The 144,179-nt window shown below is 41.4% G+C and overlaps 3 protein-coding genes and 1 pseudogene across 5 annotated transcripts; 2 read left to right on the top strand and 2 right to left on the bottom strand.

Annotated features, from left to right (window-relative positions):
* Positions 1 to 48,239: 48,239 nt before the first annotated feature.
* Positions 48,240 to 117,125, top strand: Btbd7 (BTB domain containing 7). 3 transcript variants are annotated; one of them, XM_048361815.1, is made up of 11 exons: positions 48,240 to 48,470; positions 66,173 to 66,360; positions 67,337 to 68,416; positions 88,879 to 89,087; positions 91,333 to 91,408; positions 98,472 to 98,632; positions 101,729 to 101,872; positions 104,700 to 104,889; positions 108,314 to 108,492; positions 110,393 to 110,845; positions 112,019 to 117,125. In XM_048361815.1, exons 2-11 carry the CDS (start codon positions 66,279 to 66,281, stop codon positions 112,835 to 112,837), a joined length of 3,393 nt encoding a protein of 1,130 aa, XP_048217772.1. In that variant the 5' UTR covers positions 48,240 to 48,470; positions 66,173 to 66,278; the 3' UTR covers positions 112,838 to 117,125. The 3 variants fall into 3 exon arrangements, 2 of the variants coding, with proteins under 2 accessions (XP_048217772.1, XP_048217773.1); XM_048361816.1 differs by lacking the exons at positions 108,314 to 108,492; positions 112,019 to 117,125 and having other exon boundaries at positions 48,423 to 48,470; positions 110,393 to 110,563; XR_007213146.1 differs by lacking the exons at positions 98,472 to 98,632; positions 108,314 to 108,492; positions 110,393 to 110,845; positions 112,019 to 117,125 and having other exon boundaries at positions 48,423 to 48,470; positions 104,700 to 104,836.
* Positions 85,927 to 87,595, bottom strand: LOC125362896 (annotated as a pseudogene).
* Positions 117,126 to 123,529: 6,404 nt separating the features above from the next.
* Ubr7 (ubiquitin protein ligase E3 component n-recognin 7) lies at positions 123,530 to 140,227 on the bottom strand. Its single transcript, XM_048362125.1, has 11 exons — positions 140,014 to 140,227; positions 138,335 to 138,468; positions 136,089 to 136,149; positions 134,594 to 134,689; positions 132,278 to 132,331; positions 131,168 to 131,273; positions 130,012 to 130,220; positions 129,276 to 129,425; positions 128,148 to 128,310; positions 126,542 to 126,603; positions 123,530 to 124,123 (listed from the first exon to the last, which is right to left on the bottom strand). The coding sequence occupies exons 1-11, from the start codon at positions 140,161 to 140,163 to the stop codon at positions 124,031 to 124,033; spliced, it is 1,278 nt and encodes a 425-aa protein (XP_048218082.1). The 5' UTR covers positions 140,164 to 140,227; the 3' UTR covers positions 123,530 to 124,030.
* A 136-nt stretch (positions 140,228 to 140,363) lies between these two features.
* Gon7 (GON7 subunit of KEOPS complex) lies at positions 140,364 to 142,421 on the top strand. Its single transcript, XM_048362128.1, has 2 exons — positions 140,364 to 140,626; positions 141,876 to 142,421. Exons 1-2 carry the CDS (start codon positions 140,419 to 140,421, stop codon positions 141,968 to 141,970), a joined length of 303 nt encoding a protein of 100 aa, XP_048218085.1. The 5' UTR covers positions 140,364 to 140,418; the 3' UTR covers positions 141,971 to 142,421.
* Positions 142,422 to 144,179: the final 1,758 nt, after the last annotated feature.

Genomic DNA, 144,179 nt, shown 5'->3' with positions numbered 1-144,179 from the left:
AGGACTGGCAAAAAAAAATTTTTTTTAATCTGTTTTCTACAAACTCTTGCCTCATAGAGTAATATCAATATTTAAGAAACCCTGAATTGCCCATGAGAAGTCTGTCATCTAGCATTCAAATTTCGAGTTGGCTTTTACAAATTAAAATCCCAGGCAGTCACTAAAATCGGTTTAATGGATAGTTTTAAGTACAAGTTGTATTTAAAGTGGGTGAGAATTGCAATGAAGAAATGGTTCCATTTTCTAAAAATCTAATATATTCTGAATGAGGTTTATTACAAATGTCTGCAGGATAAAAGAGAATAGTTGGACTTGAAGTCATGAAATGTTTAGCATTTTTAGTGAATTACAAAAATACTCATGATTCACTAACCTCAGAAAAGTTTACTAGTCTGCTTGTTTCTCAAACTGTGTTTAATTAGAAATGATTACTTTTGAGGTATTGAGGTGCCAGACTTTGAAGTCAGGCCCCACCACGTGAACCCCATTTTAGAATCGAACCCTGAGCCAATCAGATTTGTACCTGTGTGCTAATCTTGCTTGCACAGCTGATTGTTGTAACCTTGTTCTTTGCCTTTATAAGCCCTGTGTAATCACAGCTCGGGGCTTCCTCCTAACCTCCGCTGTGTCGGTGGGTAGGACGAGGCCCGAGTTGGCAGCTCGTTCAATAAACCCTTGCCTTGCTTTTGCATTTCGGAGTGTCTGAATCTCGGTGGTCTTCTTGGGGGTGGTCTTGCAACTTGGCACAACATTTGGGGTTTCGTCCGGGATAGCCCCAGAGACCCCGAGATCCCAGACTCCGAAGGTAAGAAAACAGCGCTGTTCATTTGTCTTGTCCTGTAATGTGCCTGTTTGTTTGTCTTGCTTTTGCTTATTTCTTGAAGGGGTTGTCGAAGCAGATGTACTTACTTGACAATCCTGGTGAGACCGGGGGATGTCCCAGACTCTTCACCCTTAAAGGGGGATCTCTGGAGCCCCGCTTTCAACTTGAATTCACTCTTTCTGCATCCTTGCAGGGGGATGTGTGGGCCAACTTGGGAAATCTCCAGTTTTTCTTGTTCTTGATCTTGCCTATGTTTTTTTCCTTCTGTATTAATTGTTTTGGTTTCTTTTCTTTTGTAGCCTTTTGGACTAAACATCTGATCAGAGCTATGGGTAACGTTCTATCTTGGGGTCCTCCATCTAGCCCCCTAGATTTGACTCTAGTTCACTGGAAGGAGATCAAGGAGATAGCTCAGAACCGAGGTGTGGCCCTTAAGAAGGAAAAGTGGATTACCCTGTGCAAGTCAGAATGGCCCACCCTTGAGAGAGTTAATTGGCCACCTGAGGGAAGCTTTGACATCATTAAGATCAGTACCTTACAAAGCCTAATCGAAGCCCCTCGTTCAGGCTATATAGACCAGATTCCTTATATAGACACCTGGAAAGAACTAGTTGACAGGGACACTCCAGCTTGGGTTCGGCCTTTCTTACCAACTCCCTCCTCCACTCCTTCCCCTACCCCAATATTCACTCAAAAAACACGGGGTGCCAAGAGAGAACCTAAGAGGGGAGAAAAGAAATTATATCCACCTGTCCTCCAGGGAGGAAGCACAGAGGAGGAAATGCTTCCCCCTCCATACGCCCCACCCCAGTTAACTCTCCAAGAGGAGGACTCTGAGGAAGATGTTTCAGCTGTGCCCTCCGCCCCGGAGGGCCCCGCTCAATCAACTCGCCGGCGCCAAAGAATTACATCTCTTCACAAATCTACTACCCTTCCCCTACGCCCTATAAGTCCTGTGGATGCGGACGGTCGACAACAATTCCAATACTGGCCATTTGCTACTAGTGATCTTTCTATTAGGGATCTAGTAGCAGTGGCGGAAAAGGTTTATAATAAGAGAGAAACAGGAGAACGAAGACAGGAAAGGAGTCTGGCTAGGATTTTGGAACAACAACAGAAGGAACTCAGGGAAATCCTGACCTCTATGCAGGCAGGAAACTTTAGACAGTCCTCCTCTCCAAGTAAGGAGCAAAAGCCCAAACCCCAACCAAGGATGGGGAAGAATCAATGTGCTTATTGCAAGAAGGAGGGGCATTGGATCAGAAACTGCCCAGAGCTAGCCCAGGAAAAGGAGGAAAAACATAAAGTAGGATCAAGAGTGTTGTCAACCTTAGAGATGGCTGAGGACAGTGACTGAGGGAGTCGGGGTTCAGATCCCCTCCCTGAGCCCAGGATAACATTAAAAGTGGAGGGGAATCCAGTCATGTTCATGGTAGATACGGGAAGTCTATTGCAATATGTAGATGATTTGTTAATAGCTGCTCCAGACAAGGATAGTTGTTTAAAGGGAACAGCTAGGCTCTTAAAGACTCTTGGCAATTTGGGCTATAGGGCCTCCACTAAAAAGGCACAAATTTGTAAACCTGAAGTCACCTATCTGGGCTTCATATTAAAAGAGGGCAAGCGTTGGCTGTCAGATGCACGTAAAGAGACTGTGCTAAAAATTCCTGTGCCTAAGTCAGCGAGACAAGTCAGAGAATTCCTGGGAACGGCGGGTTTTTGCCGGCTGTGGATACCTGGGTTCGCTGAGATGGCCAAGCCTTTATATGAAGCCACCAAAAACCTCCCAGAATTTCATTGGACTGAGCAGATGCAAAAAGCCTTTGAGGCAATCAAGAAAAGCCTTCTAGAAGCCCCAGCCTTAGGCCTACCTGACGTGAATAAACCATTCACATTGTTTGTGGCCGAAAAGAAAGGAATAGCAAAAGGGGTGCTCACCCAGCCAATTGGGCCCTGGAGACGACCGGTCGCCTATTTGTCAAAGAAATTGGATCCTGTCGCCGCTGGGTGGCCTCCGTGCTTAAGAATAATAGCTGCAGTAGCCCTCTTGGTAAAAGATGCAGATAAGTTGACTCTGGGACAGAATCTGACTGTAGCCACTCCACATGCTCTAGAGGGGGTGCTAAAACAACCACCTGACCGATGGATGAGCAATGCCCGCATGGTCCATTACCAAACGTTGTTACTTAACCCGGCACGTATCAGCTTCTGTGTACCAACAGCATTAAACCCAGCAACTCTGCTGCCGGATCCGGATCTGGAAGCGCCCCTGCATGATTGTGACCAGATCCTGGCCCAAACACATAGCCTCCGGCCAGACTTGCTGGATTTGCCGCTATCACATGCCGAGCACACCTGGTTCACCGATGGCAGCAGCTTCATTCGAGATGGAAAAAGGTATGCGGGTGCGGCGGTTACTACGGACACTGAGATATTGTGGGCAGAGGCACTCCCTCAGGGGACTTCTGCACAAAGAGCAGAACTAGTGGCACTAACAAAAGCTTTACAGATGGGAAAAGGAATGAGACTAAATATCTATACGGACAGCCGGTACGCTTTTGCCACTGTACACATCCATGGAGCCATTTACCAAGAAAGGGGGCTACTGACAGCTGAAGGAAAGGCCATTAAAAACAGACAGGAGATTTTAAGCCTCATCCGGGCCCTATGGGAACCAGCAAAGATTGCCATTATGCATTGCCCGAGTCATCAAAAGGGAGTTGATTCGGTGACTAGAGGGAATAATCTGGCTGACCAGGCAGCTAAGGAAGCAGCCCTCCATCCCAGAGCAGAAGTATTGACTGTAGTAGACCCAGGACCACGAGCTTTGCCTCCTGTACCCCAGTATTCCCAGGAAGACTTGGAGTGGATAAAAAAAATTCCCATGACCCACAAAACCCTGGACAGAGAAGGAAACGATGACTGGTGGAAAACTGGTGAAGGGAAACTTATCTTGCCACAAAGGCTAGGTAAGGGGATCCTTAAAAGAATCCACCGAGCTTCTCACATGGGAACCCGAAGAATGCAGGACTTGCTCCGACATTCCAAAGTAAAAATTAGACAAGGAGATCAACTTATTGAAAATATTGTTAAAAATTGCAAGGCCTGTCAGCTTACCAATGCCCCCAATCAACAAGTTACTAAAGGAGCTCGCTTCCGTGGGGATAGGCCAGGCGTGTATTGGGAAGTAGATTTCACAAAAATCAAACCTGGAAAATTTGGATACAAATATTTGCTAGTTTTTGTAGACACCTTTTCAGGATGGGTGGAAGCCTATCCAACAAAGCATGAAACTGCGAATATAGTGGCTAAGAAGATCCTGGAAGAAATCCTACCCAGGTATGGCTTCCCATCCACCATTGGGTCGGACAACGGACCGGCTTTCGTTTCAAAAGTAAGTCAGGGAATAGCCGCTGCACTGGGGACAGATTGGAAATTGCATTGTGCTTGTAGACCCCAGAGTTCAGGACAGGTAGAGAGAATGAATCGGACTCTAAAAGAGACCTTAACTAAATTGGCCTTAGAGACTGGCGCAGACTGGGTGTCACTCCTTCCTTTTGCTCTACTTAGGGTAAGAAATTCTCCCTATCAACTTGGCTTTACTCCTTTTGAAATAATGTACGGGTACCCTCCGCCCATTATCCCTAGCCTTCAGACTGAATTGCTCACTGATTTGGATGATATTGAATTTTTGTGTAAACTTGATTATTTGCAGCTCGTGCACAAGAAAATGTGGCCCCAACTCAAGGCATTATATGATTCTGCTTCTGTCCCTATCCCCCATTTATTCAGGCCAGGAGATTGGGTGTTCGTCCGGAGGCATAACTCCAAATCCTTAGAACCACGATGGAAGGGACCCTACGTGGTGCTACTGACTACTCCCACGGCCCTTAAAGTAGATGGCGTCACCACTTGGGTCCATTGCTCCCACGCCAGGCCAGCTGACCCCTTTGCCCTGGATGACAACTACCGTGATGGAACATGGGAGGTCTCCAAGCACCCAACTCAGCCGCTTCGCCTTCGCCTCAAGAAAAGAAAGTTAGACTGAATATTGTTATAATTTTCTTTTTGCCTTCTTTCCTTACTACCCTGGCTAGTGTTGATGTCATTTTGGCAGCTCACTCCAAAGTGAGGTGACCCCCTTATTTTAGGTAGTTTTGAGCTTGCTCAGGAATACGGGTATAGCCACCCGACCCTTAGAGCACAGTTGAGAAGTTTATGTATTATTTTGTTGCTTACATTTGGATACTAAACACTATAGAGCTAATGGTAAGTCTGTATAGCTGAAAGTTAATTTTCAGTTTGCAGCAATCCTGCAGTCCCTTGGAAAAGTAGACTAAGGTTATAGGTTCCTGGCTAGGTAAGGTCAACGCCCCTGAGTCAGCCTGAAGAAATTACAGAAGATGGATGATCTTCACCCATCAGCCCCCCTTTAAAATCAAGGGACCAGAGTTGTTTTTGGGAAGATGAGGCAGGATAAACTAGAGACATGCAGAACAGAGGTACAGAGAATATTCTTGTAAGAAATGGTGACAGGCCCTTTGGTTACTACATTGGGTCCTACTGGCCCATGCCTTACCTCTATATCATCCCCTAGACATGCAAGCCATTGAAATGGACAGAATGGAGCCATGATTGGCTCCCAAGGTACCAAAAAGAAAAAGGGGGAAATGAGGTGCCAGACTTTGAAGTCAGGCCCCACCACGTGAACCCCATTTTAGAATCGAACCCTGAGCCAATCAGATTTGTACCTGTGTGCTAATCTTGCTTGCACAGCTGATTGTTGTAACCTTGTTCTTTGCCTTTATAAGCCCTGTGTAATCACAGCTCGGGGCTTCCTCCTAACCTCCGCTGTGTCGGTGGGTAGGACGAGGCCCGAGTTGGCAGCTCGTTCAATAAACCCTTGCCTTGCTTTTGCATTTCGGAGTGTCTGAATCTTGGTGGTCTTCTTGGGGGTGGTCTTGCAACTTGGCACAACAGTATCATAACCTATATAAACTCTCTTGAAACTTTTACTGATTTTATAAGTTTACATGTTTATGTTTGTGTCTTTGAAGAACTACTAAAAAATACATTGTCCCCAGTGTAAGCAAAAGCTACTTAGAAAGGTTATGCCTGGAATAGAAAGAAAATTCTAGATATCCACAGACAGAAAGCCAAGTACAGATATGGGCTTAAAGTAGTACTAAGAATTAAAGAAGAGGGGCTGGGATATGGCCTAGTGGCAAGAGTGCCTGCCTCATATACATGAGGCCCTGGGTTCGATTCCCCAGCACCACATATACAGAAAATGGCCAGAAGTGGCGCTGTGGCTCAAGTGGCAGAGTGCTAGCCTTGAGCAAAAAGAAGCCAGGGACAGTGCTCAGGCCCTGAGTCCAAGCCCCAGGACTGGCAAAAAAAAAAAAAAAAAAAAAAAAAAAAAAAAAGAATTAAAGAAGAGACCAGCCACAGGAGTGGTAGTTTGAATTTACTCTATAGCTACACATTCTCTCCTCCAGTCCTGGACCTGTTTTTCATAGTGTCTGCTCTAAGGTTAGCTTTCATGTGACCACTTGTAGGCCCTTCTAGCCTGTAGGCTCACTCTGGCTTTTCAGTCTCACCATTCATTCTTTGTTATATATGCTGTTCATGGATCTAAATTCAAATTTGTAAGGAAAGGAGAAACTGGCCCAGCTTCTCTTTGGCCATATTTGATGATCCATTAATATACCTAACCTAAGGAAAGAACTGGAATACAAATTTGAAGGCACACCATTACCACCTCACCTACATCTATGACTTAGAGCCATTCCCACAAGAAAGGGGCATAGCTAGGCCACTCATGTGACATTTTTAGTATGCACAACGTTTCCTCCTGGTAGTCTAAACCCATATATTAGGATAGGATACATATAATTATTCCTTTTCAGAACCATGTAGTTATTCTTTACACTTGGTTATAGGATTCCAAAATGAGTCCTATAAAATGTGGAGCTAAGAGACTGACAGTTACTGTTGTAAATGTGTAGACACTGACACATTTTTGTTTACAGATTGTTTTGCTTACAAATTATTAGTCTTCTTCCATTACATGAGATACTTTGAGCTAATGTAAATATCATAGAAATTAAAGCTTTGCAAAAAGTAAAAAAGAGAGATTTGACAGTTGTGCTCCATGATAGTTAACTCTCCCTTTTGTATCACACAAAGCTATGAAAGACCTCACTGGTATAACCTTCAGAAAATGTTCCTGGGAGACAGCATGGGAAGGGATGACATTGTCCAAAAAGAAATGTACTCTTTACCTGACTTATGTAACTGTGACTCTTCTGTATATCACCTTTATAATAACAATTTTAAAAGGGGGAAAGTGTCCTACATAATCAGCATCTGATTTTCCAATTCTTGCCTTCTCTCTGAGAATGCCACATAGTGGGAATGATATACAATGTAACCTTTCCATATTGCCTTCTTTCCCTTAGTAAAGTGAATTCATCTTCTTTCATGTATGATCATGGCTTAATGGCTCATTTCTTTCTTAGTACCAAATAATATTTCATTGTCAAGAAATAGCACAATTTTTAAGGGCTCTCCAAAGAAGTAGAAGAGGGGAGTGTGTGTGTGTGTGTGTGTGTGTGTGTGTGTGTGTGTGTGTGTGTGTGTTTGGCTCATGTGATTATGGAAGCTGAGAAATCCTATGGTCTGCCATCTGCAAAACAGAAACTCAGGAAAGCAGGGGTGCAATTCAAAAGCTCAAGAATAAGAGATTAAACACCATAGATTCCAGTCAGAGTTTAAAATCTTGAGCACCAGAAAGACTGAGGGAAGGGGAAGATTGATGTTCCAACTGAAGCAGTCTGACAGAGAATAAATTCAACCTTTCTCCACCTTTTTTGTTCTATTTAGGCCCTAAACAGATTGGATAATCTCTACCCACATTGCAGAGGGCCATCTGTTTTGCTCAGTCCACCAATTCAAATGCTAATCTTTTCCAGAAATACCCTCACTGAGACACCCAGAAATAATGTTAAACCAAATATCTGAGCATCCCTTACCCAGTCAATTGCCCATCATATAAAATTAACCATCACAATTAACTTCAAAATATTTCACCATTTTGTGTTTGGCATTTATATCTGTGATACCTTTTGGAGTTACCTTTGGTAAACTCCTCTAATTACAAGGGCCAGAGGACTGAGGGAGAAAGGGAAATAGAAGGTAATCCGTTGACAGCTGGGGGAAAAAGAACTGTTTATGTTGATGCCTAACTTCTAACTTAATTTCAATCATTGCCAACCACCAGGCTCACCACATCATTTACATACAAACCTTTCCAGGCTGGGAGGAAAGGGATAGCTTCATTAACAGCATGCTTGTTGAGCATCCAAGAGGCTCTGGGTTCATATTCCTAGTATCACAAAATAAAATTTGGACTATGAATCCTAATCAATCCAGATATAATTACTTCTCATTATGTACTACCTTTCCTAAAGTTCATAAAAAAATATTCTTAGGTGCAGGCCTACTAGACATTTTTACAACTTCTACCTAGACTTGTTGCTAGTAATTTGTGGAAACTTGTCCAAGGACCCAATCTTTTTCCTAACTAGCATCTAATGGCTCAATAAGCCAAAGTATTTCAGAAATCCCTGTCTCAAGAGTTTTAGCTTAACAGAAAGATTAAGATGGGGCTGGGAATATGGCCTAGTGGCAAGAGTGCTTGTCTCCTATACATGAGGCCCTGGGTTTGATTCCTCAGCACCACATATACAGAAAATGGCCAGAAGTGGCGCTGTGGCTCAAGTGGCAGAGTGCTAGCCTTGAGCAAAAAGAAGCCAGGGACAGTGCTCAGGCCCTAAGTTCACGGCCTAGGACTGGCCAAAAAAAAAAAAAAAGAAAGAAAGATTAAGGTGTGTGTCTAGCTCCTCCTCCTCCTCCTCTTCCTCTGCTTTCTCCTTCCCCTTCTTCTTCTTCCTCTCCTCTCCCTCTTCTTTTTTCTTTTTAGACACACTCTTGCTATTATCTCAGCCACTCATGCACTAGAATTATAAGTGTGCACTCTACAACAACAGACTTTTTTTTTTTTTTTTTTTTTTTTTGCCAGTCCTGGGGCTTGGACTCAGGGCCTGAGCACTGTCCCTGGCTTCTTTTTGCTCAAGGCTAGCACTCTACCACTTGAGCCACAGCGCCACTTCTGGCCATGTTCTGTATATGTGGTGCTGAGGAATCAAACCCAGGGCCTCATGTATACGAGACAAGCACTCTAGCCACTAGGCCATATCCCCAGCCCAACAACAGACTTTTTATTGGTGGTAAATGTTCACTTTTCTCAGTACCATTGGTTGAAAAGTCTATTTTTGTTCCATCATACTTCTGCCTTTACATTCTGTCAAGACTGCTCTAATGTTTATGAAAATGTGTATGTCCCACTGATCTACTTATTTATTCTTTCACCAATATCACAGTATGTGGTGTTATTTATATTAAGTCAAAATGAAGTCATGTAAATGTTTTAATTTTGTTCTTCTTCAATATGATGTTGTTATTCTCATTCTTTTGTCTGTCCATATAAATGTGAGAAAAAATTCACTGATACCCACAAAATAACTTGCTAGGATTTTGGTTGAGGTTACAGTGAATCCACAAAGCAAGTTATATTGAGTCTTTCTGTCTGTAAACATGGACTATTGACATATTGGGTCTTTTTTTAATTTCTTTAATCAGTTTTGTAGTTTTTTTCTTCTCAACATTAAGTAAATTTATTAGATTTATGCTTATGTAATTTGGGAGTGATAATGTAGTACAAAGTATTGTGCTTTTAATTTCAAATACCATTTGTAGGGGTATTTTAGATATTCTTGATCAAGTTAAAGATCTCTATTCCTAGTTTATTGGAAAGTGTACTTGTTATTTTTTTATCATGATATTATTAAGATTTTGTCAAATGCTTTTTTGTATCCACTAATACAATTGTGTGATTTTTTCACCTTTAGGCTGTGGATGCAGTAGTGATATCAATTGTTTTTTAAAGAGTGAACCTGCCCTGCAATCTGGGATAGATGCCTCTTTGTCCTAGTGTATAATTCCTTTTCTACATATCAGGTTTGATATGCTAATATTATCTTGATGTTTTTTGCATCTATGCTGGAAGATACTGACATTTTTAAAGTGTCTTTGGCTTTATTAGTCTAATGCTGCCCTCACATGATGTGGTTGATAGTATTCCCTCTGCTTCTATCTTCTGGAAGAGAATATGGACAATTTTACAATATTTTCCTTAATTGTTTGGTATAACTTACCTATGAACCCATCTGGGCTTGGAGTTCTCTGCTTTAGAGATTATTGATTCAATTCATTTGACAGATATACTCCTATTCAGACTGTGTATTTCATGTGTGTGAGTTTGGCACACTGTATCTTTCAGGAAATGGGTCCGTTTCATCTATATTATTAAATTTGTTGGCAAAAGCTATTCATAATATTCTTTTATTTTCCTTTAATATCCATAATATCTGTACTAATGTCCTCTCATCCATTATTATGTAAGCAATTTGCATTCTCTTCTGTTAGCCTTGCTAGAGACTTATTTACGTTATTGATTTTTTTCAAAGAACTAGTTTTTGGTTTGCTCGTTTTTATCTATGGATTTTCTGCTTTAAATCATTGATAAAGTAGGTGTACTGTCAATCAAAGCCTTTATTTGTTGTGTGTGTCTAAGAAAGTCTTTATTGAAAGTTAATTTTACAGGGTATAGAAAATTCTAGGTTGTTAGGAGGGTTATCTCTCAAATTTTAATATTTTATGCAAGTCTTTCCTTCTTTGTATGATTTCTGAGAAGTTGGCTAGAATTCTTATGTTCATTGATCTATAGGAAGTTGTTCTGTCCATCTGACTTCTTTCAGAATTTTCTCCTTGATTTTCGTGTGTGTGTGCGCGCGCGTGTGCTTGAACTCAGGGCCTAAGTGATCTCCCTGACCTTTTTTGCTCAAGACCAGTGTTCTACCACATGAGCCACAGCTCCACTTCTGGCTTTTGCGTGGTTAATTGGAGATAAGAGTCTTTCCTGCACAGGTCAGCTTCAAATCTTAACCCCCAGATCTCAGACTCCTTAGTAACTAGGATTACAGGTGTGAACCACTGGTAGCTGGATAATCTCTAATTTTCTTTATCTTTGACTTTCTTTTATTGTGGCTGGAAATGATGTGGCTTTGGGATAGATGGGGGGGGGAAGGTGAAAAGGATGACACATTAAAATACATTGTATTCACAAACTAACATGGTTGAATTGAAAACCCTTTTTTTTTTTTACAGCTATTTAAAGATAATAAAAATTAAATGGTAAGAACTACACCAAAAAGAAAATGATATGCCTTGTATACGTTTTTTGGCCAATATCCCATTTAGTGTTCTCTAATCATCTTAGATCTGTGATTTGGTGTTTTGACATTAATTTGAAAAAAATATTTAACCATTATTGCTTATTACTTTCTCTCTTCTGAACCTAGTGGTATTCCAATGGTACATGCGTTATACATTATGTAGTTGTTCCACACTCTTTTGATTTATTTGTTAATTTGTTTGTTACAAGACCTTACTTTACTCAACAAGGCTGGTCTTGAATTCAATTCATTATGCACCTGCTTCAGCTTTCAAAATATTGAGAGCACAGGCCTGCACCACTACAACTAGCTTTTTTCTCAATGTTTATTCTCTTTATTTGTCTGTTTGGGGAGCTTTAATTGTGTTTTATGCTTTTTGTGATTTTTGTCATTTTTCTCACAATAGCTAAATATGATTTGCCAGATAAGAACTGTCATAAATAGGTCTTTAGTAGTGTGGGATTAATTAGCCAGGGAAGTGGGAGGGGTCAGGGAAGCATCTTATGGCCCCATGGTTAGGTCTCTTTCAGTAAGTATATGCCTCTGGAATATAAGACTACAAGTAATGCCCATATCTTTTTTCCTTCCTAAAGTGAGAAAAAAATGGTTCCAGTAGGCTAGGATTTAATAATCACCTTCATCAACACAGAGGGCTAAGGCTGATTAGAGTTGTATATTTCTCTTCTCCCAGGTCAGTTACATTTTAATAAAGTCCTCTCCAAACCTCATGTTGACATTTAATTGCCATGATGATATTAAAAGATGGAAGATGGTCTGTGTCCCAGACCTCATGAGGCTGAGGTAAGAGAATCTCAAGTTGGAGCCCAGCCTTGTATACATAATGAGTTCCAAAATAGCCTGGACTACATAGTTACCCCTTTCTCCAAAATAATAAGAAAGAAAGAAAAAAAAACTTTCTTGAAAGAGGTAGGAGAACCTTTCAAAGATTATTATGTCATAAGGGCTCTGCTCTCATGAATGTATTAATGGCATGATTGCAGGAGTGGCTCAGATTATTTTGGGAATGGATTCTGGATTTTTAAAAAAAGGATGGGTTTGGGGTCTGAAGATGTAGCCCAGTGGTAGAGCACATGCTTCGTATGCACAAGGACCTGGGTACAATCCCTAGCACCAAAGTCTCCCAGGATGAGTTCAGCCTGATTGTCTATCATTTCAGCATGCGTGCTTGCCCTTCCACCTTGTTATGATGCAGAGCAAAAGCCCTTGCCACATGCTGGGCCAAGCTCTTGAACTTCCTAGTCTCCAGATGGTAAATTAAATAAATAAAATTCTATTAATATTAAATTAACCAAAACTTTGTATTCTGTTACAACAGCAGAAAACATACATTAAGCTATCCCAGTTAGTCAGGCTACAGTATACTAGATTTGTCTAAAAGCAAGTCTTAAAAACAAAAGTGAATACTTTGGCCAGGCATGGTACTGCATAACCTTTTTTCAAAGTAGGTTGCAGTGGAAGGGTCATTTGAGCCCATGAGTTCAACACCTGCTCAAACAACATAATGAGACCCTGTCAGAATGCTCTGGCATATTTCAAAATGATTCTTTTTCTTCTCCCTAGGAAGAAGCTTTGTGAAAACCTGGTCAAGCATCTGGAGGTCAAATGACTAAGTTCCCTGAAGTTCTGAATTCTCAGACATTCACGCTGAGCCTTGGCAATTTGTCAATTTCAGTTTAAGCTTTCCTGTGCTAGCATCAGTTTTCATGGTAATTTTTGCTCATTAATTTCCATTCAGGTAAGCCCTTACGCCTCCCTATATTTACTTGTCTATCTCCCCAATTTCATGGGCAACGGACTAAGGACTTTAGATAGGTCCTTACCTATCTAAGAAGAGTCACTGATTTTTTTTCAGTCTGGTTTCTGATGGGGAGTTTCTAGGTTATTTATTTATTTATATTTTATTTTAGGTTCTTGGGATTTAATTTAGGTTCCTACTTGCTGGCAAGTGTTCTATCACTTGAGTAATGCTCCAGCCCTTTTTAGTATGTTTTTCAGATAGGGTCTCCTACTAACTTTGCTGGGATGGCCTCCACAGCGATCAGTTTTCCTCTGCCTCCCCAGTAACTGGGACAACAGGTATGTGTCACTAAGAGTCAGGCCTCCTTTTTGTTAGGATAGAGTGGCAACTTCCAAGCCCCTTACAAACTAGAAGCCTGCAGTTTATATATATATATTTTTTTTTTAATTTTTAAGAAATTTTAATACATAGTTTAGCCTTTGAATATCTCCAAATACATGTTGAAGAACAATATATGTAGACAGGAATCAAGTCAGAGAATTTTCACATATCTGAAACTCTCCACTAATTTATTTCTTTTGTTATAAGCAGTTTTTTGCACTTGAGGCTTAGTACAACATCTATTGTGCTGTGGTTTAGCAATTACTATCTCTTTCTCCACTTCTTGCAGCCTCTCACTGACTAGAAGGTTAGAAACGGCATAGAAATGGCAGGCAACCCAACCCTCATGACAGGGAGTATTTTTAAGGAAGTTCTGTCATGTCCTCTGTGACTCCACCAAAGTACCCTAAACAAAAATGCAATGCATATATGCCTTTTGAAAACCTTTAGGATAATCCTACTGTGGGGCTTTCTGTTACCTCTTAGTCCTCTAGATCAGACTTCTATATAATTTGATTCAGATATTCAGTTAGATTCTGCTCTGTCCCCAGGATCACTCCATAACTCTCTGCCAGAGCAACAAATATATAGGCAGGGCCATCTCTACAATTCCACTCACTTAGAAACAGTTACAAGAAGTTGAGACCTCCATCCTATAAATCCAGGATTATTTTGGGGTTTCTGCCAAGGGGAATGTGAAAGAGGCATGGTGATATTTAAGGTAATATAGCAGACAGATACTGACGTCCAGGTGGAATAAGGAAGCAGGTCAAGTCCAGGAAATGGAGCAAAGGGAGCGCAAATTTGAAAAACAAAGGCTCAAGCTATTCCTATAAGAACAAATTTTAAATCACAGTGCTAGAGAAAGCCAATCAAGAGGCTCCACAAAACAGAAAGTAGGCAATCAAAAGTGACCTAATATTTATTCTGCCTGCACACTGCTTCTTTGGCTGGCTAGCGACCCACTGTGTCTCTTTTGACGTCTGTGTCTCTTTTGACGTAGGTCCTAATAAATGTTTGTTGTTCCTAAAGAAATAAATGAAACAACCTTGGGGGATGAGCTTGCAGAACACCCTGTAAGAGAATGCACAAAATAAAATATAGAAGAAAATTATTTTAACTAAAAAAATAAAATAAAATTTAGCTTTCAGTCTTTTGGAGGGGGTTCTTGTATTATAGTATAGGGTAAGGTTATCTACTTATAGCTTGTGTCTTAAGGTAACACTCTTAATTCCTTTTTTTAAAAAAAAGGACTTTTTTCTATTTTTTGTCATTCCCAATTATTTCAAAGAAGTAGAAAATGAAAATATACTCCCCATCATCTTTATTCAGATCTGACCCTTTGTTTTCAATTTTTTCAGACCTTGTTAACATCATATAGTTATATTTTAAAAGCAAAATTAGCTGGGCACTGGCAGCTTATGCCTATAATCCTACACATCAGGAGGCTGATATCTGAGAATCACAGTTCAGAGCCAGCCCAGGCAGACAAAAATCTTTTGAGACTCTATCTCCAATTAACCAGTAAAAAGTTGAAACTGGAGGCATGGCTCATGGCAGAACACCCTAAAGCCAAAAAGAAAAAAAGACATCAAGGCCTTGATTTCAAGCCCCAGTACAGATACAAACAGGAAAAAAGAAGAAAAACTATCTGCATACCCTAACAGAAGAAATTTGTACCTTAAAATTTTGATGGTAGGGGCTGGGGATATGGCCTAGTGGCAAGAGTGCCTGCCTCATATACATGAGGCCCTGGGTTTGATTCCCCAGCACCACATATACAGAAAATGGCCAGAAGTGGCGCTGTGGCTCAAGTGGCAGAGTGCTAGCCTTGAGCAAAAAGAAGCCAGGGACAGTGCTCAGGACCAGAGTCCAAGCCCCAGGACTGGCCAAAAAAAAAAAAATTTTTTTTGATGGTGGATAAAAGTTTGTGTTTCACAAATACTTTCTTCGAGTGAAATCTAGTTATCAATGAAAAAATAAAAATAATGAAAAATGGAGACAGGACAATGGTGGCTTAAGGCTATACCAGATTTTTTTTTCAAAATTTTATTATCAAACTGAGGTACAGAGAGGTTACAGTTTCATATGTTAGGCATTGGATACATTTCTTGTACTGTTTGTTACCTTGTCCCTCCTATCCCCCTCCCTCCTCCCCCTTTCTCTTCCCTCCCCCCCCCCCGCCCCCCGGAGGTGTTCAGTTCACTTACACCAAACAGTTTTGCAAGTATTGCTTTTGTAGTTGTTTGTCTTTTTTTACCCTGTGTCTCTCAAATTTGGTATTCCCTTTCAGATTTTTTTTTTTTAAGTCAATGAGACCCTTTCTCAAAAACCAGCTGAGTGGGGTTGGGAATGTGGCTTAGTGGTAGGGTGCTTGCCTAGCATGCATGAAACCCTGGGTTCCTTTCCTCACCACCACATACACAGAAAAAGCTGTAAGTGGCGCTGTGGCTCAAGTGGCAGAGTTCTAAACTTGAGCAAAAAGAAGTCAGGGACAGTGCTCAGGCCCTGAGTTCAAGCCCCAGGACTGGCCAAAAGAAAAGAAAAAAAAACAAAGACCAAGCTGAGTATGGTGGTGCATGCTTGCTATAATCCCAGCTACAAAGAAGATGAAAGCACAAGGATCTCAGTTTCAGGAGGGCATGGGCAAAAATGGGAGATTCTATCTGGAAAAGCCCTAAAAACCAAAGAACTCAGGGCATGGCTCAAGTGGAAAAGTGCTTGCCTAACAAATGCAAGGCCTTAAATTCAATGCCTAGTACTTGCAGTCCAGGCTGGCCTTGAATTTAAAATCCTCCTGCCTCTAAATTTCAAATACTCAAGATTACAGGTACGTACCAGCATGCCTCACATTAACTTTGACCAAGTCACTGTAATAAATCTTATACTTATGATGTCTCTATTGATTTCTCTATGCTAGCTACTCATGCCCATAGACAAAATCATAGACTAGAGAAAGATAAAGGGTTACTCTCCTGGTGCTCTCTGTAAGAGCTGACAAGGGAATATTAGACAGTCTGTGGCTTAGATCAGTACTGTTCTTCCACTGGCCAGGATGGCTGAGTATGCTCAGACAAAGTATTAACAGAGGTAGTAAACATATTGGTTATATTCACTAATATTTTAAATTTTTTATTCTTACCCTCATGCTATTTTTCTAACTTATCATTTAAAATTTTCTTCTTTCCTGCTTTTCTTTGGAGGGGGGAGTGGATTATTTTTCCTTGTTTTTCCTTTTAGTTTGGGAAATATATAGTCTATTTTTACCCTTTTTTTTTTTAGCCTATAATGGAGCTTGGACTCAAGGCCTAGGCACTGCCCTTAGCTTTTTCACTGAAGGCTAGCACTCTACCACTTGAGCCACAGCTCCACTTACAGCTTTTTGGTGATTAATTGGAAATAAGAGCCTCACAGACTTTCCTGCCCAGTACTTCTATTCTTCTTATATCTACCTTTAAAACATTTTTTTGAGACAGGGTCTGGCAGTGTATCCCATGCACATTTCAAATTCACAATTCTCCTGCCTCTGTTTCCCAAGTGCTTGTAAGTATAGGTATATATCAACACATTCACCTTTAAATTTTGATAGGAGGGCTGGGGATATGGCCTAGTGGCAAGAGTGCTTGCCTCGTATACATGAGGCCCTGGGTTCGATTCCCCAGCACCACATATACAGAAAATGGCCAGAAGTGGCGCTGTGGCTCAAGTGGCAGAGTGCTAGCCTTGAGCAAGAAGAAGCCAGGGACAGTGCTCAGGCCCTGAGTCCAAGCCTCAGGACTGGCCAAAAATAAATAAATAAATAAATTTTCATAGGATATAGTGTCATTAATAAGTATTGAGAACATTTTAGCCAACAGTATCAGTAGCTATAGTCTTCTCTGACGTTCTTCATGCATCCTTACCCCAACATATATCCTACCATTTGAGATCATCATCTGAAAGTCCAGTCCCAGATTATTAAACTTTTGTTTCATTAGAAACAAAAATAGACTATTTGGTTTAGAGTGTCCTTTACCACTATTTCCTCTACCTATCTCTTCAGCCTTCTTGAGTTTGTTTTGCAGGGATGATGCCTATAATAATTATTTACCAGGAGAAAAGTGAAGAAATGTATTTTGGAGAGTTTTCAAGTCAAAGCCAGTATAAAAGCCCTACAAATAAGAGTTAAGGATAAGTCTACAGGAAAAAGAAAATAGATTTCTGTGAAATAAAATGCTGAGAAACAACTACGTTCTTTTCCCAGAAGTTTGACCGTGGTAATGTTGTCTTTTGGTTAGGAATTAAGAGAAACCAGGTATGTTGGTACATGCCTATAATTGGAACATCCAGCAGATTGAAGAAGAAGGATCATGAGTTCATGGCCAGCCTAAACTACATTGCAAGACTCTCTCAAAACGCAAAAAGAACAAAAGAGTCGGGCATTGGTGGCTCCTACCTGTAATTCTAGCTACTCAAAGGCTAAGATCTGAGGATCACGATTCAAAGCCAGCCTAGACAGGAAAGGCCATGAAATTCTTCAATTAACCACCAGAAAACTGGAAGTGGTGCTGAGGCTCAAGTGGTAGAGCACTAGCCTTGAGCAGAATTGCTCAGGGACATTGTCCAGGCCCTGTTCAAGTCCCACGACCCAAAAAAGAAAAGAACACAAAAGAATCAAAGCCTGGTATTTGCTCCCACTATCAAATGGAGTCACATTATTTTATTTGTGAATGATCACAGCATTCAGGAAAATAGGACAAAATCTTTAAGAAAGAAAACTTCAGTTTTCCACATCCAGCAGAAACTTCCTATGCCTGAACTTCATTTCTAGCAGTTGCACACCACACTAAGAACCTGGGGGTTATGGAAAGTTACACCGAGATGTGCTGCTTTCAGTCTGTTCTGTGCAAATACCTCAACTGTAATGACATTTGTATCCTTAGTTAAATCAGAAATGGTATTGATTTTTGCATTGGCAAGGAAGGAGAGGATCATCTTCCTAAAGCCCACCTCAAATTCCTCAAGTACCATATCTTAAGGCCTTGAACATCTAAACCACCCTCTTTTGGTTTTTCACGTAAATATTTCTTTAGCTAAGTACAGTATTGCAATAAGTAAAAAAATTCTCTTTCCTTTAAAAATTTTTTTAATTGCCTTGGAAGATCTAATTGCTTCAAGCAGCCGTTATTTGCTGTCTGAAAGCTTTTTAGCAAATTTCCTCTTTATCCCCATCTTCTCAAATTTAACCATAATGAACTTAGATATAAACCTTTTAAAATTTATTCTAGGGCTGGGGATATAGCCTAGTGGCAAGAGTGCCTGCCTCGGATACACGAGGCCCTAGGTTCGATTCCCTAGCACCACATATACAGAAAACGGCCAGAAGCGGCGCTGTGGCTCAAGTGGCAGAGTGCTAGCCTTGAGCGGGAAGAAGCCAGGGACAGTGCTCAGGCCCTGAGTCCAAGGCCCAGGACTGGCCAAAAAATAAATAAATAAAAAATAAAAAAAATAAATAAAATTTATTCTACTTGGACCTGATAGATTATTCCAAACTGAAGCCTTTCAGTCTTCCTAGCTCTGGGAAATTCGCCTAAGTTTTTTTCGCTCTCCTGCCTTTCATCTTCTTCACTCTATGTAGAATTTCTATTAGACACCTACTGATTCCTAACTCTATATTCCATGTGCCATTTTTTCTCACCATTTCTAATTCCTTGATCTTTACTCTGTGTTCTCAAAGAATTTCACAGCTTGCTCTTGTAGCTAATTTGCTCTGACTGTTATCATCCTGATACTTGGCTCAAATCTGGAGTTCTTCATCATGCTTTTTTTTTTTTTGGCCAGTCCTGGGCCTTGGACTCAGGGCCTGAGCACTGTCCCTGGCTTCTTCTCGCTCAAGGCTAGCACTCTGCCACGTGAGCCACAGCGCCGCTTCTGGCCGTTTTTTTTCTGTATATGTGGTGCTGGGGAATCGAACCTAGGGCCTCGTGTATCCGAGGCAGGCACTCTTGCCACTAGGCTATATCCCCAGCCCCTTCATCATGCTTTTAACTTCTAAAAATCTCTATATCTCAGTCAAGGATGCAGTGTTATTAAATCTATTACAATATATTTGTCTAAAAACCTTCCTCTGGTTGCTACATCAACTGATTCCCCACTATTGGTTATTTTACTTCTGGGACTTGGTACTTTTTTCATGGTATTGTATTCCTCAAGCATTTGGTGAAAAAGCCGGGCACAGGTAGCTCATGCCTGTAATCCTAGCCACTCAGGAGGCTGAGAGGTTCAAAGCCAGCCCAGGCAGGCTCGTATCTCCAATTAACCACCAGAAAACCAGATGTGGCACTGTGGCTTAAGTGGTAGAGTGGTAGCCTTGAGCTGAAGAGCTTAGGGACAGCACCCAGGCTCAGAGTTCAAGCCCCACAATGATTAAAAAAAAAAAAAAAAAAGTGGGGGCTGGGAATATGGCCTAGTGGCAAGAGTGCTTACCTCCTATACATGAGGCCCTGGGTTTGATTCCTCAGCACCACATATACAGAAAATGGCCAGAAGTGGCGCTGTGGCTCAAGTGGCAGAGTGCTAGCCTTGAGCAAAAAGAATCCAGGAACAGTGCTCAGGCCCTGAGTTCACGGCCTAGGACTGGCCAAAAAAAAAAAAGAAGTTCTATTTTTATGGGTTTTGAGAACTATTCCAGAATGGTTCCATAGTGGCTGGACTATTTGCATTCCCATAAGCAATGTGTTAAGTGTCAGCCCACCACCACCAACACCCCACCTGCCAACATCTGTTATTTTTTGGATTTTTGATCACAGGCATCCTGACTGGGGTAAGATTGGATTATCTGCTCTTTGTGTGTTTAATTTTTTTTTTTTTAGTTCTTATATAGTTTGGATATTAAGCCCATCAAGATGAAAGCTGTATGCTATCCCATCACTTTTTTTTTTCTGTTCAGCTTACTAATTTATTTCAACTCCATTTGCCAATTCTCGCTATTTTCTTCCTGAGCTATTGAAGTTTTATTTTAAAAAAATCACCACCTATACCTAGATCTTCAAGTGTTTGCCCTATGTTTTCCTTTACTAGTTGCAAATGTTGAGTTCATGTATTAGGGGTATTTTTTTTATCCACTTTACGTTGATTTTTAATTTCCTTTACTTTTTAGTTAATATGTATTTGCAATGTGATGGGGGTTTATTTTGATGTTTCCAAATATGCATGTAGTGTACTTTGAATGACTCACTCCTTGTTCCGTATTCCCATGCCTTTCCTCCTATCCCCTTTATAAGCTGATTTTTTTTCATGGGTGTGCTTATCCTGGGGCTTGAACTCATGGCTTAGGTGCTGACCCTGGGCTTTTGTGCTCAAGGCTAGTGCTACCACTTGAGTCACAGCTCCACTTCTAGTTTTTTGGTGGTTAACTGAAGAGTCTCACAGGCTTTCCTGTTGGGCTGGCTTTTTTTTTAATGTATTCATATCTTTGTTGTCAAAGTGATGTACAGAGGGGTTACAGTTTCATACATAAGGCAGTGCGTACATTTCTTATCCAACTTGTCACCTCCTCCCTCATCCCACCCACTCCTACCCTCCCGCCTTCCTCCCTCGCCATTCCCCTCCCATGAGTTGTACAATTGGTTTATGGCATATAGTTTTGTAAATATTCCTGTTGCACCAGTTTGTCTTTTTATCCTTTGTCTCTAGATTTTTATATTTCCCTTCCCTTCCCTAGTTCCAATACACGTATATACAATATACAAGCTACCAAAATCAGTTACAGTGACATCAGGGTTTGTAAAACCATGAGAAAGAAAAACAAAAGAAAAAGGCATAATTTCACATGGTATGTTGAAAATAACAACAACGATAAACCACTTGTTTCCATAACTTTCAGTTCATTTCACTTAGCATTGTCTTATGTGTTCATATGTACATAGCTATTGAGCTATTGTGATCTTCTTGCTAGGATTATCCCAGACATGTACTAATTATTCCCAATGAGGGAAACCATAGAGTCCATGTTTCTTTGGGTCTGGCTCACTTCACTTAGTATGATTTTTTTCAAGTACTTCCATTTCCTTACAAATGGGGCAATGTCATTCTTTCTGATACAGCCATAGAATTCCATGTGTATATACCACATTTTCTTGATCCATTCATTTACTGAGAGGCATCTGGATTGGTTCCATATTTTAGCAAAGACAAATTGTACTGCAATGAACACAATTGTGTTCACAATTGCTTTGGTGTGCTCTTGCTTGTAATCTTTTGGATAGATTGGGCTGGCTTTTAACTACAGTCCTCAGATCTCAGCCTCCTACATAGCTAGGATTACAGGCATGATTTCAGGTACCATGGCACCCTGCTATGTTGATTTTTATACAAGGTAATAGACAGGAACTAGTTTCAGTCTTTCTACACATAGATATTTAGTATTCCCAGCACCACTTGTTAAAGAGGCTCTTTTTTCAATGTATGTTTTTGGTTCCTTGTTAAGAATCAGAGAGTGTGTGGGTTTAGCTGTGTGGGTTTATTTCTGGATTTTCTATTCTATTTCAATGGTCTACTTAGCTGTTTCGTTGCAGTATCATACTGGTTTTGTTACTATGGCTCTGCAGTGTAGTTTAAAGTTAGGTATTATGATACTTCTAGTATTGTTTTTTAGAAAAATTTTTTTTCCACAAAGAGGATTAGATCCAGGACCTTGTACATGCTAGGCAAGCTCTCTACTACAGAGCTACAGCCCAAGCCCAGTGTTATTCATTTTACTTAGGATTATTTTTACATTTTAAGTATTTTTTGTTTCCATACAAATTTTAGGATCTTTTTTCTACTTCAGTGCAGAAAGTCATTAGAATTTAGATGAGAATTGATCTAAATTTGTAGATTACTTTTGAGATTTGAGATAAATATGATCCACTTTCACTACATTTACTTTCTTAAGCTTAAATTACTTAGGCTGTCTTATGACAACAGAGCTTATTATTTCTCCATTTGAAATCCTTTTTTAGCTTTCCTGTACTTGCAAAAACATTGCTTTAGAAATACGGTCTTTCTATTTAGCCTGAACTGAGCTCCTACTTCAGTCTCCCAAATTCTGGAATTACAGGCATAAATTACTACATCGAGCTCCTTAAATTTTTCAATAAAAATTGTAAATATCTATACCTTGGTCCTGACCTGCTCCATCGTGATCTTTACATACCACGTTTCGTTGTACCACAAACCCTCATGGTACACAGCCTACTTCAATTTTGTAAAAAGTCAACATGTTCCTCGGGATCTTGTCTATGATGTTCCTTTTGTCTAAAATTTGTTTCCTTCTCTTAGTCTTGACCTATTATCTTTGGAATCTCAACATAAACACAATATATCATGTTAGCAAATTATCTCCAATGATTCTCCACTCCTTCAACTTGTTAAGTCTACTGGCTATTCTTCATAGCCTGATTGTGATTATGTGTAAAAAAGTTTGTCTTTCTCCCTCTCTATACCAAGCTAAATACATGACTTTAACCTATTTGGTTGCTCAGTGTACTCCAAGTACCTAGCACAATATATAGTCATAGACAATGCTCAAATACTGAAAGAATGAACATGTATAGAAAGAAAAGCAGCCTTGGGGAAATATTTCAGATTTGAATTTTTTTATCTGAAGTATCTATTCAATATACAAGATGTAATGTTAAGCAGACAGATGTAACTATCTGGACTTGAGGAGAAAAATCTAGGACAGAGAGATTGATTTGAGAGTAATCAACAAGTACATGATAACTGAAGTCATCCAATGGGATGAGGACATAGAGAATACATTTTAGGGCAACCCAAGACTAAAACAGATATCACTTCCTGAATGTCAGGCAGGAGCTCTTCTCTTTCTCTAGATCCCCCTGCTTTGGAAATAAATCTTTGCTAGCCTTCCACATTGTGTTTCCTCCTCTGTGAAAGCTCTCAAAATGATTTTCACAGTTGATTTCAAAAGCTTTGTATATTGGTGGTTATTGGCAACCCGAGTCAAGGATTCCCCCCTCAGTTTTCATGGATCCTCCTCATCCCTTCCCCTTCTCTGATGACAGAAAACTTTGGTGAACTAAGCCAGAAAGTGGCACACACGGGTTCTTCAGATAATGTAGATAAGTATCTTTCTTCTAGTAGCTGGTTACTTAACAAGGAGCACAGAAAAGAAAAGGAGAAAAGCATGAACAAAATCAAAATCTACATCTTTGACTATCCTAAGTACAGCCCTAACAAGGCCACTTTATTACTTCCACAAAAACTACAGAAATTGAACTCCCTTTTTCACTGGATTCCACCTTAAGTAAACAGGAGTTGCATTAACTCCTGGCAAAATGAGTTTCCTACCTGGAAAGGAGAACAGAGGCTTTTTGCTTCTAAGACTTTAGCTTCAAAAGAAATAATACTTTAAATACAACTCAAATGCTTTGTCTGCATGCATCTCCAACTTGGAGTAACTATGAACATAACTCAAAGCCTCAGATATGATGAGAACAAAGTTAGATTTTTCATTCTGGTATACCATTGCCATCAGATGTGCCTCTTTATTTTCCTCTTGAAACATTATTTCAAAAGACTGAAACAAAGATCTTGCTGAAAATAATTTGTAGGTGGCTGTATTATATCACTATCACCAGTGCACAGTACTTTGAATCAATGCATAAGTGGATAATCACTTTTACAGAATCTTGAATTAGTTCAGAATTATCTATACAACTCTTATAGGTAAGAAAAAAAGATAGTTGAGTGACATGGCATTAGAATAACAACAAAAAACAATTTGAAGAATTTACCTTACAACACATAGAACCAGTATCCATTGCAATTTCACTACTGTCTCTAATGTCAATGTTCTATCAAGAACCCAGAAGTCATCTGCATGACAAAGATTAAGACATCAGAGCTATTACAACACAGATAATGGTGACACTTATAACATTAGTTAGTATCCCAAGCTAAGTTAAGAGAAACTCCAAAATAAGAAAATACTCTGAGGAGGATAGTTATTCTTTAGCCTTCGGATGACTATAACTTAAGTGAAGAGAAGATGAAAGATATTTCTAAGTCTTCTCCCTGAGACATAAAAATATTTATATAGAGAGAGAGCAAGCCAGGTGGTTGCTATGGAAGCAAAGAAGAAATAGTTGAGCAGTAAAAATAATGGAGGGCAGGAGTTGCTTTTGGAAAGAATACCTTATTGAATTCAGTAGTAGTCAGCAACATGATGCTGAGTGAGGGTCCTTTACAACTTCCTTCAGGAAACTATGACCTGTGTGTGTAGAACCAGAGTGAAGGACCAGAGTAACTCCACATTGTACTAAGACCCCATTCTGTCCCTGACTGACCTTACTCTAAGTCCTAAAGACCATAAAACACCCTGGGACAGAGAGTTCTCAGGAAAAACCATAAACACCCATAAGAGTGACCGGCAGAGAAGAAAAACAAGTTTTGGAGTTACGCCAGAACTCCCCCACCCAGGTGTGGTTTCCAGTATCTAATTAAGAACCTGCAGCTGTGCACGAATCCCCTTGCTACACCCCTATGGCTTAACCAATCAATTTTAAATGGGTCGGTCCCTTGATCTGACCAATGGCCCTTCCCAGATTTCTTCCCACCACCAAATGCGCCAAACATGCTTTAGAATTATTTTATAATTTTCCCATGGTGTGTGTTGATTTGTTAAAAGACGCTATGATGTATGCTAAGTCCCTGCCTTCCCCAAACAGTGTATAAAACCTGTGCTAAATCTATGCTCAGGGCCTCTTAGTGTCACCAGCGTGCTGAGTGCGCGGAGGACTGAGCTAGCTCGAAATAAACGCCCTTTTTGCTACTTGCATTGGTCTTGGTCTCTGGAGGGCTTTCTGGGGATCCAAACTCGAGCATTTCAAGTGTACATGACTCACCTTATTTAAATCAAAGTCAAGAAATTCTTTGCATTGGGAACCATGGGCTTTTCTGCTGAAGAATAAAGTCACAACAGCCTTACTATGCCAAGATGAAAGGAAAAATGAGACTGAGAGAGCACTTCCTTTTAAAGCTATGATATCATTTTTTTCTTCTATGTGAGAGTTAGACAATTTGTATAGATCACTTTATCAAAAAGGTAATTCAAGTTGTAGTACCTATATAACTGAAAATCCTGATCATTTGACTAGAGCCTTTGAAATATGATACCCCAATTTAGGATAAAGTTATTTATACTGTTCCCTCTAAAAGGGGAAAAACATTCTAATTCAACACTTAACAAAGTGTTGCTTACAATTTTATTATACATTTATTTTAAAAGAATACAAATACCAGATAAGCTCAAGTTGTTCTGATATATATATAATGTCTGGTATAATCTCCTATGTAAGTTTATAAAGTTGGTTTTTCTTTTTCTTTTCTTTTTTTTTTTTTTTTTTTTTGCCAGTCCTGAGGCTTGGACCCAAGGCCTGAGCACTGTCCCTGGCTTCTTTTTGCTCAAGGCTAGCACTCTACCACTTGAGCCACAGCACCAGTTTCAGCTTTTCCTGTTTATGTGGTGCCAAGGAATCAAACCCAGGACTTCATGCATGCTAGGCAAGCACTCTACTGCTAAGCCACATTCCCAGCCCATAAAGTTGTTTCTAGAAGCAAAAAAAAAAAAAAAAAAAAAATTAAATAGAACAGTCAAACTTAGGGGAGAAACTCAAATAATAAAATAGAACAATCACACTGAGGGGAGGAAAACCCTAAGTGTGTGATATCATACAGATACTATTTCAAACACATAGTTTTAAGAAAGGAGAGAAAGAAAGCTGGAAAAATGGAGAGAAAGAAGGATTGAAAATTATCTCTGAAATCTAGGCACAGGCCTACTGATACCTTGGATTGTCTTCTCAATATAATGATAGGTAAAGACAATTTCAGCCAGATACCTGTGAGCTCACGCCTCTAAACCTAACTACTCAAGAGGCTGAGACTTAGGGATCATGGTTCAAAGCCAGCTAGAAGGAAAAGTCTGTGAGACTCTTACCTCAAAAAAAAAAACAAAAAAAAACTGGAAGTGGAGCTGTGGCTCAAGTGGTAGCGCATTAGCCTTATTATCTTTGAGCAGAAAAGCTTAGGGACACTGTCAGGACCCTGAGTTCAAGCCCCAATATCAGCACAAAAAAAACAATTTCAGTTAATTGGAAAATAAATAAGAGGAAGTTGAAAATACTACCTAAAACATGGCACACTTACATGAAGGGATTAAAGAGGTGGGTTTTTTTTTTTTTATTCTTTTTAAAGAATGGAAGATAAGTGGGTAGCTCATGCCTGCAATCCTAGCTACTCAAGAGGCAGAGATATGAGGATTGAGGGTCGAAGCCAGCTTGGGCCTCTAGTTAACTACCAAAAAAAAACAGGACCTGGAGCTGTGGCTCAAATAATAGAGCACTAGCCTTGAGTTGAAAAGCAGTGCTCAGGTCCTGAGTTCAAGCCCCAGGACAGGTAAACATACACCCACAAAAGGAATGGTGGAAGATTAGACACTATACTTCTGTTGCCTTGCCGCCAGCAGTGTCTCTCTTGTACAGACATCCTAATAAATCTGTTTCTCCTAATCTTGTCATAGTAAATTCTTTTATCAACCCATGGCTCCAAATCCCACATTTTGGTGGCCTTCACAAGAACTGGAAGAATTCCTTTTCAGCTCTTCAGTAGTTTTGCATTTAGGTTTGGATACAACTCCCTGTCCAGGGAGGCTCCTTGATGAAAACCAAAAGTCTCAAACCCATTACTCTTAGGAAGGAAGGAACTGAGACTTACACAGATTTTTTTTTTATGGAATCTACTTCCCTTGAAATTTGTGAGTCTCTGTTCGGAGCTACTTCCCAGTAAAACCAAATAAAAAAAATAGAAAAAGAAGTCTGCCTGAAGTTCATAAAGCTGAAGAGCCTGCAAGCTCTTTCCATTTCAAGCCCCCACTTCCAACACAGGTGGGAACTCTATCTCTCCTGTCACATTTGCTTTCAAATATTTTTACTGGCTCATGGGATGACATAATCTCTGCCCTGTGGAATGAGTCTCGGGGCCCGTGGTGAATCACCCTTGTCCTTTGTCCCTCCACTTCTCTGGGAAGGCTCATAGTCAGGACTGCATATCCTGACTTCATACATGACAGTCTGCTCAAACTTCAGTGGCACTCTGGAGATACCCCAATTTGGAGAGTCCCTCTGAGAAGACATCCCATCAAAGGCAGCACCCCAATCCCTGTAGAGATGCTGGGCCCCTTTTCTCCCAGTGGGATGCCCCATAGAGATTTAGGGTGCCAGAAACTCCTCCTCCAAATTGGGACAAGTTACTTCCATCCTCAGACTCATCCTAAGGCTAATTCTCCACCACTAAGCATTTGGGAGGAAAACCCCACTTTTTCTTTGTAGTTGCTTTGCAAACTGTCGGATTGAGAAGTCTAGCCTCAGAGTAACACTCTTGTTTTTTCCGGAGTAACACTCATAATCACAATTTTACAACTTGATTTTTTTCCTGCTAAGATTCCTCTAAATTCTTCCAGTATGCTACTTGATCCCCAGATCTCTGCCCACCTGCATGATCCAAACTCTTTTCTAGCCCTCTTCTGTTCTAAGACATTGCCCTTCCCTACAGATCTCCTCCTTTTCTAATTCCTCATAGACATCTTTCCATTCCTTCTCCTTCTTCCAATCCCTGGGGGCCATTCACTCATCCTGATGTGGATAACTCTGTCCTATTTCCATCACATACTAGGTTTGAACAAACGTAATGCCTATGGTTAAAACTCCACAAAAGTACAATGAATCCTCTCTTGATTCTCAGATGTTTCCCAAGAAATTAAATTTTCCTTCTGCTTTTCCCTAAAAACCTCCCATCCCATTTTTCTACTGTTCTAGCTTTTTGGACAGAATTTGCCATATGACACTCTGCCCTGAGGAAAAATCTTTTGTTCTCCTCAGACACCTCTGTGCTTATTAAAGTCCCAGTGAAGAAAACGTTCCATTTGTGTCATTTCATTCTCCAGAATATCAGAAATTAAAAGAAGTAGTGCTCCTTAGTTTGAGAAAGCATCTTAAATTGATTCTACTGCCTTTAGTATCTAGTGACACAAACAAGGGAAAATGTGGAAATTTCCTATTTGTTGTTTTTATATGTTGCATGTAACAGGTCTTATATATTCCATCTAAATGCTATTTGGAAAAAATTTGTGGTTACCTCCAGTAGACCAACTACACAAAGGCCACCTCTGCCCTGGTGGCAGTAGGGTGCTATGACAGTAGGATGATAGGTAAGTCCTCACCATCTTCAAACCCCGCAGATAGAATTAACCTAGAGCTAAAAGTTATCTGTGAGTATCCTAAGTATACCTTTCCATACTTTTTTTGTACATTAGTCTATCAAACATTGGGCCAAAACTTCTTTTGACCCTGGAATTTCAGAAAATGAATTATTATGGCTGATTTTCATTTTTATGCAAATTTTTCTTGGCACACTGAATTTAAAATTTGCATGTATAACAGTGTAAATATATTTAGAATGGTTCTTAAACCATTACAAAGTTGATACATTAAAAACTACTGTCCCTTTTAAAACAATGGTTTACCTCAATTAGATCTATCTAAAATGAGGGCACTCAGGTATTAACTTTCAGGTTCTGGACTAAAGCAAAAATCTGTCCTCTTTAACACTCAGGCAGCCATCTTGCCTGCCTACATGAACACTTGCTCAGAGCGCCTCCAAGTATGGTGGCTATTTAAGTAACTATAGTTATCTAAACAAAGGAGCTTAATCTGCATTCTGTCATAAATGTAATTTGAGTTCAATTATTTCCTAATATTTGGATTATTAACTAGTGTGTTTATACATTATTTCCAGCTTTTTTTCTTCTGTTTATGTGGTACTGAGGATCAAACCCAGGGCTTCATGCATGCTAGGCAAGCACTCTGCCACTAAGCCACATTCCCAGCCCGTTTTATACATTACTACTACGTGAGAAGTTTAAGAGCAGGATTATGCCTGTAATCCTAGCTACTCAGGAGGCTGAGATCTGAGGACCGCAGTTCAAAGCCAACCAGGCAGTAAAGTCTGTGAGACTTATCTCCAGTTAATCACCAGAAAAACCGGAAGTTGTGCTGTGGTAGAGTACTAGCCTTAAGCCCAAAAGCTCAGAGACGGCACCCAAGCCCTGAGTGCAAATCCCACAACAAAAATATCTTATTGCAAAAAATTCTCTAAATTCCAATGTCATTTCAAAATACAAAATTAGAAATATGAAAAAATAAAAATATGAGGATTTTCATAAATGTTTTTAGATACAGAAGATTTTGTACAGTAAGCTTTGTCCTAAAGGATTATTCCCCCCAAAAAATGATAGGGCAAAAACCAAAAAGTTACAAAATAAGCAAATATATAGACATATATGTGTGCATGCATATTTTCTGTATACATACACACTTACATTAAAAAGTTACCTAAAGGGCTGGGGATATGGCCTAGTGGCAAGAGTGCCTGCCTCATATACATGAGGCCCTGGGTTCGATTCCCCAGCACCACATATACAGAAAATGGCCAGAAGTGGCGCTGTGGCTCAAGTGGCAGAGTGCTAGCCTTGAGCAAAAAGAAGCCAGGGACAGTGCTCAGGCCCTGAGTCCAAGCCCCAGGACTGGCAAAAAAAAAAAAAAAAAAAAAAAAAGTTACCTAAAAAATGGTTATCTAAAGGATTTTTTAAAGACAAGGTTTAATGGACTAGAATAAAACAAGCACCTCTCTGTAACAAAGCTATCTTAAAGACATGCCCCTGATAATTTCACAACTGACTTAAAGATTGTTTTATCAAAGTAATTGCTTGTACCTCTTAATTCGTAAAACAAATACATCTTATTTTAAATGATCCTAATATTTACTGGCCTACGTATCTGTGAATAAAAATATGTGGAGCTGTAATGTTGCTGGTTCCACTGTATGTTAAATTATGATGCTTCAAGTATGTAAACTTTCTCTGTGCAAAGCTTAGGAAAACACTTTACTGGTGTCCTTGAAGTAAAAACCGCTAATGATGCTAGTCCTTTATAGGCTTTGTGCCTATATATTCTTAATCATAACAACAAAAAAACTCAATGGACTACAGGTATGCTCAGTTTCAAGGCCACTCTTTTTAAAACTCTTTGCTGCCTAAGTTTAGCCAAAAAGAGTTTTATCGATGCTGACTCCTACCTGACCTTTTGCTGCCCTCCAAAGTGAAATCAGGCCAAGCAGGACATCTCTCATCCCAGTAACAAGGAAAAGTTTACCAGGACAAAGCTCACCCAGGCAACAAGGAGCCCAAAAACAGTCTGGAAGAAAACTATTCAGAGGATGCAGTCAAGTTCCCAATGGAATCATTGTGCCAACCCTTCCAAAAGTAATTAAAGCTGAAAGCCTGTTTAGAAATGGTCCATAAGTATGGTTACTTTATGCTAAAACAAGTGACATACTGAGAAGTTATAAAAAATGTTATCATCACTTTCTCTTGTACAACATTGGATGCAGTGACACATATCATTCATCCCAGCAACAGGGGGAAACCAAATGGGAGGTGGTCTAGGCCAGCTGAAGCATAAAATGAGACCCTGTCTCAAAAGTAACCAATGCAATAAGGCTGGTGGGAGAGCTGTAGAGCACTTGTTTGACAAGCACAAGGCCCTAAATTCAAACTCAACTTCCATAAAAGGTAAAAAGAAAAAAAAAAAGCCACCAGAGGCTCACAGGAACTCAATCTTATACTTCTGTTTGGAGTAATAGTTTAGTATTAAATAATTCAATGTTCACAGCAACTTTATAGAACCACCTCAAATTACAAAAGAAAATCAATTGTACCTTGAATGTGACACCCTCGTGCATGTAAAATTAAGTAATGAGAGGACATTACAGCAAAATGAGCTACCACTTGCCAACACTTAGTATTATGAGTGTCAAATAAATGAATCAGAACAGTCCTATGGAAAGAATATCCACCATTCTTCCTCAGCCAAAAGGACAAAGACAAACAATCTTTTGCCATTATTTGACCCATGTGGAGGTAGTCACTAGAAAATACAAATACATCAGAATCAGAGGGAAAAAATGAGGCAAAAGAAGTTAAGGCTTTGTTGAATATAAGAAACTAAAGACTGGGTGAACTCTGATGGTTCAGAATTCATTTAAAGGGCCTAAGAGGGCGTTTGTCACCTACGCAGAGACAAGATCTTGACAAATTGCTAAGACATTAATTACATATTTTTCCTAACTATGAGGGTTGCCTATATACTTTAAGTGGCTAGGTTGTGGTACAGATATTTGGTTAAACAATATTCTGGCTGTTTCTGTGACAAGTGAGATTAACATTTAAATGAGGCTAAAAAAGAATCCCCATCCATGTGGAGTGGCTTCCTTCAATCAACTAAAGGCTCTAAGAAAAACACACTTCCCCTAAGTGGAAAGACTTCTTTTAGAATTGAACTGCAACTCTCCTGTCTTTTAGTTGACCAGTAAAGACACAACAACTACATAATCCAAATGCTTAAGCCATTGTATATTGTTATCAAACCTGAAAGATAACTAAGAAAATACTAGCAAAATCATAAATTACAAATACAAAGTTCACATTTACTGTAACTTTTTTTTTTTTTTTTGGCCAGTCCTGGACCTTGGACTCAGGGCCTGAGCACTGTCCCTGGCTGCTTTTTTTTTTTTTTTTTTTGCTCAAGGCTAGCACTCTACCACTTGAGCCACAGCGCCACTTCTGGCCCTTTTCTATATATGTGGTGCTGGGGAATCGAACCCAGGGCTTCATGTATACAAGGCAAGCACTCTTGCCACTAGGCCATATTCCCAGCCCCCAAAGTTCACATTTACTTACTTTCCAAATCCTGGAATGTTAAGAATTTAAGGAGGCAAACACAAACTGATCTGAGGCTGGAGCTTAGTGATAGACAGCTTGCCTAACATGTACATAGCCATTGGTTCCACCCCTAGGTTTAGGGAAGTAGGGAGTTACATTTCTCACAGCAAATAATGAAGTACCAATACTAACAGATCACAAAAATCACTTAGCTAAATTTATAACGACTACTCATTCAGCTACACACAAAATCTTTTAAAGTTGATGTTATTTGATATATTTACTCCCACAAAATAGTACTTGGTATTACTCCAAATTCCTATGTCGGAACTTTCATAGTAGTTCTTATTGTATTTTTTTTTTTTTTTTGCCATTCCTGGGGTTTCAACTCAGGGCCTGAGCACTGTCCCTGGCTTCTTTTTGCTCAAGGCTAGCACTCTACCACTTGAGCCACAGCACCACTTCCGGTTTTTTCTATATATGTGGTGATGAGTAATTGAACCCAGGGCTTCGTGTATACGAGGCGAGCACTTTACCACTAGGCTATATTCCCAGCCCCTCTCATTGTATTTTTAATCAGCAAATTTTCATCAGCTTTCTATACTTAGAAAACAATCTATTAAGGGCTGAGGATACAACTAAAGTGGTAGAACATTTGCCTTGTATGTTCAAGGCACTGGCAAGAATAAAGAAAATACATGATCAAACATGCAATGCATGAATGTTTCCATTTTATTGAACACTGAAGCGGAACAAGGTTTTGACAATAGACCTGCACAGTATGCTTTACTCAAAGGTGCAAAATATTTGCCATAATCATATGGCTATGAAACTCAAAGTTCACAGTGGACCCCATTGGTAATTTAAGAAGCCACAGCCTTTTCTGAGAGCTTTTTGGGGCAAAAGCACTGCTCAATATCTTCCATCTACCCTCTTTTGAAATCTTCCAATTTGCAAAGTACATATGCACCGGGGGTTAAACAGGAGGTAAAAAACACCAGAAGTCCAATTGCCTGTTCCTGAAAAAGATGAGAAGCTTTGTTAAATGAGTATGGCTTCAACTAGTGATTCACTGCCTAAAACAGCTTAAGGGTTAGGGTGTGCATTATCCAGTGGCAGAGTCTGAACCTCTACAAGGCACGAGGTTTCCAGTACACTACTTCCACGGTGGGGAAGAGGGCCTTAAATGATTTGTGGACTTTGGCAGTTGTCATGGAAACAGAGTGCACAAAAGTTATTGGAATTCAATTAATAGATGAAGTCATTAAATTTTTAAAGAAAACTTATTTTACTTCCAAGAGTGCCAGGTTCTGACTTCTACGATCTCTATACTCGGAAAGCTTAATGTGGTCCAGGGTTTCTGCCATTTTAGAAAAAAAAAAAAATCAAGGTCTTGGCAATGAGAAGGTGGTTCGAAGGTGGTAAACTCTTCAGTGACCAATGCTCTATCCACCCTGGGTAATTAGGCCTGGCCCAAGCCTGCATAGTCACCCACCTAGATACCACGATGGGCCCACCTGGGCCACTCCTCGGGTGGCGCCACCATGGAAACACCTCCCCACCCCTGGCTACTCTAGCACCTCATTTGCTCCTTCTGCTCCTACCTGCTGCTCCCCAGCTACCGAGATGTTCCCTTTTCCCCACTCTGTCCCCTATATTCTGCCTCAGTCTCGCACTTCCCGCCAATTCTGCGGGGTGTGGGGTGCGGGGAAGGGGGTGGTGGGAAGAGCCCCGCCATGTCAGGAAGGCCTGGCCTCACCCCAATGGTGATTTCATGCTGGTGCTGAGGCTCCGAACTAGCCAGGCGCCGACCGAGCAGGACTAGGCGGCGGCGAAGGAGGGAAGAACCGAGCAGCGACAGGGGAGACATGTGAGATGAGACACGGGACTCGTGAGAGGGAGGTAAAGCCACCAAGGACCAGGTGCCGAGGGAGCTCCAAGGAACAGCACGCGGCGGCGACTGGGCTGCGCATGCGCGGCAACGGTCCTGCGTGCCTCCGCCCTATGCCACGCCCCTTCCGCCCAGCGCTCCTGCTTTGTCCCGCCTCTTCCCCTCAGTGTGCCGCCCTTGGCTCCACCTCCCACGTGTGAGTTCCCTCTCGTTTCCCACCCGTGGCACCCGAAGACCAGTTTCTTGCTCTTTCCCAAGTGCAGAGTCTTCTGGACTTTTCTTGTTGGGTGACAGACTCCGTTTCCTTTATCTTCCTCACAACCTATGGATTTCTCTCACTAACAGCTCATATTACCGATACTCTGTTCCCAAATGTGAGTTCCATGTCTGTAGGTATTTTGGTAGTTTCATCGGTTGGGGAGGTTTTGCTTTGTCTTGTTCATGGTGCCTGGGCTGGGAATCAAGCCCCGGGCCTCATATGTGCTATGCAAGTGCTCTACCACTAAGCTATACCCCCAGCTCTATAAAGATAATCTTCTTGGCTGGGAATATGGCCTAGTGGCAAGAGTGCTTGCCAAGCATGCGTGAAGCCCTGGGTTCGATTCCTCGGCACCACATACACAGAAAAGAACGGAAGTGGCTTTGTGGCTCAAGTGGTAGAGTGCTAGCCTTGAGCAAAAGAAGCTCAGGGACGTTGCTCAAGCCCAGAGTTCAAGCCCCAGTGTAATAACCCTCGGGGCAGGGAAATCCCACACCCTGCTGTGTCACTGCCTAGGACCTAGGAGGGGGCATGGCATTAGGTTGTGTCAGGAGCAAGGGAGGGGCAGCCTAGGAAGTCCACACACACACACACACCCCACAGCCATGGTGGGGTGTTTTAATTGGCCCAGACAGCCACTGTGGCACTCCAAATTGGTCTGGCGATTGGAGGGGGCGGGGCTTGAGAGCCCCGAGTGTATATATAGGCTGCCTGCCTGGGTAGGAGGAAGGGGGAAGAGAAAGGAGGAGAGAGAAGAGCAGGAAGGGGAGAGAGGAGGTGAGTGAAGCGGAGCAGAGCTGAACCAGACTGGCTAGAGGAGCAGAATGGAGAGCCGGCCGAAGGAGCGCTGGAGCTGTGGGGCAGAGCCGACTGGAGCCTGAGGCCTGAGAAGGAGTTGGAATCCTGAGGGCTGAAAAGGAGTTGGAATCCTGAGGCCTGAGGGAGAGTCTGGAGCCCGAGGCCTGAGGGAGAGTTGAAAGCCTGAGGCCTGCAGAGAAGACTAAAGCCTGTGAGGAGGCTTGAGACTTAAGGCCTGAGGAGAGGCAAGGCCTGTAGGAAGGATGCTTGCTCCTCTGGAGGTTTGGAGGCTGAGGTAGTTGGAGATTAAGGTGTGGAGGTTCGGAGTTTAGGAGTTTAGGTCAAGACAGGTCTCAGGTCTGGGTTCTGGGTAACTAGCCTAGGACAAGGTAGTCCCAGGCTAGCATTTGGAGGTGGAGGGCTGCTCTGGTTCTGGGTTTTAGGTTGTAAATAAAATCCCTTTGGAAAAAAAAAAAAAAACCCTTCCCACTTTAAGTTGTGCCTTGATGGATTATTCTCGCTCTTGGAATACAACAGCCAGTAGAGTGGAGCATAGCAGTGAAAAGCAGACGGAGCAGAGCTGAGCTGAGAGGAGCCTGAGACCTGTGGAGAAGTCTGGAGCCTGAAGCCTGTGGGGAATCATATTTTTATAGAATTATTATTTACCTTTTGAGGAATCACCTATATGTTACAGATACACAGTCACTTTAGATTATTCTCAGTACATTAATGTGAACTTATTTTTAAGTTTGTCTCTGTTCCATGAACAGCCTGTGTTTTTGTAGGGTGAATTCTGTTTGTTGATTTCAGCTCCGATGGTTTTTGGTTCGACGGTTTTAAAACCATTGGTTGGTTGTCCTTTCATGTTTATGAGTATGAGCACTGAGATGAATTATTCAGGTTCTTTTCTATTACTGTCTAAATCCATTCAGGCTGTTAGAATACAATAGACTGAGTGGCTTATAAATACCATAAATTTATTTCTCACAGTTTTGTAGGCTGATGTCACTGACCAGGTATGTGCTTTATCTCTTGTAAGATAGAAACCAACTTAATATAAGGGCTATAATATAAGGGCTAGACTGTGGGGTCTTACTGAATCCAAGTATTTGGAACCCACAGGAAATAACAGGCTCATTCTGACCATCCAAGGCCAAAAACTCACCCTACCAGACATGTAACAGTCATTGATGACACATAAACGAGTCTGAAAGATAATGATTCTTCACTGTTTGCTAGAGCCAGCCAAACCCATGTCCAGAGATCCCAATGAAAACTTAAGATTTTGGACCTCCCAGTGTCTTGAGCTGGCCCACTTTCATGTTTAAGATTTACTTTTACTTTCACTTTAGTTTGCATTAGTAAACCTGATCCAGCTTCATCCTTAAATTCTTTCTCTGACAAGACAAGAACTTTCTGAACAGTAGACCCAGTGATCCAAATCCAGTGACATTGATTGACAAGCCAAGCCAGAAGACTGGAGAAGACCCCTACTCAGGAGCAGGTGACTTTATTCTCTGATTCGATAAGCCTATCTGATTCCTTGTTGATCTAGGGGGATGGCCTTTTTATTGTCTTATTCTGGACTATCATCTTTCAAAACTTGCACAACAGTAAAGATTTATTCCTCTGTCCTGTGTCTAGAAAGGACAAATAATTACTCATCAGTTTGCCTTTCATATCCTAAACTGTAACTGCAGGGTTAACATGTAAAGATTTGGGGCTCTTTGTGTATTTTTTCCCCTCTACCTTCTTTTTGTTTATATAATAAGATAGTTTTACCATTCAAGGTTGTTTAGAAGTTTTATTTTCTCCTCTCTCAGATGACCCACTCCTGTATAGGAGCATATTATTCCTTCTCTTAAAAAATTGGCTATCCTTTAAAAAAAACTTTATTACTTTGTTTCATGTTTTGCTTGAAATCATCTCTCACAGGAATATAAGAACTGAAGACCCCAACCAAAACTCTCAGAAACAAGACAAGTACTACTTCTGAAGTGCAAAAAAGTTAAGTTTATTACAGAAAAAAACTACAGCAGGCTATTCCACAGGCAGGGCAGCCATGAACAAGATGTACATTTCATTTTATGGGGAATGTTTGAATATTCATGCCCTTTCTGGGAACTGTGCTTTTTTCTAGGAAAGGGAGGGGACTTTATATATGCATCACTTTGCACATCATTCAAAATGGGCCCAAACTGGTATGATAACTTTTCTCTGAGCAGAGATCTTACCACTTTGAAGTATATAATGAAGCCCAAGGACAGTCCTCCATCAGACTTGTTGCTGTCTTGATGTTTGTGTTGTGTGTCTGTCTGTGTGTGTGTTCTGGTTCTGGTTCTTGAACTCAGGGCTTGGGTGCTGTCCCTAAACTTTTTTTGCTCAAGGATAGTACTCTTTCATTTAAACCACAATTCCACTTCTGGATTTTTTTTTTTTTTTTGCAGGGAGGGGTGGGTAGTTTATTGGAGATAATAGTCTCATAGACTTGCCTGCCTGGGTGCTTTGGAATCCGGGTTATTCTCAGGTCTTAGCCACCTGAGTAGCTAGGATTACAGGCCTGAGCCACTGGTGCTCAGCTCTTCCAAATTCTTTTTGTCATGAACACAAGAGCTTTAGATTGGGTGGGGATTGGCGAGTTTGATCAAGGAGCCTTTCCTCTATCAATGTCCCTTCTTGCTCCAAGTCCTTCTAGAGCTGAGTTTCTATCACTTTCAAAGGAGAAGAGTATTAATAGTCTATTACTTAATCCTTTTCCCCCCTCAGGTGTATTGTCCCATTTTTAATTTGAAAAAGAAAGCAACCATACCAGCGTAGATACAATGATAATGCATTGTAGTCCTAGCTCCTTGGGAGGCTGAACTGGTAAGGATCACTTGAGCCCAGGAGTTTGGGGCCAGCCTGGGCTGAGAAACACCTAGCAAATTCCAATACTACCATCACCACAAAAATAAAAAATACTGAACTGAGAATGAGTCTAATAACAGACCAGCCTAGATGAATTCATCTTCTCCAGTGAAGTTTGATTAGAGTATAGAATCAAGCACTTTTAAGTGTTTCTCTGTGACAAAAGTCTTAAGTTATTTTTGACAGTGTCAGTAAATCCACATCCAAATTCAACCACAATACAAGCCTCCCTGACGCCCACTCCCACCCTAGGAGCTAACTCTCCTAGCTGCTCAAATTACCAGTATAACCAACCTTCCTCCATTGTTTTCTCTAAGTCACAAAAGACTACAACTGTTAACTCAGACCTCTACAGTTTTCAATAAAGAGCTAAGTGGGTCTGGATTCAATGCATTCCCAGTGACCAATAAGGCAAGACCTTCCTTTGGCAGTGACATAAAAGGGCATAATTAGAGCTTTAGCTCTATGTAAGGATGAATAAAAAAGACACTCTCACCACTTACATCTTTTGAAAGGTGATTTTATAAATGTTCATTCTCTAAGCTGGTGTTAGGTAGAGTTCTAGGAAAATTATATAATGAACACTGTCCTACCACAGGTCCAAATATCTTGGATTGTCTCTTCTCTAGAAAAGCACATTTAATTTCTGTTCCTGAATCAAAGGTCTTGGATAAATGAAGTCCCTTTCTTTTTCTCTATTTTTGTCTGTCTTCATAATTGCATGACCTCAATGACAGAGAAACTCAGAAAAGCAAGCAGTAAGAGGAGAGGAGTTGCAAAGGTGAGGAAAATATTCAAGTTATATAACTGGCAACTTCAGTAGCACACTTCTGAATTGCAAGCACATCATAATATGAGAAGATTCAATAAAAGCTATGGCACATTATTACAAAGAATCTTTTTTTTTTTTTTTTTTTTTTTGGCCAGTCCTGGGCCTTGGACTCAGGGCCTGAGCACTGTCCCTGGCTTCTTCCCGCTCAAGGCTAGCACTCTGCCACTTGAGCCACAGCGCCGCTTCTGGCCGTTTTCTGTATATGTGGTGCTGGGGAATCGAACCTAGGGCCTCGTGTATCTGAGGCAGGCACTCTTGCCACTAGGCTATATCCCCAGCCCCCACAAAGAATCTTAAGAAGTGCCCTTAGTCAGTTCAAAAGAGAATCTAGCCAAGCACTGGTGGCTCATGCCTATAATCCTAGCTACTCAGGAAGCTGAGATCTGAGGAGGAATGTCCAAAGTCAGCACTTACAGGAATGTCCATGAGATTCTTATCTCCAATTAACCACCAAAAGCTGGAAATGGAGCTATAGCTCAAGTGGTAGAGAGCCAGCCTTGAGCAGAAAAGCTCAGAGACAGTGCCCAGGCCTGGAGTTCAAGCCCCAGGACTGACACAGAGAGAAAAAGAGAGAGCGAGAGAGAGAGAGAGAGAGAGAGAGAGAGACAATGTTGAGAGTTTCAACTTCATTCTTTTAGTTTGCAACATTTTTTGCCAGTTATTCATAATATTTTAAAAATTCTCACTTTCATATCAACTTATTTATTTGCTTATGTATGTATGTATGTGTGCATGCTTGTACTGGCTCTTGCTCAGCTTTTTTGCTCTCAGCTGGCACTCTACTACTTTAGCCCTGCTGGCCAGATTTGGGATTTATCTGCCTGGGCTGGCTTTAAACCTCGACCCTCAGCCCTCAGATCTCAGCCTCCTATGTAGATAGATAGATAGATAGATAGATAGATAGATAGATAGATAGATATACATATATACATATATAATAGATATAGATATATTATAGCTTGTATTATAGATGTGAGCCACTGGATTATATCACCTTTCTTCTCTCTTGAATTATATCAAGAATTCTCCTGTGCTCTTCTGCAGAAGTAAATCAAATAAAAAATGGTAGCTGGAGCTAAAACGTCGAAGTTGGAGTCCAGTACTACCATTTGCTAGCGTGAATATGCCACTTTTTTTTAATCCATGATAGTATGGATGGATATTTGTTTGTTTTTTTATTCCAATAAATATTATACTATATGGTCAGAGGTACTGAGATGTTTAGAGTTTTGTTTTGTTTTGCCAGTCCTGGGGCCTTACTCTTTCATACAGCTTTCTTGCTTTCAACTGATACTCCACCATTTGATTTTGTTTTTTTTTTTTTTGGCCAGTCCTGGGCCTTGGACTCTGGGCCTGAGCACTATCCCTGGCTTCTTCCCGCTCAAGGCTAGCACTCTGCCACTTGAGCCACAGCGCCGCTTCTGGCCGTTTTCTGTATATGTGGTGCTGGGGAATCGAACCTAGGGCCTCATGTATCCGAGGCAGGCACTCTTGCCACTAGGCTATATCCCCAGCCCCCACCATTTGATTTTGTTTTGTTTTGTTTTTGTTGCCAGTCCTGGGGCTTGAACTCAGGGCCTGAGCACTGTCCTTGGCTTCTTTTTGCTCAAGGCTAGCACTCTACCACTTGAGCCACAGCGCCCCTTTGGCTTTTTCTAGATATGTGGTGCTGAGGAGTTGAACCCAGGGCTTCATGTATATGAGTTAAGCACTCTACCACTAGGCCATATTCCCAGCCCCAATGTTTAATTTTTTAACTGCTTTTGACGCATATAAACAAGGCTGCCCTGAATATTCTTGTTCCTATACCCCAGTGCACATGCCAGTAAAGTATCTGTACAATGAAATGGTTGTTGCCAACTCATTGAAGATTCTTTTGCTCTTTGCAGATGGGAATCTCAAGGCAAAGAGCAGGTCCCCTCATGTTGGAAGCTCTAAGCCTTTGAGTGCCAGAAGCTTAAGAGCTAGGATTCCAAGGCCAACAGCTTACAGCTATGAGCTTTGAGAAGTAGAAACTTAGGGGTCCAGAGTCTCAAAGCCAGAGGCTTACTATGGTTCACATCTTCAGGTGTCAGCTCCCAGCTATTAGCCTTTCTAGGTGACTCGGCCAGTCTCTGGAACTGTTTTAGGGGTCTGGGCTTGCTTTTTCACAGCCTCTTGCCTTCTACAGTCTCTGCTCTTTGCAGGCACTTACCCTGCCATAGTCTCAGGTCTCCACTGGCCCTGCCTTCCTAGAATTCTGGGTTGTCTCCAGTCTCCTATCCCAGCAGCTCTCTGGAATTCCAGCCGCCCTCTAGCTGCTGCTAATGAGTATTCTAGGGGTTGGCAGTCCTGAGAATTGTCTGCTCTTTTGAGCAACTAGCTCAGCCTGTTCTACTTCTCATAGAGATCACACGCAGGCACTGAACCTATTCAGAGTGGCTTTATTGGGGACTAAAGAGGTGGGATAAGGAAAGAGGGAAGTCTCTAGGAGTGACTGAGGAGTGGGAGTTGAGCTTTACCTACACCACTCACACAGGCCGGGAGGAGGGGGAGAGCACCTCCCAACCCGAATGAGGACTGGCTGGGTTGGGGCCCAGAGTAGCTGGGTGGCTGCAGACCGGAGTCACCTAAGGGACATCTAAATCAGTCACCCGCAGGGGGAAGTTTCCCAGAGCAAAGCTGCCGTTGGATCAGAGGCCATGACAGGTGCCTGGGTCTTGGGATGAAGCCGCCTCGGCCCGGCAGCTGCTGCGACCTTTCCTTGGACCCAGAACAGCTGTGGGGCGTAAAACAGCAGCTTGTCCCGAGAGCAGCTCCAAGGAGCTCCGAGCCGCTGCCTGATTGACAGCCGCCGCTCTTCCCAGTGAAAATGGCAGCCCTGGAGTCGCCACGCATGCCGCCCGGGCAGATCTTCAGAAGCGGCGACGAAGTCGTTCCCAGGGCCGAGCCGGCCACCGCCGCGGTTGCCACCCGGGACCGGTCTCTGCCCACCCCGGGTGGCCTTCTGTGCTGCTCCCGGCCACGGTGGCGAAGGCGGGCCTGGAGGAGGGGCGGAGAGCTGTCAATCAAACCGCCAAGCGACCGCGGCGGCGGGGGCGGGTCTGGAGGAGGGGCGGGGATCTGTCAATCAAACCGCCAAGCTACCAGGCCCGGACGCTCTGAATCACTCAAATGGAACAAAAACAGAGACCAACATGAAATTATCGCGTTTCTGGGATAAATGTCAATGACACTTAAATCCCACATAAATACTGAGTCCTCCTGATTGTCAAATGAGTTTTTATTTTTTCCAGCTGATAGATTTTCCAGTTTTTATTGTCACCAGGGGTTTAGAGAACTTCTATTCATCCATGTTTTATTGACGTTTACACTTAGAATTGTCTGATCCTGGGGTTTGAACGCGGGGCCTGGTGCCTCTGGTAGGTAGGTCTCAACCACTTGAACCATGCCTACAGTCCTCTTTGTTTTTAGTTACCTATCTGGCTTGGACAAACTTGGGACTGCCTAGGCCTGATCATAGGACTCCTACATAACCGGGATGCTGACAAGCATGTACCACTGTGCCCAGAGATAGAGCTTTATTGCTCAAGCTGGCTTCAAACCACAATTCTATCTCAGATGTCTGTCACTCAAGTAGCTGAGATTACAGGCCTGGGCCACTTCAAATAACCTTAAAATTGGCTTTCACGTGTGTGTGTGTGTGTGTATGTCCATGCACGTGTACACAGGCACACTGGGTATGGACTTGACCTTAGGGCTCTGACGAACTGGAATGTTTTTTGGGGGGGGAGGGGGTTGTGGGTCATGGGGCTTTAACTCCGAGCCTGTGCACTGTCCCTGAGCTATTCAGCTCAAGGCTAACACTCTACCACTTGAGCCACAGTGCCACTTCCGAGCTGGAGTTTTTGATGAACTAAATTGATCCTCCCCCTCCCCCTCCCCCTACTCCTCCTCCTCACTGGAGTTTTTGATGAACTAAATTGATCCTCCTCCTCCCGCCCCCCCCCACCCCCCCGCGTCTGCTAAACTCAGCTTAAGCTTTCTGAATGCTAGGATTGCAGGTGTGCACCTTATCCAACTGGTGTTCACATTGTAAATGTAGTTGAATCCATGAATCCTATTTTATTTTGAAAGTTAATAGGTTTGGTGGTGTTTTTTTTTCTCCCATAGTATTTTCTTCCCTAACTCATATATGTGTGTGTGTGTGTGTGTATAGCCTAGGTTGGCCTTGAACTCACAATCCTCCTGCTTCTCCCTCCTAAATGCTGGGTTTACACTTGTATATTACCAAGTCTGTCCTATAATCTGCCTTTTCTTCATTTCAAAAACCTAGTTTGCATACTCTAATTGCAGGAAGATGTACCTGGAAAGTGGCCTCACTGAATGGTAAGGAATGCTACAAAGCAGGTACAAAGAAAGGAAGACACTGTAATGGCAGAAAATGAAATACAAAGATGGCTTAGTTTGGTAGGTAGTTGGAATGAGTGCTAAGGAAGGAGCAGGGAGAACAGAACATGAATTCTTGTAGGATTTTTACTATAAGCAACAGAAGCGTGCTGTTTTTACCTGCCTCTGATTTGTTTAAAATTTAAAAAGTCAGGGAAACCTATTGACCCTAAAAATGAAAAGACCAGGAATGAGTTAGATTCATACATCCAGGCATTGGTATTCATATGCTTGTCACAGTTTTCTTTTCTCCTTCTGTTTATGGCCTTCCTTTCTACTGCACATGACTTTCTCCTCTTAGCTAAATAAGACAATTTACACTGCCTTTAAGGTCATAGTCTCAAAGGAATAGAGCATTAGGAAACATCTCTTTTAAGAGTTTGTCAGACATTTTCAGAGAAGATTCTGATTAACAACCTTGTGTCACATGCCTGCTCATATTTGTCTAATCTAATATGGATGGTTTGAATATGAGATATTGTTCATGAGCTCAGGTGTTCAATGCTTGATTCCTAGATGATGTTGCTTTTCTGAAGGTAGTAGAAACTTTAGAAGGAGGGGGCTAACTAGAAGAAGTAGGAAAGTGGGGTATGCCTTTAAAAATTATACCTGGTTCCAAGTCTAGTCCTCCTTACTTTCCTTTCTATCTGCCATGAGGTAGACCACTTCCACTTTATGCCCCCCCACCTTGATCATCTGCCTTACCATGGGGCAAAGTCAACAAGCCAGGACTATGGACTGAAGCCTTTGGAACTGTGAACCCAAATAAACTCTTTATATTGTTTATTTCACACATTTCATCACAGAGATGGAAATTCTGGCTAATACACTCTACAGCCCATACTCTTTGTAACTAATGAGTATCATCTTACCACTAGACTTTTATTTTAAGTGCTTTTCACTCTGCCTTTTTCCATTTAGTTTCTGAGCTCTGTCTGAGCTCAGACAGAGATTTGTCAAGGACAAAGGTCCATTTATTTAATTCCTACCCCTAGTATTTATTATGACACATGGCTCTGAATGCTTTAAACAATTTGTATTTGGCTACAATGAACTAAAACTCTGGTGTTTGACAATACAGAGGACATCAAACTCAGATTCTCCTTTACCCTCATGTGATAATCAACCCAGACCCAGAAGACCTCTGTGGCCAAATAAAGCAGGGTTGTTTTTGTTTGTTTGTTTGTTTGTTTTGCAGCAGTAGACAGCAGCAAAGCATCATCTAATTCAATTAAACTCTTTTTTTTTTTTTTTTTTTTTTGCCAGTCCTGGGCCTTGGACTCAGGGCCTGAGCACTGTCCCTGGCCTCTTTTTGCTCAAGGCTAGCACTCTACCACTTGAGCCACAGCACCACTTCTGGCCATTTTCTATATATGTGGTGCTGAGGAATCGAACCTAGGGCTTCATGTATGGGAGGCAAGCACTCTTGCCACTAGGCCATATTCCCAGCCCTCAAACTCTTGACACTACCTGCCTAGAGATGAAGTAAGACCCCACAGTTGAGACTTGTAAATTCTACAAGATGGCCCATTGCTTCCAATGCTAGTCATAAGCCCTGGTTGTTTTCACTGGGCTTCTGATCCACTCACTGGCAATAAATTGAGGTTCCTGTGTCTCCTTTATTGGGTTTGATTAATTTTCCAAAGCAACTCATAATATTCAGAGTATATCCTTTATAATAAACCAGTAACCATACTACAAAAGATACAGGTGAAATATGTATAGATAAGGTAAGATATGAAAGTTCTATGCCCTCTCTGGGGGTAATCACTTTATGTTCAGCTATCTAAAACTCTTTGATATCCTGTCTTTTTGAGTTTATATGGTGATTTTTATTAGAGGCAATATTGAATATCATTGGCCATTAACTATGAACCTCTAGCCCTTGTCTCTTCTCCCCCAACCCAAAAGAGGGGAATAGAGCTAGAAATCCCAGCTCTCTAGTTCTGCCTCTTTCTTGTCTTTCTTTTCACCAACCATCTATCTAGGGGATACCCAGGGCTGAAAGACATGAGTAACTGATTAGAATACAGAAAAATATGTATCACTTTGAAGATTCTATGGATTTTAGATGCCCTATATCAGGAAATTGAGATGAAGATAGAATACTTAGTTCACAGTATCACAATATGAAACTGGGTTGTTTCAAAAATGTAGCAAATGATACAATAAGAAAGTGGATGGACTAAAGAGTATACTTAAGAATGGGTTCTATGGGGCTAGGAATATGGCCTAGAGGTAAAGTGCTTGCCTCATATACATGAAGCTCTGGGTTTGATTCCTCAACACCACATATATAGAAAAAGCCAGAAGTGGCACTGTGGCTCAAGTGGCAGAGTACTAGCCTTGAGCAAAAAGAAGCCAGGGACAGAGCTCAGGCCCCAGGACTGGCAAAAAACAAAACAAAACAAGAATGGGTTCTAGATCAAATAGCTTATTAGAATTCTCAGAATGTGAAAATAGGCAAAAGGACAAGGTAGAACCAGGAACAGCAGACCTTGTTTAGCTTTTCTAAAAGCCTTTAAGAAACTTCTATGTCAAAGGTAATAAAAGTGGTGTCAATCTCAAATTACTTAGAATGTTATTATTGCTGATATTTTAATTTTGTGTTTGAAATTGCCACTAGGAAAGAGAGCCAAAGTCAAGTCATGAAGGTTGGAAACAAAGAACAGTGTTGATAGCGGGAACTAATCAATCCAACATGCTAATAGTTAAGGGAAAGCAAGTGAGTATTCATTTTCATTTACCAGTCTAACAAATCATCTAGAGTCAAAGTAGACAATTGAAGTTTTCGGTTGCCTATAATAATAGCTCTTTCAGTTAATATAATGTTTAGCTGAAGAAGATAAAAGTGAAGTAATGGAGAATAATAGGAAGTGGTTTGAATTGTAGATAAGGTACAATTATAATTTAAAGGAAGTAAAACAATATAATAGAACTAATCATTGGGTCCAACCAGATGAACCAGTTTACCCTGAATTTTCACACTTTTGCCTGCACTTGGCATAGTTGATGAGATTCACAAGTTAAGGAGGAATAATTTTTCAAATTATTACTACAATCTCTGCTATGCTCACCAAATCTTCAAGGATTAGAATAGGAGAGACATAAGGTAGAAGAGGAAAAAAATGAACCAATACAAATTGGAAAGAGCTCTTTCCAGGGAGAAAGAGGATAATGAATGAATTGAAGGAAGATAATAGCAAATCTGAAAGCAGTCCAAAGAAATATGATAGTATTCATAAAGATAAAGTTCTTCCATTAGAAGAGGTAAAAAAATCCATTTTACATCTTTCAAATGAATACAAAATGTATAATATAATAAAGAATCAAGAGATAGCTAAAACCTCATGACAAAGGGCTAGGAGATATATCTCAGTGGCGGACCAAGTACTTGACATATGAGGTTCTGGGTTCTGTCCTCCACATTACAAGAACAATAACGAAAACAGCAACCAAACACATGACAAAATTCCATAGTGTTCCCATCCCTTGAGTTCTTACCAAGCCATGCTCATTTCACTCTATGAACAGTAGTAGGTCAATCATAGAAACCATGGATTTGGGCAAAACAGTTTATTCACAAGACTGCCAAGCTCATGAAGACTGGAAAGCAAGTTTCAAACCCAACTCCCTATGAATAGAGTCAAACTTAATCAACAATTACTATCATGACCTGTACATCAGAACTATTATCTATATTTAAGTAACTGACTAAGGGCAAGGGAAGTGGGCTAAGTCTAGAAAAGCAAGTGTCTAAGAGTAAATTACATCTAGCTTTACTCAGGAATTAATGTGCAAGTGAAGCAGGTTAAATCTAGAAAGTTCACTTGGGAACTAAGGGCCAATGGCTTATTCAGAGGTTTAAAAATAATCACCAACTAAAGGAGGTAGGGCAGTGCCAGGTGCTGGTGGCTCTCACACCTGTACTCCTAACTACTCGGGAAGTTGAGACCTGAAGCTTGAAGCTAACCCGGACAAAAAAAAAAAGTCCCTGAGACTCTTATCTCCAGTTAAGTATAAAAGGCCAAAAGCAGATCTCAAGTGGAGAGCACTACTAGCCTTGAGTGGAAAAAGCTAAGGGAAAGCATAAGGCCCTGACAGCAAACCCACAGTACCTGCATACACACAGAAGTATGGCAGAAACATTTCTTAGTAGAGATGGGAAATGCAAATATTTAAAATATTCCTGTAGCCGGGATCCTGTATTGTTAAGGTCTAAGAGAATAGCAGTGATTGTCCTCAGTGTCCGGAGTCAACATGCCTGGATTCCAGTCTCAGCTTGCCTACTTAGCTGTAAAAGAAGCGATAATAACACACCGCTCCCAGCTCCCTCAAAGGGCAGTTTTAGCGTTGAAACAGAAACCGCATATTAAACTGTGCTTTGAAAACTCTAAGGTACTCGAGAAATAAATAGCTTTTGTTACTGCACAGCTGAAATGATGACAGACTCGCAAACAAGGGGCATGTAGGAAAGACACGGGCGGGGGAGAGGGGGCGGTGAGTTTTCATTAATCCTGTCCTGTTGAAACCTTTCATAAAAAGACTTAACATCCTATACAACTATCAAGGCAGTGCCTGTAAAAGTGCTTAAGAAACAAGTCCAGGAGCAGCCACCGAAACGCCAAGTCTGTGCAAAGGACTTTTCCACGGGATCGCAGGTCTCTTCGAGGACACCGGCCGCCCAAGCAGAAACAAGTTGTTTTCCTTCCTTTCCGATCACAACTCATCACGTGCCACAATCCCCGGGAAGGAGCCGGACGCCGCGACCAGCCGCAACCCCGGCGACCAGCCGCAACCCCGGCCACCAGCCGCAGAAAGGCAGCCGCGCACGAGCCGTGCCGTAAACCCGGCCCACCCATTCGCCCCGCCCCCTCCCGGGCGCGCGGCGACGGCGGCCCACGTGACCCCGGCGTGGCGACGTCGGGGGCGGGCGGGGCTCCGGCTGGCTCCGCAGCGCCGCGCAGGCGCCCTAGGGCCGCGCCGAACCGAGCCCCTCCTGCTCCCTGTAGGAGTCAAAATGGCGGCGAGGGGCACCTGGAGCAGTCCCGGAGCCTGAGCCACTGACAGGAGAGGGCGGCGGCGGCGGCGGTGGCGGCGGCGGCCGGAGGAGGATGGCCGCGGGTGCTGGCGCCGGTGCGGACGGCGGTGCGGGTGGCGGGGGCGGCGGGGGTGACGGTCCCAGCAGCGGCAGCGGCGGGAGGAGTCTCCGAGGTGAGCGTCCCTTGGCGTCTCTGGGTCCGTGGAGCCGACGCTCTGCCCCGCTCGGCACGGGGCGTCCGGGCGCGGCGAGGGCTGTGGCTGGCCAGGGGGGGGAACGCGGGGCTGAGGCTGGGCCGCCGCGTCCCCGGCCCTGGCGCGGCGGTCCCGGTGCGCGCGGAGGGTCCGCGGGGCGGGCTGGCCGGGGCGCCGCCGTCCCGGGGGCCGCGGCCGTCTCGGGGTGGGGTGGGGTGGGGTGGGGGGCCGCGGCGCGAGGCGTGGTGTCGAGGGTGGCGCCTGGTGGCCGCGGCGGTGGCGGCGGGGTCGCCTGCGGGCTCAGGCTCGCAGGTCTGAGGGGCGGAACCCGCCGCACCCAGGACCCGGGGAAACCGTCCCCGAGCGCTGGGGTGCGGAGTTGACCGGACGCGGGCGCCGGGGGTGGGCGTGGGGGGCGGCGGGCGGGCAGGGGGCCCGGGGCCGGGTCCTCCCGTGGCTGGGGGCGGAGGGGGGAGAAGTTAGCTGGTCCCTTAAGTTGCAGTGTTTGGGGTTTTCTGTGGCGGCGTCGGGGGCCTGGAATTGAGCTTTTGACAGGTCTGGAAAGAGACAATACCTGGAGTGTGATGGAGAACCGGAGGGTTGTGCTTCCTAGGATACTCGATGGCAGAAGGCTGGCCTTGCCCCTGCCCTCGCACGCGATTCTAGAGAAACTCTGGAGAGTGTTGTTTCCACTTTGTGCCTACAACAAATAGTACCTCTTCCCTACTCAGGGGAAGGCCTGGTTTCCAGGAGCAGCCCTGGCTCTTCTGTCTCTCAGCATTCTGTTTCCTCCTCTGAAAAACATCTTATTGTTAACAAGGAAAGGGACTTTTTTCTTTTTTTTTTCTTCTTCAGGATCCCTTAGTAGCTTTTAAATCAATGAACACTCTTTTTCTCTATGAATACCCCTTTCTTTCTTTTAGATGGTTAGAGTAAATTGCTCTCTTCCTGCTATGTGGAAGAAAGATTTGAATTGTTTTATGGGAATCATGCATTGTGAAAAGCAGCTGTGATTGGACCTATCTTGAATTTTTGGAGTCAGAAAAACCTTTAGAGATTTGATGTGGTTGTTGTTATAAAGCCTAGAAACTAGGGCTGAAAAACAGTGATTTGCCTTGTGTCTTACAGCTGGTTAAGAGGTGAAACCAAAACTCCTGCCTAGGCCTTTATGCCATTTGTAGCTTTTTTTTCTTTTCTGTACTCCTCTGCTTCTTAGTCTTCATTGATTGTGTTCTTCATCACCACTCCCCATCCCTACCCCTAAATCTGTGCAATAAAGTTGAAAGCAGAAAAACGAGTGTCTCTGATTCTGATAGCTATCTCAAATAGCTAAACATTTATTTCTCCTATGAATCTGAATTTAATAAAAACTGACGTTTCATACAGAGTTTTCATAGGCCTATGACATTTTCGTTAAATTATAGCATGGCTCATTCTAATAAAGCCTATAGGTCAATTGCCCACAAATCCTGACGTCTATAGTGTTCTGTAGTGCAGTACCATCATTTAAACAAAAATTTTGTATAGTGTTTAAAACACCTATGGCTTTCCAGGTTATACTGCCTGTTAGGTTTTTAAAGTAGGTAGCCGGTAAAGGAGAACGCCACGCGGTATTCAGGCAGGAGAGAACGTTTATTACCGAACTGCTGGCCTGTGGCCAAGATGATCCATGGCTGGAGAGAAGGGAGAGAGAGAGACCCCCACCCAGCCCTGCTTTATTTAGGGCAGGGGCAAGGGGTGTGGCCAGGTGGATTAGGAGGTGACCTCAGGGAAAGGGGAGGTAACTGCCTCCAGGTCTGCAGGTTACCCAGGTAACTGGGTGGAGACTTAATGAGGTGGGGGCATCTGCATGTAGCCCTCAGGGAGAGGACCTAACACTGCCCAGTTTCCTTCTCTCATCCTATTGGGTCACAGTAATTTCATAGTGTGTCATAGGTTTATAGTGTTTATAAGTTAACCTGCAAAAGTACAATAAAATCAAGTGATTCTACTTTCATAGTTTAGTTACTGCAACATATCCAAAATTACACATGTGATTATTGAAGATCCGCTTTTTGTTTGGGGTTATACAAGAGCTACTGGATAAAAGAAAGAAAAGTAATTCATAGACTTTGTCCTCGGGTTCTTATTGGGAAAAAGTTACTCACATGAGTCTGGAAGATCATCTAGTGAATTCTAATACAAACAATGCTGTGGGTATTCAGGAGAGGGAATTTCAGTGAGGCCTTAGCAGTCTGAAGAACTTCTCAGGAGGGTTGGTACTTCAACTGACCCATGAGAGTTTATATGAGGGTGGAGCAGTTACTTTGTGAGAGAAAAGGAAAAGTATAATTTGAAGATTAGCTTTGACAGAAGGAATAAAAAGAGACTTAAGATAAGCTGACAATGGAATTTACTTGGAAGGATGTTTTCTTTAGGACAGGTATACAGTTGGGAGGATGGTTTTTTTTGTTTTGTTTTTCGTTTTTGCCAGTCCTGGGGCTTAGGCTCAGGGCCTGAGCACTGTCCCTGGCTTCTCTTTGCTCAAGGCTAGCACTCTGCCACCTGAGCCACAGCGCCACTTCTGGCCATTTTCTGTATATGTGGTGCTGGGGAATTGAACCCAGGGCCTCATGTATATGAGGCAAGCACTCTTGCCACTAGGCCATATCCCCAGCCCAAGGGAGGATGTTTTCTTTAGGACAGGTATATAGTTGAATGGTATCTGCCTTTAGAAAGATTTTAGCACTTAATTGAGATTGGGTTTTTATTCTCTTATACAAGATACAGCTAGCCTTTCAAAGTTTAAAGGCCAAGGATTAATGTGTTTAACTAAAAAAAAAATCCGAAAAACTATTACTGATCTACTCTGACTCGTTTTGTTACTATAAATAATTCATTTCCAATTATAAGTGGAATTCTGCTGTATTATCCTTTTGTCACATGATTTCCCACGTTGTAGCATGCAGCAGAATTTTTTAAATTTTACTTTGGTTGTTTTGGGACAATATCTCACTAGGTAGCCCAGGCTGACCTTGAGCCCGATGTTCAAAGTTGCTTTCCAAATCATGATCCTCTTTCTTACTTCAGACTCTATAGAGTACTAGGCTTACAAGCCCCCCCCCCCCCGCCTTTTTTTAATGGCACCAAGAATTTACTAAGGGCCTCATGCTTGCTAGGAAAATACTTCACCAATTGAGCCATGTCCCTAGTTCTTTTTTTTTTTTTTTTTTGCTTTAGTTTGTTTTAAAAAAAAAATTTTTTTTTTTTTTAGCAGGTTGTGGGGCCTGAAATCAAGGCCCAGGAACTGTCCTTGAGCTCTTATTTGCTTAAGGCTACCACTCTACCTCTTTGAGCCACAGCTCCACTTCTGGTTTTCTGGTGTTTAGTTGGAGTCTCCTGGGCTTTCCTGCCCCGGTTGGCTTTGAACCACAATCCTCAGACCTCACCTTCCTGAGTACCTAGGATTACAGGCTTGAGCCACCAGCACCTGGGTCTTTTGAATATTTATAGCCATAAAATTTTATATACCCATCAGTACTACATTATGATTCTCTTCCACTTTCTACACACCAAGCACTTGCTTGTTTTTTTCTCCTTTTTGAAAATAACCCAATTAATGAATGTGAAGTGGTATCACATTGTAGTTTTCATTTTCATTTCCCTAGGGATCGTGAGTGTCCTTTTCCATGCTTATTGGCTTCTTATACGTTAACTTTGAAGAGATACCAGATGATCAGTTTCTTTGCCTTTTTTTAATGAGGTCTCACCCAGAATGCCCTTAAAGCCCCATTGTTTGCCTCAGCATTTCTCCTGCTAGGAATCTAGATTGTACTACCAGGATCAGCTACTTTGTCTATTTTTCATTTCAGCATATGATTTGCAAATGTTTTCTCTTTATCTGTGTCTTTTCATTGTACTTTGATGTGCAAAAGTTTTGGATTTTTCGGTATTTTTTATGTTTGAGTTAACATGTTTGTAATATGCTGTATTTGTTATCCATTGTGGCATTGCATACTTGCATATGCCGCAATTTACTTTGAATAAATTTAACCCCTTTTCACCATATGCTAATTGCTCCTCTCAGCTCTACCTCTTCTACCTCTTTTCACAAACAGCATTTGGTTTCATTGTGCTGTGTCCATGTGTGTGCATATGTGTGTGCATGTATGTATATGCATATACAACTTTTGATTCTCTTTATCCTTTAGTATCCCCTCCTTTCCCTCTCACAAGTTTTTTTTTTTGTGTTGTTGTTGTTGTATGCTAAGTCCTATTTACCTAGCTTTTCTTTTGTTGTTTGTGCTTTTGGTGTCACATTCAAGAAATCATTGCCACATCCAATTTCATGAAACTTGCTCTCTTTGTATTCTTTTAAATGGTACTAGTTGTAGGTATTCTATTTAGGTCTTTATGGATAATCACTTCTTCTAATGCTGTTTGTTTTAAAATATTCCTTTCTCATTGGATGGTTTTGGCACCTTTACTAAAATTCACTTGAAGGTGTAAATCGGTTGTAATGAATAAGCTTAGCATGCACAAGAACCTGGGTTCAATCTCTAACAAAAAATATGTAAAAATTGAACTAGATTTTCTCATTTCGTCAATCATGGGGCTTAAACTCAAGGCCTGGATGCTGTCCCTAAGTTTTTTTGCTCAAGGCTAGTGTTGTACCACTTTGAGCCACAGTTCCACTTCTGACTTCTAGACGGTTAATTGAAGATAGTCTCATGGACTTTACTGCCCAGGCTGGCTTGGAATCAAGATTCTCAGATCTCAGCGTTCTGAGCTAGACTTTCAGGTGTGAGCCACTAGCACCTGGCTTCCAACTAATTTTTATTGGATCCTGCAGCTTTGCTGAATTCTAACATTTTTATGTGTGTAGAATCTTGCATTTTCTACATGTAAGATCTTGCCATCTGCAAAGAGCTAATTTATTTCTTTCCATATTTGGTATTCTTTATTTATGTATTCTTGTCTAATTGCTCAGCTAAGATTTCTAGAAGTATGTTGGCCAGAATTGGCAAAAATGAGCATCTTGGCCTTGATACAGATCTTAAAGGGGAAAGTTTGTGTGTTTTACTGTGGAGTGTGACATTAACATGACTTTTCAAATGTGACATTTATTGGGTAGAGATTGGGTATATTCTGGATTTTTTTTCTCTTCTTTTTTGGTACTGGGGATCGAACCCAGGACCTTGGACTTGCTAGGCAAGCATTTCGCCACTGAGCTACATCCAAGCCTTGGATTTTTTTAATGTTATAACTGATATGTTTAACAAAAAATCATTTCTAGCCTGGTGAATGAGAAAATTGTGGTGTCATTGGCAGAGTGTCTCATTGCCAGCTTAATTTTTAGATATCATTTTTGTACATTTGGAGTTTCATTTTGAGTAAAGTTATTATAGTTATTCCATGGGGAAGACTGACATTGACCAAATAGCCATACAAATATATATTTCTAAATAACTCTGATACGTTTTTGATACTTTTTTTTTAACCACAACTGTATTCATCTAGCATAGTGCCTTACACATAGGGGCACTGTGCTAGATATTATTTTTTTCCCCCAGCACAAATGGTATGCTAATGGAGATGCTAATTACCCTGACTTGACCATTACATGACAAATTCATGTATCAAAGTATCACATGGTTCCTCATGAATATATAATTATTATATTAATTATACAAACATACAGTTAATATAAATATATAATTACATAAATGATATAAAATTCTTCCAATTATATGGGAAACTAAGATCTAGAGAATCACAGTGCTAGGCTGGCCTTGGCAGAAAGTGAGACCTTATGTTAAAAACTTAACAACAGCAAGAAAGACTAGAGGGAGGGAAAGACAAATGGTGAGGTTGAAGGAAGGTGAATATGATCAAAATATTTTATGTGTATATATGAAAAATAGAACAAAATATGCTATTCATAGAAAATAGGAAAATAGAACAAAAATCTGTTGAGTGGTTTGGTATGGAAGTATGCATATATGAACATACTAAAATGAAACTCCCTTGAACAATTAATTGATGCTTTAAAAAAAAAAAAAAGGCTGAGCCAGACGCTGGTGGCTTGTATTTGCAATCCTAGCTACTAAGAAAGCTGATATCTGAGGATCACAATTCAAAACCATGAAGGCCCATGAGATCTTATCTCCAACTAACCCACAAAGCTGGAAGTGGAGATGTTGCTCAGGGACAACACTCAGGCCCTGAGTTCAAGCCCCGGGCCAACACCAAAAAAAAAAAAAAAAGAAAGAAAGAAATGAAGGGCTTACAAACATGGCTCTAGTGGTAGAGCACCTGGCCAAACAAGTGTGAAGGCATGAGTTTATGTTCACTGCCCACAGCCTGTATTGATAGTTTTCTATCAAAGGGCCCTTGTCAAATAAAAAGTAGGTTCCTCATCCCTGAAACATAAATACCATAACATGTTCCTTTTTCGTCATTCAACTTATTTATTACTTACTTATATCTCTATGTGCAAAGCACTAAACTTAGAGCTGAAGAAAGAGCAGTGGACAAAACTCTTTTTACTGGAGTTATCAGTTGTTTCAAGAAACAAAAGAACAGTATGGTAAGAAGCATATTATAAATCAAAGGAAAATCAAACCTACAGCTCTAAAGCAAAATAATCACTTTAAAAATATGCTCTGGACTGGGAATATGGCCTAGTGGTAAAGTGCTTGCCTCATATACATGAAGCCCTGGGTTCAGTTCCTCAGCACCACATATATAGAAGAAGGCCGGAAGTGGCACTGTGGCTCAAGAGGTAGAGTGCTAGCTTTGAGCAAAAAGAAACCAGGGACAGTGCTCAGGCCCTGAGTTCAAGCCCCAGGACTGGCAAAAAAAAAAAAAAAAATCTGCTTCTTGACTGGAGGCTTGACTTCGTGATGCATACATAATGTACATTGATCAAATTCACCTTTTTCCTAACTTATCCTCCTATTTAACAGTATTTTGGTGAATTTTACTATGTTATTTTCATATGTATATTTAATAAACTTCTATAATATCCCCCCCACACACATATCACCCTCTTCTTTCTACTCCCCTACCCAACAGTCCCCTTTTTACAGTTATGTTACTTTCTTTTAGGTCAAAATTACACATATGAATGAAAACACACTTTATCTTTCTGATCTTGTCCTTTTTATCTCATTTAACATGATGATGTCTATCCATTTTCCTACGGATATCATAATTCATTCCTTTATGGCTGTATAGTATTCTGTCATATTTGCATACCACATTTTATTTGTCCCAGTCATCAACTTCTGGGCACCTAGGCTGGTACCACATCTTGGCTATTGTGAAGAATGCTACTATAAACGTGAATGTGTAGGTACTTCTCTTGTATGTTGATTTTCATTTTTTTTAATATATACTCAAGAATGGTAAAGCAGGATCATATGGTAATTCTATTTTTAGTTGTTTTTTTGTTTTGTTTTGGTTTTTTGCCAGGCCTGGGCATTGAACTCAGGGCCTGGGTGCTGGGGAATCAAACCCAGGGCTTCATGTATATGAGGCAAGCACTCTTGCCTCTAGGCCATATCCCCAGCCCCCAAATTTTAAGCCAAGTACAGTAACCACATGCCTGTAGTTACAGCTACTTGGAGACAAAAGCAGGAAGATTGTAAGTTTGAGGTAAGTTTGGGCAACATAGCAAGATTTTTGTCTCCCACCCCTCCAGTACCAAAAATAGAAAATTTCAGAGATGTAATTTAGAAGTTTTTCAAGTGCCTGCTAGCTCAGTACTTCACTAAACATTTAGAAAACTTTAAATGCAAATTGTAGTTCTTATTTAAAATTTTTTTGATTGCCTGTAAATTTGACATTGCAATTTGAGTCAAATATCTATACTATTGAAATAATAGAGTCATAATGTACTAAATTTTATAAATTGACATTAAGGTTTTAATGACATGAAAACATTATAGTTGACATAAATAGGAATTACTTTAATTCAACACATAGAACATCTTTTAAATTACATTGAAACACTTTCTTTTCTTTGGCCTTCTTGAGAGTTTTAGATGTATTTGTGATATAATAAAATGTTGGCCTAATGTTGATTACACATTCCTGTAATCCTGGTTTCTTAGGAGTCTGAGATCTGAGGATCACAGTTCAAAGCCAGCCCAGACAGGAAAATCCTTGAGACTTATCTCCAATTATTCATCAGAAAACTTAAGTGATGCTATATTTCAGAGTGGTAGAGTGCTAGCCTTGAGCAAAACAACTCAGGACAGTGCTCAGGTCCTGAGTTCAAGCCCCATAATCAACAACAACAAAAAATGAGATAAAATGCTGGCCAGGAATCAGATCTCTCATTCTGACTGCTGCTTGTATTTTTATGGTTTTTTAAATAGGATCTCATGTTACCCAGGCTTTTAAACTTCTAGGCTTAACTGATTGTCCTGGCTCTGGCTGGGTCTACAAATATGTAACATTGCACTAGTTTTATCATCTTGAGCAAGTGGTTTAATTTATCTGAAACTAATTTTCTTACCTGTTAAAGAAATATGTAGCTGACCGCTGGTGCCTCATGCCTGTAATTGTAGTTATTCAGGAGGCCGAGATCTGAGGATCACAGTTCAAAGCCAGCCCAGGCAGGAAAGTCTGTGAGACTATCTTCAGTTAACCACCTAAAAACTGGCAGTGGCATTGTGGCGTAAGTGGTAGAATGCTAGCCTTGAGACAAAGAGGCCCAGGGATAGCCCCTAGGCCCTTAGTTCTAGCCTGAGGACTGGCAGGAAAAAAAAAAAAAAAGGTAGAGAAATGTCTTATTTGAGTACTACACATTGTGTGGAATTTTTTTTCAATTCCTTTTTTCTTTCCTTTACCCCATCTTACTAATTGGGACTGCTTGTTTTAATCTCTGCCTCTCCTCCTCTGCCTTGTTCTCAGTATTGTTACTATAGCTGTGTTCCAAAAGGCCCAGTTGGAACATGCTACTTCTGTACTTTAAAGGCCAATTAATTTCTCATCTGTTGAATACAGTCCAAACACAAGAATTTGTAGATTTTACAACTCTGGATTTCCCATCATTCCTGCCATACCAAGCTCTTATTACTTGTGCTGCTTCTATGTTTTTGATGTGTTTATAGCCTAGTGCTTGGAGTTTTCTTAGCTGCCTATCTTGTATCTACATTCCTGATCAGAAGTCTTTTGTTTATGCATGTAGGAGAGAGTGATTCATCAACCACTCCAGAGGTAGATTTTACTAGTATAAGCCAATCAGCTCATGGCATTTCCTGTAAATTGTTATTTGTTCCAGACAGACTGAATGGAGACACACTGTTTCTGGGGCAAATGATTCTTGAACATGAGGTACAGGCAGCTGCCTTGTGACCACATGGGGTGATGCATTCCCTAAAGATGGCAGAATAGAGAGGTAGAAGGAATCTGGGTCTTCTAGATAACATTTAGCCATATACTATACTGAAGCCCTTTCTACTACAGAACTATCAGTGACAAATTTCTTATTTTTTTAAAGCTAGTTCTTTGAAATTATCATCAAAAATCTCCTGATAGACACAATCCTAGTGTTCTTCAAGATCCAATTATGTTGCCTTTATCAACAGTTATCCACTCTACTGATAACTTGAATCTCTTTTCCTACACATACTATATACTAATATACTATAGTTAGTGTTTATGCAGTTGTTAAAGGGAAAAGGTGGTAGCAGTTGAGTAGAAAGGATTTAATGAAAGCAGTAATGATGTGAGATGTTGTTAAAGGTAGAAGAGAAAGAAAATGAAGACAATTCAAAACTTAGGATTCTTTCTTTTTTTTTTTTTTTTTGGCCAGTCCTGGGGCTTGGACTCAGGGCCTGAGCACTGTCCCTGGCTTCTTTTTGCTCACGGCTAGCACTCTGCCACTTGAGCCACAGCGCCACTTCTGGCCGTTTTCTGCATATGTGGTGCTGGGGAATTGAACCCAGGGCCTCATGTATACGAGGCAAGCACTCTTGCCACTAGGCCATATCCCCAGCCCCAGTTAGGATTCTTTCTATATCCTCCTGTCTTCTGTGACATGGGTCTTTCCTGACTTCATTCTCCATTTCTAAGTTTCTCATTTATTAGTAAGAGTCCATTATGAACAGACAGTCTTGTAGATCCTTAGCATACATAGTTACTGAAGTAAGGCACAGCTCTAATATTCTGGGAACTTGGTCTGTTGAAGGTATAAAAATCTTTTATTTGTTCTTAGCAAGTACTGAAGTTAAAGCATGTCCAAATTTTTCTAGTAGCACAGAGGAATGAGATGGGTTCTCCATTTGGAATAAAGCTTATTCAAGCACCACTTACATGTATTCTTTTTTTGTTGTTGGTGGTGGGGGCGTGGTGTCCTGGGGCCTGGCTTTTCTTTTCCATGCTTTGCTTTGCCTTGCTTTGCTTTTCCCTCCCTTCCTCCTTTCCTCCCTTCTTTCCTTCCTTCCTTTCTTTCTTTTGTTGGTCCCAGGCCTCAGGGCCTTAGGTGCTATCCCTGAGCTTTTTCAAAAGCTAGTGCTCTACCACTTTGAGCCACAGCACCACTTCCAGTTTTTCTGGTGGTTAACTGGAGATAGAGTCTCATAGATTTTCCTGCTCAGGCTGGATTTAAACTGCAAACTTCAGATTCAGATCTCAGCCCCCTAAGTGGCTAGGATTACAGGTGTGAGCCACCAGTGCCCAGCTTCATGCTTTCCTTTTTTGTTTTCTATATATGTGGTGCTGGGGTATTGAACCCAGGGCTTCATGTATATGAGGCAAGCACTCTTGCCACTAGGCCATATTCCCAGCCCTGTTGTGTGTGTTTTTGTTTGTTTTTTGTTGTTGTTTTTCGGTTTTTGGGGTTTTTTTTTTTGTTTTTTGTTTTTGGTGTGTGTGTGTTTTGTTTTTTCCCAGTCCTGGGCCTTGGACTCAGGGCCTGACACTGTCCCTGGCTTCTTTCTGCTCAAGGCTAGCACTCTGCCACTTCTGGCCTTTTTCTATATATGTGGCACTGGGGAATTGAACCCTGGGCTTCATATATACAAGGCAAGCACTCTTGCCACTAGGCCATATTCCCAGCCCTCCTTTATTGTTTTCAGCATTTCCTGAGACCCAACATTTAGCTTTCCAGTCATTCTTTTATATTTATTATTTTTTATTACGTAGTTGTACAAAGGGGTTTCAGTTTCTAGAAGTCAGGTTATGAGTACAATATATCATGGGACCATTTCATAACTATACTCTTGATAATCCAGTAGTTTGATATTAGAACTTTCCTAATGAAGACTCTCCTGGATGAGGTTACCTTGGAGTTGTGGTAGTCATATTTCTTTTATCTTTCCAGCCAGTTTCAGGCTTCTTATCAGGTTCACCCAGTGTATTTTCTTATCTCTAAGGCTCTACCACTGGAACACATAGTACCTTATCAACAAGAAATACACTTTTATATTATTAATATGTGCTAATAAGTTGGTATCAGAAAATCTCAATGTTTTGGCTCTTGTGAAGTTTACTGTTGTTTTGTGTGTGGGTTTTTGTTGTTTCATTTTTTGTTTTGCCAGTCCTGGGGGCTTGCACTCAGGGCCTAAGCACTGTCCCTGGCTTCTTTTTGCTCAAGGTTAACACTCTACTGCTTGAGCCACAGCGCCACGTCAGGCTTTTTCTGTTTATGTGGTGCTGAGGAATCAAACCCAGGGCTTCATGCATACAAGGCAAACACTTTACCGCTAAGCCATATTCCTTCCCAGAGCATTTATAAAGTTATGAGAATATTTTCTATTACATTCAGTTGAGTATATTCTGATGTGAGTTGTTTCTCTCTTCATATCTTCTGTAAATTCAATTCTGATCTAATATTTCTCATCACTGTCTCTTTTTCTTGTTGTGAGACTGGTACTTGAACTCACTACCCGATGCTTTGCTCATTGGCTGGCACTCTACCAACTGAGTTGTGCTTCCAACCTCATCACTTTCTCTAAGTCTTTTAGATCTGCCTTTCTGTACACCAATAAGCCCACAGTAAAAATCAGTGCTTTTAATCAAAATAGTTTTTTTTTATTAATTGCCTGACTCGAACAGTCTTTTTATCATAAACAAATATTATAAATGACACCATTGTCTTATGTGGCAATTGATTAGAAAAGTTCTACAGCCTGTCTGTCAGGACCTAATAATCATATTAACTCTCTGCTTTGACAGCTTTTTCCTAGTATTGGGGGAAAACATTTCTGCTCCTTCTAGAACCTCAGTTTGGGGGGATACAGCCGCAAAAAGACCACACAGGTTTTGGTGTTGGGGTTGGCTGAGCCAAAGCCACTCTCCTATGGACTTCTGTGGGCTGATCAATGTTTCAGTTACCTCTGCCAAACAACCAGATTAAGTGGATATGCAAGTTACAGCTTTCTCTTTTTCTATTTCTATTTCTCTCTGTGTGTATGTGTGCACGTGTCTGTGCGTGCCAGTAATAGAGCTTGAACTTAGGGCCTAAACACTGCCCTTGAGCTTTTTCACCCAAGGCTGGTACTCTATGACTTGAACTATACCTCTGCTTTCAGCTTTTTGTTGATTGATTGGAGATAAGAGTCTCATGGATTTTTCTGCCCATGCTGGCTTCAAACTGTTGCCCTCAGATCTCGACTTCCTGAGTAGCTAGGATTACAAGTGTGAGCTACCAGGTCCTGGCCATTCATTCCTTGATGGACAGCTGGGTTGCTTCCGTGTTTCAGCTACTGTGAGTAATACTGCTGTGAACATGGTTTCACACCTTCCATTTACTGCTTTCAATTCTTTGCAATAGAAGTCAGGTTGGAGGGCCATGTGGTACTTCTATTTTTATTTATTTTTAGAAACAGACATTTTCTGCAGTTGTCATCCCATCTTGCATGGAAAGTAAGAGTTCCAATTTCTCTACATCCTCATTAATACTCTGTCTACGTGTGCATACGCATTGTGTGTTAGAAGCCATCTTGTTCTCAGTGGGTATGAAGAGATAATCTTACTTGGCTTTCACTTAGATTTCCCTAATATTTGGCCATTTGTGAATCTTCTTTGGAGACATAACTTTCAAGGCCTTTACCTGTTTTTGAATTATTTTTTGGTGGGTTTTAATTATAAATCATACTTTCTCATTTTGTGAGTTTATAATTCCCTTTGTTGATCAAAATAAGCTTGAGGGCTATCTTCAGTGTCGTGTTCCTAATTTTCTTATCATAGTAAACATCATCAGCCTTTCCTTAATGAGTTGTATGGCAAGTATTGGTAGTCTGTATCATTGGAAGTTTCACAGTTTTCTGTGCTAAGTAACAGTCTTTTGGCTTTATAGTAGATGATCCCATCAAGACATCTTAGCCTAGTTTGTGTCTTTCTGAATTCCCCTTCTGGTGTCATCTTTTTTAAGATACCTTCAAAGGCAAGGGTTTATTGCTGACTGCTGCTTGCTGTTTACTACCATTATGTCTTGTTGCTCTTGAAATGCATCCAAGGATAAAACTGAAGGTTACAAAGAAAGTAATCTTAGCTCTTTCACTTTATTTGATCTTGGGCAAGTTACTAACCTCTCTGCCTCATCAGTAAAAATTGTCAAGAGAAATGTGTTGATATATGTGAAAGCTTTAAGATCAGAGTCTGATGTCTAGTAAACCCTCAAAAAAAGTTGTTATGTTAGATAAGAAATGGCTGGAGTATGAGACGGCTATTGAGAAACATTTCTAGGGGCTGGGAATATGGCCTAGTGGCAAGAGAGCTTGCCTTGCATACATGAAGTCCTGGGTTTGATTCTCCAGCACCACATATACAGAAGTGGTGCTGTCCCTCAAGTGGCAGAGTGCTAGCCTTGAGCAAAAGGAAGCCAGGGACAGTGCTAAGGCCCTGAGTCCAAGGCCCAGGACTGGAAAAAAAAACACACAACATTTCTATATGTGGCTTTGGGGTGGGGTGTGGGGGTGTGGTTTTTTCCTTATTTAAACTATTTCAAGCTTATCTGGAAATGTGAGATTTGAGTATAGGGTGAACATTCATCCTACTTGGCCTGGTCAGACCAGAGTTACACTGTTCTCTCTGTTTTGTACCACTTTTCGTTTTTTTTGCCAGTCCTGGGGCTTGAGGGGCCTGAGCACTGTCCCTGGCTTCTTTTTGCTCAAGGCTAGCACTCTGCCACTTGGGCCACAGCGCCACTTCTGGCCGTTTTCTGTGTATGTGGTGCTGGGGAATTGAACCCATGGCTTCATGTATACGAGGCAAGCACTCTTGCCACTAGGCCATATCCTCAGCCCTTGTACCCCTTTTAACACTCAAGCATCTTGGCTTGAATGATAAGTACTCAGCTTAAACTTGACAGTAATGAAATATTGCAGTAGTTTTGTGTTCCTCTTTCATTATAAATTTGCTTTGCTCCACTTTCCTGTCCTTCTGTCCCTAATAATTAGGTTAATGGAAAAACATGCTTAAAACCCAAAGTCCAAGTACTTTTTTTTTCTCTGTACACTAACAATATGGGAACCATTACCTTCCCCTTCATTTTCCAAATTAGTAGGTTACATTGCTTCACTGAATTTTAGAAATCCTATTTCATCTTCTGGTTTTATAGGTTCAGAAACAGGCCAATCAAAGTTTGGCATGAGCCAGGCATTGGTGACTCGTGCCTGTAATCCTTGCTGCTCAGGAGGCTGAGATCTAAGGATTGTGGTGTGAAGCCAGCCCTGGCAAGAAAGTCTCTAACACTATTACCTCCACTTAATCACCACAAAAGCCAGAAGTAGAACTGTGACTCAAGTGGTAGAAAACCAGCCTTGAGTGAAAAGCTCAGGGACAGTGCCCAGATCCTGTGTTCAAGCCCCAGGACTGGCGGCGAGGGGGAGTTAGTTAAGCATGACCTCTCCTTCATATGTGGAAAATCAATGACAGAATGCAATCCTAGATCCCTTCATTCTTAATGTCTTCTCTGCTGCATAAAGCAGTAAATATGTTTTTATGACAGCAATCAGGATTTTTCCAAACTCTGGTATATAAGGTCAATAAGGCTCATTTAGACCATGCTAAGTACTTCCTCTTTGTGATGATGTACCTTACACTTTAAAGAGGCTCTAAAGTTCTCCTCTGGGCTGAGAGTATGGCTTAGTGGCAGAGTGCTTGCCTAGCATGCATGAGGCCCTGGGTTCAATTCCTTAGTACTACATAAACAAAAATAGTAATAAAGCTCCGATCTGGGCTTTTTAATCCTGAATTCTCCAAAACTATAAGATACTGACCTAGGACTGGTTGGTTTGTTTTGGCTAAGTGGAGAGGAAAGGGGCTGACTTCTGTTTTGTTAATTTTATTTGTCTTTGTTTTTAATTTTCTGATAGTTGTTTATTTTCTTTTTTGCATTCAACATGATTTTCCCCTTCAATTGGGTCTGCTTCACTCAGTGAAACATTTTTTAACATATTTACATGGTTTGATTAGGACCCCTCTTGTTAGAGTTAACAAGAGGGAGCTTTCCAGAATAGTGATTCTACAAAAAGAATTACCAATCTTCCGGAGCCATTTGCGTCCCACAGTTCTTGTTTCCTTCCCTCTCCTATTATGTCATCCAAATATTAAATTTCATCCTGTTGTCTACAGCAGAAAAATCAGGCTTGCCTAGGAGGAAAACATTCCTTGGAGAGATTTGAATTCTCATTTAGCCTAATTTCTAGCATGTAAAGACAGATTAGGTTAAGAAACAATGTAATAATATGTACCATTTGCCCTAGATTTTATTTTCTTTTGTTTTTGTCAATATGAGGGTTTGAACTAGGGGTCTCAAGTTTAAAAATAAACTAACAAAATTCGAATAGTGAATTTCCCCCACAAAGCAACTTTTTCTGTATTGCTAGTATTTTAGAATTAAAAACTGAATAATACTGGGTACCAAACTTCAGAAAGTATTTGATTACATATCTAAGTTTAAATTGACTTTGCTGGAGGAAGTAACTTGTTTTGGCAATTCAATGTTTACAAAATGGTATGTAAACCCTTTAGCTTCTTACAGAATGTACTATCATATCTCTATCCATGTTTCAGACTTCCTGTAGTATGTGTTAAGCAAAATTGAAAGTTGCTGTGTTCTCATAGATAAATTTCACTAGGAAATGGAGCTACTGCTTTTTGAAACTATATCTAATTACTAGAAAGTACTATATGTTTATATGTAGATACACATATACAATGTATATATATAGTTATACACATAATAAAAGAACCAAGTAAAACATAAAAAAGATCTGAGTAAAAAATAGGGGGTTTTCTTGAATGTGAATTACTAAGGTTATGCTATATCAGTAATGGAGGTGAAAATAAATTCTAACACGACACAGTTGTGTATTCTAGCAGGTTTTCTGTGATAGTGTGTGTATGTGTTTTCTCTAAATCTTATTTGTTAAAATACTTCATCCTTCATTTTAGTCTAAATTAGTTGCTTGCTGATGTACCTAACAATTCCAGTAGTAGATTTTAAACTGTTTTCTATTAAGTCCTTTTTTGTTAGATAAATTTTATGTATCCACATGGTTTAAGATGTAGATGTATTCTTAGTCTTGTTCTCTCTTAAAGTTTTGTCTGAGCATATGTATGTCCTGCCATCAGCTCTGAGAGGAGAATTAAAGTCCCCTAGTACAAAATTTAATCTATTAGTGCTACTGACCTATTGTAATATCAGATAATAGCAGTGTTTTTGTTTAAGGAATTTTTGAGGAAGACAGTTGGTTTTTGACACCCCCCCCCCATATTTCTCATTGTATTTCTAACTCCTGAAAATTACAATAGAATAAGTAACCTATAGATAATTGTGTCCACTTTTCCTTGTCCCCTTTTTTTTTGTAAATTGCCCAGTTTTACAGGTTAAAGACCAATTGAAGCAATTTTATCTTAAAGCAGAAAAACAACAAGCCAATTACTTGTCTTCTCTTTTTATACTAGTATCAACCTTTTTTTTTTTTCCAGTCCTGGGGCTTGAACTCAGGTCCTGAGCACTGTCCCTAGCTTCTTTTGCTCAAGGTTAGCACTCTGTTTATGTGCTAGTGAGGACTAGAACCCAGGGTTTCATGTATGCTAGGCAAGCACTCTACCACTAAGCCACATTCCCAGCCCTAGTATCAATTTCTTAAGTGATTGTAAGTTTCTTAGAACATTAACTTACAATTACTGGCAGTTGTCTCTTAAGTATTCTTTCCTATATTTTAATTGCAACTTTCATTTTAGTTCGAATACTTTCTCTGTATTTTGAAATTAGAATGATGGTTTTTAAAAGTTTTTTTTGTTGTTGTTGTTGTTTTTATTGATTGATCGATTGCCAGTCCTGGGGCTTGGCCCTGGCTTCTTTTTGCTCAAGGCTACCACTTAAGCCACAGTGCCACTTCCAACTTTTTCTGTATATGTGGTGCTGGGGAATCAAACCCAGGGCTTCATGTATGCGAGGCAAGCACTCTACCAGTAGGGCATATTCCTATCCTAGCCCTGATGCTTTTTTTTTATAACCTGAAAAAGTATATAATTTTATGTTTCAAAGTTACAGGTGACAGAGATTCATATTTCAAACTTAAACATTTTTTAAATAATTACCAAAAATTTACACATGAATTTGACAGCATACTGTTATTTGCCAACAGAAGAAGTTCTTTAGTAACATGTTTTTAACTGTGATTTCTGAAATATATTTGAAAAAATAAACACAATTATTTTTGTTTTATATCAAGAAATGGATGAAAAGATGCAGCTGGATCCAGGGTTGAAGGTTCATAAAGGCCTCTGGGATTATACTCTGAAGAACCAGCAGATGGAATGCTTGAGTGACTGAAGAAGATGGGTGCTAATGCATCTAACTATCCTCATTCATGCTCCCCAAGAGTAGGGGGAAATCCACAGGCCCAACAGACTTTTATAGGTAACTTTCAGTTTTTCTGACATATTTTCTATCATAACTATAAATGGAATTGCGTTTTTAGTGATCTTGGTGGATAAGCAAATTGACTTGTGTGGAAAGGTTATGAATAATGATTCTGTGGTATCTGAATTCCCCCCCCCCAGCAGTTAGAAATATGACTTTTATGAGATTTGCCTTAAACTAAGTACTTTATAGCACAAGGATAACCATATCTGACATTTAACTAGGCAATCTAGGAACCTCCAGTCATGTGTACTGGTCTGTTTATTGTGCTAATGCAAGTCTAGCATTAAGGAGAAAAATTAACAATTCGTAGCTATATATGTAGTAGTCTGTAAATTGTTTTTTCTAAAAATCTACAACTAAGATGTGTTATTTATTCCCTGACTGTCAGAGAACGAAAGGGACTTTTTAAAATTCAGACTAATTTGTTCTTTTGTCTCTTTTTCTTTTCTTCTCATTTCCTTTTTATTTTTTCTCTTTTCCATTTGTTTAATTATAGATTTTTGAGGTAGTGTCTCACTATATAGCATACTCTGACCTTAAGTTCTCAGTTTTACTGCCTCAATCTGAATTACAGAAGCTACTTCCTTTTCTAAAAACAAAAGTCAAGCTCGGCACCCGTGGCTCACACCTGTGATTGTAGCTAGCTCAGTAGGCTGAGCTATGGGGTTCACAGTTCAAATCTTGCCCAGGCAGGAAAGTCTGTGAGACTCTTCAGTTAAATCACAGAAAAAGCCAGAAGTGATGCTGTGGCTCAACCAGTAGCAAAAGAAGCTCAAGGACAGCACCCAGGCCCAGAGTTCAAGCCTCAGGACCAGCAAAAAAACAAATACAAAAAAACAAAAGTCAGTTTTGAGTGGTCCAAGAATGTATTTACAAAACAACTTTAACATGAGGACTGATAATGTTGGAATCAAATGTTAAAAAAAAAAAAAACAAAGACCAATGATTATTTATTTAATTTTCTTCTTAGGGACATCATCCTATTCCCAGCAAGGCTATGGCTGTGAATCAAAATTATATAGCCTCGACCATGGCCATGAGAAGCCACAAGACAAAAAAAAGAGAACCTCTGGCCTTGCCACCCTCAAAAAGAAGTTTATTAAGCGCCGAAAATCTAACAGGTCTGCAGATCATGCCAAGCAGATGCGAGAACTCCTCTCGGGGTGGGATGTTAGAGATGTCAATGCATTAGTGGAAGAATATGAGGGAACATCCGCCTTAAAGGAGCTTTCTCTACAAGCCAGTTTGGCTAGACCAGAAGCACGGACATTGCAGAAAGATATGGCTGATCTTTATGAGTACAAGTATTGTACTGATGTAGACTTAATATTTCAAGAAACGTGTTTTCCTGTTCATCGTGCCATTTTGGCAGCAAGGTGTCCATTTTTTAAAACACTGCTTTCTTCCTCACCTGAGTATGGGGCAGAGATAATAATGGACATCAATACAGCGGGTATTGATATGCCTATGTTTTCTGCTTTGCTACACTACCTTTATACTGGAGAATTTGGAATAGAGGACTCAAGGTTTCAAAATGTCGATATCCTTGTTCAGCTTAGTGAAGAATTTGGAACACCAAATTCCCTTGATGTAGATATGCGTGGACTCTTCGATTACATGTGTTATTATGATGTTGTCCTTAGTTTTTCTTCAGACTCTGAACTGGTTGAAGCTTTTGGTGGAAGTCAGAACTGTTTAGATGAAGAGCTCAAAGCTCACAAGGCTGTTATTTCTGCACGGTCCCCATTTTTTCGAAATTTGTTACAAAGGAGGATACGGACTGGTGAAGAGATTACAGACCGAACTTTGAGAACTCCCACAAGAATTATATTAGATGAATCCATTATACCAAAAAAATATGCGAAAGTAATATTACACTGTATGTATACAGATGTGGTGGACCTTTCAGTTTTGCACTGTAGCCCCTCTGTGGGGAGTCTCAGTGAAGTTCAGGCTCTCGTCGCAGGGAAGCCAAACATGACCAGGGCAGAAGAAGCCATGGAACTTTACCACATAGCACTGTTTTTGGAATTTAACATGCTTGCGCAAGGTATGAAATTATAAATTTTTATTTCTATAATTATGTGTTTGTCTCCCAAATTGAAAACATAACCAGTTCATTCCCATTTCAGTGCCTGTGATAAACTGGGTTAGTTTTTTTTGAGCCTGTAATTATGAACTCTGAGAAAGCATAGGATCAGGGATAATGGGGCCTTCCATTTTGTATTAAAGTTAAGCATTCAGTACTAGAGACTAAGAGTTATTGAGATGAGACTTGAGGCTCATTCTTTCTTAACTAAGATGGTAAGTGTGGGATTATCTCGTTACCCACCTATATTTTATGTGCACCCAAACGTAAATGATCAGTTTCCTTGATTGAGGTTAGAATCTCACATTTACATTTGACACCTTGTTGATTCTTAAATGTTTGCAATTAGAATAAATTCATTATAAAAATGAACATAGCTGCATTTTAATATTAATATTTTTGGATTAGAGAACTGGACAAGGCCTCTGATTTACATTTCTAAATATTCTGTATCTTATTAGTTCAGCTTGTACATCAAAAAGTAAGCTTTTTTAATTTTTTGGTTAGACATGGGGCTTGAATTCTAGGCCTGGGCACTCTTCCTGAGCTCTTCAGATCAAAGCTAGTCCTCTACCACTTTGAGCCACAACGCCATTTCTGGTTTCTGGTAGTTAATTGGAGATAAGAACCTCCTGGACTTTTCCTGCCCATACTGGCTTTGAACCATGATCCTCAGATCTCAGCTTCCTGGGTAGCTAGGATTACATGCATGAGCCACAGTTGCCCAGCTTTTCAAACACAATAAGTAAAGTCTGGTGCCTGTGGCTTACACCTGTAATCCTAGCTTCTCAGAAGGCTGAGATCTGAGAGTTGGAGGTCAAGGCCAGCCCAGGCAGGAAAGTCCTTGAGACTCTTTATCACTAATTAACCACACACACACACAAAAAAAGCCAAAAGTAGAGCTATGGCTCTGGTGGTAGAACACTAGCCTTGAGCCTAAAAGTTCAAGGATAAAGCCCAGGCCCTGAGTTGAAGTCCAAGTCCTCACTCCTCCCAAAAAACACGATTAGTAATAAGACTTACAGGCCTCTTTCAGTTACTTTAGAAATCTTAAATTAGGACACTACATTTTTTTGTGTTACAAGTCAATGAGTACATGAAAGTTGAGATTAGAAAATATGTATCTAATAGTAAATGTTAAATCTTACCATTTCAGAACTGGAAAGATGTGTGTGTGTGTGTGTGTGTGTATACGTTGAATCAACCATTTAATAAGACTGAGAAATTAAAAGCTAAAATAAAAACCCAAGTTAAGTAACAACAGCAGTATGTAAGACTTAGATTGATAAATATGAATGCAAAAGTTGAGGTTTCTTTTACATAATCTTTAAAAATCTTATTTTGTCATCTTTTTAGTAATAGACATTTTATCACCACAATGAAATGTCACAAAAATATTTTGTTAGGTTAAAGTAAAAGTTGCTGCCAGCTCTTGTGGCTTGTGCCTATAATCTTTGCTGTTCAGGAGATTGTGCTCTGACGATCAAGGTTCAAAGCCAGCTCAGGCAGGAAAGTCCATTCGATTCTTATCTCCAATTAACCACCAAAAAGCTAGACATGAAGCTGTAGCTTAAGTGGTAGAGTACTAGCCTTGAGCAAGAAAAGCTCAGGGGTAGTGCCTAGGCCCTGAGTTCAAGACCCAGGCCCACTCCACCTCCCCAAAGCATCACTATATTAATAATAGACTATATAGAGACCAGATTTATCATTCCTTTATTCTGTAATACCAAATTCATTAAAAAATGCTTCCTCAGAAAAATTTAAATTTTACATTAGCAAAAAGATTTAACAATCTTTTTTAAATTGCTTTTTAAGTTCTTCACATTAGACAATAAAAATCAGTGAGAACACATTTATTAATATTTTTTTTAGTTTTGAATGAAAGCAAAATTATGAGCCACCTCTTTGATCGTGGGTAACACTTGAGTTCTTTCATCTTCTTTTTTTTTTTTGGCCAGTCCTAGGCCGTGAACTCAGGGCCTGAGCACTGTCCCTGGCTTCTTTTTGCTCAAGGCTAGCACTCTGCCACTTGAGCCACAGCGCCCCTTCTGGCCATTTTCTGTATATGTGGTGCTGAGGAATCGAACCCAGGGCCTCATGTATACGAGGCAAGCACTCTTGCCACTAGGCCATATTCCCAGCCCCTTCTTTCATCTTCTTAAGTGAGTTATTTTATCATATAGCAAGAACTTACATTTTCTGTAGCATATTTACAGATATAAAACAACACTCCTTGCATTATCAAGTATGTGTGTTCTTTTTCCTTTCATTATTCAAAATTCAGATTGGCTATTTTTGTTGTTATTGTTTCTTGTGTTCCTTGTAGGGCATATCTTTTCCCCCATGCCTATTATGATAGTCTTATAACACTACATAACTTGTATGTCATTTCTACATTGGAAAGAAAATATTTTGGTCATTTATTTGCAGAGAGGTTTTATGCCATAAACCTTAAGAGCTTAGGTTCTGGAATCAGACAGAGTGGTTTTGAATTCTTCTCTACCATGTCTTGTTGACCATAAAAAAGTCACATAAGGCCTGGGAGTGTGGCTAGTGGTATGCATGAAGCCTGGGTTCAATTCCTTAATACCACAAGTGATACTATGGCTCAAAAAGTAGAGTGCTAGCTTTGAGCAAAAAGAAGCTCAGGGACAGTGCCCAGGCCCTGAGTTCAAGCCCCAGGACTGACAAAAAAGTCACATAACCCCATAAACCCATTTTCTCATTAGTAAAATAGAATAATATTCCGTAAAGTAGGATTATGCAGATTAAAGGAAATGATTATGTTAAATTATCTGAAGTACCCGATACATAATAAGCATTCAGAAATACCAGCTTCTAAATGATAATTATTGGGACAGCATACATCTTTCATTACCATAGCCCTTTTTCCTTCCTCTGCCCTCTTCTGTAGCAAGTGTGCTGCCACAGAGCTATACCCCTAATCACACATGATTTTTAAAAAAAATTATAATTAAACTATATAGTAAGCATTTTATATTTTTTGCTAAGAAGCTGATTTTTAACTAGTGCATACCTTTTATCATATCTCTTATCACACCCAACAGTTTTGCAAACTGATTAAGGCCACAGTGTGCTCATCCATTTAGTGTAACAAATTAGCTTATAATTACCATCAAACAGCAGTATTATACATACACATTCTTTTCAAGTATACAAGGGAATTTTGCAGGGTAGATCAAATGTTAGGCCACAGATTAAGTCCCAGTAGAACTTTTAAAAGCAGGTATCATAAAAATGTGTTTTCTCCAAGCATACCAGGTTGAAGATAAGAATCAGTAGCAGGTAAAACTGAAAAATCCACAAACCTTTGGACATTAACACACTTAAACGAATGGATCAAAGAAAGTCTTGAAGACTTTCTAAGTGGTAAGCCACAGAAAGACAGTACCTTGTTATTGTACTTATATGATATAGAGTAGTTAGAAACAGAAGTATAGAATGGTGATTGACAAAGGCACAGTTAAGGAAGAAATGGGGGAGTCATTGTGTAATGGATACAGAGTTTGTTTTGCAAGATTGAAGAGGCATGGAGTTAGATGGTGTGACTACATTCATGACTGTTTAATACCATTGAACTTTACCCTTAAGAATGATTAAATTCATGTTCTCTCTGATATGCACAAATTAGATCTACAATGCACTGGAATGCAGTATGTTATACAGGATTCTAGATACACACAGTGAGACCAAAAGAGGAAACTTAGAAAAGAAAGGGACAATGCCTAAGTGCCTCTTCATATTTATATAAAATAATATACATACTAAAATGAATTCCAAGATATGGAAACAAGAGAGCTCTTTTTTGTTGCTTTTTTGTTTGTTTTCTTTCTTTCTTAGGTTTTAGTTTTTGGTAATTCTGTCTTTACCTTATGTAAGGTGTATTCAAGTGTACATCTTTGGAAGGGTTGGGGGAAGGATACAGAACTTGAGGGAAAAGGGTAAAAAAAAATGCAGCAGTGGAGCTCACTGGATACTGATGAAACTACTATACAACTCAAGGGTGGAGACAGGAGGGAGGGGCTGGGAGAGAAAGAGGGAACAGAAGATACTGTATGGAAGGAAATGTACTCAATACCAGACTCATGTAATTGTAATCTCTCTGTACATCACCTCTATAACATCAAATAAAGGTTAAGATTTCCAAGCACCAGTGGCTCACACCTGTAATCTTGGCTACTTAGGAGGCTGAGCTCTGAGGATAGCAGTTCTAAACCAGTCCAGGCAGAAAAGTCAGTGAGACTCTTATCTCTAGTTAACCACTAAAAAGGTGGAAGTAGAGCTATGGCTCAAGTTGTAGAGTGCCAACCTTGAGTTGAAAAGACTAAGGGACATCATCCAGACTCTTGAGTTTAAGCCCCAATAGTGGCATTAAGTTAATTAATAGTCAAGATGATAAATTTTATGTGTATTTTATAATAATTTTTAAAATATTATTAAAAAATTAAAGCTCAGCTTGAAAAGGGGACAAATTTTATCAAGGGAGTCTCATCTACAACAAACCAGCAAAATGCCAGAAGTGGAGGTGTGGCTCAAGTAGTAGAAAGCTGGCCTTTTGTGAAAAAAAACTAAGAAAAAACCAAGTGTGAGCATGAGGCCCTTTCAGTTCCCACAAAGACAGGCTAGCTGATCAGTGGAACAGACTAGATGACCGAGAAATAAAACCATATGCTTAAAGTTATCCAATATTTTACAGGGGAGCCAAAAATGAATGGTGGAAAAAAAAAGATAGAGCCTCTTCAATAATTGGTGCTGGGAAAACTTGACATCCGTGTGTAGAAAGCTAAAACTGGATCCCTGTTTGCCACTGGGTACCAATATCCACTCAAAGTGGATCGAAGACCTTAACACCAGACTTGAAACTTTGAAAATATTGCAAGATAGGAGAAACATTAGAATTTATAGGCATAGGCAGGAACTTTTTGTAGAGTTGTAAGGACACAACAAACAGGAGAGACTTGACAAGTGAGATTACATCAGAATAAAATGTTTGTACACCACAAAGAACATAATTACTAAACTACAAAGATAGCCAACAAGTCTGCACCAGTGGCTCACACCTATAATCCTAGCTACTCAAGGGGCTGAGATCTAAGGATCATGGTTTGAAGCCAGCCCGGGAAGAAAAGTCTGTGAGACTTGTGTCTCCAATTAAACACTCAAAAACTTGGCCTTGTGGCTCAAGGTAGAGTGCCAACATTGAGCACAAAGAGGCTCAGGAACAGCACCCAGGCCCTGAATTCAAGCCCACAACCAAAACAAAACAAAACAAAAAGCCAACAGAATAAGTGGCCATAAAGGAAAGGCAAAACAAAAAAGCTCTTGAGATTCTGTCTCGTTGGCCAATATCGAGAATTCCAACAAAAACAAATGCTGGTGAGGATGGGGGGAGTATGCTGTTGGTGGGAATGTAAACTAGTATAGCCACTCTGGAAGGTGGCTTGAAGGTTCCTCAAAAAACTAAACAGAATTAGCCATAGCACTTTTGGACATCTATCCAGAACATTACAAAAATCAGGATATGGTAAAGACACGGCACGTCCATGTATTGCTGCACTGTTCACAATAGCCAAGTTATGGAAACAGCTTAGATGCCCTACAATAGATAAGTAGATTAAAAAAAGTGTGGTACATGTACACAATGGAAATTTGCTTATCCATTAGAATAAGATTATGTCATTTGCTGGGGAAATGGATGGGTCTAGAACAAATCATGTTAAGCCAAGCTTAACATGTAAGCTTCATCATGTAAGCCAAGCTCAGACAAATAGCACATGTTTTCTCTCATGTGTGGAGCTAGATTTAAAGTACAACTGGACATGGTAACTTAAATAGAACTCTAGTCATTCACACACAGACTAAAGGAGGATACTCTTAGGGGAGGAACCTAAAGTGTAACTCCTCTGAATGTTTAAAATACTATTTTTCAAAACAAATTCCAGGAAATGGAAATATGGGGTTTTCTGTTGTTGGTAGTTGTGTAGCATTTGAGAGAGAGAGAGAGAGAGAGAGAGAGAGAGTTAAAAGGAAGGCACAGAAAGCGAGGGAGGAAGGGTCAACAAATGCAATCATGGTATTCAATATACACTCTGTGAGAAATGAACTTTGCAACTTGTGAGCAGGGTTGGAAGGGGGAAGCTGGGGGAAAGCTAAGAAAGGGTGACATTGCCCCAAAATGCAATGTACTGATTACCTGACTTATGAAATGGTAACCTCTCTGTATAACACCTTAATAATAACAATAAAATTACATTTTTCGGAAACAAGTAGGGCTAGAAGCATGGCTCAACTGTTAGATTGCCAGTCTAGCAAACAAGCCAAGCAAATGCAGGGCTTGAATTCAAAACCCAGTACTACAGTGGAGAGAGAATATAAAAATTCTAATAGTGCCAGGCATCAATGGCTCACACCTACTATCCTAGCTACTCAAGAGGCAGAGATCTGAGAATCATGGTTCAGTGCCAACTTGGGCAGAAAAATCCCATGAGACTCTTATCTCCAATTAAGGAGATAAGAGAAGTGGAGCTATGGCTCTAAGTGGTAGAGCACTAGCTTTGAGCAAAAGAAGCCCAGGGACAGCACCTAGGCCCAAACTTGCCCTCAGGACTGGTTAAAAAAAATTAATAGTATATAATAACTACATTGGAAGAAATAAGACCATACATTGATCACTTTGACTTCTCAGTGCTTTTAGCATACATTAGGTAAATGGTTATTACAGTATGAGAACAAAAGAATATGTAACTATTGATACCCCCCCCCCCCCCCGCCGCCGCTGCCAGTCCTGGGGCTTAGGCCCTGGCTTCTTTTTGCTCAAGGCTAGCACTCGGCCACTTGAGCCACAGCACCACTTCTGGCCGTTTTCTATATATGTGGTGCTGAGGAATTGAACCCAGGGCTTCCTGTATACAGAGGCAAGCACCCTTGCCACTAGGCCATAATCCCAGCCCCCCCCCCCTTTTTTTTTTTTTAAGAAAACACCCCCCCCCCCAAGTATGTGGCAGAATTAGGATTGGAGCACGGGCTAATAATAAACCTCAGAAGTTCATGTTTACAAAATATCACCCTAATTGGTACACTTATTATTTGTATGGGAACATGCACCATGGGAAACTAAAACTGCTATTACCAAAAGTTTTGGTCATGGTTTTAACTATTGTGCTTTAATAGTGATATGTAGAAGATGTAGTAAGGAATAAGACTCTCAAGTCAAGATAAAATGTGATACCATAAATTCACACATTACTTCACCTTTCCCTCCACCAATCCTTGGAATTTCATTATCACAAAGAAAACACTTTGCTTATTGCTGAGAAAAGGCTTCTAATTAAATTCCACCTAATTTAAAATAAAAAGATGACGCTGGGTGGACTCAAAATTGTACATAATATTTTAGAAATTCTTGCTATGGCTCCAAAATGCCAGAAATATATTTACATTTTAAAAGTTATACAATAAAGGTGGGTGGGTGACTTAAGTGACTAAGCAGCAGCCTTGAATTCAACCTCCTGTATTTACTCTTCTAATCTGTTGATAACAGTCTCTCGCTTAGTCCCATTATTCTGTAGGAAGTAGATTCAGACTAATTTGCTAAAGAGGAAGCAAGCAACATGAACTGCCAGCTCTATTGAACTGAGACAGAGGAAAGTGTGTCAACAGCAGAACAATGGAGAGAGGATGGGAAGAGAGAAATGGATGAGTGAGTAGGGACAATGAGTGTTTTGTGTGTGCTTCCAGCCATGAAGTCTTGAAACATGACCAAGTTACTAAGGGGAAAAGTTAGGTCATTGCTTTCACTTCTGATTTTTAATTTAACAAAATATTATATCCATAATAACTAAAGATAGGACAAAGTAAGTGCCTAGTCCATTTTGGACTGAAAGTTACAAATTTTATCTTTGAAAGTTGAAAATGCATTCTTGATTCAGAGAAAAAGTTTAAAATCTAGAGCAAAATTTCTGGCACTGAAATGTTCATGTAGACTTGTGGCAACACTGGGCTATTTCGTTTTGAGGTAAGCCAGTATTTATGTCAAGGATGGTTAGACCTGCAAGTTGTTAAAACATTCCTTAGAACATTTGCAGTTCTAAAAGAGTTGCCAGGCACTACTGTGTCAAGCCTGCAACCCTAGCTACTCAGGAAGTTGAAATTTGAAGAATCACCCAAGCAAATAAGTTTGCTAGACTCCATCTCCAAAATAACCAGCAAAAAGCAAGGCTGGAATCATGGCTCACGAAGCAGAGGGCGAGCTGAGCAAGCCAGCAGAGCAGTTATGAGGCCCTGAGTTCAAAGCCACTGCAGTACTAGCAAAAAATTTTTAAAAGTGGCTAATCTTTAAAATTCCAAAATGGATATAGATTAGAAGAGCCCTGAAGGAACCATCTAGGTTTTTCAACTTGAATGCATCTCCTCCTCTTCATAGACATGCGGGCACAATGCCTAGTTCACAGTGTGAGGGCCTGTATTAAAACTTTGTTACCACTTCAGTGGGGGAATTTGTAAGGGTAAGAATTAGTATCTTACACATTGTTTAAAATCACACTTCCAAGTTTCCAGAGTCTTAAAAAAATTTACCAGATTCAAACTCTTTTCAAACAACAATGCATCTATCATATTAAGCCTATACTGTTACAGATGCAGGGAACTTTTGACATTACATGACAAAGTGTTCCCTGGTGGTGAGCTATTTGGTGTAAACCCCCATTCTACTACAGTTTGATTGAATTATAGGCCCTTTTCTCTTAGCAACACTAGGAGAAATGGCTTAATGGTCACTTTTCCCTAAAGCTCCAGTGTAGTTTTATAAGTTGTCATAGTCAAATTCAGCTATTCCTATTTTGCCTTACTCTGCCAAGGACTAAAAAAACGAAAGGAGTCCATGATGAAGGTTATTTGGTATAATTTAAAAAGGGCACTGGTGACTCAGGTTTGTAATCCTAGCAACTCAGGAGTCTGAGATCTAAGGATTCTGGTTCAAAGCCAGTTGGGCAGCAAAGTCCGTTGAGACACTCTTAAATCCACTCCAAGTAACCACCAGGAAACTGGAAGTGGAGCTTGTAGTTCAAAGTGGTAAAGCACTAGCCTTGAGCACAGAAGCTCAGAGACAGTACCCAGGTCTTGAGTTCAAGCCCCATGACTGACAAAAAATTAAGAAATAAAAAATAGAAAACAAAAAGGGGTTAGCTGGTTGCTGATTGGCTCACTCCTGTAATCCTAGTGACTCAAGGGGCTGAGATCTGAGGATCATGGTTCAAAGCCAGCCTGGGCAAGAAAGTCTGTGAGACTCTTACCTACAAAGTTAATCACAGAAAAAGCAGAAATGGTGCTGTGGCTCAACTAAGTGGTAGCCTTGAACAAAAGGTGCTCAGGGACTGCACTCAGGCCCAGAATTCAAGCCCCATGACCAGCAAAATTAAAAAAAAAAAAAAAAAAGGATCCATGATACTCCCCAGTATGGTACTGGTGTCATAAAGTATCTTTTTATAAATGTCTCCAAAGGGTTGAATCTTACAGTATATTTATAGAACTGCTAAAATATTCAGTGGCTATAACTGGCCTGAACTGCATGGCTTTAACCATTTTTAAATGTACTTCAGTGAAAAGGAATATCAGTGTCTGTGCTAGCCTTACTTTATAGTATTTATTCATGTGTCCATGGAGGGGAAAACTTTAAGGTGTTAAAACATTTTTATATGCCTCCTTTTTAGTATTGACATACTTATTAAACTCATGTAAATATTTTACATGGTATTTGAAGGTAAAATGTCTATGTCTAAAAGTAACAGAGTAGGGTGCTGGTAGCTCAAGGCTGCAATCCTGGTTGCTCAGGAGGCTGGGGATTGTGGTTCAAAACTAGCCTGGGCAGAAAAATATGTGAGATTCTTATCTTCAGTTAACCAGCAAAAAGCTAGAAGTGAGGGTATGGCTCAAGTGGCAGAATGCCAGCCCTGAGCAAATAAGCCAAGCAAGATCATGGAGCTCTTACGTTCAAGTCCCAGTTAGCAAAATACACAAAAATCACATATATGTATTTGGTTGTTCATGGGGCTTGAACTCTGGTCCTGGGTGCTGTTCCTGAGCTCTTCAGCCACAATGCCACATCTGGTTTTCTGGTGGTTAATTGGAGATGAGAGTCTCACAGGCTGGCTTTGAACCGTAATCCTCAGATCTCAGCCTCCTGAGTGGCTAGGACAGGCATGAGCCACGGATGCCTGTCAAAAATAATTTTTTTTTTTTTTTTTTTTTTGGCCAGTCCTGGGGCTTGGACTCAGGGCCTGAATACTGTCCCTGGCTTCTTTTTGCTCAAGGCTAGCACTCTGCCACTTGACCGCAGCGCCACTTCTGGCCATTTTCTGTATATGTGGTGCTGGGGAATCGAACCCAGGGCCTCATGTATACGAGGCAGGCACTCTTGCCACTAGGCCATATCCCCAGCCCCCAAAAATAATAATTTTTAAAAAATAATTAGTGAAAGTTTTTTGTGAAAACTTAATTACATGTTTCTACCTCAAAATTTGTAGGGTGTTTTCCCCACTCCCTCCCTTTTTGTTGTTGCCATGGAAACAAGGTATTAATTTACTCTTTGTTGATAGTGGGATAATGGTTTAAGGATGTAATAAACAAGACAGTTACTTTGATACCCATGGTAAATATGAGTTTTTGTTTTTAGACAAAAAGGTATATACCTGTGTGTTTCTCACATACTGAATACTGAGATTCTTTTATTTAACATTTTGATAAATCTGTGGCAGGGAAGTATAATACATTTAAGTTGTTACCATTCCTGTTCCATTTATAGATTTTTACTCTATTGTGTGAGACTGCTGTCTTCCTCTTACTCTCTTACCTTTGAATTAGAATATACCAATACAGTGGGTATACTTGCAAGGAAACTTTATAAGAATAACTGTCACTTTGGGCATTGGTGGCTCATGCCTATAATCCTAGCTAGTCGGGAGGCTGAGATCTTAGGATCATAGTTGGAAGCCAGCCCTCACCAGCACAAAAATAAAACAAAGTAGTAAGTTAAACAGTGTAACAAGTTCCATTTGTATGCTATTTTATTCTTCAAATCATTCCATGAATAAGATGTTTTTAATATTAGCAGGAAGAAAAAACTTTCTGTATCACACAGCTAAAGACAACTGGAATTGAATTTGTGGTCAATCCAAATCTGATGTTACATCCCATATACTACTCTTTAAGATGTTGTTTAAGATGTGAAAGCTGGGCTGGGGATATGGCCTAGTGGCAAGAGTGCTTGTCTCTTATACATGAGGCCCTGGGTTTGATTCCTCAGCACCACATATACAGAAAATGGCCAGAAGTGGCGCTGTGGCTCAAGTGGCAGAGTGCTAGCCTTGAGCAAAAAAGAAGCCAGGGACAGTGCTCAGGCCCTGAGTTCACAGCCTAGGACTGGCAAAAAAAAACAAAAAACAAAAAAAAAAACAATAAGATGTGAAAGCTTTCAGCTTCTGAGGGTTCAGGCATTCTTAGGGTCCAAGCGCTCAGTCCCCCTGCATTGAAGTAGAGAATTATATGTGGTGTGTCCAGAGAGGTAATATCCTTATGGAAATTTTTCCCTTTCATTAAAGTGGTTTCTCTTTTTATTTCCTTTTCTTCTCGTTTCTTTCTCTCTCTCTCTCCCCTTTTTTCTTCCTTCTCTTTCATTCTCTCTCTCCCTTCCTTCCTTTCCCTCTCTCTTCCTCCCTCCCTGTCTTCCTTCCCCTCTCTCTCCCTCCTTCCCTGTCTTCCTTCCTTCTTCCCTCCCTCTCCCCCTGCCTCCTCTTTCTTTCTTTCATTTTTGTGCGTGTAAATATTGGGCCTTGAACTTAGGGCTTGGGCACTATCCCTGAACTTTTTTTTTGCTCAAACCCACACTGCCACTTGAGCCACACCTCTACTTCCAGCTTTTTTCTGGTTAATTGTAGATAAGAGTCTCAAGGACTTTATCTGCCTAGGCTGGCTTCAAACTGCAATCCTCAGATCTTAGCCTCCTAAGTAGCCATCATTCTGTTCTTAGAAAACTTACATGTAAGTAAACATTTAAAATGCCAAATTCAAGAACTTGAGTTTATTGAGCTGGACACCAATAAACACATGCTTATAATCCTAGCCACTCAAGGGTTTTGAGATCCAAGGATCACAATTCAAAGTAAGTCCCTTATCTCCAATTAACAAATAAAAAAGGCTGGAAGTAGAGATACACTACTCAAGTGGTCAAGTACCAGCCTTTCGTGAAGACAATAAGGAAGAGCATGAGTCCTGAGTTCAAGCCCCAGTACTGGCACATAGAACAAACAAAAATAGCACTGTTAGCTTATAAAACATACATATTACAAGGGTACTAAAACTTGATTCTGTTATGTGCCTTATGGCTTGAAAAGAAATCTAAAATCTCTTGGTTTTCCTTAGAAGTTTTTAGCTTCTTTCCCATCTTTGTCTTTTTTTTTCCTCCCTCACTCAGCTTGACAGAAGTTATAGGAATAAATAGTACAGGTAGTCTGTACACATTTTCACACATGCTATATGAATCTCAGAGATTTTCACCTTCTCATCAAAAGTGGATAATGTCAGGGAAGAGAACCTTGTTGTAGCCTTTCCAGTATTTTCTGGAGCTTATAGTCAGTGATGGATTTTACTAAGCACTAAAGAAACAAACTGGCAAAACTTCCCTTACACTCTCAATAGGGTAGAGTTTCTTTACCTTGAATAATTAAAGTCTCTTGCCTTTCCAGCTTTTTCCTTTACCTATTCAGTTCCCTCTGTAGAACCAGTCAATATGATTGGTTTCTCATATTTCATTCCGAATAGATAATCCAGAGTGTTTTGAGATATAGGTAAGTTTGTTTTTCTTTTTGTGCCATCTTGGGTCTTGAACTCAGGGCTTGGGTGATGTCCTTGAGGTTGTTGGTTTTGTTTGTTTTTTCTTCTCAAGCCTAGCATTCTACCCTTGAGCCACAGCTCTACTTCCAGCTTTTTGGCTGTTAATTGGAGGTAAGAATCTTGTGGACTTCTCTGGACTGGCTTAGAACCACAATCCTCTGACCTCAGTCCCTGAATAACTAGGATTACAGGCATGAGCCACCAGTGCCCAGCTTGAACATAGGTTTTAAAATACACTAAAAGGGAAGATAAGTAGGTGTTTAGATTTTATGTACAATGTTAGTAGTTACTTCTGACGTTTTGCTATTATATAAAAATCTTGTAGGATGATTAAAAAGAATAGAACCTTAGGAAATACACTTCTGTGTTACTTTTTAAGACTATACTTCTATATTATGCTTCTCTGCCAACAGAGACAACTAAATTCCAAACATTAGCTACAAGAATATGAGAAATAAAACCCAGACACACCAAGTTTTTCTCTTTTTCAAACTGTCCTGACTCTTGTACCTTAAAGGTTGAGGTCTTCATTTATTTTATTTTGTTTATTGCAGGACTGGGGTTTGAACTGAGTTCAGATTTGCCTGTTAGGCTGGTTCTCTACCCCTTGAGATTACCATAGCTGCTTTGTTTGCGTCACTTAAAAAAAATTGGGGGGGGGGGGGGCTGGGAATATGGCCTAGTGGCAAGAGTGCTTGCCTCCTATACAAGAAGCCCTGGGTTCGATTCCCCAGCACCACATATACAGAAAACGGCCAGAAGTGGCGCTGTGGCTCAAGTGGCAGAGTGCTAGCCTTGAGCAAAAAGTAACCAGGGACAGTGCTCAGGCCCAGAGCCCAAGGCCCAGGATTGGCAATAAATAAAAAAATACATACATACATACATACATACATACATACATACATACATACATACATACATAAATTGGGGTAAGGTTTCATCAGTCTCCATCCTACCATGGAAGTGTATCACATGGGGTGTTTGTCCCTTTTATCTAATCTCATGATTTACATATATACAAGCCCTTGGTGGATTTCTGGAGTGGCCTGTTCCAAGGTGTCAGAATTTCTACTGTCAGATACAGCCAGGATAGACTTCTGAAACTGGGTTGCTAGGAGAGAATGTAAAGTAGGTACAAGAGTTGTGTAACATCATTCAAGTAACCTCGTTGTAACTGGAGCTCTGACTTATCTTTGTGATTGAAATTAAACCTTACAAAGTTGTAGGAGAAGCTGAAGAAGCACTTGTCTGTCTGCAAGGGAAAGTAGTGGGGTACAGATGAGTTGTGAACCTTAGAAGCCAAGCACACCTAACAGCACAAGTGAAACCACGTTTTGTAGAGGCATGGGGCCCATGTTGGTCATTAAGGCTACAGTTGGGAGGAAGAACTAATCACAGAATAGAGGCAAAGCAACAATAAGCCAGTATCCACGGGCACCTTTACAAACACCTGCTGAAATATGGCTACTGTATCTAAGCAATAACATCTTGTCCTCACCACCATCTTGGTGTCTTAATAGCTGATGGGGAATTTTTACCCAGTTCTGGGAACTCTAGAGGTGATAAAGGACTTTCTTTGAACTACAGCTGTGTCGTGGATTGTTAAGCCCTGTAGAGGTGATATTCTTTGAATTTCATATGTGTCATGAGTTGTTTAGTTCCAGGAAAGTTTTGCTCCAGAGAATACTTGCCCTTGATTGCTCCCGATTGCTCCCCCTAGAAAGCTTGCTTTACTTCTATAAAACAAGCTTTGCTAGCCCCCATACCATGCAACATCTGCCTTGATGTGGCTTTTGCCTTTATAAACTTTGTGCTAGCTGCATTCAGTACTGCAAGTTTGTGGGGACAGGAATCCACTTGCAGTTGCTGGCTTTCTAAAAAAAAGTCTCCTGATTTGGCCTCTCAAAATGTGGCTTTTCTTTATCTAATTTATTGAGTTCCCCTGTAAACACTGCTCTGTCACCTACCTATCGTGACTCTGTGCATGTGTGTGTCTGCCTGGACATGTGCACACGTGGTGCACGTGCACTGGTCCTCGGACTTGAACTCTGGGCCTAGGTGCTATCCCTAAGGTTTTGTTGGTGGTGGTTGTTGTTGTTCAAGGTAGCACTCTACCACTCACTCCACTTACAGCTTTCTCCACCCAGGCTCCTTTGAACTGTGATTCTCAGATCTCAGCCTTTTAAGTAGCCACCGTTGATGCCCAGCCTTCCTGTAGTGACATTTAGAGAATCAAGGCTACTGCTTCACTTGTGCCTTCAAGTCACACATTTCTCTTTGGCCAGCTCTTGAAACCATACTGGATGGGGATTATGAGAGATACTTTAAGCTTATGCAAGTTGAGACCCTAAAAATCAGTGCAATATCATTCTTCCCTCACCCACCTTAGATTTTCTACTCCTCTTTGACAGTACTTCAAAAGGTCTAGGCAGCCTACTGGGTGGGGTGACCCAGACTTATTCCAGAGGTATCTGAACTTTCTTTATGTATAGTTGTTAAAAATGCCAGGTCTTTGTTGTGATCAGGCAAAGAAATACTAGAATATACCCCAATACATCCTGGGGTTCTAAATGAGTTCCTTCTTATTCAATTACATTCAAGATCCACACCCAGGGGTGGACCTACAGTGTACATAGCCAGGTCTTGCCATTCTTTTGGTATCTGTATTGCATTCTTCCAAACCGGAACTGTTTTTCCCATTCAGACTGTGCTGTGAACCTGATCCTGACTAAGAGGAGTTTGGGTCAGATCTTAAAGAGGATAAACATCTGTGGGGGCACATGAAATCTTGGAGCTTACCATTCTCACCTTATCCATACAAATATCCCTCCCCATTCCAGGCTTCTGTGTCTAAATGTACCTTTCAAGGCCCAGATTTTCGCTGGCGCCTGTGACTCACACCTGTGATCCTAGCTCCTGAGGAGGCTGAGCTCTGAGGATCACAGTTCAAAGCCAGCCGGGGCAGAAAAGTCCCCATGAGATTCTCCAATTAACCACTCAAAAACTGAAAGTGGTGCTGTGGCTCAAAATGGTAGAGCACTAGCCTTGATCAGAAGAGCTCAGGGACAGCACCCAGGCCCTGAGTTCAGGACCAAAAAGAAAAAAAAAAACAGGGTCCATATTTTTATTGTGGAACTTTCACCCAAGAAAATAATGTTTCCTATAGTTTCCGTTCAGCCTTTCAGGAGGGAGCACTTTACTCCTTGAGCCAGGCCTCCAGCCATGTTTTGCTTTAGGTTATTTCTTAGATAGGGTTTCACATTGTGCCCAGGGCTAGCCTGGACCCAGGTCTTGAATCCTCCCCACTTATATTTGGTCTCCCTCATAGCTGTGGTGGTAGGCACATGCTTCCACACCCAGCTCTTAATTGGTTGAGGTATGGGAGGAGAGCTGCCTTGCTTGCTTATTGTCCAAGCTGACTTTAAATTGATCCTCCTTTTTTTTGTTTTATTTTTATGTCTTAATGTATCATTTATGTGCAGATCTCATTGGGTCATCTCAATTTTCCTTACAAGAATGTTGTTCTATTGTGTAAAATAAAGTTACTTCGCCAGGTACCAGTGGCTCATAATCCTATCTACTCGGGAGGCTAAGATCTGAGGATGAAGGTTTGAAACCAGTCCAGACAGGAAAGTCCATGAGACTCATCTCCAGTTAGCCACCAAAAAAACTGGAAGTGGCACTGTGGCTCAAAGTGGAACAGCACTAGCTTTGAAGAAAAAAGCTCAAGGAAAGGGCCTAGGTCCTAAGTTCAAGTCCCACAACTGACAGAAATAAAATTAATTAAAGTTATATTTAAGTTTATATTTGTGATGGATACAGCTTGCATATCCTGTGACCTTGGTTTCAAGTTGGTATAAGGGCTCAGTGTACTCTGTCCCTAATTTGCTGAATCATTCTCTGCTCCTACTTTCCTAGAGGGATTGTTTTTAATTGTCCATTATATTCAATAACTAATTTATAAATTCAGACCAATTTATTGGTTTATTAGGAAAAAGCACTTCTTCACATTGTCTTTTTTTGTTATCAGTTGTGGGACTTGTCAGAGCCTGGGAGCTATCCTTGAGCTCTTTTTGCTCAAGGCTAGCACTCTACCACTTTGAGCCACAGATCCACTTCTGGTTTTCTGGTGAGTTTTTTTGTTTTTGTTTTGGAGTCTCACAGACTTTTCCTGCCCAGGCTGTGTTTGAACCATGATCCGCAGATCTCCGCCTCCTGAGTAGCTAGGATTACAAGTGTCAGCCACCAGTGCCTAGCTTCACATTGTCTTGTATGTTGACATAGATTATGCCAGATGTGAGGACCTTCTTCATTCAATTTATTCCCACAGCACCACTTCTGGTTTTTTCCATATATGTGGTGCTGAGGAATCGAACCCAGGGCTTCATGTATACAAGGCAAGCACTCTACCACTAGGCCACATTCCCAGCCCCATAACCAACACTTTCTTACTCATCCTATTCCATATTTATTTTCCCCCTCATTCTTTCCTGGTAGCCAGCTCTGAGATGTCCTAACCCAAACAGTTAAAGCCATTCATTGAGTATAGTAGGGTAGACATAGAAGACATATCAACCCACCTTTGGGATTAAATAGACCACAACAGTGAAGGTAAACACTGGTTTTAAAAAGGAAGGTTTTTAAAGAAGCTTTAGTAATAACTTCTGAAGTCAAACTCAGCAAAGTGCTACTAGAAAAAAACAAAAAGAAGTCTTAATGTTCTGAAATTGCCCATATGAAATTTGGGGAATGACCCTTCATAGAAACAAGCTCTCTGAACTCTGGACATAATGGAGACTTTAGCTGATTACAGTTTGAGCCTGCTGAGCCAGATGTCCTGAGGGCTTCCCAGCAAGCAGCTGTCTGTGCTGTAGTCCTTCAGCTCTATCACAGTATACTGTATAGTGTCCAATTTGTTACAGTTATCCTTAAAGCTCTTCAGTGTAAGAAGTGCTTGGCATGTTTACTCTGACTGAAGGGGAGATATGTGACCTGAATTGTTGTTGGGGAGACTTCATGGGACTGAGTTAAGTCTTTGGCCATTGATTAGTGTTGTTGAGAGCTCCCAAATCATGATTTCACCACAGTGGCCAGCTCACTCAGAACCTCCTGATAGCGTGGGTATCCACTCTGGCCCAAATCCTTTGTCTCATAATGGGCTATACATAGCCACCCACCAGGGTATCAGTGAGGGCCTTTAGCATACTCTTGAAAGGAGTAGTAGTATTTTGCAGATCTAGCATGTAGGGGCAGAAATTCTTGCTCATTAATGAATGAGGGTTTATACCTTCAGCATAAAATGGATGTCAGGCACAGCGTACATCAAGAACTTTCATCCTATATGTAGAGATAGTTGTAACAACTTTGATTTCCCTGTGTTTCTAGTTGTAGCAATCTTGCACCATCATCTGTAAGGAGTTGGGGTACACACTTGGTATCCTGAACCCAAGAAAGTTGCCTTAGTCTCTTTTTTCAGGTCAATGGGGGCATTGTGTCCCACTGGGACATGAAATCCCTTTCTAGAGTTCATCACAAAGCACATGACTTGCCTCTTCACAAAAATAAATAGCAGTACAAAATCCCCAGCTCCAGTAGGCCATCCTCAGCATGCCATTCACACAGACAGCCAGTTACTGTTGGATACCACGGCCTTCCTCCCCTCACAGAACTGTTCAGGGTTTCCTGCTGCCTTGCCTTGTTAGCCCAGGTTCAGCCTGGGTTCTTCGCAGCTCTGCGGCCATTTCCTTAGAGGAATATCCTGAGCCAGGCCAGTCAGGCATGTAGAAAGCTCTTGTGACTCCTCAGTTTCCATTTACGTAAACCCAGTAGGGCTAGTTTGGAGGGTTTCTGTGACAAGTCTTAAACTACTGGTCTCGTATCCTCCTCTGGGCATCCTGTGGTTTGCTAAGTGCCTGTCTAACACATGGGGCTCAGAACAAGAGAGCAGTGCTAGCTTCTGATGAGGACTACGTACTTGTTCTTTAAAAGTCTGAAATTACCTCATCTTTATGGCATCCAGGTTATAGTTTAGATTCATAGAGCTAAAATACCCAGATAGTACTGTACATAGGTAGTAATTAAACTAAGCTCACCTCTGTCATCTACTGTGAAGTGGATTTTTATTAGTCTTAAGTATAGTCCTATTTCGTATTGATCTTAACCTAGCCAGTTTTGATGATTCTGCTTTGCAGTGTGTTGTTAACTGTGCTTCCTAGTTTGGGTCATCTGGATATGTAGAGCCAAGTTCTTGCCCAACGTGGCAAAGATAGAGGCTCTTCACTCCACTTCCAAGTTAATCAGTGCTGCTTACAAATGGTTCTGTTAACCACAGTTTTGTCATTCACCTCATATCTGCAAGGATCTCGTTTATGTATTCAACACATTTTTATTTAGTGCCTTTCATGTGCAAGAAGGTGTTAATGACATGCTAAAGACAGCAGTTCCTGTCTTGTGATAACAAACTAGCAGCATCATGAGTATTTGTTAAAAAGCATTGTGGAAATGTAGTTACACAGATATCTGTATTTCTCACCAGAAAAGAGCAGGAAGCACTACTTGGTTTAGGTGCCTGTTGGCTACTAACAATCTTATATCACCTCAACACGGATTCATCCTTTTCTTCTCACCTTTCATGCTTTCACAAGTAATTTTGAACTTTGGAAGTCTCCTGATTTTATTGAGGTCCTTCTGTTAGGCTATAAAGCTCCAAATTTATTGCAATTTAAAGCAATCTGTGAAGTAGCCATATTTTTATTATTTGTCATGGTGACATTTAAATGCTTTTATAAAAAGCATGTTACCGAGATTATTTTTAATTTATAATAGTCTTAGTGAAAAATTTCTACCCAACTCTTCTATAGTCTATATCATTCAGATTTTACTTATTTTTATCTTTATATTTAAAATGGTCAGTCTTAAAGAGAATAGCTATCTGTCCACAGATTTTCTTTCTCCTTGAGATGCCATAGCTGTTTTCTCTAGGATCTTTTTCACTTAAACCTCTTGTTTATTTTTCAGGAGGCCAGAATTAAGCCCAGATGAACACAAGACTTTCATGTTTTTGCCAGTTTTCTGAGATTAAACTGTTAATACAAGGTGTTTTATTTTCTATTAGAATGATAGAAGAATCTTCATAAATAGCAGCCAAACTGTCTTTTTCTCAGGTGGATGCTCTGTCAGTCAGGTGTCATCTGTGGCCCTTCTCTGGTCAGCTTCCACAATTCTATCATGTTTATTTATTCTTCTTTCTCCTTTTGGTTCAGTGTTTTCTACTATACTACCTTACTCAGACTATTGAATTTAAATATAAATATTTATTTTCTTGAGCAACTGAAGATTCTCTGCCTTCTTCGTTAGATCCATCTCTTTAAGGGATCCAGTTTTCTATCCTACCATGTCTTGGTGACTTCCATGAGTTCTTTTTTACTACTGCAACTTTTACATATAGTGCCAGCACACTGATGTTCAGTACGTAATATTTATGATTAATCTCAAGAAGTATTTGCCTTCTCTTTTAGGCTGTGAGGATATCATTGCTGAGAGCATCTCATTAGATACCTTAATTGCCATCCTCAAGTGGAGCTCGCATCCATATGGCTCCAAGTGGGTGCACCGGCAAGCTTTGCATTTCCTCTGTGAGGAATTGTCCCAGGTCATGACTTCGGATATTTTTTATGAACTCAGCAAAGACCATCTGCTTACTGCTATCCAGTCTGACTACCTACAGGTAATCATTTATACACCTCTCAAATTCATTGTCATTTTGATATTTGTACCAAAAAAAAACCCAAAACAAAACAACCCATCTGTTCTCCATGACTCTTCTGTCTAGAGTAGGGCAAGGGCAAGGGGAGGGAAATAGGCTGTGATAAACCACCCAGTAACATTCTCTTCATATTTGTACAACAAAAGCCATCTGGCTCATTGGCCCATTGTGAACATTGCTTCCATGACTCACCATTGTGATACAAGCCCAGGACCTAACCAATATACCAAATAGAGGTTGAGGCTAGACAAGGTAGAAGCACATCCCTACAGTGATATTCTTGGCATCTGTTCATGTGCATTCACTTTAATAGTTTCTTTTAGTTGAATATATCAGTTGTATTGATTGTAGACAGTAAAAATATTTAGACTAAAAATATTCCATTTTTGACCTGTTTAACCTATTATTTAAAAAAATCACATTTTGTATGTATTCTGTCAAAGTATAATTATATTTTCGAGTATTTTTTTTGAGATTTTTTTTCTTTGACACAGTGTTTCATTATGTAGTTCAATCTGGCCTTAGACTGGAACTGTTCCTCCTTTGAACCACATTCTTCCCAGTTTCAGCTTCCCAAGTAGCTGGGATAATAAGCATGAGCCACCAGCCACCCTGCTTGGGATTTAATAAATGCTATGTACATGATTTATATGTCAATCTAATTTAGTAATTTTATTGTTTGTTTGGTTTTTTTTTTGCCAGTCCTGGGGCTTGGACTCAGGGCCTGAGCACTGTCCCTGGCTTCTTTTTGCTCAAGGCTAGCACTCTGCCACTTGAGCCACAGCGCCACTTCTGGCCATTTTCTGTATATGTGGTGCTGGGGATTGAACCCAGGGCTTTCATGTATACGAAGCAAGCATTCTTGCCACTAGGCCATATTCCCAGCCCCTAATTTAGTAATTTTAAACTAAAAATAGATTTTAGATATTTCAAAAAATACTTCCAGGCTTTTTTTTTATGCCAGTATTGGATCTTGAACTTGGGGGCCTTACTCTTGATTAGCTTTTCACTCAAGTCTGGCACTCTTACCACTTGAACCATAGTTCATCTGCAGCTTTCTGCTGGTCCCTCAGATTTGTCTGCCTGGGCTGGCCTTGAAGCTGTTCCTCAGATCTCAGCTTTCTGATTAGCTAGGATTATAGGTGTAAGCCACCAGTGCCTGGCACAAGCTGTTTTTAAGTTGAATTTTTGCTTTTGCGTTGGCTGTATGAATTTTATGCCAAAAAATGCGTAGTAGTTTTAATGTGGTGGAACCACAATCTGTTGGGCTATTTCCTATGTCTTTGTGTGTTTGCTAGATAAATTAAAAAATGTCAACATCTCTGTTGGAAAATGAAATGAAAAATTAAACTCTGATCTATGCTTTTTCTTCAACATTGCTTTGATTGCCACACAAATGTCATACTTGGGCTTGATTTGTGGGGAACCTTTGCTCATTAATCTTGACTTGCGTTCCTGTCAAGATTAGGTGTTTGTGAGAATTAGTCAATTATCTCAGGTAATTGTTTTTATTTAGGAGCTTTTCATTCCTTATAGAAAGTAAAAATCTTAGAGAGCAGCCTAAGTTTAAAAATAGCAAACAGAAATAAGGGGCCCTTTGCCATTTCACAGATTATACTTCAAGGATCCCTTATAACCTGCAAAATTCCTAGTGGAGATTTCAGCCTCTTTTGCCATAAGTTATCATGCTTGCTTTTCCCACCTTTGCTAGATAGTGGTCACTTGTAACACTGTGCTTTTACTTTTACCTATTTATCTACATCTCGTCTCCAAGAAAGAGCTTAAGGCAACTATAGAAAACCCATTTACTAAGATAAAATACATTTAAAGTAGGAGACCACCGAACTAACTTCTGTACATTCATTGTTAATGAACCAGAAGTAGAATTATAAAATTTCAGATAACTAGTCATTTAAAGTAGGAGACCACCGAACTAACTTCTGTACATTCGTTGTTAATGAACCAGAAGTAGAATTATAAAATTTCAGATAACTAGTCATTTAAAGTAGGAGACCACCGAACTAACTTCTGTACATTCGTTGCTAATGAACCAGAAGTAGAATTATAAAATTTCAGATAACTAGTGTAAAGAGGAAAATACCGTAAGTTGTACTATGTATTTACATTTAACCTAGAAAAAAAGTGTAACGATATTAGTCATTTATCTAGTTTCACCATAATAAACATAAACCATCTTTTATTATAGGCAAGCGAGCAAGATATCCTTAAATATCTGATTAAATGGGGAGAGCATCAGTTGATGAAAAGAATAGCAGACAGAGGTAAGTTAAGACAACTAGATTGTGCTAATCAGTTTGCGTATGTTTTTAGGGGTTTTATATCCCAAAGCTTACTGTAGTGCATGCTATAAGCCAGTCTTACAAATACACAATGCCAACTTAGCTGTTAGTGTCTCACACCTGTAATCCTAGCTACTTCAGGAGGTTGAGATCTAAGGATTATGATTTAAAGCCAGACAGACAGAAAAGACCATGAGACTCTTATTTCCAATTAACTACCAAAAAAAGCAAGAAGTGGAACTGTGGCTCAAGTGGTAGTTAGCCTTGAGCAAATAAAGCTCAGGGACAGCACCTAGGCCCTGAGTTCAAGCCCAGGACCAGCCAAAAAATAACAACAAAAAACATTATCAGCCTGGCATTGGTAGCTCAAGAGGCTGAAGTCTGAGAATCATCATTCAAAGCCAGCTACAGCAGCAAAGTCCAAGAGACTCTTTCTGTAATTAACTTGTAATAAAGCTGGACAGGAGCCATGGCTCAAGTGTTAGAGCACCAGCCATGAACAAAAGTGCCAAACAGAAAGTTCAAAGTTCTAAATTGAAGTGCCTATACCCACACCAAAAGTATATATAGTTTATGTTTTATAGTATAGCATATTTTTACATTATATTTCATATTTATATATACATGCATACACTACTGAACACTATTAAGGGGTGAGAATAGAAGTTTTTATAGTCAGTAAGGTGGAAAGGTGGTATATAGGTTGTTAAATGTATCAGAAAATTTTATTTCACAATTTTAAAAAGTTATGTAATGATTAAAGTATTACAAAAGCATATTGTTCATAAAAGGTTTCTAGAATTAGTATTGATGATTGCATAACAATATGAATGTATGGAATGCCACTGGATTTCAATTTTGAAAATTGTCAGAATGACTGGGTATCAGTGGTACGTGCCTTATCATCCTAGCTATTCAGAAGGCTGATATCTGAGAACCATGGTTCAGAACCAACCCAGGCAGACAAATCCAAGACACTCTCTTACCTTCAATTAGCCATTGTGTAACTGGTAAGATACTTGCTGTGAGTGGAAAAAGCCCCTGAGTTCAAGCCCCAGTACTGACTTTAAAAACAAAAGGTCAAAATGGTAAGATAATGAGTTTTTATACTGTGTGAACTTTACTTCAGTTAGAAAACGAGGGGCTAGGCATATAGCTTGGTGATTGTGGCTTGTTTTTAAATGTTATGGGGGCTGAGGAAGTGGGTCATTAGTAGAACATTTACCTAGTATTTATGAGATTATTAGTTCAATTCTCAGCTCAGCAAAAGAAAAAAATAAGTTAATGCTATGGAAGATAGAAGAGATTTTTAAAATAAATTGCAGCTGGGGTCATATAGAAACAAAGAACTAGCATACATGAAATGAATTTTTGGCTTTGGAAGTCTGCAAGTCTTTTGTATAAAAGCCAACCCACCTTTCCCCTTGCCTATAACAGCATTTGCTCCTCTATATATTGAACCAAATCAAAGCTTCTCAGCTAGAAAGGTAGATTCCCCTTTTTCTTCATTTTAAAATATTTTATTTAGATATAATTTATGTAAAGTTAAGTTCACCTGTTTTTTGTGGGGGGGGGGTTGTCTTTTCTTTTTTCTTTTTTCTTTTTGTACTGGGGATCAAACCCAGGACCTTGTACTTGCTAAGCAGGCATTTTGCCACTGAGCTAGCTACATCCCAGCCCAACCTCACCTGTTTAAAATACTCAAGCTAGTGGTTGTTATTAGGTACATTCACAGAATTCTGTTTTGATTTTTTTTTCTCTTTTGTTAGCTGGTCCTGGGACTTGAACTCCTGACCTGGGTGCTGTCCCCTAAGGTCCTTTTGCTCAAGGCTAGCTTGAGCTATAGTACCACTTCGGCTTTTTCTGTACTTAATTGGAGATAAAAGAGTCTAATGACTTTCCTGCCATTGCTAAGCCTCAAACCACAATCATTAGACCTCACCTTCCTGAGTTGCTAGGATTACAGGCATGAGCCACCAGCACCAAACCTTCTTAATAGTGTCCCTTTAATATGCTAGTACCCAAGCACTAGGAAACAAAATTAATCCTATTGTATTTTCCTACACTTATTTCTCTTTATTTTGTAAAAAAGCTTTAGGTACTTGAATTTTGTGTGTGTGTGTAAGTGTGTAAGTGTGTGTGTGTGTGTATGTGTCTGCCTGCCTGCATGCATGCTTGCGCATGTACTTCCTAGTGCTAGGGCTTGAACTCAGGGCCTTACTCTTTCATACAGCTTTCTTGCTTACAACTGACACTCTACCATTTGATTTTGTTTTTTGTTTTTGTTGCCAGTCCTGGGGCTTGAACTCAGGGCCTGAGCACTGTCCCTGGCTTCTTTTTGCTCAAGGCTAGCACTCTGCCACTTGAGCCACAGCGCCACTTTTGGCTTTTTCAATATATGTGCTGCTGAGGAATCAAACCCAGGGCTTCATGTATGCGAGGCGAGGACTTTACCACTAGGCCATATTCCCAGCCCAACACTGCACCATTTGAGCCAAACCGCCACTTGCAGTTTTTTCCAGGTTAAGATTTGTCTGCCCAGGCTGGCATCCTGAGTAGCTAGGATTATAGGAATGATGCACTGATATCAGCCCAGATTGGATTTCTTTTTCTTTTTCTTCTCTAGCTGTACTGGGGCCTAAACTCAGAGCTTGGGCACTGCCCCTTAGCTTTTTCACTCAAGGCTGGCACTCTTATCACTTGAGCCACACCTCTATTTCTGGCTTTTTTTTTGTGGTTAATTGGAGATAAGACTCTCAGACTTTTTTGCCTGGGTTTGCTTTGAACCAGGATCCTTAGATCTCAGCCTGAGTATATAGGATTATAGGCATGAGCCACCAGCTCCCAGCAGATTTGAAATTTTTGACTCCTAAAAAATGTTTAATACAATATGTAACCTACTCTCATTCATGGGAGTGGGTGGGGGGCTTCAACTCAGAGCTGGGGTGCTATCCCTGAGCTCTTTTTTGCTCGAAGCTGGCACTCTTCCACCTAAGCCACAGCTCCACTTTCAGGTTGCTTTCTTTCTTTCTTTCTTTCTTTCTTTCTTTCTTTCTTTCTTTCTTTCTTTCTTTCTTTCTTTCTTTCTTTCTTCCTTCCTTCCTTCCTTCCTTCCTTCCTTCCTTCCTTCCTTTCTTCCTTTCTTCCTTTTCTTTTCTTTTCTTTTGGCCTGTCGTAGGGCTTGAACTCAGGTGCACTTCCGGCCTTTTCTGTATATATATAGTACTGAGGTATTGAACCCAGGGCTTCATGCATGCGAGGCAAACACTCTACCGCTAAGCCACATTCCCAGACCTCAGTTTTGTTTTTGTTTTAGTAGTTAATTGAAGATAAGAGTCTCATAGACTTTCCTGCCCAGTCTGGCTTCAAACCACATTCTTCAGATCTTAGCCTCTTGAGTAGCTAGGATTATAGGCATGTGCCTGGCTGCAGAATCTTTATTTGCAAATTAACCTGCTTTAAAAAATGTTTTTGTAGCCAGGCACTAGCCCAAACAGAAAAGTCCATGAGACTCTTTATCTCCAGTAAATTACTCAGAAAAGGCCAGAAGTGGCACTGTGGTGCGATAGAGCACTAGCCTTGAACACAAAGAAGCTCAGGGACAGCACCCAGGCCCTGAGTTCAAGCTCCAGACCTAAACAAAAAAATGTATTTGTAACTTGAAAATCTGTATTTATGGCATTTTTAAGAACACACAGAGTAAGAAATAAATGCTTGTTACCTTACACATACATTCCTAGCTGAATTCGAACAAGGCACCAACACTTTATCTTCTTCTTTCAGATCTACTGTAAACAGTTGTCCTTTTCACAGTCTACTTAGTGCCCTTTTTGTTTCTTATTCATAATGTGGGTTAGCTAAACTTCACTCAGGCATGAGTTTCAGAGCAGTTGACCTCGTGAGTTCAGAATTAATGAATAAAGAACATACATTAAATAAGATGTCTTTAAGCAGAAACACATAAAACAAGGTCATATCTTGATCAGTTGATGAAACTACTATCTTCAGAGGATCATAAGAAATTAACCATGTGGGCTGGGGATATGGCCTAGTGGCAAGAGTGCTTGCCTTGTATACTTGAAGCCCTGGGTTCGATTCCCCAGCACCACATATACAGAAAATGGCCAGAAGTGGCGTTGAGACTCAAGTGGCAGAGTGCTAGCCTTGAGCAAAAAGAAGTCAGGGACAGTGCTCAGGCCCTGAGTCCAAGGCCCAGGACTGGCAAAAAAAGAAAAGAAAAGAAATTAACCATGTATTTTCATAGGAACAAAGGTTCGGTATTCATTAATTCACCATTTGTGGGAGTTTTGTAGGACATGCCTGTATATTGAACTGTATATTTAACTTCATAATCATTATATCAGCCATTGGTTTGTTGATGTGAGATTGGTCATGATGAAAGGATATATTTTGCTCATAAAAGTAACCTTAAGGGATTAAATATTCTATAGAATAGTAGTTCTCATTTTGGGATTAGCCAGGAAGGCCACATCTTTTTTTCTAGCCACTTTTTATAAAAGTGGTTTGTACCTACTACCTACTTGGGGATTTCACATTATGTTTCATATAAAAACAAGGCACTGCTTGAAGGAAAAGAATTATTTTGAAGATTGGGAGTATAGCCCAATGGTAGTACACCTATCTAGCATGTATGATGATGGGTTTGATACCCATCATCAAAAAGAAGAAATTAATTCTGTATAAAGCCAAATCTTAGCAAGGCAAGAAATAAAAATCCCTTTTTCCACATAGTTGTAACATTTTTTATTTGAATAACTCCAGAAAAAAAACAGTTCTCTACTATATCACATAATTTAAAGAAGATACAGTTTGCTTATAGAATACTTGTAAAAATCCAGCATTTACTATATTCATGAATGAAGTTTGCTTTTGTGGTGCTGAAACTTGAACTCAGGCCATGCTTCATAAGCAGGTGCTTTAGCACTTGAGACGTAGACCCAGCCCTTTTTGTTTGTGGATAGGGTCTTTTCCTAGGCTGGTTTGCTGAACCAGCCTTCCTATTTATACTTCTCTCATAGCTAGAATGACAGTCATAGCCCACCCAGCTCAGCTATTGGCTGTGGAGCCTCATTAAGTGTTTGCCCAAGCTGGCCTCAAACCACAATCTTCCCAAGTATCAATGTTAATATTTTAATGTAATTTTATTGTTGTTATTAAGGTACTGTACAGAGGGATTACCATTTCACCAATGAGTACATTACTTTTTGGATAATATCACCCACCCCTTCCTTTCACTTTCCCCCAGTTTCAATGTTAATATTTTTAAGAAAAAAGCTATAGACCACTCCCTAGAGTAAAGACATGATTAACAATTTCCAAAATTATGTATTTTTCTTTCCAACTCAGTGTCATAAGCATGTCTGTATTTTTGGTCTTCCCTTTCCATTAATATACAAAAAGGAAAACATTCTCTGCTCTGAACAGTGACATTTATTACATGTCAAAGTTCAAAGGGTCCACCCATGTGCAGTAACATTCCTGTGTTGTAAAATTTAGATTTCATAAAGGTTTTTTTGTTTCTTTTGGCAATGCTGGATTTGGAACTCAGGACCTCACACTTGATAGACAGGTTCTCTACCACTTGAGCCATGCCCTTTAGTAATGCTGCCACACTCCAACCTTGTGTTCTTGTTACTTTTCCAGATAGAGTTTCATTTTTTGCAAGGGCCAACCTCAGGCCATAATCTTCTTATCTATTCATCTTATGTAACTGGGATCATAAGTTCGTGTTATCATGCCTGACTTGTTAGTTGAGATGGGGTCTCACTGACTTTTTGTGCATGTTAGCCTTAAACTACAATTCACCCAGTGTTCTTGTTCTGAGTAATTGGAATTACAAGTGTAATTCCTGTGTGCATGGTCTATAAAAATCCTAAAACTTGATAGAAGCTTAACACCTCTAAGAAGGCTGAGACCTTGAGGATCAAAATTTAAAGCCAGCCCAGACAGAAAAGTCCTCTCAACACCATCTCCAACTAACCTGCAGAGAAGTAGGCTGAAGGTGTGGGCCAAGTGTAGAGTGCCAGACATGCGCAAGCAAGCTAAATGAGCACCAAGCCTCTGAGCTCAGTCCCCAGTAGTGTGTGTGTGTGTGTGTGTGTGTGTGTCTCTCTCACACACACACATACACACATACTTGATAGAATGAATGTACTTTAGGTTTTCCTCCTTTGGATACCAGGTAATTGATATGTTGTTAAATTGTTATTAAACCCATATATTAATGAGCAAACTAAGCTACACCCTTATTTTTTTTATAAACTAGTCTCAAAAGTGAGACATTTTAAGAATACACTCTTGGCTGGGAATGTGGCTCAGTGGTAGAGTGCTTGCTTATCATGCATGAAGCCCTGGGTTCCATTCCTCAGTACCACATAAACAGGAAAAGCCAGAAGAGGTTCTGTGGCTTAAATGGTAGAGTGCTAGCCTTGAGCAAAATAAGTTCAAGGACAGTGTCCAGGGCCTGAGTTCAAGACCCAAGACTGGCAAAAAAATAATAATGATCTTGACCGACCCAGATGTTAATAGATTGTCATCTTTGGTATTTTGTTTTGATTTGTTTTCTGCCAGTCCTAGGGCTTGAACTCAGGGCCTGAGCACTGTCCCTGGCTTCTTTTTTATTCAAAGCTAGCACTCTGCCACTTGAGTCATAGTGCCACTTCTGGCTTTTTCTGTATATGTGGTGCTGAGGAATCGAACCCAGGGCTTCATGTATACAGGGCGAGCACTTTACCAGTAGGCCACATTCCCAGCCCCATCTTAACTTTTGAATTAATTGATAGGAGAGAATCTTTTATTCTTTAGGACAGAACAGTCAAATATATTATATCACTGTTCTTGGTTATTATGCTTTCTCTTTGTCTTAACTAAGCTGCTTAAGAAAGAAAAAAGATGTTTTTACAATCCTTGTGAAAACAGATATACTGGCATACATAGAGTGGTACTGACAGTATGTATTTGGAGAAGAAAGCCTGTCTCTTGAAATTTGGATTTGGTTGGAGACTTTGAATTTTCTGTCTCATAGAACCAAACTTATTGAGTGGCACTGCACATAGTGTGAACAAAAGAGGTGTGAAAAGACGGGACCTGGACATGGAAGAACTTCGAGAGATCCTTTCTTCTCTCTTACCTTTTGTGCGGATTGAACACATCTTACCTATAAACAGCGAAGTATTAAGTGATGCAGTAAGTGGCTTCTTTCATTTACCCCTTCCATAAGAATGCAGAATGCCAGGCTTTTCATCTTTCAGTCTTTGCAAAGAATTTCTCTTCTAAAAAAGTATTGTGAAACTGCAAATTCCATGAGGACAGAAACAAGTGTCTGTTTTGTGCAATGTTGTGGCCTCAGTGTCTTTACATAGTACAAATAAATTTTGATAGATGAGAGTTGACTTGGTAAATAGGTCTTACAAGAGTATAGTGCCAGGTAGAATTATCAGTCATTTTTCTGTGTAGATCAATAGATCCTTACAATAAAAGGAAAATGGAGACTCTTCAAGTACAGAAATAAATCAAAACAACTGGAGGATTGGTTCATATAAAAGATACATGGAAGCTAGGTATTATTGCCTCACACCTGTAATACTAGCTACTCAGGAGGCTGAGGTCTGAAGATCACAGTTCAAAGCCAGCCCAGGCAGGAAAGTTCATGATAGCCTTGTCTCTAGTTAACTACCAAAAGCCAGAAGTGAAGCTGTGGCTCAAATAGTAGAGTGTTAGCCTCGAGCACAAAAAGCACTATGCCCAGGCCCTGAGTTCAAGCTTTAGTACTGGCACCAAAAAAAAAAAAAAAAAAAGCCGGCCCTGGTGGCTCACACCTGTAATCCTAACTACTGAGGAGGCTGAGATCTGAGGATTACAGTTCGAAGTCAACCACAGAAAGTCAGTGAAACTCTTACCTCCCATTAACCACCAAAAAACTGGAAGTAGTGCTGTAGCTCAAAGTGGTAGAGCGCTAACCTTGAGCAAAAGAGCTCATGGACAACGCCCAGGCCTGAGCTCAAGCCCCATGACTGACAAAAAAAAAGAGAGAGAAATTTATGGACTTGGGCTGGGAATATGGCCCAGTGGCAGAGTGCTTGTCTCCTATACATGAGGCCCTGGGTTCAATTCCCCAGCACCATATATACAGAAAACGGCCAGAAGTGGCGCTGTGGCTCAAGTGGCAGAGTGGTAGCCTTGAGCAAAAAGAAGCCAGGGACAGTGCTCAGGCCCTGAGTCCAAGCCCCAGGACTGGCAAAAAAAAAAAAAGAAATTTATGGACTTGCTGACTACTTCAGGCCCATTCAAAATTAATGGCACTGAGTTTTCATAATTTTTAAGGTTTTTGGTTGGTTGGTTTTGTGTATGTTTGTGTTTGCTAGTCCTAGACTTGAACTCAGGGACTGGGTACTGTCCCCAAGCTTTTGTGCTTAAAGCTAGTGCTTTACACTTGAATCACACCTCCACTTCTAGCTTCTTAGGCATTAATTGGAGTTAAGAGTCTCACACACTTCCTTGCTGGACTGGCTCTGAACCACAGTCCTCAGATCTTAGCCTCCTAAGTAACTAGGATGATAGGCATGAGCCACTGGCATTTAGCTTCAGTGTTTTGTTTTTTAACTAATAGAATTGTTTGAATTAATGGAAGGAAAAAGTATTAGTCCCTCATAAGTCCATTTATGAATTTAATGTAATCCTTGTAAACATAGATTTTTTTTTTTACATAGCAGGTGTATGCAATTATGGGATACAATTTGGTGTTTCATTACATGGATACATTGTGTAATCATCAAATCTTGATTAGCATACCCATCACTTTATATATTGATTGAATTTCTTTGCTGAGAATGTTCAGAATCCTCTTTTAGCGATTTTGAACTGTGCAGTGCATTGTTATCTGTATTTTCTATGGAAAGGATCACTTGGAACTTACTCCTTCTAATTGGTACCAGTGAACCCATTGATGGCCCCTCCACCTACTGCTTCCAGTAGCAACTGTGCTACTCTCAACTTTTTCTGGACAATACAGGAGTTTGAACTCAGGGCCTTGCACTTGTTAGGATGTTGCTCAACCACTTGAGCCATAGCTCCAGCTCTTTTTGGGGAGGCGGGGTGAAGGGGCTGGTAATTTTCTAAATAGGGTCTCAAAAACTTCTTTCCTGGCTAGCCTCAAACTGAGATTCTTCTGTTCTCAGACTTCTGACCAACTAGAATTACACACTAAAGCCACCAATGCCCAGCTTCTACTCTCAGCTTTGATGAGATCAACTCCTGTTTCATGTATAAGTAAGATCATACTTGTATGCATCTTTCTTTGTCTGGCTTATTTCCCTTATTTCACTTTTGTCAGATACATGGTTTTCAAATGTTAAGCCTAATAAACACAAATCATGGTACTACACGATTAATTCATTAGCAGGTAGGGGTAAATTTAAATCCTTATTTCTTTGCACATAAAATCCTTATTTTATTGAATAACTAAGTATTAAGTGAAGGTTTTAAGTCAATTGTTCTTATTCTCTCAACACCAACAAAGAAACAACTAGGCTATGACATACGAATTAGGTGGGCAGCACTCCACTTTCCAGAAAAATCTTATGATCCCTTAAAGTAGAATTAGTCAATGGTGACGTCACTGTTAAATGAGGAAGTAGAACTGGGCACCCGTGGTCCATGCCTGTAATCCTAGCTACTCAGGAGACTTAAGATCTGAGGATTGCCATCAAAGCCAGCTTGGACAGGAAAGTCATTGAGACTCTCATCTCCAGCCAACTGGCAGAAAACCAGATGTAGCACTGTGGCTCAAGTGGTAGAGCACTAGCTTTGAGCTGAAGCACTCAGGGACAGCACCCAGGCCCAGAGTTAAAGTCCAACGACTGACAAAATAAAATAACAAATGAAGAGGTAGAGTTTGAACCAAATCTGTTGTCTCTGAGAGCCCCCACTGTGTGGTGTCCCAGTGCTATAGGTTAGACCAAATCCATTGTTTTGTCTTGGTTGGAGATGGATGAGGGATGAACAAGGGAAAAAAAATCAGTTTTCATTAAATACTGTTAGTCCAACTTAACTGCATTTTAATGAATGTCATTCTGGTTAGAGAAAAAATAGGAAGCTATAGTACTTTCTTTTTGCTGATTCCTTTGAATATTATTAAACATTTGAAGTACTACTAAATTTCACATACCATTTCTAATTTTTTTATTTAAATGGTAAATTTTACTCACTTATAGGTATAAGTATTTTGATCTTGGTATTGCAATGTTGCATATATCTCTTGATCATGTCAAAATTTTTTCCTAGATGAAAAGAGGCTTGATTAGTACTCCTCCATCAGACATGCTTCCGACAACAGAAGGTGGAAAGTCAAATGCCTGGTTACGTCAGAAAAATGCTGGCATATACGTCCGCCCTCGGCTCTTTTCTCCTTATGTAGAAGAAGCAAAGGTAACAAAAAATGTCTGAAGATACATGACTTACTACAAACTATATGCACAAGATGTTTATTTTGGCATTATTTAAACATTTGGAACAAACTAAAATGTCCAGTACCAGGAAAAATGAAATTCTCGTTTGACTACTCAACAGAGTACTTTTTCTGAAATGTCTAATTATGGAGCATATTTAAAGACCAAGGTTATATAAAATTTCATTCTAAGCTTTTCTCATCTTAGATGCTTTGCCGATTGTCTTGCAAATTGTTATCATTTTTCTAAAATCATTGTATTTTGTGATCTTGAGGGTAGGAGAATGTTCTGAGAGCAAACTGTACTTATTTTATCTTACTTCTACAGCAAAGACACATGTGATCTCTTGGAACATGGTTCCAGAATAGCTGACCATTGGGAGTTATGTTGAGGGGTTTTTATTGTTGTTGTTTGACTTGTTTTTGTGCTAGTTCTGGGGCTTGAACTCAAGGCCTGGGTGCTGTTTCTTAGCTTTTTGCTCATAGCTAGTGCTCTACCTCTTGAGCCACAGCTCCACTTCCTGTTTTGTTTTTTGGGTGCTTTCCTTTTTTGGGAGGGAGGGATAGTGGTTAATTCCTCCCCAGACTGGATTTGGACTGCAATCCTCAGATCTCAGCCTCCTGAATTACAAGTATGAGCCACCAACATCTACCCCCCTGGCTGTTGTTCAGGGTTTTTGTTTGTTCTTAATTTTTATTCTAAAGGAGATATACAGAGGGGTTACCATTGTATAAGTCAGGTATTGAATACATTCCTTTTTGAACAGTGCCACCTCTTTCCTCCCGTTTCTCCCAGTTTTTTCCCTCCCATTGCTCCTCCCCCACAAGTTGTAGAGTTCATTTTCAACCTGATGTCTCATGAATACCGCTGCTGCATTTGTTCACCCTTTGTTCCCCCATTTCTGTGCTCCCCCTTACCCTCACCAAAACCGATAAACTTACGTACAAGACCAAAAGTACAGGATGTTGTTGAGTTTTAAAACATGCAAACTTAAGACAAATTTGAAGCCTCTGAGTATAAAGAACTCCTCAGGAAAATACAGCAATGTGAAAATGAAACACTAGTTTTATTTGATGTATTCCTACATAAGAACTTTAAAGTGGCCTTTTGGGAGCTATTAATCCTTAAAAGTCAGAAATCGCCAGTAAACTTTTGAAATAAATGTAACAGACAAAATATATTTGGACATAGAATTTAATTGCCATAAAAGCTTTCTTATATGTATTTCTTCAAATTTTAGTTTAAGATGAATAGAAGGATTTGTGAGATGTCTGTTTAATTGACTTCAGTTGATAATGTCCTATTGAATGGTTGATATGGTTGATATTTTAATTAGGTCTAAAGTGGAAAAAAGCCCAATGATTGGGCCTAGTTTTTCTGATAAGTGCTTGGTGTTGCTTACATGGCTGGGCCCTTAAAAGGTCATTTTGATAAACTCCATCAGAAGCCCAGCAACTATAACTCACACCTATATTCCTTTCTTTCCTTCCTTCCTTCTCTCTCTTCCTTCTCCCACCCTCCCCCCCTCCCTCCTTTCCATAGATCTCAGCCTCCTGAGTAGCTAGAATTACAAGCGTGAGCCACCAGTGCCTGGTCCCTTTATGCCTAACAATACTTGAGGAGGCAGAGATCTGAGGATTGTGATTAAGAGCCAGTTTGAGCAGACAAATCTGTGAGATCCTTACCTCCAAATACCCAGCAAAAAGTCAGGAATGAAGGTGAGGCTGGTAGAACACCAGCCTACCAGCCTTGAGTGAAAAAAGCCCTTAAAAGAGCCCAGAGGCCTTGAGTTCAAGCCCCAGTACCAGTACAAAAAAATCTCCAGAGGAAACTTTATCAGAAGTCTTTAGAGCTCTTCACCTATGCTTTATAAGGCTATGTGCATATCAAAGTCGATAATCTCCCCCCCTCCAGTAAAAGTGGAAAATGTTCATATGTTGCTTCATTTGGACCATTGTATAATTTGGTGACATAGATGAACATGAAACTAACAAAGGCTTCTTTCTAGGTTCATTAAATTTAATGTCAATCTTTAATAGTTTATATTTTGAACATTTTTGTTGGATCTGATACTTAGCATATAGACACATTGTTTTCTTTATAATTATTTTATGTATAACTTATTTCTGATTAATTTTATATCCTTCAAATTTAAGGCACTTCTAATTTAAAGCAGATTTTTCAAAAGATGATTATATCTTTTCAAAAAGGGTTACTTTTCGTGTGTGTGTGTGTGTGTGTTTGAAGTCAGGGCCTCACCCTTACTAAGCAAGTATTCCTAGTTATTTTTCCCATAGTCTCATGCTTTTAGCCCCTGTAGCCAGCCTAGACCCTGATTCTCCTACCTGTTTCTCCTGTGTAGGTGAAATTATAGGCCTACACCACCATGCCCAACTTGTTGGTTGAGATAGGGTCTTGATAACTTTTTTGCCAAGGCTAGCCACAAACCATGATCCTCCTGATACCCACACACTCAATCTTGCCTCACAATCTTACCCTCAGACTCATGACCTAGCCTCAGCTTTTTGAATGGTTGGATTCTTGGCTTCTCTCACCACTATTGTTTTTTTCTTTTGGTCAGTCATGGGCTTGACCTCAGGACGTAGGCATTCTCACTGAGCTTTTCCATCCAAGGCTAGTGTTCTGCCACATTGAACTACAACACCACTTCCTCATCACTAACTTTAAACTTCATAAATGAGAAACAATAAATGAATTCCCCTTTTTTAAATGTAATGATTTTGTTACAAGTTTGGTTTAACACAGGAAAGTTGAGTGATTATGTTTATGCTGATTTATGACTTTAGTCAGTACTGGATGAGATGATGGTAGAACAGACGGACCTTGTGCGACTGCGAATGGTTCGAATGTCCAATGTTCCAGACACGCTCTACATGGTGAGCAATGCCATGCCGCAGTGCTGCCACATGATCAGCCACCAGCAGATGAGCAGTAACCAGTCAAGCCCGCCCTCGGTGGTAGCCAATGAAATCCCAGGTAAGGCGGAGCTTTGGTCAGACATTACAATTAAATGATTGATCTATGGAGTTGTGTAATTGCTGGTGTTTACCAGCCCTTCATGAATGCTACTTTTGTCCACATTTCAATTCTCTCTATTCCTTGCTCTCCTTAAAGAATACTTTAAAACTAAGATTTTTGTTAGTATTAATAGCTTTTGAGACAGAGAGAGACAGAGATAGAGAGAGAGAGAGAGAGAGAGAGAGAGTGTGTGTGTGTGTGTGTGTGTGTGTGTGTGTGTGTGTGTGTGTGCGTGCACGTGTAGTATTATTACCTTATCCAAACTGGTCTCAAACTCATGGGCTTCTGTGATTCTCCTGATTCTGGCTGCCAAGCAGCTTGGAACTACAGGTGGGCACCACTGTAAGCTTTTCAGTTTAGCCTAAATTTCTCAACCCTAGGACTGGATAATTCTGAATATTAGGGGGCTATGTGGCTAGGTATTTAGCAGTGTTTCTGGCCTGCACACATTATGTGCCATTAACATACGTGAATGTGTTACACACATATACCCTTATTCTTGTGACATTCTTTTGAAAACTTTTTTTTTTTTTTTTTGCCAGTCCTGGGGCTTGAACTCAGGGACTGAGCACTGTCCCTGGCTTCTTTTTGCTCAAGGCTAGCACTCTGCCACTTGAGTCACAGCGCCACTTCCGGCTTTTTCTATATATGTGGTGCTGAGGAATTGAACCCAGGGCTTCATGTATATGAGGCAAGCACTTTACCACTAGGCCATATTCCCAGCCCCTGGAAACTTTTTTTTTTTTTTTTTTGACAGTCCTGGGCCTTGGACTCAGGGCCTGAGCACTGTCCCTGGCTTCTTCCCGCTCAAGGCTAGCACTCTGCCACTTGAGCCACAGCGCCGCTTCTGGCCGTTTTCTGTATATGTGGTGCTGGGGAATCGAACCCAGGGCCTCGTGTATATGAGGCAGGCACTCTTGCCACTAGGCTATATCCCCAGCCCCCCTGGAAACTTTAAAAAAAAAAAAATATATATATATATATATATATATATATATATTTTTTTTTTTTTTTTTTTTTTTTTTTTTTTTTGGCCAGTCCTGGGCCTTGGACTCAGGGCTTGAGCACTGTCCCTGGCTTCTTCCCGCTCAAGGCTAGCACTCTGCCACTTGAGCCACAGCGCCGCTTCTGGCCGTTTTCTGTATATGTGGTGCTGGGGAATCGAACCTAGGGCCTCGTGTATCCGAGGCAGGCACTCTTGCCACTAGGCTATATCCCCAGCCCCTTAAAAAATATTTTTAAACATTGCCAAATGTGCCCTCTAGAGCAAAATCTTTTCTGTTGAAAACTAGACATTCAAAAGCAATTTTTAAAAAAATACTTGGTCATAGAGCTCACACTCAGGGCCTGGGCACTGCCCCTGAGCTCTTTCACTCAAGGCTAACACTCTACCACTTTGAGCCACAGCTCCATGTCTGATTTTTCTGGTGGTTAATTGGAGATAAGAATCTCATGGACTTTTCCTGCCTGGGCTGACTTCAAACTGCAATCCTCAGATCTCAGCCTCCAGAATAGCCAGGCTTACAGATATGAGCCACCAGCACCGGGTGAAATTCTCTTTTTTTTCTTTCTTTTATTTTTTTCTTTTTTTTTTGTATGACAGAATCTCACTTGGTAGGCATGACTATGTAGCCTAGGCTTGCGTCAAACATTGCCTCAAGTTTAGAGGCACTTCATTACCAGAGAGTATTTCTAACAAGTAGGAACTTTTGGAAGGCTGGAGTGATGGCTCGAGAAGTAGAGCACCTGCGTAGCAAGGTTCTAAGATCAAAATTTAGTATGATCTCCCACGTACCCCAAAGAAAGACTTTGGGCATGGTGGTACATATCTCTCATCCCAGCACTCAGGAAGCAAAAGTGGGAAGATCAGACGTTGTATTTCAGCCTGGGCTGCCTAGTTTTGAGTTAATATCCTTGGGAGTCTCTTTGGCACAGACTAAGCACTCAGTAAACTCTAGCTCCTATTTCACCCCTAAATAATATTTAGTCACTAGTCAGTCACTTTATATTACAAGTACTTGTATGTTACATTACCCCTTTCCAGCCTCATGGCCACAACCTCAGCTCAGGCTGCTAATTGATGTTTGGCCTCTCTTCCTCCTACCAGCCTTTCTTTTCCACAGAGATGAGAAAATGTTCTTGGTTTTTGTTGCTGTTGTTGTTTTGTGGGGTTGAGTGTGTATGTGTGTGCACACATGCATGTGTGTGAGCACATGTACCCGTGTAGTGGAGCTTGCATTCAAGGCCTGGGGGGCTGGGAATATGGCCTAGTGGCAAGAGTACTTGCCTCGTATACATGAAGCCCTGGGTTCGATTCTTCAGCACCACATATACAGAAAAGGCCAGAAGTGGCGCTGTGGCTCAAGTGGCAGAGTGCTAGCCTTGAGCAAAAAGAAGCCAGGGACAGTGCTCAGTCCCTGAGTTCAAGCCCCAAAGCTGGCAAAAATAAATAAATAAATAAAATAAACAAGTCAAGGCCTGGCACTTTCCCTTAGATTTTATGCTCAAGGCTGCCACTCTACCACTTGAGCCACAGCTCCAGTTCTAGATCTTTGCTATTTAAATGGAAATGAATGGCTTTTTTTCCCCAAAGCTGGCTTTGAACCATAATCCTTAAATCTCACAATATAAAGATTGTCATACCCCCCTTTACTTTTTAAGTAAACGGCATTAAGGGCTTTATGGGACATACAGACTCTATCACAGACATAAATGTGACCCAAAAGAAAAGCTAGGTATGTTCCAGTGAAACTTCTCTTACAAAAGGAGGTTGCCAGCTTGAGGCAGCCCTCAGACCACAGTCACAGCTCTGAGCCTGTCATCCCCATGTGCATGACTACTGGCGTACACAGAATGCCATGGAAGTTGCTTCTCCATGTTCTGCCTTCTCCCCCTAACACTTCACACTTACACTTCTACTAGGAAGTTAGCAGCTTGTGCCATATATCCTTTGCTCTTGTCTCTGCTCATAGAGAGACACTATACTGTACCTGTTCCATTCAGTTACTAAAATTAGACCCTTTTGAGGACAGGGGTCATGTCTATCATTCTGCACATCTAAATATGCAAGGCCAGTCCCTGTTGCATAGTCAGGTGTCAAACAGTGGTTTAAGTAAAAGAATTTTATGTATTTATTTATTTGTAGGGTTGAAAATTGGACCTAGACTCTTGCATATGCTAGTCAAGCACTGTGTCAGTTAGACTGCATGTCTTAAGATTCAGACAAGAATACGTGCAAGTCAAGTTTTATTTGAACTGTGGTCTAAAATAATACAGAAATATGAGAAGATTCTGATACAAAGTCCGTGGGTTTTTCCTTATGCTCATAGATTAGTCTTGTGTAGCTCAGGAATTTTGTCTAATGGTGTTTTTCTCCTTCCAGTTCCTCGTCTCCTAATTATGAAAGACATGGTCAGGCGCCTACAGGAACTACGGCACACGGAGCAGGTTCAGAGAGCCTATGCACTCAACTGTGGGGAGGGTGCCACTGTCAGTTATGAAATCCAGATTCGAGTACTGAGAGAGTTCGGGCTGGCAGATGCTGCTGCAGAGCTTTTACAGGTAGGACACACTCAGCTTTTGTAAGGTGTTGCCCTTTGATCATCAGTGAGGCAGTGGGTGAGACAGCCTAAAGAACCTTGGGCCGCTGCTTTGCTTTCTCTGCACCCTGTCACTGCCTGGTGAAAGATAGGAGGCTGAGTAGACGCCCAGAACTGGCTCTTCTGCTTACCAACTTGCTCACTGGAATCCAGTTACTTAACCACTCTGAGCATTCCTTTCCCTCTGTATAGAATGGATGGTTGTGAAGAGAAGAATCTTCCTGATTCTTGTATCCCTCTTCCTTCCCCGTTTCTCTCTCCTGTACCTTATAACTTTTTGCAAACATGGGAATCACGGAAGAGTTGCTTTTTTCAATCTAGCAGAAAAAAAATAAAAACTTATTTCTAGTAATTATTAGGTACAAAAGCAGTACCATTGATTTTGCAATTAAGATAGGATTTTTTTTTTTGCCAGTCCTGGGCCTTGGACTCAGAGCCCGAGTGCTGTCCCTGGCTTCTTTTTTTTTTTGCTCAAGGCTAGCACTCTGCCACTTGAGCCACAGCTCCACTTCTGGCCATTTTCTATGTATGTGGTGCTGGGGAATCGAACCCAGGGCTTCACGTATAGGAGGCAAGCATTCTTGCCACTAGGCCATATTCCCAGTCCCTAAGATAGGATTTTTAAAGTAGTATAATTATAGCTATTAAATAGAAACTGTAAATAAAATTTAATTTTGCCTGGTCAAGTGATTCAAACACTTTTTTGCCACTAACTCCAGAGTCCAACAGTCCTAACCCTTGTCTAAGGATAAATGTGAGATGGTGTTCCTCAGTAAGGCAGAAGGCTGCCTAACGTATGAAACTGTAACCTCTCTGTACATCAGTTTGATAATAAAAATTTGAAGAAGAAAAAAAAAAGTAGGGCAGAATGCTCTTTTTAGGCTCTTAATTATATTTCTAGTCTGGTTTTTGTTTCCTTTGTCATTCTAAATTGCATCTTAATTTGATGCCCTAACTGTATAGAAGTGTTTTCATAGAATGTTATATCAAAATCTTAACCTGTACATAGTCATGTATAAGAAATTGTGTTTTATGCAAGGCTGAGAATGTGGCTTAGTGGTAGAGTGCTTGCGTAGTATGCATGAAGCCCTGGGTCGATTCTTCAGCACCACAGACACAGGAAGAAAAAAAACAAAAGCTGGAAGTGGCGCTGTGTGGCTCATGTGCTAGCGTTGAGCAAAGCCCCAAGACTGGCCAAAAAAAACAGGTGTTTTGCAGTTGTTTCTGATGAAGAGCGTAATGATGCTGTATTAGGAAGTTGTTACAAAGATACTCAACTGATCGTCTCTGCTTCCTTTGATTTCATAAAGTTCATCTTACTTTCTTAGCTGTGACCTATATGAATTAGATTTTACTACTGCTTTTTTGTTTTATCACGTAATTTGCAAGAGTGACTTGCTGGAATATTCAGTTGAGCAGTTCTCAATAGTTGTATCTTAGGTCTACATATAAACTTCACTGTCCTTCTGTACTATCATTAAGGTAACTTTTTCTTGGGCTTCTGCCCTAGAAAGCTATCTTTTTTTTTTTTTTTTTGCCAGTCCTGGGCCTTGGACTCAGGGCCTGAGCACTGTCCCTGGCTTCTTCCCGCTCAAGGCTAGCACTCTGCCGCTTGAGCCACAGCACCGCTTCTGGCGGTTTTCTGTATATGTGGTGCTGGGGAATCGAACCTAGGGCCTCGTGTATCCGAGGCAGGCACTCTTGCCACTAGGCCATATCCCCAGCCCTAGAAAGCTATCTTAAACCTTTTTATTCTTGTAGAACGTAGTTTTCTTAAGTACCTCACTTAACTCAACCTATAAATCTATGAAATCTAATTCATATCCTTTTTTTTTTTTTTTTTTTTTTCAAATGTTTCTTAGAATCCTCACAAGTTCTTTCCTGATGAACGTTTTGGAGATGAAAGTCCACTATTGACCCTGAGGCAGCCTGGGAGGTGTCGCGTTAACAGCACCCCAACTGCAGAAACCATGTTTACAGACCTGGACTCTTTTGTGGCCTTCCATCCACCTTTACCCCCTCCACCTCCTCCATACCACCCTCCAGTCACCCCAATCCATAACCAGCTCAAAGCCGGCTGGAAACAAAGACTCCCCAGTCAGCACCCTTCACGTTCCTTTTCTTACCCCTGTAACCATTCGCTGTTTCACTCCAGAACGGCTCCTAAAGCTGGCCCTCCCCCAGTCTATTTGCCAGGTATTAAAGCGGCGCCTCCTGATTGCACCAACACAACGGGACTGGGGAGACAGACAGTTGCTGCTGCTGCTGCTGCTGCCGCCGCTGCCTCGACCACAGTGGCATCGGAGAAACAAGTGGTGAGTCAGCACTTGGGTAACGCCCCAAACCAAAAGTTTAGGGGATGCTAGGAACTAGTCACTTGGCCTCAAGAGCCTTACTGGGATTCAGTAGCAGCCGGTGCTACTGACAAGCTGAACTCATACCCTTAAGGGCCAAGAAGTAAGCATGGACAGGCGCTAGAAGCTTGGAGGGATAGGAACTTGTATACTACGGTAGGGCATGAAGCTCATTACTGATTTCTGAAGTTTATTTGTTGGGATCACGTACACTAAGTTTATCTGAGCAGTCCAGTGTCTTAATGTTCTATTCTAGCACATATATAGAATCTACCTCTGATGTCCATGGAACCTATTATTCTACCAAATTGGTTTGGTGTTGGACAAGAAAGGAATCTTACTTGATAGTCAAGTATACCCTCAGGACCTATGTGACAAGGTGTCTGCACTAAGAAAACAGGCAGAAATTTAGTCCCTGGGCATGTCTTTTCTGGCCAGATCAGCAGCTCCTCATCAGACCCAGAGCTTCAGTCTCTAGAGCAAGTAGGTGTGATGAGAAGATTCTTTTCATAATTTGCACTGCTGTAGAGGTTGAGCTTCTGTTTGATTTTTTAAGTCTTCTTACCCTGTCATGCTGTCTTTAAAGGAAAACAAGCCATACACCTGTTTGTGAGGCGAGCTTTATTTAAATGTAATTGTCAGACTAATATACACCCTGGTCAGATGACTGTCTTTTGTCCCCTTCCTGCTTTTCCTATTCCTCCCAATTTCCCAGAGTATATAAAGGCTGATAGCATTTAATGAACCAAAAGCCTGTTCTTTCAGCCTGGTCCACAGCTCTCCAGCACGAAAGTTCTCCTACTTTATATTAAATAAACTTCCTTTAAGGTAATTTGTTTATATTTATGGTAGTTTGGTTATTGTAAAAAAAAAAAAGAAATCTAAATAAGAGAATGGTAAATCGTGACATATAAATAACGGACTGTTGTGTAGTAAATTCAAATGGTGGTCTCTAAGGTAGTGACAAAATTGGTAAATATTCAAAGATAAAAAGCTCATATGCTTCATGGTGCTAACAGCAGTTATCTCTATAGGAAATTTTATAATCAGGTGACAGAGTCAGTGAACCATATGTCAAAGGGAATTGTTGGACGCTTTTTTTAACTGTGCCTCCTCTCCTTGTCTCTGTCTTAGTGTACACAACCTTTGCTGAATGACCTGATGCCAGACATCGCCATGGGGGTGTCCACACTGTCTCTCAAGGACAGGAGGCTTCCAGAACTTGCTGTAGAAACAGAACTAAGCCAGCCAGTTTCTGAAGTAGGACCAGGGCCTCCCCAGCATCTCTCGTGTGTTCCACAGAGGCTTACACACACTTCTCGAAAAAAACACACACTAGAGCAAAAAGCAGATGCTAGAGAAAATCAGCAGGAATACCCGGATTTCTATGACTTCTCAAACGCTGCTTGCAGACCTTCCACACCTGCTCCTGGCAGACGCACCCCTCCCCCTTCACAAGGTGGATATTTTGGTCCCGATTTGTACAGCCACAATAAGGCATCACCAAGTGGCTTAAAGTCAGCCTACCTTCCTGGTCAGACCTCTCCTAAAAAACAGGAAGATGCTAGGAGAGACTATCCACTGTCCCCTGATGGGCCTCTGCACAGACAGAAGAGTGAGCCCATCCGCCTGGATGTCGTCGAGCAGCCTCCCCCGCGGTCAGACTTTGCTTCAGCAGCTCCAGAAAACGCTGGTAATGGCCCAGCCCATGTCAGGGGGCGAACCACTGTAGAAACTGACTTGACTTTTGGGCTGACTTCTAACAGACCTTCTTCACATTCTGCATGTAGCTCCGAAGCTCCAGAAGAGCGACCCAGTAGAAGACTGGCAGACAGCGAGTCTCTGGGCCACGGAGTTCAGAGAAACACAGATCTGGAAAGGGAAGATTCCATAAGCAGAGGAAGGAGGTCACCAAGCAAGCCAGACTTCCTCTACAAAAAGTCTGCTCTCTGAGAGCAGACTTGGAAGTCGTCTGTGCCTGAGATGTGAAACATCCCATTTACGATGTAACCCAACAACTCACCGGTTCATTGATGCCAGCTCAGTTTCACATCACTGTCTTGGAGTTTTTGTGTGCGTATGTTTTATTCCACATGGCATGCTAACAGTTGTTTTGGATGCCACGTCTGTCTCCTTTATGTCTGTGGGGAAGCATCTTAAAGAGCAAGCAAGCTGGCACTTTTTTTCCTCTTTACAAATGATGGAATTTTTTTTTGCACTTGTACATTTATTTTAGCTGTATTAATTTTATATCAGTATGTTAAACTTTATTGCCACATTTAAAGGACTGTATTTTCATACTTTTTTGCATTTTACCTTTCATCTGCCAGTTTCCATGTGCACTTGATTGCACACTAAGATGTATTTTCTTATAAAATAGTTCTGTGTTTATTTTTTAATTATAGAAATTCCAAAGAACAGCACATCAAAATGCTCCTCTTTTTAGCGATTGTTTTAGTTCCGAAATCTTCCTGCTTTGTCTCCATAAACCTGATGTCATTTTTTTCCCTAATAAGTCTTGGGAGCTGGTCTTCATTTCCCCAGCAGGAGTACAATCAGGTTCCTGAAGTCTTCGGGTTCAGGAGAGAAGAGCCCGGGCGCGCAGCCCGCTTCTGGGGCTCTGTTTTGTAGACGTGGTATGTGTGAATGTGGCTTGGGGCCTGTGCAGACTGGCGGTGTGGATTGCAGTGTCACTCGCTTGAAGAGCTTCTAAGGAGATCGCATCCCTTGGGCTCAGGAAGCAGTGAACATAGCAAAATCACCCCAAGGGCACTCTGGCAGGTCTCGGGCTCCGCGCGCAGCTCTCCCCTGAGCTGGGGAAGTGACCGCCTGCTGCCTTCGGTTGTCCTGCTTTCTATGGGAAAAACCAAAAACAAAAGGGCTTCAGTCTTATAGATGTTATTTGGTGTTTGTAAGCATATGTTTTCTTTTCAGTGTTTTTCAAAGTACGTCTGGATTTTTGTGTCCTACAAAACGTTCTTGTATAATGTATAACGCTTTATCACCAAAAAGAAAAAAACACACACAAGGTAATTCTTTTCAGTAAAACACTACATGTCCTACTTGAACTCCAGGGAGGCTGGTTTGGCATTTCCTGAGCCACTGAGCACATGGGGTCTCGAGCCCCTCTCCCTTGGAAGGGCAGTGTATGAGCTAAGGACTGTTTTTTCTTACTATCCAGTGTAAATATATTAGTATTTGAGTTTTTAAATCTCTTCAATGTTATTTGAGCATTCACTTTGTATTTTTACAAACACGTACACACGTAGCACTTAGAAGAAAAGAGAACTTCCGGAACATTCCTTCACGGAAGGGTGTTGGGAGCCTCTCTTCTATGTATGTGTATATATACCTGAATCACTCACACTCATTCTAAACTATGCAGGGCTAGGGAGTCTTTACAAGCTACCATATAAATGAATTCCATGCACTTTGAAGTCAATAGGTTTCTGTTGGGTGTTGACAACTCTATAATTTCTTCTGAAACTGTAGTTTCTCTTACAGTCCTTTCCTACTTTTACCCTGTGGATATACACTCAGGAATAATCTGACACTTCAATCAATCCTAAAAGTAGAGGATCTCACAGATGGGAACATGTCAGTCTCTGCTGCCTGACCAGTTAGCTGCTGCTCTCGCATCGCTGACGCCAGGCCGTGCTGCACGCCGAGCTCCTGGCCCAGCCGCCGGCTCCTCGTCTGCTGTGGGCCGCTCACATCGCCTTTAAGAGATAGAAAACCATAGGACCCATCCCCATTTTTAAGAGTTGTACCTCTTACAGTAGATGATGCTCTCTTTTGAAGCCCATTCTCAGTCGGTTTTCAGAAAACGGAGATGATTCCATCATACTCTTTAATATGTGTTTCTCTCCATGTGTTGGCATGAATCATTTTGCTATGGTTCTAGATTTCTGTCCTGAATTAGCAGTAACTGGGCAGGTACTGCAGATGAGAATGAGTAGACTTCATTTGGGTGAGGATAAAAAGCTTTCTCATCTATTAGCAATTTTTTTCTCCCATACTGAACCAGTACTATTGATCCCACACCTTGATTTTTCTACAAATTTGTTATTTCTTCATATCCCAACAATGATAAAAATCTACGGCCACTGTTGATAGTATGATTTAATTTGTGAGTTTTTGGTGGTTTAGTAGCTTACCTGGCTAACCTATGTGTACAGAGGGGAATCTTAATTCGTGGGACTGTGGACTGATGTAACTTGTAAAAGTGTGTGTTAAGACAGGTGTTTGTGGACTTTTCATGTATCTTGTGAAGTGTGGTTAATGGGGTAGGTTGAGTTGCTACGGCCCTCTGGCTTTTGAACCCATCTATTCTGTCATTTTTAATGCTGTACTAAGATAAGTGTAAAGTCTGAGTAGGATTGCTCTCAGAAAAATAAACAAAAATGTCTTCATGTGTAACATAAAGTTTAGGCCACAGAACTGGCATTTTACTTGGGATAGAAATTTAATAAGAACCAAATCACAAAAATACCATCTCTCCTTCTGAGGCCACGGACAATCAGGCCGTTAGGACAATCACCGCTTCCAGGGCCCGCAGTGTACTAAGGTTAGAGAACTAGCGCGTAGGTTCTAGTATAAAAGGGCCATCAGATTTCTTAAAGATGCTCTTGCTCCTTTTCTTAGAGTATTGTTTCAACTATGGTTTTTTAAAAATAACTTCAGAATTACTTATGGTTCATAAGAAGAAAACAGCATCGTGAAAGGCAAAAGCATTCAAACCACAGGTGCTTGAATTCCCATGGTCACATCCCTTTGGCTTGTTTTCTAGGCACGTGTCCCTACACCTGAGCTAGCCTGACATTTCCAGAACACATTAGGCGTTTAGGATTTTAGTGAGTTCACAATACTTGTCTTTTTGTACCCCTGTCTGATACATGACCTAATTCTTGTTTCCGTGAACACTTTTATACTTGTCATCCTGTAGAGGGTAGAGGGTCTCTTTTCGGGAGCTGTTCAAGTTCGAACTTTGGGCGCAGTCTTTGTGCATTTGAAAGAAGCCGAGGCTGCAGAATGTAACAGGAGCAGATGCAGCATCGCTGGGCTCAAAGCTGACCTCAGGCACTTTCTGTGGAGTTGAAGGATCAACACTCACTATAACTATCCTGCAAGACACGAATGCTCATAATACTGAATTTTGCCTTTTAGAGAAAAATATGTTTTGTGAAACCCCTGTCAGATAGTTGTTTAGCAATTCTAAAGCATTTGTGTTTTTAGGACAACTCAAAGGGAACTGTTGAAGTGTTCGGATGACTTGTGGCTCTGCCGTGGCTGTTGAAGCCGCAGGGATGGGTGCTATTCCCAGTCTACAGCGGCCCGCTGTCTACATGGTTTACCTTCAAACCTCAGTCATCTTGCTAAGAGCTGCCCTGCACACTGCTGGAAGGTTTCTGTTTTCCATGAACACTGACGTAGGAGCACCGCTTTATGAAATGTTAAGTTATCCGTCTGTCCCATCAATTGCAATAGCCGTTATGTAGTTACTATCGGAGTGAGTCTTTTGATTTTGTATCTTCTGGAAAACCTTCAGGCTGTGTAGCAATCTTCCATGTTCTGAATATTATAATGCTGTGACCATTTCTATAGAAAGCTTATTTGCAAGTGTGTGTCTTGAAAAAAACAATCTCTTCTTGTGTTTGTGTTTATGTAGGTTCTGTCTGAGATCAGAGAAGCTCTGGAAGCTTCCTCAAGCATACGTGCATGTGACACTGTGTGTGGGTTACCTGGGCAGGCCGTGGGAAATCCTGCTCTTAGGTGAGGTGGCTGAACGCGAACAGTTTTCGAGCTCCACCTGTTGTGTCTGCCACGTGTGTTCTTGGGGGAAGTGGGACCTTCTACACCACTGCAGTTCTTGTGGTTGTGCTGTTACTGGTATAAAGTCAAGTGCCTTCAATGCTAAAGGCTCAGAAATTTTTCTTAAACTGATTTCATGTCCTATGCAAGTGTTTTCTACAACCTGCATAACCAGTACTTTGTAAAACTTGTTTACGCTTCAATTGTACATAGTGTTTTTTAAAGAAATATATAGTATTTTTATTTAGGTACCTCCAAACTTGAATTCGTCGGTGTGAAGCATTGTAAAACAAAACATTTCTCTTTTGAGTACCATTACAGTTGTACAGAGGTTTTCACTGGTTCTATTTTTCTACCGTTACTGATAAGCATGTAACACTGACTTTATCCTACATAGAGTTGACATTTCAAATAAATGGCTTGTATAGAACCTGCTGAGTTGGGTGTAGTCTGTTTAAGTGATGCAGGTGCAATCTTCATCTACAGATGTATTTATACTCCTCAATTTCCTCTGTCTTGAGGTTTAAACTTTCCAGGCATTTATGATAATAAACATCAATACATAGTTTTCTTGGAAATATTCTGACTCACCAGGTTTATTTTCTCTTATTTCACTGGCACTTTTTTTTTTTTTTGCCAGTCCTGGAGCTTGAACTCAGGGCCTGAGCACTGTCCCTGGCTTCTTTTTGCTCAAGGCTTGCACTCTACCTCTTGAGCCACAGCGCCACTTCTGATTTTTTCTGTGTATGTGGTGCTGGGGAATCAAACCCAGGGCTTCTTTCATGCATGCAAGGCAAGCACTCTACTACTAAGCCACATTCCCAGCCCTCACTGGAACATTTTTCAGAGATTTTAATTGACAGATTGGGTCTACAGGTACCTGTAGTCTAGGATTTTGAAGAAATGAAATATTTCTAATTTCCATCGTTGAAATTTTGCTGTAAAATACCCTCCCCCTTCTCCAGTGGAAGAGATTGAACTCTGAATCATACACAAGACAAGTGTTTTATGGGTGAGTCTCTTAAGAATTAAAAAAGCTGGGCACTGGTGGCTCACATCTGCAATTTTAGCTAAGAGGTCTGAGGATCACAATTCAAAGTCAGCCAGGGCAGGAAACTTCTTGAGACTCTTATTTCCATCTAACCAAAGGGCCGGAAGGAGAGATATTGCTAAAGTGGTAGATTGCCAGCCTTGAGTGAAAAAGCTAGGCTCTGAGTTCAAGCCACAGGACTGACACATGTTGCGTTTCTGTACTTGTGGGTTATCCTAAATGATTAACTCTTGAAGTAAGCTTCCCTAGCAACTTGCTTCTTCCACTTTGGCAGATAAGATCTTTCCTGAGCCGGTGTCTGTGGCTCACATTTGTACTCCAAGCTACTCAAAAGAAGATCACAGTTTAAAAAGCCAGCCCACACAGCAGTGCTGGGAGACTTAGCTCCAGTTAACCACCAAAAAGCTGGAAGTGGAGCTGTGAAAGAGCACCAGCTTTGAAAAAAGTTAAGCTAAGAGTGCAAGGCTCTGAGTTCAAGCCCCAGTGTAGCCACACAAATCTCGCCGGATGCTGGTGGCTCACACCTGTAATTCTAGCTACTCAGCAGGCTGAGCTCTAAGGGTCAGTTTGAAGCTGTCCTGAACAGAAAAGTATGAGGCTCATCTCCAATTAACCACCAGAAAACCAGGCATGGCACTGTAGCTCAAAGTTGTAGAGCGCTAGCCTTGAGCAAGAGCTCAAGGACAGCGCCCAGGCCCTGAATTCAAGCCCCATGACTGACAAAAGAAAAAGAGCAGTGGACAAAATGGTATCATTTCCAGGAGCTGTACGTGAAGGCAGTCCAAACGGTGAAGGGCGGAGGGCAAGCCTGGCCTGCCTGAAAAGATTGTGAAGTGAGTAAATGGAAGGAGAAATAATGGATTCTGTGCGAAGCACTTCATATTTTTATCTTTAATCCTTCAGTGAAATAGGTATGATTTTCTTTAATCCTCTGAATTAAGTACTTTTATTTGTGCCCTTTTACAAAAGAAAAGCTTCAGCTGAGGGCCTGGGAACCCTTTTCCCAGTTCACACGGGGAGGAAGTTGGCAGAGCTTGGACCGAAACCCGAGCTCTCAGCCCGTGCCCTGCTGTGCCCCGTGGGCTGGCGGCCAGGCTGGGTAAAGGGAACAAGCATGAGAGGGTGAAATGGGTATAAATGTGGGCGTTTGTTCGGCAAATATTCATAACAGGGACTGCACGAAACTCGGAGTCCGCACCCCAACCGTTTAGTTTCTGAGAAGCAAAGACATCAGCTAATTGAAGGGAAGGCTGGGGGGTCTGGCTGAGCCTGGGGAGGGCGATCTTGGGGGTGAGGGGTAATAGTTAATGCCATTTTGAGATGGGCCCTACAGGAACCAAGGTAGCTACCACAGGGTAGGGAGGACATAATTAGCCACGTGTGCATGCTTCAGATCACTCTGGCAAGGGGTGGGGAGTGATGAGACTCCAGTCAGCAAAGGGGCAGATTCAGACTTCGGTGGATGCAGTGTCTCCTGGCTGTTGCAGGGTTGGGAGAGAGAGGAGGCTGATGAAAGGGAAAGATGAGTTTCAATGTTGGTTATGTTGGCTTGACCACCAAATGGCAACTGGGTGTGAACCCACACCTCTGAGCAAGTAGTCACACAAATGGCACTTGGAGCCTTGGGGGTAGACGGTGTGAAGAGGGGGAAGGTTGAAAGGAGAACTCAGGTGATGAACTTGGAGGAAGTACAGCCTAGCAGAGCCTTGCACATGGGAAGAAAGCTCACAAAGTATGACGCATGCTCAGATGGCCTAGCTGAAGCCAGTGCGTGTGGCTCAGGCCTGTAATCCTAACTAGTCAGGAGGCTGAGATCTAAGGATCAAGGTTCAAAGCCAGCCGAGGCAGGAAAATAAGACTCTTATCTCTAATAAACTACCAAAAAGAAAAAAAAAAAAAAAGCTAGAGATGAAGCTGTGGCTCTGTGGTACAGCACTAACCCCGAGCCAGAGAAGGGACAGCACCCAGGCCCTGAGTTCAAGCTCCAGAGCCAGCACCACAAAAAGACCCGACTGAGCTTGCTAAACAGGAGGGAATATGATCGATCTGCAGAATAAAGTGAAGGAGGCAAGATAGAGAATAATAATGTGCTCATTTGTAGAGAAGAGGAAAAGGAGACGTCATAAATGTGAATAAAAATGTTTGCAAGACTACAAGAATATGTACACAGGACAGCCTCTGGGGGAGAGGAAGTCTGGGGTGGAAAATTTTTAACTATTCTTTTGTACCAGTTAAAGATTTTATTTTTTTATTTTTTTTTTTGGCCAGTCCTGGGCCTTGGACTCAGGGCCTGAGCACTGTCCCTGGCTTCTTCCCGCTCAAGGCTAGCACTCTGCCACTTGAGCCACAGCGCCGCTTCTGGCCGTTTTCTGTATATGTGGTGCTGGGGAATGGAACCTAGGGCCTCGTGTATCGGAGGCAGGCACTCTTGCCACTAGGCTATATCCCCAGCCCTAAAGATTTTATTTTTATACCCAGAAAAACTTTGAGTATGCCAAACACATACCCCACCACTGAGCTATACCCTCCAGACCCTTGTTAGTACTGGGGCTTGAAGTCGGCCTAGGTGCTGTTCCTGACTTTTTTTTTGGCCAGTCCTGGGCCTTGGACTCAGGGCCTGAGCACTGTCCCTGGCTTCCTTTTGCTCAAGGCTAGCACTCTGCCACTTGAGCCACAGCGCCCCTTCTGGCCGTTTTCTATATATGTGGTGCTGGGGAATTGAACCCAGGGCCTCATGTATACGAGGCAAGCTCTCTTGCCACTAGGCCATATCCCCAGCCCCTGACTTTTTTTTTTTGTTTTGCTCAAGGTTAGCACTCACTTGAGCCACAGTACGACTTCTAGCTTTTTGGTCAGTAATCAGTCTCACAGACTTTCCTTCCTGAACTGTCTTCAACCCACCATTTGTAGATCTCCGCCTCTGAATAGCTAGAATTATGGGTGTGTCACCAGCACCTGACCCTTTCTCAGTGTTCAAGTTTGAACTCAGGGCCTCACACATGCTAGACAGACACATTCTACCGCTTGAGCCACACCTGCAGCCCCTGGCTGAATTTTTGTTTATTTTGGCCAGTCCTGGGGCTTGGACTCAGGGCCTGAGCACCGTCCCTGGCTTCTTTTTCTCAAGGCTAGCACTCTGCCACTTGAGCCACAGCGCCACTTCTGGCCGTTTTCTATATACATGGTGCTGGGGAATCAAACCCAGGGCTTCATGTATACAAGGCAGGAACTCTACCACTAGGCCATATTCCCAGCCCCCTGGCTGAATTTTTAAGTGACTTGCATGTACTATTTTTTCAAGTGAAAGGTTGAATTAAAGAACTTACCCTTCACTTGAAAGAGCTCACATCCCCTGAAACGCACTGACTGCTGCAGCCTCCTGGACCTGTTCATCCTTGGTGTGGGCTTCCTAGCACCGGTCCCAGTGCTCTGCTCTTCCCCTCTCCAGCGTCTTCCTGTTCCATTCATTTTCCTGGCTTCAGTGACCACGGAGGCAGACAACTCCCAGGCCTATCCCCGGCCTGCACTGAGAACCTCAGGTATCTGTGCAACTTCTGCTGTCAGGTGCCTGAACCTGTGCTGCAAAATCACGCTCGTGGGAGCTGAGTGACGGCCAGCGTGGGGAATGGAGCTAGGTCAGAGGACGGCATGGCCTTAGTACTCACTGCCCAGAGGCACGAGGCCCATTCTGATTTGGCAGATCAGGAACTGAGGCACAGAGGCTCACATGGCCGGTGAGACCTGCGTGCAGGTCTATCCAGCCCTGTAAGAGGCATTTTCACTGTCCTTGTCATAGGACTGTGAAGCCAGGGGGTCTAGAAGATTCCCACTGACACTCTGTTCCTCAGTATTGCAGCTCTCCAGCTTGGACCCTCTTCCCCACTGTGCGACCTGCCCCTGCCCACTGCTAATGGTATATCCTGGGTTCTGGGCTTCATTCCCCAGTCTGCTGCCTGCCCTGCCTACTGCTGGGATATCCCAGGTTCCATTGAGTGGCCATGAAACACCCCTGTACTCTGTGCTTGGGCCTATGCAGTTCTCGGCAGGTTGTTGGTGGGTGGATGAGCTCTCCTGTTGGCGGCACCAAGCCCTGTTCTAATGATCAGGGAAGCCAGTTCCTCACCTCCCTGGGGAAGATACAGATATTAAGCAAATACACTCACATAAGTATCATTACCAAGTGCACTAAGTGTTCTTCCAATAGATGTGAATATCAGCCCGTCGGTTTGGGGATTGGCTCCTGGAAGATGCCACCCTCATCCCTCTCTGCAGAGAGGGAGGCCGCGCAGAGCTAAACATGACTAACAACAATCACAAAAGCAACTAATTTCAACTGTTTTTATTTAGATTTTACAGAAACCTGATTGGAGTTAAGTATGTAATTTAAGTCCAGTAACACTTGCTACAAAAAAAAAGTACATAGAATGCCAGAATTCCTTAAAAGCAACTAGTATCACATCGCTTGTTTTGCATAAAACATGCATTAGTATCAACTGCCGTGTTGGCCAGAGTCTCTCTATAAGGAGAGACAGTCCAATACAGTCAGTAAGAAAACTAGTTGTGAACAGGTTTAAAAAAAAAAAAGAGGTTTTCCGGTTAGTGTGGAAAGAAGAGCAGTTCCTTTCCTGAAACAAGACCCCCAGCACGGTGGCACGCACAACTGTGCTGCACAGGAACCAAGGTTTCCAACACGCGGGCCTGACCTGTCACAGCAAGAAAGGAACTTTCTGGAAGTTAAATCAGATGTTTGGGAGATACAAACTTGCAGGACACAATGATAAACTGACAGTGTGGCTCAAATCCTCAGACTTGGAAAAGCACTCACGCTCCCTACGCTGAGTTTTCAAACTAAACCTTCCCACAAGGCCAGCTCAGGGCACCCCGGCAGCCCGGCAGCCCCAGGCCTGTGAGCGCCACCCACAACGCTCTTCACAAGGATCTGCAAGGAGGCTGATGCCAAAGGCCACAACTGGTACCTTATCAGGAGGCCTTGATGGTTCATCTTGCTCATCTTGACTGCTGGACACAAAGGAACAGTCACACACATAGCCTAAGTACTTTTAATTTCCTCAAAGTAGGTCACCTACTGTCAGGAAAGACCCTGTTCCTCCACACGGAGCAACTCAGGGCTCTTGGTGTACCAAAAAATCTTTTCCACAGACTGAAGGACCAACTGAAAGGCCTTCCTCTCAAATGCAGGATTTTATATGTCCCAGGAGGACCTGGGAAAGCCCGGTCATTAGAGAAGTGGTTGTGGACATGGCATAAACACACACACACGCATCATTCATATAGCCAAAGGCCTCATCTGGAATCTCTCCCTTAGCCTGTCTCTTCCAAACCAGTGGAATTACTGCCCTCCCTGCAAGCAAGCCAAAGCAGTATCTTTTGTCTTCAGTACAGATTCAAGGGGAAAATAATAACTTACTGGGGTTCTAATAACATTTTCATAACAAAGCAATATCAAAATAGGTCCACTTTAAATATAAAGTTATGAATATCCCTGATAACCTAAGGAAATCCAGAGGACTTAGTAGACCACCAAGTTTTCACAGGGGTAATGCCCGGTCGTTTTCGAGGCAGCAGGAAAGGGCCCGCGGACCAGCAGAAGTCCCCTCCCCTGGAAGCCCTGGGAGCATACAGTACTGAAATGCTAATATTCGAGTGCCAGGAGACTCAGGAATGAACAGTTCACTTTCAATTTCTCAGTAAAACCCAGAACCAAGGTTGGCTTCCTCAGCCCTGTCATGGGACCGTCTCCCTGCCACCCCCCCCCCCCCCACTCCCTCACGACGTGCCCGGAGAAGGCAGGTTCCAAGATCCCTTCTAAGCCAGGAGGGAGAGACAAGCAGAGCGGGCCTGAGGAAGCGTTAATCCAAGGCACCCTAGAGGTTCTGGCTTCTGCAAAGATGGCTACAGAGCTTCGGGAAGGGACAGTTCTGTGACAAAGTACACACATTTGGGAGTCTAAAAACAAATAACTAGAAAAGGAACCAATTTGCTTTCTCAAAACCAAATAAAACTTCTTAAAACTTAGAAATCAGAACACCCTGGGTATCCTGGACAGGAGAGCTGAAGTGTGTGGAATGAGTTGCGTTTAGCTGAGTCAGGAAGAAGAATGCTGACTGGGAAAAGCGTCACCTGGTGGCTACTGTAGTTAAGGAGGAGGAAGGGAGCTCACGGCCGGACGACGGGGAGGGGACCGAGTATGCAACAGGCCTCGTGTGTTCCTGGAACAGTAAGCGGCTTCTTCATTGGCCTGAGTGAAAGCATCGTATTCCATCCTAGCTGCAATAATACTGCATCCCATCCACTCTTCTCCTCTTTTTTGACTGAAATTCTTCGAAGAACTGCTGAATGTCCTCTCTCTTAACAACCTATTGACGAAAAGCAAAATTAGGAAAGAACTACATTCCACCACAACAGTATAGGTCACTCAACAATATAGCGCATTCCTAAGAAGCCAAACGCCACTGCCGTTAAGAACGACGGATTTCCCCCACTGCGAGAGTGACGGCCCATTCTAAGCGCACACTTGAGTGTCCCAAGTGGAAATTCACCGGCCACACCTACTTGCAGAACACGAGAGGGCAGCAGCGCGGCTTCTGGGCAGGACAAGGGCTGCGGGCTGGCAGGGGCTGCCAAGGCTGGTCGCCCTGCTGCTCCACACTAGGAGGGAGGATGTGACCACACATCCTCGCGAGGAGAGACAAAGTCACGAGCCCAAGTGGGTTTCTACTGAACGTGCACTGCTTTCACACCAAGACAGTGCTGGAAAAATCCTAAGCCCAAACACCCCAAGTCAGGACCTCTGTATTTCATTTGGCTAGTCCTAGGGCTTGAACTCAGAGCCTGGGCACTGACCCTGAGCTTCTTTTTGCTTAAGGCTAGCACTCTACCACTTGAGCCACAGCGCCGCTTCCAGCATTTTGTTTATGTGGTGCTGAGGAATCGAACCCAGAGCTTCATGCATGCTAGGCAAGCACTCTACCACTAGGCCATATTCCCAGCCCCATCTTTAATTTTGGAGATTAAATCTAGTGAACTTTTCTGCCCATGATGGCCTCAACAGTGATCCTCCAACTCTCAGCCTCCTGAGTAGCTAAGGTTACAGGCATGAGCCAGTGGTGCCCAATTTAGAAGCACTGCTTTTGTGTGTGTGTGTGTGTGTCAGTCCTAGAGCATGAACTCAGAGCTAGACTACTATCTCTGAGCTTTCTTGCTCAAGGCTAGCACTCATCACTCAAGCTGCTTTCTGCTTTTTTGATACTTAATTGGAAAAAAGACTCTCACAGACTTTCCTGCCTGGGCCAGCTTTAAATTGCCATCTTCAGATCTTCCCGTCTCAGCTTCCTGAGTAGCTAGGATTACGAGCATGAGCTACCAGCACCCAGCTAGCACTGCTTTTAATTCATCACTTTATGTGCTACAAGGCAAATTTATCTTCTGTCTTATGAAGGGAAGGCTTTAGAACTTGAGTCAAAGGTATTTACTTAAAAAAAATGTTTTTGACACTACTGGAGCTTGAACTCAGGGCTTAGATGCTATATATCCCTTAGCTTTATTGCTCAAGGCTGGTACTCTACTAATTATGCCATATTTAACCAGCAAACTAAAATATTAAAAATATTTAAGTTAAGCTAGGCACTAGTGGCTCATGTCTGTAATCCTAGATACTCAGAAGGCTGAGATTTGCAAATGGCAGTTTGGAGCCAAACTGTGCTGAAAAGTGTATGAGATTCTTATCTCCAATTAACTACCAAAAAGCCAGAAGTAGAGCTGTGGCTTAAGTAGTAGAGTGTCTGCCTTGAACTGCCCAGGTCCCAAGTTCAAGCCTCAGTACTGTGTGTGCATACACGCATACGCATACATATATATACACACACACACACACACAGAAATTTATGCATAGTATACGTGACTCCGATTTGATTTTTTTTTCTTGCCTAATCACCCCACTCCATCTTTGTTTTCATTAAGTCCCAGTCAACAGAGCTGGTGTTCCTGATTCCTTCCCATGGCCTTCTCCGCTCCACTACTCCAGACCTGAGTGGTGCTCTTGCCCCTCATTCTTTCTGGCCTTCAGGGACTGCTGAGGGCCTCCAGTATGTCCCTTGGTGTCTCACTGCCCCTTACTGATCTCCCTTAGCCTGCCAATAGCCCTATAAATAGTTTCTGCATTAAACTTTCAAGCACTCAGCTCTGCTTGGTGGTACTTACCCATAATCCTAGGATTTGAGAGCCGAGACAAGAAGATTAAGAGTTCAAGGACAGCAGAAGCTACACAAGAAAGTTTTGTCTCCAACTCCTCAGATAAATATAAACGGTTCTGTTGGGTTTGGGGGTGGGTTTTTTTGCCAGTCCTAGGCCGTGAACTCAGGGCCTGAGCACTGTCCCTGGCTTCGTTTTGCTCAAAGCTAGCACTCTGCCACTTGAGCCACAGCGCCACTTCTGGCCGTTTTCTATATATGTGGTGCTGAGGAATCGAACCTAGGGCTTCATGTATACGAGGCAAGCACTCTTGCCACTAGGCCATATTCCCAGCCCAAATATAAAAGTTTTAAGTACTCCATTTTAAGGTGCAACCTTTTTCTTTTTATCATCAAAGGAAATAAGCAGTATTCAAAACTTACGGGGAGTGATGGAGGTTATTTTGAGTGGGGTACATTGTATATATGTATGTAAATATTAAAAAGAAACACCATCCTTGTAAAACTAATATATATGCTAATAAAATATTTAATAAAAATAAAACACATATAGGCCTATGATTAAAATTATTTAATTCAACATACCGTGCCTTCATCAGCGAATCTCTTCAGATAGTCTTTAAGTTCAGTCTTCAAGTCATTATATTCTAAATCAAAACCACAGAAGTACTTGAAGTGTAGTTAAACCAAGTGCTTTCAAAAACCATTTACTTGCCTTTGACAGCTGACTATTTAGTAGATTAAAAGTAAAATCTGCATTTGATCTTAGAGTCTCCCAAAACTTTTTGCATCCTTCATTTTAACAAGAACAAAACAAACAAAAAATAGACCCACAAATGCAGAAATATCCTTAAAGATGAGCTAAGAATTTTTTTTAAGGTTTACTATTTTTCTGGAATTCAAGTACTTGCAGTAATCATAGCAGATTAAGTGTAGAATTCATGCCCTTAGGCTGGGAATATGGCTTAGTGGTAGAGTGCTTGCTTTGTATGCATGAAGCCCTGGTTCCATTCCTTAGCACCACATAAACGGAAAAGGCTGGAAGTGGTGCTGTGGCTCAAGTGGTAGAGTCCTAGCCTTGAGCAAAAAGAAGCCAGGGACAGTGCTCAGACCCTGAGTCCAAGCCCCAGGACTGGCAAAAAAATCCCCAAAACAAAAACAAACAAATAAAACCTCATGTCCTCATTAGCAGTCTATAGTGAATACAAGGCATCTTGAGGTCTACAATAATCTCCCATAGACAGCTGCCACTATCAAAAATCTTTTGTTCTAACAAAGACAAGAGGAATCAATTGGACTTGAAATAAGTAAGAGACTCAAAATAATCCATCAATTCTATAAAAGGACTCCAAGGCGGCACCATGTGGAAAGAGGCAGCAGAACACTGATGTGATGTCATTGCAGGCATCCCAGGATCTGGAGACAGTTTCCCTTCTAGTGAACCACCAAAGAACCACCTCACCAACTGTTAAAAAGTTGCCATCTTTCCTCAGAAAAGAGGACATAGACCCAAAAATAATAATAATAATAAGGATGGATATGTAGGGCTGGGAGGTAGCTCAGTGACAAAGTGCTTGCCTTGCAAGTGCAACATCCTGGGTTCGATCCCCAGTACCAAAAAAAAAAGAGACAAAAAAAAAAAAAGGAGGGGGGCTGGGGATATAGCCTAGTGGCAAGAGTGCCTGCCTCGGATACACGAGGCCCTAGGTTCGATTCCCCAGCACCACATATACAGAAAACGGCCAGAAGCGGCGCTGTGGCTCAAGTGGCAGAGTGCTAGCCTTGAGCGGGAAGAAGCCAGGGACAGTGCTTAGGCCCTGAGTCCAAGGCCCAGGACTGGCCAAAAAAAAAAAAAAAGGAGGAAGAGGACAAAGAAAGCTCAATGAAAATTACACTGAGGGATGGAAAAAAAATCTTCATTCAAACATGTAACCTTAATCAAAACAGTACATGTTGTGGCTTCTCAAATGTATAATTGTCCTGGAATGAAACTCCAAGTACATAGCAGCTAAATAAATACTCAACCATATTTAAATCAACCAATGACAGGTAAGGCTTACTAAATGATTCAAGCTTTACTGCATGTAGAACTAGAAATAGGGTTTACTATCTTCTTTCTTTATACAATTTTTTGACACAGTGAAGGAGACTTCATGAACTCTGCGCATTTTCAGACACAAACGGTATTTACCAGAAATGAGCTCCACCTGCTGGACTCTATTCATGCTATTCAGAGTGTCCATTAACGGGTCCCTTCTCTCAGTGGCCTGGGCAATCTTGCCCTTGTTTTCGTAAGCCAAAACGGTGTCATATTCATCTGTCAGGAAGAGGACATCCAGGTCTCCATACATTTTCTGTAAAAACAAAAAACAAAAAACAAAAATGTTGCTTTTACCATTAGAACTTATATATCATATGCAGAAAGCCAACCAAGAAAAATACCACAGATTATTTATTTTTAACACCTAGAAAAATCTGAGCCTCTAAACACAACTGCTTGAAGGATTTCTATTTTTTGCCCAAACCTTTCTTAGCAATCTCCCAACTTCCCAGTGGATGTGACAAGATTTATCTTCAAAAAACACGTTCAGAGGGAAGCTGGGAGGAGGGCACAGAATGAGTGGCAAGTGGGTAGTAACAATAGCAATAATAATAATATAGCAGAGGGGCCCACCAGCTAATTCGATATTGACGAAAGTGAACTAAGCAACTCATGGGCGGGGATGGGAAGGAGGGAATGAGAGAAAAAGAGGGAACAGATGTTACTAAACAAAAGGAAAGTAATATATATGCCACCAAATTGGAAGAAATGATTTTATTGTTAAAGTTCATAGAGTTCATAAGCTATGTAGTGTGATGAGTTTCATCATTGTGAAGGCTAAAATGTGTACTATGAAATATATGTAGTAACTTACTCAATTTTGTTTTTAAAAAGGGGGTTGAGAATATGACCTAGTGGTAGAATGCTTACTTCGTATACATGAAGCCCTGGGTTTGATTCCTCAGCACCACATTTATAGAAAAAACCAGAAATGGCACTGTGGCTGAAGTGGTACAGTGCTAGCCTTGAGCAAAAAGAAGCCAGGGACAGTGCTCAGGCCCTGAGTTCAAGCCCCAGGACTGGCCAAAAAAAAATAAAAAATCGTGTTTGGGCTGGACTAAAGATAAAAAGCATTTAACAATTCTTAGTTTCTTCTACAAGAATTCATAAATCTGCTTAGTAGAAAAAAATTGGAAAGTCCGTGCTGCACTCCTAGATCAATTCCTATAGACACTTTAACGCACAACACACACAAACATAAAACTTACTGATACTCACCATACAGCCTTGGCAGGTGCACAACTTGCTGCGCCAGTTCAGGGGCCAATAGGTGGCAGTGTCTTTCTTTACAAACTGCTTAGCTTTGAGCTCCTGAAATCTGCAGCCAGATGGTGATTCTGTGTTCAGGCTTTGATTCTTAAACACAGTCTGCAATAAAATGAAGTTTTGAAAGGCTTTTTGAACTATCATGGTTCTCACTGTTCAGATTTATGAAGGAACTTTTTTCCGTTGATCCTGGGGCTTGAACTCAGGGCCTAGGTAGGTGCTGTCTTGAGGTTCACTCAAGGCCAGTGCTCCACCACTTTGAGCCACAGTGCCACTTCCTGCTGGGCTGGCTTTGAACCACTATCCTCAGATCTCAGCCTCCTGAGTAGCTAGGATTACAGGCATGAGCCACTGGCACCCAGCTTTGAAGGGACTTCTTAGGTTAAGACTACATTGAAGGGGCTGGGGACATGGCCTAGTGGCAAGAGTGCCTGCCTCATATACATGAGGCCCTGGGTTCGATTCCCCAGCACCACATATACAGAAAATGGCCAGAAGTGGCGCTGTGGCTCAAGTGGCAGAGTGCTAGCCTTGAGCAAAAAGGAGCCAGGGACAGTGCTCAGGCCCTGAGTCCAAGCCCCAGGACTGGCCAAAAAAAAAAGACTACAGTGAAATTCAAAGATACAGACCTTATGGGATTAATATTATCTAAATTACATTCCTTTTTGATATGTGCTTCATGTATTACCTGGAGATCAGATTCCAAACTAGAGCTCGCATGAGGCTCATTATTCTGCTCTGCTTTAACTTCCTTGACAGCATCTTTTCCATGTTCGGGAACATCATCTTTGAGGGTAGTATCTTGACAACTACCATTATCATGCTTGACAACTTCCTGATCACCTATTCCGTCAACATTCAGCACCAACCCATCATCCTCAGGAGATATTTTCATTACTGTGAATTCAATGAATACAAACACAAACACACAAATACTCATAGACCTATCAGACAAAGCATTTATTCTCACTTTAAAGTATTTCAGAATCCAGAAAAGGAGAAGTTACCTTATTCTCTGAACACAGAGCTAGGAAATATTAAAACTTCTTTAGGTTATATCTGCCTAAGCTGAAATATTAAACTGTTCATTTAAAAATATTCATTACCACTGACGTACTTTATGTGTAAAGGAGAAGCAAATGTGCCAAACATGCTAAAGAGGAGATAGGATAATCAAGGAGGAAATGAGGGAAGGTAAATACTGTGTACTCTTTACCTGACTTATGTAACTATTACCTCTCTATACATTACCTCCTTAGGAGGCTGATATCTGAGTGAGAATTATGGTTCAAAGTCAGCCGAGACAGGAAAATCTGTTAGACACCTACCTATCTTCAATTAATCACCAAAAAAGCCAGAAGTGGAACTGTAGCTCAAATGGTAGAGCACTAGTCTTGAGAGCAAAATGAGAAAAAAAAAAAAAAGGTGACAGTGCCCAGGCTCTAAGTTTAAGCACCAGGACCAGCTCTCCATCACACACACACACACACACACACACACACACACACACACACACACACACACACAAAAAGGTTTCTAGGCCTGGTGTCCCTGGGTATGCCTATAATTCTAGCTACTAAGGAGACTGAGATCTGCAAATCACTGTTCCACGCAGACTCTTATTTTCAATTAGCCAACAAAAAGCAATAAATAGACATATCGTTCATATAGTTCAAGCTGGACTGGGGGCTTGGCTTCAAGTAGTAGAGTGGCCTGCCTAGCAAGTATGAGGCCCTAGATTCAAATCCCAAGTACTGCCAAAAAAAAGTTATCAAACACTCTACATTAAACAACAATTTCCCAAGCACAAGTTTGTGTCATGTCAGTTTCACAGAAGCACCTACCTGCCAAGTGTGCTGCATAGGCCCACAAGAAAGAACACTGTTTCATACAACCCTGGCACACCATCTCCTGGAAATCTCCACTCTCAGGGGGAGCAGCACCAAGATGCTGTAAATATAGAAAACAGCTTTCTTGTGATCTCCAAGAGAGCTAAAATGCCCATTTTTTAAAAATTTTTGCAAAAGTCCACTATGAACATAGTTTCTTTCTTTTTTTCCCCAGTCCTGGGGCTTGAACTCAAGGCCTGGGCACTGTCCCTGAGCTTCATTTGCTCAAGGCTAGCACTCTACCACTTGAGCCACAGTGCCATTTCTGGCTTTTACTGTTTATGTGGTACTGAGGAATTGAACACAGGGCTTCATGTATGCTAGGGAGGCACTCTACCACCAAGCCACATTCTCATCCCCTAACAGTTTATTTTTTAAATGATTATTTACTTATAAAGGTGATATGTACTGAGGGATTACAATAACATCAGTTAGGTAATGAGTATATTTCCTTTCTTCCACTAGTGTCTTTCCTTCTCTCACTCTCTCCCAACATAGTTTTTTTTTTTTTTTTTTTTTTTTATGATTTGGTCAGTTGTGGGGCTTGAATTCTAGTCCTGGGCGCTGTCCCTGAGCTCTTCAGCATTGTACCACCAGAGCTATCACACCACCTCCTGTTTTCTGGTGGCTAACTGGAGATAAGAGTCTCAAGTACTTTCCTGCCCAACTTTGCTATCCAGATCTCAGATCTCAGCCTCCTGAGTAGCTAGGATAATAGGCTTGAGCCACCGGAACTGGCTCATTATTTATTTATTTTTTGCCAGCCCTAGGGCTTAATCTCAGGGCCCGAGTACTGTCCCTGGCTTCATTTTGCTAAAGGCTAGCTAGCACTCTACCACTTGAGCCACAGCACCATTTCTGGCTTTTTCTATATATATGGTGTTGACAAATCCAACCCAGGGCTTTATGTATGCAAGGCAAGCACTTTACCACTAGGCCATATTCCCAGCCCCGATAGTTTATTTTTAAAGGAGTAATTGTAACATAAAATAAAAAAAAATTCAAAAGGTAGAGTCTTTGTCTTTCTTTAGAGATAAGACTTTAAAGGGAAAATGTTTTCCTTACCCTTCCATGGAACCAGTCTTCACAAACTATACATTGAATCATCTCATCAGGAACCTAACACAGAAAGATGTTGTATGTTAATGACTGCTTTGAATTTGGGGACATGGAAGTAAATTTGACACAAAGTAGAACTAGACACTAAGTAATTTCTCTACCAACTGTGAGACCCTAACCATGTAACTGCAATTAAAAGAAGAAAGAACTTTACATGAACAGGTCTGCAAGCCTATCTTCTCTCTCTCTCTCTCTCTTTTTTTTTTTTTTTGCCAGTTCTGGGGCTTGAACTCTGGGCCTGAGCACTGTCCCTGGCTTCTTTTTGCTCAAGGCTAGCAAGCACTCTGCCACTTGACCCACAGCGCCACTTCTGGCATTTTCTATATATGTGGTGCTGAGGAATAGAACCTAGGGCTTCATGTATACAAGACGGGCACTTTACCACTAAGCCATATTCCCAGCCCACCTTTTTCTTTTTTGAATGGACAACTCAGAGGTTCTAAAAAATGCCCAATAAACCCACGAAAAAAACTAACTTCAATCATAATCAATGAAAGCAAAAACTTTAAACAGTATTCTTCATTTATCAGAATGGCAAAATTTTTATGGATTGGTAAAATATAGGGTTGATAGATGGTTGGGGATAAAAAATAGTATCATATATTGGTGGCTGAATCCTTTTGGTAGGTATGATCACAATTTTAAATAAATATCTTCTGACACATTAATTCTACATGTAGATAGCCATCCCATATATTTTCAGGAGGATTCTCAGCTATAAAACCATATGCTGGGGCTGGGAATATGGCCTAGCAATAGAGTGCCTGCCTTGTGTACATGAAGCCCTGGGTTCGATTCCTCAGCACCACATATATAGAAAAGGCCAGAAGTGGCGCTGTGGCTCAAGTGGCAGAGTGCTAGCCTGGAGCAAAAAGAAGCCAGGGACAGTGCTCAGGCCCTGAGTTCAAGCCCCACGACTGGCAAAAAACAAAACAAACAAACATATACCACTGCAGCTTTCTTCATTAGAGTTAGCTAAAAATTAAGGCATTATTCTGCCACAAAAGAGCAGTTACATTAAATCAACATACAAAATGCCATTTTTGAGATAGCCACATTGTATATACCTGGGGTTCACTTGGGAGGTAAGAAGGAATGAGAGGGGCTGGGAATATGGCCTAGTGGCAAGAGTGCTTGCCTTGTATACATGAAGCCCTGGGTTTGATTCCCCAGCACCATATATATAGAAAACGGCCAGAAGTGGCACTATGGCTAAAGTGACAGAGTGCTAGCCTTGAGCAAAAGGAAGCCAGGGACAGTGCTCAGGCCGAGTCCAAGGCCCAGGCCAAAAAAAAGGAATGAGAAAGAACTCTAAAACTTGCTTTTATGTGTAATTGAAATTGTTATGTATTGTTATTGTTGCTTCCAGGAAGGCAAGAAGTTGAAGGTAACTTCTCAGAATGTGGGAAAAGTGAGAAAGGAAAGAAGTTCTGGCCTTAGAAAAGTCCTTTCTAGGGCTGGGGATATAGCCTAGTGGCAAGAGTGCCTGCCTCGGATACACGAGGCCCTAGGTTCGATTCCCCAGCACCACATATACAGAAAAAACGGCCAGAAGCGGCGCTGTGGCTCAAGTGGCAGAGTGCTGGCCTTGAGCAGGAAGAAGCCAGGGACAGTGCTCAGGCCCTGAGTCCAAGGCCCAGGACTGGCCAAAAAAAAAAAAAAAAAAGAAAGAAAAGTCCTTTCTAGTGTCTCATTTCTATGTTTAGAGTACTTGGGATCTGTACCAGTTAAAGCCAGAGTTAATATGGAATGGTAAGCTCTGATATGTGAGAAAAATGTCTTTTCTATCTAAAAACATTGTTTCCTTTCTATTACTCTTGAGAGAATTCTTTTTCTGAAGGGTTCCTGCTTCCACCAGGTGGCTTGGCCCTTATTAATTACATTTTAGTTATATCTTTTTTTCCTGAGCACTTTAAGTAAGACATTCTGTTAGAAGCTCCTTAAATTGTAATCTTGTTTTTTAAGCCACATCCTTTTGCAGACTGTGAACCTGAGCGCAGCCCATGTGAGCAGAGGGGAGGACCTGCTGGGCTAGGTGATAAAAAGGAAGCAGCCTGACAGCTATGTGTTGCTTATTTGCCAGATTTGGGGCCAATGGTGCACCCTTCTCCAGAGGTAAAGTTTTCCTTGCTGAGTTCTTTTTGAGTTGAATCTTTATTGCTATGCGATAATCCAATATCCTGAGTTATTTCTAACAGATATGACAAGAGGCTGAAGAGGATAGAGACAATATAATCACAGTTTAACCTCCAAATCTCTTACCTCATCTTCAGGATCTGGATAAGGTCTCTTGCAAGTGCAATACAGTCCAAAAAAGTTGTCATTGTACTTATTACCAGAATTTACCTTTGCCTTGTCCTGAAAGATAATAATTTTAGCATGCATATACCAAGGCCTAATTTGGGGTATAATTTCATAAATCATGTAATAGATACATGCATGTAATAAATTGTTGCATTAAATATTTTCCACGAGTTACCTTTAACTTTGGAGTCTGAAGAAAAAAATTCATTCCTAGTAAAGACATTATTTTCCCAGAAACAGGGGAAAATAGTGTTTATTTTCTGCATCTTTGTAGCAACTGGAGAAAATTGAACATATACATACACATATATCCACTAAAATAAAAAATATAAGCATATGTACGTGTGTACATGTACATACGTACACATACATGTATTATACACCTATACATAAATGTATACACACACACACACAAATTTTTTTCTTTTTTCCACAACCCATGAGAACTTACATCGGTTGCAATGTCAAGGCATTTCTTTACGTATGGATGTTAGTAAAGACTCTCAGGTTGGGGGGGGATAGTGAAAGAAATCATCTAAAACTAATCTTCAAAGGAGGGGAACTATCTTTGACAAAAGAAGCAAATACCTGTCATTTGTAAATTTTCTTGTTCTAAAGAAAGCCGTTATGTTCTATAGATATAAGTTATGTAAATAAGTTATTTTATACAAAAAAAGAGGGGAACTATGACGCTAGCAACCATAATCAAACAATGTGACATTCCTTACTCTCTGCATTATTTCACTAAAATATATGAGCATAGCTATTAGCCAAAAATGCAGTAAACAACTTCTATATTTACCTAGCCAATTTAACTATTATCATTTTATTTACCTAATCTTAAAAAGTCATTCTGAGCACAGGTGGCTCACACCTGTAATCCTAGCTATTCAGAAGGCTGAGATCTGAGGACTGTGGTTCGAAGCCAGCCTGGGCAAAAAAGTCCCCATGGGACTCTTATCTCCAATTAACCACTCAAAAACCGGAAGTGGAAGTGGCTCTGTGGCTCACATGATAGAACCCTGGCCTTGAGCACAAAGAGACTCGGGGACAACACCCAGGCCCTGTTCAAGCCCCATAACTGCCAAAAAAAAAGTCATAGTGTTTGCTCTGAAAACCTCACAGCATGAGCATCGGCTCACAACTGTAGTCCTAGCTACTCGAGGAGTTGAGATCTGAGGACCGAGGCTCAAAGCCAGCCTGGGCAGCAAAGTCCATGAGACTCTTATCTCCAATTAACCACCAGAAAACCAGAAGTGGCGCTGTGGTTCAAGTGGTGAGCGCTAACCTTGAGCTTAAGAGCTCAGGGACAGCACCCAGGCCCAGAGTTCAAGCCCCATGATGGATGAAAAAAAGAAGAACCTCCTTTTTGAAAACATTTGGTTTTTACCCACTTTAATAAATACCATTCTCAGCTTCTTTGAATGTATTTGTAGTTATAATGGCTACTTACAGGAAATAATTTGCATTCCAGATTTTTAAATTTGCTGTTTCCACAATCACAACGAAAATTTCTAAAAAAAAAAAAAATTAAAAAAAAAGTCAACTTTCTATTTTTAATGAGGTGGTTATTTTTTACAGTTCTGAAGTCTGAACTCAGGGCCTCTCCACTTGCTAGGCTAGGCTGGCACTCTACCACTTGAATAATGTTTTCAGCCTTGTATTTTGCTAGTTATTTTTATTAGTTGTGAGGCTTGAACTCAGGGCCTACCTACTGTCCCCAAGATCTTTTGCTCAAGGCTGGTGCTCTACTACTTTGAGCCACAGCTCCACTTCTGTTTTTTTGTAGTTAACTGAGGATAAGAGTCTCACCGACTTTCCCGCCCAGGCTATCCTGCCAGGGCTAGCACTGAATGGCGATCCTCTGATCTCAGCCACAGGAGTAGCTAGGATAAATAGAAGTATGAGCCACCAGCGTGCTGACGTACTTTTTAAAGCTCAAATCATTTCCTCTTCCCTTTTACTCATTTCTAGGATTGAAACAGGGCATTTCATTGCTGCTTATGTCTCTGATTTGGAATTTCCCCAAACCTGTAACAATGAGAGATTTTACAATTCTGGAAATTAATATAAAGACAAATATCTGTACTACTCATACAATTAAAATAATGCAAAGAATAATTAGAGGGTTGGCTTTTTTTTTTTGGGGGGGGGGGGGGCGGCGGTTTGGCCAGACCTAGGGCTTGAACTTAGGGCCTGAGTACTGTCCCCGGCTTCTTTTTGCTCAAGACTAGCACTCTACCACTTGAGCCACAGTGCCACTTCTGGCTTTTTCTGTATATGTGCTTCTGAAGAATCAAACCCAAGGCTTCATGCATGCTTGGCAAGCACTCTACCAATAAGCCACATTCCCAGCCGTTTACCATAATTATGTTGTTGTTTGGGTTTTTTTTGCCAGTCCTGGCGCTTGGACTCAGGGCCTGAGCACTGTCCCTGGCTTCTTTTTGTTTAAGGCTAGCACTCTGCCACTTGAGCCACAGCTCCACTTCTGGCTGTTTTCTATATATGTGGTGCTGAGGAATCGATCCCAGGGCTTCATGTATAAGAGGCAAGCACTCTTGCCACTAGGCCTTATTCCCAGCCCCATAATTATGTTTTATTATTTTTTTTTTGGCCAGTCCTGGGCCTTGGACTCAGGGCCTGAGCACTGTCCCTGGCTTCTTCCCGCTCAAAGCTAGCACTCTGCCACTTGAGCCACAGCGCCGCTTCTGGCTGTTTTCTGTATATGTGGTGCTGGGGAATCGAACCTAGGGCCTCGTGTATCCGAGGCAGGCACTCTTGCCACTAGGCTATATCCCCAGCCCCCATAATTATGTTTTAAAAGGTCCTTTAGAGGAAAAAAATATCTTCAGTTACATACAATTGTATTAAATATTGTTAATATGAAACTAATAATAAAAAACAAAAAAACATCACAAGGCCCAATAGCTATACCTTTATGAACACATAAGATGATGCTAAATGAAATTAACTCCATGTTATGGAGACAATCGTTATATCACAGTTGTAACTACTTTCAACGTCCCATATGTATCTGTAGCTTCTATTACTGATGATGTTCTTGTATCACCTTCCTGTGGTTGTACCTACACTATCTCTGTAATCTTATCTAAGTATATTGGAAACTGTGTATACTGGTATTGGAACTAGGAAATTGAAAGGGAATACCAAAATTGAGAGACACAGGGTAAAAAAAGACAAACAACTACAAAAGCAATACTTGCAAAACTGTTTGGTGTAGGGCTGGGGATACAGCCTAGTGGCAAGAGTGCCTGCCTCGGATACACGAGGCCCTAGGTTCGATTCCCCAGCACCACATATACAGAAAACGGCCAGAAGGGGCGCTGTGGCTCAAGTGGCAGAGTGCTAGCCTTGAGCAGGAAGAAGCCAGGGACAGTGCTCAGGCCCTGAGTCCAAGGCCCAGGACTGGCCAAAAAAAAACAAACAACAAAAAAAAAAAACTGTTTGGTGTAAGTGAACTGAACACCTCAGGGGGGAAAGGGAAAGGGGGAGGGGGAGGGGGGTATGAGGGACAAGGTAACAAACAGTACAAGAAATGTATCCAATGCCTAAAGTATGGAACTGTAACCTCTCTGTACACCAGTTTGATAATAAAAGTTTGAAAAAAAAAGATTAAGAAGCAGGTAAAGTTAGGAAAGAATCTAAACATTTAGTAAACACCAGCAACAATCCATTTACCTTTTTGTGTATAGTTCAAACAGTTTGTGACTTCCATGGCATTCATAACTACAAGCCAGACAAATTCCTGCTGGTTCTTCTCCTTCTGGGGTGCAGGTACTACAGGCGTACAAAGCTTGTCTCTTTACTGAGCCCTGAAAGTCAGCCCCAAAGCAGAAGGAAACAAATTAATGAAAAACAGTAATTTAAGGCAGACACCAGTGGTTCATGCCTGTCATCCTAGCTACTCAGGAGGCTGAGATCTGAGGATTGTGGTTTGAAGCCAGCCTCAGCAGAAAAGTCCTGAGATTCTTATCGCCAATTAACCACCAGAAAACTGGAAGTGGAGCTGTGGCTCTAGCAGTAGATAGCTACCCTTGAACTGAAGAGCTAAGGGGCCGTTCCCAGGCCCAAAATTCAAGCTCTGGGACAAAAAAAAAACAACAAACCAGTAACTTAATATCAATACTAAGATCTGAGAAAAAAAAAGTCAGATCTTCTAGTCAAGATTTCCCTGTAATAACCTTTAAGATTACTTTAAAAGTTTATACAACACAATACCAAAACATTGCATGTTTAGTATCTATACTAATACTTGTTTTAATATAATTTATTTTCCTAAAGTGATAGTTTGCCTGCACTTGTGGCTCAAGCCTGAAAACCTGTTTACTCAAGAGGACGAGATCTGAGAACAGCTGTTTGAAGCTAACTCCAGCAGATTCTTATCTCCAGTCAACCAGCAAAAAGCTGGAAGTGGAGCTGGGCTCAAGTCCTAGAGCTCCAGGATTAAGCAAGAAAGTCAAGCAAGAATGTGAAGCCCTGAGTTCAAGTTCCAGTACCTTCCCCCAAACACAAGATAGTAGGTTTGGTGTTCCACCTGTGAATAAACTGTCACTTTCTTGAATTTTCTCATTTCTGGACTGTTTAATCATCATTATTATGACTTTCATCCCTACCACATAATGACTTCAAGTCTCTCCCCTTACTCCACTTTACCCAGGGGCCTAAATTACTTGCTTTCATTTGCAACCCTTGTTAAGTTTCATCCTGTCCGCCCTTCTCCATTAAGGTACCAAGAAATACAAGATGAGTCACTACCATTCCATCACACACACCCCCACCACCCTCAAACACTAGCATTCATCTTCCAAAGGCTAAACGGATCCTTATCTCCCCTCCCCTTCCTAGCCAGAGCCACCTGATGTTCTGGTTCCGCTCTATTTCCGGGGAGGGGATGGGAGGGTTACAGTGCACTGAAAGACAACAGTACTTGCTTGTTGGGGGAAGGGGGACGCACAAGCTCTCAGCGAAACTACATTGCAGAATTGCCAAGGGGCTTACAGCACAAGGGAAACAATTATAACCCCAAGCCCCGTACAAAACTCTGTTTTGAACATCATGCTCCGATGCGTTTTCTGCTAAATATTCTTAAGATGGAAAAAGAAGGGTCTAAGACGTCTAGATTTGAGACTCTGGTTTCGGGAAAAGCAGCCGGGAGGCACTGGAGAGGAGGGTCAGGTCAGAGTCTGCACGCCCGCGAGCAGCCGGGCGCAGGACGGAGGCCCCGGCGGGACACGGGCAGAGGCAGGGGGCGCGGAGGAGGCAGCGGTGGCCCTGGGGCGGCACAGGTGGGACGTCCACGGGCAGGTGGGAACCGGGAAAGCGAGGCGGGGAAGACGAGGCCCGGGCCGCGCGCCCACCTGCGAGTAGGAACATCTCTCCGAGTCGCTGCCGCCCAGGACAGCGCACGCCTCGTTCTCCAGCTCCTCGTCCTCCTCCAGTACGTCCACCAACGATACCACGGGCTCCAGCTCCGATGGACGCCCGGCGGGGCCCTCCGCTCCGGCCATGCTCAACTGTCACCCGCACCCTACCACGACTCCGGCGGAAGCGGGAAAAGCGGCCCCGCGAGGTGCGTAGCGGAGAAGGCGGGGCCTCAGGGCCAGGAACCAATTGTCGAGAAGGAACGCGATGGAAGTGGGAGGGGCGACACCCGACAAACGGAAGTCATCCCTCTGCCTTCTCCCGCCTGCGCCGGCCTGCGGGCTGGTTTCCGCTTCCGGTGGCGCTTCCCCGTGGCGCGCTCTTAAAGCGAAGCGGTCACCATGGAGCTGGTCGGGGAGTACGTAGGCCCTGACGGGGAGCCTCGGCCCCTACGGGTGTCCTGCGAGACGTCAGGTGACGCCGACCCTCTCCAGAGCCTGTTGTCGGGCGTAGCCCAGATGAAGGAGCTGGTCGCCGAGTTCTTTGGTTCCCTGGGACAGCGGGAGGCGCCGGGCCGAGTGGGGGCGACCCCGGACGACGCGTTGGACGGTGAGGCTGCTGGAGCTCCCGGAGGGGGCGGCGGGGCGGGGCGCCCTGGGGCCTTCGGCTGGGGAGCCCGGGAGATGACCGACTGACGGAAAGTGAGCCCGGGGTAAGAATTGAGGCCGTGATAGAACTGAGACTAAGCCTGGGGTAAGAATTTCACCCAAAAATGATAGGCCATGCCGTGCTCATCCATCTGAGCTCTTTCTTCCTAAGCCTTTAGATTGGGGGAAGGGGAATGGCAAACCAAAAACCAAGATGCATTGAACGCCCGAATGTGAGATGATTTGTGCTCACTTTCTGCCCTGAGAAACGCCACGAGGTGTGACGGGCGGAGCTGGTCGTTAAAGAGGGAAAATCAAATCTGTGAGTCCATGGCGTCCTGTCACCGTAGCCAGAGATAAGATGGCCGAGGAAGGCTAGCCTAGAGGGGGCATGGCTTTTTAGCTGGGTGTCGGAAGAGGAAAAGAGTTTCGCCAGGTTTGAGATTACAAACGTGTTTGAAGAGTGCAGCCCTAGTAGAGACAGCTTCTGTAGCCTGGGACAGACTTCAGTCTTAACCCAGAGGCTCCCTTCCTGTGTTAGTTTTCTTTTACTTATTTATACAAAGAAGTTCCAGTTCACCCTGTCAGGTTATAAGTACAATGCATCTTGATCAATATCACCCCTTTCCATTGTCCTCCTCCTCCTCACCCCCCTTTCCCAATCTCATCCATGCCCTCAGTTTCCTTACTTCCAACTTTTACATAATGTACATCTAATATGCTGCCAAGTCCCCGTTTTGTAAGTGCAATTTGGAAGGTGGAACCATTAATGGAGAACTCCATTAATTTTATTTAACTCTGTCTTAAATACAGAAATAGGTACTCTGTGTGTGTGTCCATGTGTCCGTCCCCATGTCTGTGTCTGTCCATGTCTGTCCACCCTGGGGCTTAAACTCTGAGCCTGAGCGCTGTCCCTGAGCTCTTATGCTCAAGGCTAGTGCTCCACCACTTGAGCCACAGGCTCAACTTCTGGCTTTTTGTTGTTATTTGGAGAAAAGAGTCTCAAGGATTTTCTTGCCCTGGATGGCTTCAAACTCATTCTCAGCTCTCAGCCTCTTGAGTAGCCAAGATTAAAGTTATTAAATAGAATCTTATAAAATAAGAATAGTTTTATTAATCCTGAAAGTTAAATAGTCTTATCTCAGCCATTTTAGCTACCAATATTCTTTCGACCACTGGACATGTCATGCAACGAATATTTATTTTAAAAGGTGATGATGAAGATGATGCAGAAGATGAAAATAACATTGTTAAGAGAAGTAACTCAGACGGACCATCTGCAAAACGATCCAAACCACCATCTTAGCAATAGCGTTTATGAAATTCAAAAGACTTCTGGTGAGCTGGGCCAGGTAGAGTGCATTGCCTGTGTTCTCAGCTATTCAGGAGGCTGAGGCAGGAAGATTGAAAATTCAAGGCCAGCCTGAGCTATGTAGCAAGATACTGCCTCAAAAAAAAAAAAAAAAAAAAGAGGAAAAAGGACTACTACTACATCTTACAACCTATTCATGCTGATATTTAAGGGATTTTGAACTGTAGTTTGGGAAAGCATTCATTTTATTCCCTGGAACAAGTTTATCAGAGGGAAAATTTTGTTTTTTACTAGAGAAAGATAAAATAAATGTTTGGGACTACAGTCTATTGTCTTGAGTGAGACATTTCAGGCTATAGAAATAACAAGTCCAAGTTGGCTACTGAATGTTTATCATTGTGTTCTTTTTAAAAAACAACTACTGAGTTAAAGTGTGTGATATCTACATCTTTTAACTTCTGTTATAAAAAGTACACATTGCTGACCACTTTTATTTAACCCAGTTCAAAAGTAGAAAAGCTACAGTTAGAAAACTACCATTTTAACGCTTTAACTTCTATTTCTTGCACAAGGAGCAGGAGGGGTTTCTCCTCACCATTTCTCTGTTTTACCAAAATAAAACCTTTACTAAGGGGCTGGGAATGTGGCTTGGCAATAAAGTGCTTGCCTACCATGCATGAAGCCCTGGGTTCAGTTTCTCAGCACCACATAAACAGAAAAGGCTGGAAGTAGTGCTGTGGCTAGTAGCCTTGAGCAAAAAGAAGCTGGGGAAAGTGCTCAGGCCCTGAGTCCCAAGCCCCAGGACTGCCCCCAACCCCCACCCAAAGAAAAAGAATTTTACTAAAACTTTCTATTTAAAAAATAATAGACCAAGCCCAGTGCAGGTGGCTCACTAGTATAACCCTACTCAAGAAAGACTCCATATCTCCAATTAACCACCAGAAAACCAGAAGGGGCCTGCAGGTGGTAGAGCAGTAGTCTTGAGCTGAAGAACTCAGGGACAGCTGCCAAGGTCAGAGTTCAAGCCTCCTGGCCAAAAAAAAAACAATAGGCCTGCCAGTCACTGGTGGCTCATGCCTGCGATCCTAGCTACTTAGGAGACTGAGATCAGAGGATCACAGTGTTCAAAGCCAGCCTGGATAGAGAAGTCCCTGTGAGATGCTTATCTCTAACAACCCCCAAACTGGAAGTAGAGCTGTGATTCAAACTGGTAGAGTGTTAGCCTTGAGCACGAAAGCTCAAGGACAACACCTGAGCCCTGAGCTTAAGCCCCACGAGCAAAAAGGCCAAGGCTCTGGCAGTTCACACCTTTAATCCTAACTACTCAGGAGGCTGAGATCTGAAGATCGGGGTTCAAAGCCAGCCCTGGCAGGGATGTCCATGAAACTCTTTATCTCCAAATAACCACCAGAAAGCTGGAAGTGGAGCTATGGCTCAAAGTGATAGAGCATAGCTTTGAGCAAAAGAGCTCAGAGACAACGGTGCCCAGATCCTGAGTTCAAGCCCTATGACTGACAATAGTAATAAGTAAGCCAGGCACACTCCTGGCTTATACTGTAATTCTAGCTACTCAGGAGGCTGAGGATAGCGTTTTGAAGTGAGTCAGTAGACAATCTAAGAGACTCTTCAGTTAACTGGCAAAAGGCTAGCACAAAAAAAGGTTGGCATAAATGGTAGAGTACCAATCATGAGAGGCCCTGTGTTCAAGCCCTAGTACCCAGGTATGTGTTATGAACGGTAATATTTTGAAAAATCTGATGAGAGCAAGTGGCAGAAATTTTATATTAGGTATTAAAATGTCCGTTCTTTGTAAGTAGAAGAAAAATAAGTGAATAGAAATACTAGGACTGGGGCTGGGAGTGTGGCTTAGAGGTGGAGTGCTTGCCTAGCATGCATGAAAACCCTGGTTTCCTCAGCATCAAATAAGCCAAAAAATCCAGAAGTGGTGCTGTGGCTCAAGTGGTAGAGTGCTAACCTTGAACAAAAAAGAAACCAGGGACAGTGCTCAGGCCCTGACTTCAAGCCCCAGGACTGGCAAAAGAAAAGAAAAAGAAATACTAGGACTTAGGGGCAGACAAATCTAAGACTGATCTCCAATTAACCAGCAAAAGTCAGAAGTGGAGTTGTGGCTCAAGTGGCAAAGCACCAGCCTTGAGTGAAGTGTTGAATGTGAGGCCCTAAGTTCAAGAAACTACCAAAACAA

The sequence above is a fragment of the Perognathus longimembris genome, chromosome 14 (assembly GCF_023159225.1).
Source record: "Perognathus longimembris pacificus isolate PPM17 chromosome 14, ASM2315922v1, whole genome shotgun sequence".
Taxonomy (NCBI): Eukaryota; Metazoa; Chordata; class Mammalia; order Rodentia; family Heteromyidae; genus Perognathus; species Perognathus longimembris.
Note: the sequence above shows the minus strand (reverse complement) of the source record. Positions and strands in the feature narration are given on the sequence as shown.

Bases quoted from the DNA above. Each gene is read 5' to 3' on its own strand.
- Btbd7 (XM_048361815.1), top strand. From the start codon at position 66,279: ATGGGTGCTAATGCATCTAACTATCCTCATTCATGCTCCCCAAGAGTA. The intron at 89,088-91,332 runs GTAATCATTTAT...CTTTTATTATAG, and splicing joins TCCAGTCTGACTACCTACAG to GCAAGCGAGCAAGATATCCT. The intron at 101,873-104,699 runs GTAACAAAAAAT...TTATGACTTTAG, and splicing joins CTTATGTAGAAGAAGCAAAG to TCAGTACTGGATGAGATGAT.
- Ubr7 (XM_048362125.1), bottom strand. From the start codon at position 140,163: ATGGCCGGAGCGGAGGGCCCCGCCGGGCGTCCATCGGAGCTGGAGCCC. The intron at 136,150-138,334 runs GTAAATGGATTG...TTTTTTTTTTAG, and splicing joins TTTGAACTATACACAAAAAG to AAATTTTCGTTGTGATTGTG. The intron at 128,311-129,275 runs GTGAGTATCAGT...TTGTTTTTACAG, and splicing joins GCACCTGCCAAGGCTGTATG to AAAATGTATGGAGACCTGGA.
- Gon7 (XM_048362128.1), top strand. From the start codon at position 140,419: ATGGAGCTGGTCGGGGAGTACGTAGGCCCTGACGGGGAGCCTCGGCCC. The intron at 140,627-141,875 runs GTGAGGCTGCTG...TTATTTTAAAAG, and splicing joins CCCGGACGACGCGTTGGACG to GTGATGATGAAGATGATGCA.